This window comes from Ricinus communis, chromosome 9, assembly GCF_019578655.1.
Source record: "Ricinus communis isolate WT05 ecotype wild-type chromosome 9, ASM1957865v1, whole genome shotgun sequence".
NCBI lineage: Eukaryota > Viridiplantae > Streptophyta > Magnoliopsida > Malpighiales > Euphorbiaceae > Ricinus > Ricinus communis.
Window position 1 is genome coordinate 27,989,003 of NC_063264.1, and position 144,179 is coordinate 28,133,181.

The 144,179-nt window shown below is 31.3% G+C and overlaps 9 protein-coding genes, 1 long non-coding RNA gene and 1 other non-coding gene across 20 annotated transcripts; 5 read left to right on the forward strand and 6 right to left on the reverse strand.

The window, feature by feature from the left end:
* The first annotated feature begins 8,531 nt into the window (after positions 1 to 8,531).
* Positions 8,532 to 8,639, forward strand: LOC112536871. The gene has a single exon (XR_003080803.1). It is a non-coding gene; the product is annotated as a small nucleolar RNA R71 (small nucleolar RNA).
* Positions 8,640 to 51,254: 42,615 nt separating this feature from the next.
* LOC125371065 lies at positions 51,255 to 53,423 on the reverse strand. The gene is made up of 2 exons (XR_007217269.1): positions 52,740 to 53,423; positions 51,255 to 51,496 (listed from the first exon to the last, which is right to left on the reverse strand). It is a non-coding gene; the product is annotated as an uncharacterized LOC125371065 (long non-coding RNA).
* Positions 53,424 to 58,297: 4,874 nt separating this feature from the next.
* LOC8281306 (germinal center kinase 1) lies at positions 58,298 to 70,830 on the forward strand. The gene is made up of 21 exons (XM_015727666.3): positions 58,298 to 58,549; positions 58,950 to 59,196; positions 60,066 to 60,122; positions 60,476 to 60,503; positions 60,590 to 60,712; positions 60,971 to 61,082; positions 61,308 to 61,345; positions 61,478 to 61,531; positions 62,588 to 62,656; positions 62,863 to 62,979; positions 63,123 to 63,191; positions 64,694 to 64,773; positions 65,664 to 65,789; positions 65,893 to 66,166; positions 66,400 to 66,492; positions 66,592 to 66,759; positions 67,148 to 67,278; positions 67,375 to 67,504; positions 68,996 to 69,120; positions 69,236 to 69,418; positions 70,522 to 70,830. Exons 2-21 carry the CDS (start codon positions 59,102 to 59,104, stop codon positions 70,559 to 70,561), a joined length of 2,112 nt encoding a protein of 703 aa, XP_015583152.2. The 5' UTR covers positions 58,298 to 58,549; positions 58,950 to 59,101; the 3' UTR covers positions 70,562 to 70,830.
* A 1,008-nt stretch (positions 70,831 to 71,838) lies between these two features.
* On the reverse strand, positions 71,839 to 74,186 carry LOC8281305 (PRA1 family protein H). Its single transcript, XM_002532888.4, has 4 exons — positions 73,668 to 74,186; positions 73,105 to 73,241; positions 72,384 to 72,455; positions 71,839 to 72,304 (listed from the first exon to the last, which is right to left on the reverse strand). The coding sequence occupies exons 1-4, from the start codon at positions 74,099 to 74,101 to the stop codon at positions 72,240 to 72,242; spliced, it is 708 nt and encodes a 235-aa protein (XP_002532934.1). The 5' UTR covers positions 74,102 to 74,186; the 3' UTR covers positions 71,839 to 72,239.
* An 11,858-nt stretch (positions 74,187 to 86,044) lies between these two features.
* Positions 86,045 to 91,665, forward strand: LOC8281304 (ribosomal protein L11 methyltransferase). 2 transcript variants are annotated; one of them, XR_007217516.1, is made up of 8 exons: positions 86,045 to 86,458; positions 86,556 to 86,639; positions 87,504 to 87,644; positions 88,771 to 88,836; positions 89,351 to 89,518; positions 90,327 to 90,653; positions 90,898 to 91,109; positions 91,223 to 91,665. XR_007217516.1 is itself a non-coding variant. In XM_048379777.1 (7 exons), the coding sequence occupies exons 1-7, from the start codon at positions 86,165 to 86,167 to the stop codon at positions 91,334 to 91,336; spliced, it is 1,194 nt and encodes a 397-aa protein (XP_048235734.1). In that variant the 5' UTR covers positions 86,050 to 86,164; the 3' UTR covers positions 91,337 to 91,665. The 2 variants fall into 2 exon arrangements, 1 of the variants encoding a protein (XP_048235734.1); XM_048379777.1 differs by lacking the exon at positions 90,898 to 91,109 and having other exon boundaries at positions 86,050 to 86,458.
* Positions 91,666 to 92,739: 1,074 nt separating this feature from the next.
* Positions 92,740 to 95,881, reverse strand: LOC8264441. Of its 7 annotated transcripts, XM_048379217.1 has the most exons (5): positions 95,555 to 95,787; positions 93,594 to 94,992; positions 93,402 to 93,488; positions 93,229 to 93,329; positions 92,740 to 93,092 (listed from the first exon to the last, which is right to left on the reverse strand). In XM_048379217.1, exons 1-5 carry the CDS (start codon positions 95,606 to 95,608, stop codon positions 93,027 to 93,029), a joined length of 1,707 nt encoding a protein of 568 aa, XP_048235174.1. In that variant the 5' UTR covers positions 95,609 to 95,787; the 3' UTR covers positions 92,740 to 93,026. The 7 variants fall into 7 exon arrangements, with proteins under 7 accessions (XP_048235174.1, XP_048235171.1, XP_048235169.1 ...); XM_048379214.1 differs by adding an exon at positions 95,862 to 95,881 and having other exon boundaries at positions 93,229 to 94,992; positions 95,555 to 95,629; XM_048379212.1 differs by having other exon boundaries at positions 93,229 to 94,992; positions 95,555 to 95,629; positions 95,750 to 95,824.
* A 6,113-nt stretch (positions 95,882 to 101,994) lies between these two features.
* Positions 101,995 to 106,110, reverse strand: LOC125371123 (protein yippee-like At5g53940). Of its 2 annotated transcripts, none has more exons than XM_048379454.1 (6): positions 105,834 to 106,110; positions 105,409 to 105,452; positions 103,371 to 103,507; positions 103,153 to 103,208; positions 103,011 to 103,069; positions 101,995 to 102,778 (listed from the first exon to the last, which is right to left on the reverse strand). In XM_048379454.1, exons 1-6 carry the CDS (start codon positions 105,845 to 105,847, stop codon positions 102,645 to 102,647), a joined length of 444 nt encoding a protein of 147 aa, XP_048235411.1. In that variant the 5' UTR covers positions 105,848 to 106,110; the 3' UTR covers positions 101,995 to 102,644. The 2 variants fall into 2 exon arrangements, with proteins under 2 accessions (XP_048235411.1, XP_048235410.1); XM_048379453.1 differs by having other exon boundaries at positions 103,371 to 103,479; positions 105,796 to 106,100.
* Positions 106,111 to 118,687: 12,577 nt separating this feature from the next.
* On the reverse strand, positions 118,688 to 120,041 carry LOC8289742 (ethylene-responsive transcription factor 4). The gene has a single exon (XM_002532204.4). The coding sequence runs from the start codon at positions 119,701 to 119,703 to the stop codon at positions 118,978 to 118,980; it is 726 nt and encodes a 241-aa protein (XP_002532250.1). The 5' UTR covers positions 119,704 to 120,041; the 3' UTR covers positions 118,688 to 118,977.
* Positions 120,042 to 128,363: 8,322 nt separating this feature from the next.
* On the forward strand, positions 128,364 to 131,997 carry LOC125368604 (putative pentatricopeptide repeat-containing protein At3g15200). Of its 2 annotated transcripts, none has more exons than XM_048379253.1 (3): positions 128,364 to 128,503; positions 128,876 to 130,660; positions 131,831 to 131,997. In XM_048379253.1, exons 2-3 carry the CDS (start codon positions 129,024 to 129,026, stop codon positions 131,892 to 131,894), a joined length of 1,701 nt encoding a protein of 566 aa, XP_048235210.1. In that variant the 5' UTR covers positions 128,364 to 128,503; positions 128,876 to 129,023; the 3' UTR covers positions 131,895 to 131,997. The 2 variants fall into 2 exon arrangements, with proteins under 2 accessions (XP_048235210.1, XP_048235211.1); XM_048379254.1 differs by having other exon boundaries at positions 131,848 to 131,984.
* Positions 131,912 to 133,510, forward strand: LOC8289740 (pentatricopeptide repeat-containing protein At5g18475). Its single transcript, XM_025159643.2, has one exon. The coding sequence runs from the start codon at positions 131,912 to 131,914 to the stop codon at positions 133,484 to 133,486; it is 1,575 nt and encodes a 524-aa protein (XP_025015411.2). The 3' UTR covers positions 133,487 to 133,510.
* An 8,513-nt stretch (positions 133,511 to 142,023) lies between these two features.
* LOC112536774 (disease resistance protein RPM1) lies at positions 142,024 to 143,068 on the reverse strand. Its single transcript, XM_025159642.2, is given in 3 exon segments — positions 142,024 to 142,360; positions 142,362 to 142,566; positions 142,568 to 143,068. Coding segments are annotated over 3 exon segments (903 nt in total). The 5' UTR covers positions 143,014 to 143,068; the 3' UTR covers positions 142,024 to 142,108.
* Positions 143,069 to 144,179: the final 1,111 nt, after the last annotated feature.

The following is a 144,179-nucleotide window of genomic DNA, read 5'->3' on the forward strand; positions in this document are numbered from 1 at the left end:
GAGTGTATAGCTTATTTTAATATTTATCATAATATTTATCTATTTAATATAACGTATAATATTTCTATAAAATTATTTAATTTTTTAAAATTATCTTTTCATTAATAAATAATTGTATAACTAAATTATAAATATAAATAAAATATTTAACATCTAATAAATAAATTGAGCTACAGATTGTGTCAACTTATCTCATTCATTAAAATAAATATTAGAAAAATATTTTAGTGAGATACGAATAATTAATTATTAATCAAAAGTGACCATAGGAATCTATTGCTTTATCCTTGTTGGTCCTTTTTTTTATTTTCTTCTATACATAATATAATTATATATATATATATATCTCAAATATATTTTTATTTTTTATTTTTTTCCATCTCACGTGCATTAAAGAAAGGACAAAAAACAAATGGTGATCTCTGGTGCAATTAGATCTAAAAAACAAAAGAAAAAAGAAAAAAAGCTCAAGGATCAACCGAAAAGGTGAAACTCATAATCACGTGCGGTGGTGACACTGTTAGCTTTTTTCTGGCTTTTTAATACTGGCAAATGAGACATTTACTCGTGTCTATACTTGGAAAAAAGAGGTCACTTAATTATTATTATTATTATTATTATTTATTTATTTTATTTATTTATTTACTTATGTTTGGTCCAACAATGGCCTGTTGTACTTATACATAGTAGGTACTCATTCAACTTTTACTTTTACTTTTTATTTTTATTTTTTTAACCTTAATGGCATTTAATTTCTATTGATTTTAGAGTGAGTAAAAGAAATGAATCATTTAGAAATTAAATTAATCGATGTTACCAATCTAAAATTGAAATTTTTGAAGACTCAAAAGTTGATCAAACTTATTGGTTTTTATTTTTATTTTTGAAACTAACTTTTATATAATTTATTATTTATAGACTAATTTCATGTCTTAATTTATTAATTTAATATATTATATATATATATATATATATAATTAAATTGAAACAAATTGAATAAATTAACAATGGCTTACCACTTATTAATTATTATATAATTAATAAAATATCAATTGACACTCTATAATATTTTTATAAAGTTTCAATTATTTCATGTGTTTCTTTTTTCTTTTTTAATTATTTGATTAGTCAACATCACTTGTCACTCTATCATATCTTTGAAAAATTTTAATTATTTACTCTATACTTCTTGTTCATTAATTATTAATCTAAAATAATTAATAAAAAATCTTTATTTACAAAATCTAATCAGTAATAAATAGAGAAAGAAATTAAAATAGATAACTATATGATTTTTTTTTTTTTCCTTTTTCTTCTTTCTGAAGGCTTTCTGTTATATTGCTGAGGTATTTGGGGTATTTCTTTTTTACATAATTTTGTGGTATTCTTTGACTATTCGGTGTAAAGAGAAAGCCATATGGCTTGTATAGCTTACACCAGAAAGTTATGTTTTTCCCCATTCATGTATAAATAAAATAATTATTTTATCAATTTTTTAAATTTAAGTTACAAATGATTACATTAATTTAAAATTATTGTTTTACTAAATTAAATGAAATTATTGTTTAAATCTCATTTATTTTTCTTAGCTCCTATTAATATAATTTTTATAATTCTTTAATAATTATAAAAACTTTGTTTCATATTTAATTTTTAAAATTTATTTTATCAGTATTGGAAAATACTAATGGCGCAATGGGAGGGCATAAATATCAATTATATATATATATATAATATAAAATTAATATAATATTATTTTTTAAAATATAATTAAAAGATTAACTTCTAAGATAATAGTGATTTAAATTAGTGTAAATGACATATTTAGCCTTGTCAATATGGGTCATGTACCCTACCAAAGAGGGTAATCTTGATCCTTTATCCTATCAACTATTATATTATAGTACCGGAAGAAAAACAACTTAGTCATGTCTTATCCCATCGATAAAAAGAAAATGCATTGGAACTACTCTGCTGTTCTTTGCTTGGAAGCCATGAAAGTTAATTTAGTTGCAGGGGTTTGAAACTTGGACGTGTTCATTTCAGACTTTGCCATGTTAACGCGCAGATAACCTTTTGTTGGCACCTTTTATTTGTGGAAAGAAAAATAATATTACATTCACATTATGGATAATAAATGAAAAGAGACAGCATCCTGAAACCCATTTGCCTCTTGACTTTCTGACAATAGATTCCTAACATTTGCTATGAATTTTGAACAAAATGTTTAAGAAGGAAAGTCTTTAATATTGACTGTAAACATAATAGTTCACCAACCTTTTCAGAACACAAACTGTGACAGCCTAGCCTGGGTCTTGGTGGGGAGGGAGCGTACCCTGGAACAAGGGCAAGCCGTCTTGATAAAGAGCAATTTTTGATAGGCTTAAGTTGGCCAGTTTTCTGTGTCCAAGATGCAGAAATTAATATTCTCATGTCGAAATTAGTTATATTAACAAAATATTTTAAATCCCAATTCCAGTAAGATTAATAATTGAAGTTTAAAATTTATTAATATTATGTTTGATTAAAATTTATTAAAGAATTCATTTCATTTGAGAAAAATAAATGAAAAATAAAATAAAATGGAAATGGTAAAATTAAAAGAGATATTTTGGTGCTGTGGAATATACTGACAAACTAATGTGGTATTTATTTGAAAATTCTATCTATTTTGTTATAGTCTAGTTTAGCTAAAACTAGTTCCACACAAATTTGAATATGTAAATTTCTAAATTAATTTTTATTATTTAAAGTATTTAAACTTTAAATTTAAAAATAAATTTCATAAATTTTATAAAATTCAACTAAACACAATGTAAATATGATTTAAGTTTGAACGATCTCAATCTTATTGGAGAAGAAGAAAGATTGCTAGATTTGATTGAAGTAGTGGTGAGATTATGTAGAGCGGTAAGAAACTAAGAATAGAATTTTAGAATTAACACTGGTTTAATTATAACAAATTGGAGGTGTCTTTTAGTTTTTTACTCTGAGAGTTAGAAGAACTTTCACTTAAACATCCTAGAATTGAAGAATTTTCAAATTGGTGACTTCCTTGAAAGTCTTCTAACCTATAAAGAAGATAAAACTGGAAGGTGTGAGGATTAAAACAAATAAATTTTTATATGGTTGGATTGAATTGTTACATCGAACTGCCGAATCAGAAAAATGGGGTGCTATCATATAGCTTTGTACCGGCTAAGTTCACGAGTTCGAGATAAGTGGACTCGAACTGCTGACATCCGCCACAGGGTAAACCACCACCTCTCGGGCCCCCCGACTGATTCTACCATAGAGGCCAACGATAGACAATAACTCCCCCCTGAACACAGCTTATAACTTTCATTGTACTGTGCTCTCCAAAGAGCAACTCTTCTCAAAATCTCAAAAGGTGCTGAGTTGGAATCTCATTCTAATTAAGGATTCTTGTGGTTCCGGAGGATCCAGCTATAGGAAAACCAGGAATGGAGAGCTTACCCCCACTTTTCGCCCACTCTTTGGTCTTAACTTTAAAGACTTATTATTAGAAGTTAAATAATTAGAAATTTTTTTAGGGCTTTTTCTTATTTTAGGATGTTGAATATAATATTTTTCATTTTAGGGTAAATTGGCTCCAAATTCCTATTTTTAGGTACGTAAAACAGTTGAGCAGAAAAAATTAGAGCTATCTGTCTGAAGGACTGTGTACAAGGCAGACAACTCTTTTTTTTTTTCTTCAGAGGATCAATTCTCTGATGGTGGTGCAACTATGTGGTAGTTACTGTATATATACATGCAGCTAGCTGCATACCTAAATTAACTTTATGAAAAAAGAGAGGCCTAATTGCTATTTTAATCACGACCTTTATCATATTTTGTAAATTTTAACACGAACGTTCAATTTTGGCATATTTAGTCACCTACTTAATAAAATTTTCAATTCGAATCATCAGCCTAATTTTCGGTAGTCTTACGCCAACGTGTCAGGCAACTTTTGTTTCACTATGCCACGCTGTCAGCCCCACTAAACATGTCAGAAACATGTCAAAATGCATCGTTTCTATTTGAGACATCTAAAATCAAATAAAAAATAATCCCAAATTTCTTCTAAAAATCCCTAACCCTAAATTAATTACTCTTTTCTTTAACGTTAAATTTCTATTCTATAAGCTGAAAAAATCAAAAGCTAAAATAGATTAGTGTTTTTGTGTAGTCATTTTTATAGTTGGTTTTTGAAAGAGATTGACATTATTGAAAGGGAACAAAAGAATCGAAACCCAAAGTAGTCGCTGCAAAGAGTTGTGGTTCCAATTGATTTGTTTTATTACGATAATAGCGAATAGGTAAGGGCCTCAGTTGATTTTTTTATTTATTTATTATAGTGGGCCTATATATTTGTGTTTATCTTCATTTTAATATATTTTTATAGAGTTTGTCTTGTTTAAAGTTAACAAATAGTTTATGACTTAGAATAATTTGATAGATTTATATAGTGAATGTTGTTATTTATTAGATAACATAGTTAGGGTTTATGGAGAATAACATTATCTATGTTCAACTTACAATGAGACTTTTTCCATTTACTTCTACCATAGTGGAATATTAGTTTCTATTAGCATTGAGAAAGTTTATACTGGTGGTGAAATAAGGTCGAAGCATTGTATTGATCCTCATAGATTTGACTATCTTGATTTGGAAGATGCAGTGGAGAAGCTTGGTTAAAATGAGTGAGATAAGTTAACTTCTAGAGTACTAGAGGTGAGAAATAATTATGGGCTTCAGGCTATACATGATGATAATAGAGTTATAGTAATATTAAAATATGTTTTCAAAGGGCATGAGATGATAAACTTGTTTGTAGAAGGTGGAAGGATTGTACATAAGATAATGCCTAGTAATGATGAGACAATGGTTGGTAATGAAGTTAATATTGGAATGAGGCTAAAGAAAGTGAATTAGAAAGGAATATGAAGGAGTTGATGTCGATGTGGTATTAGAAGGTGAGTGTGACACTGATGAGCCTGATATGTGTGAACAACTTGCAGAAGTTGACCAAGAGGATCTGAATTATAATCAAGTGGGTGAAAGTGATACTAGCGATGGCCGTTTTAATCATGACCTAGGTTCAAATGATGAAGAGTATGTGGAAATTAGGTAGAATAAGATAAAGTTTGAAACCTATGTACCTGTAAAGAAGCTGTACAGAGGATTAACATTTTAAGTGGCTTTATGAGAAAGAAAAGTGATGTGAGGTGTGATGATAATAATGAGGTACATTTTGATAAGGAACTACAATAAGAGTACGAAGACTCTGAAGGTGATGTTAACTCAGACTCAACAACTGATAAAAATGCATATGAAGAGGAATCAAAGGGGAGAAGGAAGAAAAAAGGGTTACTTATGATCCTAAATATGGTTATAAGGCACTAACCTTTGCGTCGGGGATGAGATTTGAAGATGACATGCAGTGCAAACAAGCTGTACAAAGACAAACCATCTTGAATGGTCACAACATGCAAATTATTAGGAGTAACAAGAACTAGTTGGAAGCCAAATGTGTTGTATGTTGTAGGTGGAGATTGTATGGGAGTATGATACCTAGGGAAAACTCCTTTGCAATTAAGACATAACAAGGAGATCATACATATCATAGAGAAATGGAAAATAGACAAGCTACTTCAGCTTGGTTTGTAGAAGAGTACCTGAATAGATTTAAAAGAAATCCAAACTGGACATTAGAACTTGAAAAATGATGTTTTAGAGAAGTATGCTATGAAACTATCAAAATGGAAACTGTATAGAGCCAAATAGAAGGCACTAGAGATCTTGAGAGGATCAATGATATAGTTTCCAACTTTTAGAGGTGAAAGGCGAGGTTTGGGAAAGTCTTGCTTTACAAACTTAGTGGGATGTAGCGTTAGAGATCTTTTGAAATATGGTGATGGTGGTGTTTGCCTAGAGCGAGGTGGTAATGGTGACAACACCTTAAGTACCATATTGGTTTCTTCACATCTCTGTAAAACTCTATCCAAGTTAGCTAAACATGTATAAAAAAAAGAGCCAAATACAAAAAAAATAATCTATAAAGATTTTTCTAATATCCTCTACAATATCAGAAAAGATTGACATTATACAACATTGGAGGGTAGCAGGAGCATTATATAAACCAAATAGTATCCTATGATATGCAAAGGTACCTTAAGGGCATATAAAAGTGGTATTTTCTTGATCTTCAGAATCAATAGCAATCTGGTTATGACCTAAATAACCATCAAGAAAACAATAGTATGCATAACCTGCTAAATGTTCTACCATCTAATTAATAAATGAAAAAGGAAAATGATCCTTATGTGTCAATACATACTTTCCATCCCATAACCATCCTAATTGGAATGAGTTCATTATTTTCATTTTTAACTACTGTTGTGCCTCCTTTCTTAGGCATTACCTGCATAGGGCTCACCCAAGTACTATCTGAAATAGAATAGATAATACCTGCATCAAGTAGTTTTAAAACCTCATTGCACACAACTTCTTTCATGTTGGGGTTCATACGCCTTTGGTTTTGAACAGTGGGCCGATAGTCTTCCTCCATCTAAATCTTATGCATATAGATGGAAAGATCTATTCCTCTAATATCCGAAATAGGCCATGTTATCATGGTCATACATCTCCTCAACACTCTTAACAAGTTATCTTCCTCTGCAGCAGATAAGTGAGTAGAAATAATCACAGGATAAGAATCATCAACACCTAAGAATGCATATTTTAGATGAGATTGGAATTATTTTAGTTCAGCTTTAGGTGGCGTTGTGGTTGAAGGATCTGGTTTCGATTTCCCTTTACCAAGTTCCTCGAACTTAGAACTAGTCTTGCTAGTTCGAATTCCCTCCCCCTCTAGTCTCAAAGAATACTCTACTATTTCTCCATTTTCATCTTTTTCATTTAGGCTCAAAGTTCAACATGACTCTAATGGTTCTTTATATGATTTTTTGTGAAAATTTCCTTATAAAAAGATCAATAAAATTAATAATAAGACAAGCATTATTCACAAAGAGTTTCTTTAACACTTTCACTATGTCAAATTCTTCCTTTTCATTGCCTACCCTAAATGTTAGCTTACCCGTTGGCACATCTATTAAGACTCCTCCTATAGCTAAAAACGGTCTACCTAAGATGATAAACACATCCACATCCTCCTCTATGTCCATAGCAAGACAATTCTCAAGTAAATAAAACTTACTCATTAATACTAATAAGTCCTCAACTATCCCTATTGAATACTTAACAAATCTATCAGCTAGTTGAAGTGAAACATTAGTAGGTTTCATTTCAGTAATACTAAATTTTTTCACAAAGGCTAAAGGAATTAAATTAATATTGTCACCTAAATCACATAAGCAATTTTTATACCAATATCACTAATAGAACAAGGAATAGAAAAACTCATTGGATCCTTCAGCTTAGGAGGCAACTTCCTTTGTAGACTGGCACTACATTCCTAAGTTAATAAGACAATAGCATACTCCTTCAACTTGTTCTTGTTAGTAATAATTTCCTTCAAGAACTTGGCATAAGATGACATTTAAGCAAGGGCTTTAACAAACGAAATATTAATTTGAATTTTCTTAAAAATGTCAAAAAATCTCTAAAAGTTCTTTTCATCATTCTTCTTCCCTAGTCTTTATGGATATGGAATTGATCGTACATGAGGCTTAGCCAAAGAAGGATCATACTTTGATTCCATTTCCTTTCTAATATTCTTTTCTTGCTCAACTTCTTTTTCAACTCATTCACTTGACTTTTCTTTAGCAACAACCTCTTTCTCTACCTTCTTCTTAACAAGTACAGGTTCAGGAAACTCCCTTCCATTCCTCAAAGTAACAACCATAGCTCCTTCTTTGGATTGACTTCAATGTCATTTAGTAGTTAACTTTCCCTTGCCCTATTTAAACTTCAAGGCTGTGAATTGTTGTTTGATTTGTCTAAACTACTTTTTCAATATTTGCATCAAGGTGACTTCTTCTCTTGAGGTGGTTTTGATAACTATTCTGAAATGCAGTCTCCGCTATTGAAATCCAGGTGCCCCATTGGCTTTGCAGCTCCTTAGTCTCTCTAAGAAAAGTTAGGGTGATTTCTCTATTATGGATTATAGGTGTTTGAAAATAGATCATTCCTTGGTTTCTTATAAGCTCCCATATAATTTACCTCTTCTTGTCCAACAGCTGGCATATCCACATTCATACATGCATTAGACATATGTACATACATAGCACAAAGCTTTTCTACTAGAAGAATCCTTAATCAATAACAATTTCACTTGCCAAGTAAAATCTGCTACTTGCATATTCATGTCACTTTGAACATTAATTTCATGAATCCCCTTTTACCTCTAATGGTCTTTCGTTGAGAATTTATTGCTAAATTCTCAAGAATTTGTTGTACTTTTTCCGCACTCTTGTCTCCATAATATCCACCACAAGTTGTATCAATCAAAGTTTGGTAGTTTGCAGTTAGTCCATCATAATAAAACTACATCAAAAAAGAGAGAAAAATTATGATGTGGGCACGGAATTAGATAAACTTTGAATCTTTTCCAAGCATCATAAAAAGATTTTTCTTCTTTCTGAGTGAAATTACAAATTTTAGACCTATAATCTAGAGTCTTTTGGGGTGAATAGTGCTTCGACATAAAAGCATCATAAATCTTATCCCAAATAATTAATGATCCTTCAAGCATGTTTAATAATCATGTCTTAGCAGAGTTTTTCATACAATAAGAAAAAAATTTCTTCCTGAGCTCTTCTTCATTCAAATTCCTAAGAAAATATTTGCACCATATTGTAGAATTTCTTCATGAATGATAATGGATCTTTAGTATCCATTCCTTTAAAATGCAGTAGCATTGTCAAATGGATGGTTATTAGCTCATATTTCCTAGCATGTGCAGATAGTCGAATGCAAGATGGGTTTGCATTGATCTTAGGCCTTTGAAGATCCTTAAGCCTAGGGATATTCTCCTTTGCTGCCATAACTGTGTTTTTTTCGTTTGCCATCTATTCTTTCTTGCTTATCTTGTTAGCTTTGCAAGTCTTTTCGATCTCAAGATCAAATGGAAAAATTTCCACTCGCTCTACACTCTTGGATCTCCTCAAGTGCATACTTGCAAGAAACAAAGAAAGATAAAATAAAAAAAAATAAAATAAAAGTAAAATATATAAATAAAACACACAATCTTAAACCGATAATTAATCGTTATCCCCGACAACGATCCAAAAACTTAATCGCTTAAATATTTACCTGCAAGTACATAAGGTAGTTGTAGTATAGAATTGTTAATTAAGGTCGATCCCATGAGGATAAGTCTATGTATAAGTCTAAGAAGTATGCAAATAAATTATAGATTTTATAATGAAAATTGTAAAGATTAAGAAAATAATTAAATGGATAGATTAATAATATTTAGAGTACTAGAGATTTGGAATTCATTTAATAGGCTTTGTCCTTGATATCAATTCTAAAATTATTTTTGAATGCAATTATTTCCAAAATATATTAATTCTCTTTCAAGCTATTAACCTATATTTAGCTAACCAATCATCGTTTCTTAAGGACAATTACCTAACTAAACTCATTAAGCAACAATTCTTGCATCACAACAAATAAATATATTTCTTTACCTAATTTGTTATGTTTACTCTTTTAGATCTAGATTTGTATTTCTTCTTTCAGTTTATCATACAAATCCTAAGATAAAAACACTAAGGTGGCCAATCAAAGTATTCATAATCATCATAAGAAGAATAAATCGAGAAGTAAACACTCCATATTGAATCCAAAAATAACCAAGAGATTATATCATTCTCTCTAGACTCATAGTTAATTATTCATATTCATACAATAATAAACACAAACAAAAGCTGAAGAAAATATAATTACAGAAAAAATAGAATAATTACTAGAAGCTTGAAGTATAAAAGCTTCTTAAATCTTATAACTCAACTTGTTCTTCCTTAAAATAATGTATTTCTCTCTCTCTTTAAATTGTCTAACCTCCTTACGAAATAAATAAGAGATATACATATAGTCTAGGGTTAGGTCAAACCTCTAAAAACCTATTGAAGAATGTATTTAAACACTAAAAATGCCTTTTCCATCCTCAACCAGCTCTCCAACCGGTTCTAGGTGGTTTTGCTTCAATGAACGGTCGTAGAGCTGGTTCTTCTTACTTTGTTTCTGTTCTAGACCAATCCAATCAACCGATCCACTTTCTTTTCTTTAGGTGAACCAGTTCAAGGACTGGTTCACAACAGTATCCGAATTCCTAGGTTCCTTGATTCTTCTATCGGTCGTCTCTTCCTAAGCCCGTCCTAGAGCTGGTTAAGCTTAAAATTGCAATTTCCTTGTATGTACTTCCCTTAAATCGAACCAAGAGTCAATTTACGCTCCAAAAGACTCTAATTTCTTAGAATAGCCAAAATGCCTTCAAAATATATAAGCAACAACTCTATATCAAAATCAATTAAAAACTCTATAAAATTATAAGTATATTGGCTAAAAACATACATTATTCCTAATAAAATATACTCATAATTTAGAGTTATCAGGTTTGTCTTTTTTAGATTTGTTTAGTCCCTTTGTGTTATGTTGTCCCCGAGCTAAGAAATTTTATGAGTATTATATTGTCAGTGTACAAACAATTGAATTTCTTCAATTGTTTTTATTTAAAATTGCTTGTGTGTTTTTTTATTATGTTTTCTTATTGTTGTTATTGTTGTGCTATTGTGGTGTATTTAATGCTTTTACGAGAATATTATAAATTCATATACTGTTTATCAAGTATGAAAAACATTAAAGTGGAATTGATTGTTCAACATAGGGGTAGATTTGTTAAGTGTTGGGGTAAATTTTATAGGTATGTTGGACGTGAGTGCAATACAATGCAATCTGATTTTGATATAGACTTATTATCTTATCCATATGTTATTTCCTATGTGAAGGACCTAGGTTATAACAAGATATCTAAGTTATATTTTAAGAATGCATTGGGTGGGGACTTCACACCAATTTGTATTGGCAATTAGTAAATGTGATAGGGATGGAAAAATGTTAGATTTCTATATTGACCGTTATGGTGGTGACATATTGGGTACTGGTAAAACTAACAGTTCCTAACCATTTATAGAGTTACTAAATAATAATCCTAGTTTTGATAGTGTCACTGTTTAGGACTTTGTTAAGGATATTGTTGAGGAAGATGAAGCTATTCTTGAGTTTGTCCATCATCAAACCTTTGATGATATTTATGTTAGTGTTCCTTGTCTAACTGATGATGAGGATGAAGATCTTTAAAAAGCTAGGACTAATATGAGAAAATCTTAGTATAGAACTAGAGCAAAGTTAACGAAGGAAGCTAAAGGGGACAACGCTAGAGTATGCCTGTTGACACATTTAGGGATGATCAAGAATCTGTAGCTGATGCTGAGGTAGCAGGGATTAGTGAAAGTGACGAAGGTAATGATAGTAATTGTGAGACAAATGAGGAACTTGGTGAGGATGCAATTAGGAAATTCAAGACCACAGTAGTCTATGACCAAACTACAACAGTTCTAGTTTTTTGCTTGGGTATGACTTTCAAAAACATGAAGGAGGTACGATAGGCAGTAGCTAAATATACTGTTATTAAGGACTTGCGTGTGCATTCTAAGAAAAATGATAAAAGATAGGTTGAGAGATGTATAAAAAAAAGGTGCCCATAGGTCCTACATGTAAGTATTCATAATGCAACCAACACTTTGAGTGTAAAAACCTACAACCCTCATTATAAGTGCTACAAACACAACAAATCAACTTTTTCCAATAGTAAGTACTTAAAGAGAGTCTATAAAATAGGGATAATGACACAACCAAACCTTAAGTTGAAAGATTTCAAAGCATTAGTATCAAGTGAGCTAAAGATGAATGTGAGAATGCATGTTTGTAGGCATACAAAGAAGAAAATTTTAACTAAGTTAATGGGCAGCTATAGAGAATAATATGCACTTCTCCATGATTATGCTCAACTTATTACACAAACAAATCCTAATTCAACTTGTTTTGCCAAGTCATGCATTGAAAAATAAAAAGGGTAGACCATTGTTTAGTAGATTCTATATATGTGTCTAGATGCTTGCAAAAGGAGTTGGCTAGCCGGTTGTAGGCCAATAATAGGACATGATGACTGTTTTATTAAGGGGGTGTACAAGGCCCAACTCTTATGTGCTATAGAACATGATGAAAATAACTGAATGTTTTCAATAGCATGGGATGTGGCTCAGTTGGAGACAAAGACAACATGGGGTTGGTTTCTCAAGTGTTTACAACATGGTTTGCCAATTGGTGATGGAGAAGGATACATTGTCATCTCTGATATGTAGAAGGTAACAATTTTGCAATAAATTTTAACTATTTTTGGAATGTCTTATAGTATGTCCTTAACACTTAAAACTTTTTCACAGGGGTTGGGAAGTGCTATGAGGGAATTACTGTCTAATGCTGAGCATAAGATATGTGCTAGGCACATCTATGCTAATTGGACTAAGAAATAGAGAGGGGAGGAGTGGAAAATAGGTTTCTAGAGTTGTGCACGAGCTACATTCAAGAAAGAGTTAAAGGAAAGCTTGGACAAATTAGATGAATTTGGTGATGGAATTGTACATGATACTTTAAAGTATGGAATTGAGAGTTGGTGTAAATCATATTTCAATACAAAAGTTAAGTGTGATGTGATGGATAATAATTTGTCTGAGACATTCAATGGTTGAATTTTAGAGCAAAAATGTAAGGCAATAATATCAATGTTGGAGGATATTACAGTGAAAGTATTCAATAGATTGTGGATGAAAAGGGAGTCAGCAAATACATGGATTTATGAGATATCTCTAAGAGCAAGAAGCTAGAGAAACAAGGAAAAAGCTTTCAACTGGCAGATGGAGTAGAATGGTGATAGAGGGTATGAGATCACAAGTGTTTATAACAAAGAAGATAGGCACACTGTTGACACAGAAAGAAGAACTTGCACTTGTAGGGAATGGGATCTCACAGGCATTCCCTGTCAACATGTAGTTTATACAATAAATTATAAATCTTTTTATCCTAAAGACTTTATGCACGACTAGTTTAATAAGGAAACATATCTAAAAGCCTATGCTTTTACTATTCAGTGTGTTCTTGGTAAAAAGCATTGAAAATTTATTGGCAAGGAGAGGATTAAGCCTTTATATTTAAAAAAAGCTTGGTAGGCCGAAGAAAAATAGGAGAAAGGATAAGGAAGAAGTGAGGAAAACTAGAATGATTTCAAAGTCTGGAAGGATGATGACATTTGGTATTTGTAAAGAAGCTAGGCATAAACTTAAGAAGTTGCCTTAAAAGAACTGTTGATACTTAGGTAAAGTGTAATGTTTGAGTTTGTGTATGAATATTTGCATATGCTTTTCTGTGACATTTAATAGTAATTTTTATATCCTTAGGTGAAAATGAAAAAGAATGTTAAAAATAAAAAGTTGATGATGCACAACATAAATTTAAGAAGAATGGAGGTGATGTAAATCGTCAAGACAAAAAGTAAGCAATCCAACCAAAAAGACAAAGGAGATGCATATGGAAAAAATCCTAATAGTGGAAAGGTGATTTGAAAAGGAAAAGGAAAGAATTCTTAAGGGATTGTAGCTTTAACCTTAGCATGTTCACTTCTTAGATGGAATCTGTTCCTTACTAGTCATAGCTTTCTCCCCATATTGTCCATAACTATGCCGGGAAGCATTTCTCATCACAATTAATTAATACAAGCAAGAAAAGCAACAAAAAAGCAACTTCAAAAGGTGTAGGGTGCTATGTGAACTTAAAGATAGGAGCAACATCATTAAAGGTAATTAGTTGTGTCATTGTGAATTTTAGTCTGCATTTGTTGAAGTTCTTTTATTTATTAACTGTATTTATGTTTTTATTACCAGTCTTTGGGACAAAAACCAAGAAAGTTAAATGGTGGCTATGCAACAGGTGGGTCAAGCTCATACATCTCTCAAAAATCACTGCCACGAAACCTAGTAAAGGATCAGTTCCTGACAAGGGACTACCTTGATGCTTCTTATCGAGCCAGAGGTCTGCATATGAATGGAAGTCTAGTTATTTCACTGCCATAATTACATGCAAAAAGAGACAAGATGTGCTACCACTAGATCAATATGGAGACCTTGAAGCCTCTACGAAGCAAGAAATTGTTTTTTTTTGTTAATGTATTAAACTATCTAGATATTTTTTTAGTTTTGTATTATACTTCAACTTTTTTGTTAGGGTCTAATTATTTTATAATATATTGAAACTTTTTTGCACTCTCGAATTTATCAATATACTGGCATTAAACCTTAAAGTTCACATTGTTGAAGAATCGAAAGGACAACATTGCATTGCTTGGAAAAAAAATAAGTTGCACAAAACTATAAGCAGCTCCACTAATAACCATTTTAAAATAACATAAAACAAGTTGACATTAACTTCCCCTACTATAAAGCAACATCATAAAAATTTAATGATAAACAACATAACCAAGCATGTCCACAATAATACCAAGACCATCACCCAAAGTTTTCATCTTGATTGATTTTTTGAGGTGGGCAATTTTTTCCTTAGTTGCTGCAAGCTATTCTTTTGGAGTATCAAACTCCATGTACAGTTGACCCGAGTCTTCTTTCAGAAGATGGTTTATCCTTTTAAAGCATACAATTGAGTCCTTAATCCATCATTATCATTTCGGTAAGCCTCCATCTATTTTATTTGCTCCAGAGTGCACACAGTAATGGCATAAGCTTTACCAGCTTTTATCAGAGCATGGTTTCGCTATTCTTTGAGCTCATTTGCTTCCTTTTTCAGCCAATTCAATATACAGGACTTAATGCTTATTCCTCTCCAAATCGACCTAGAGGCAAAAGTCACACTTTTTATTCTGCACACGAAAACAAGCATAGAATCTCCTCCTTGGTTTGTTGTCGCTTTTAGTTGTTTGTAACCTAGCCAGATTTCCACAAAGATAAATGGAATTTCTTCTGCTTCCACTTCTTCTTTTAATCATGTTATAGGTTAATCAAGTAGGCAATGTTAGAGAAAAGAGCTCGATGGGGAGAGATGTTGTTGTAAATGAACCCTAACTACAAGCTCTTTAAAGTGTGTCAAATGGAGGGAAACAATAGAAGTAGGAATAGCTGATGGAAGGAAATGATTTTTCCTTCTTTTAGACACCTGGAGCTGATGTGTTGTTTGAGATGTAAGGCAAATTAATAGAGACAATAACTGTTTACACACACTGTAATGGAAATATTCAATGTATACAATAATAAAAGTATAAGGACAAAATGTATACAAATAATAGTGCAGGGTGTATATCTCAAAAACGATAAAAGTACATGGGGCAAAATATGAATTTTTCCATATAACATTAAATTTTTACATTTAAAAGCTAAAAATTGACAACAAATAATGTATCATCAAAACAATTATTTTTTTTATAATTATTCTACTTCTTAGCATCAAATTCTTGTAATGTATTTATATTTTTAGAAATATGCAGATAAAGTCACCAATAATCAATTGAATTCTTTTGGAAGAAAGAAAATTCTAAGTCAATAAAGAAAATTCACCTTAAAAAATTTATTTTCTTATTTTGGATGTTTGTGAAGTATATAAATAATGATGATGATAATAACAATAATAGTAAATAATAATAACAACATCAGATAAATGATATGGCATATAATCATTTAATTATATGAATTTAACTCATATGTTGGATGACTTCTCAAATTGCTCCTAAGACTCCGATGGAGTTAGCTGAACTGCCGAAATATCTAATCAGGAAACTATTTAATCAATATAAAATTTCTCAAAATAATCCTAAGCCTAGACTGTTTTAGAATTTAACCACCTTAAACTAACTAATCCTTACTGGAATTTCTACAAACACTTTGGCAAAATCTGACTTAAATACGAATGTATACCCCCTAGAATGGGTCTAGTTGTTGCTATAAACACTTTCAAATATATAATTATATCCAACTTAAGTCGGGTCAGTAAAACTACATTAATCTCTTACTTGCAAAGAGAATACAAAATGTCCCAAAAATTAATTACACTATTATTTAATGATCCACAATTAATATAGAAAGTCTAGGTCCAATAACTTAGCTAATTTAATCACAATTAAAGAAACAAATAATATTCACTAATAAATATTTAAAATACCAAATAAATTCAAAAAAAAGTTTCTTAGGTTTACAAAGATCATACAGAGTCGCATTAGCTAAACAATAGTCCAACAAGTCAAGAGAGATATGTTAGCCTAAGTACTTTCATGACTTTGGAAATTCCTGATTTTGATCTTGACAATCAAATTGAGGTATACGAATTTCATATTTTAAGTGTCTATTATATAGTGTTAAAGTAGCTTAAGCATTAGACATAAGATCTTAGAGAAAATCAAATAGCTTTGTTGAAGCTGCAAAAGCGACCGAGCGCTTTCAAAGCGTGGGGGCGCTTTTCTCAAAGTCACTTGGAAGTTTTCCAGTCAGACATTGACATATGGCAGTCAAAGAGTCTTCTCCGTGTGAAGCTTGAGGGGGCCTCCTATTGAAGAGAAAGATAGAGTATGGCAGAGAGTAGCGTGAGCTCAAGCACGCTTTAAGGAACCGCGAGGGCATTTCTCTAGCGGGGGGCGGCATTCGCATTAAATGATAAGTCAGTGACCGTTGTGCCGTTCAGCCGATAGAAAAGCGCCACGTGTCAAGAGCCATTGGAGTTCCAACGGCTATATTCAGAAAGCATAGAGGCGCTTTCAAAGCGCAAGGGCATTTCTCTAGTAGAAAGTTACTTTTGCCAAATCATATTTACTTTGCATTTAATGAATTGTGGGCTATTTGTAACGTCTCTAAGAGATTGGTATGTGTATAAATATCCCTCTTAAAGACTTAGACAATGGTTGTTTAATTTTCTAAGTGTCCAAATTCTTGCAAAGTGATTTCTCATCTTTATACATTAAATTCTCTTTGTATAAGTTTAAGTGTGAGCCATAAAATACTTGTAAAGGTTTGAGTGTTAGCCTTAAACACTTGAATGAGGGTTTGAGAGTTAGTCTAGGAAGAAAAACTCTTGTAAGGTTTGGTGTGAGCCTAAACATTAAGTTTGGGGGTGAGCTTGAGAAAACTCCTAGGAAAAAATTTAAGTGTGAGTTTGGAAACACTTGGGTTTGATCTTACATCCGCAAAAGGATCATTAATATTGAGATGCCCAATTGTAGGTTGGAAAGTGGATATAGGGTTGGTTAATACCCGCACCACTATAAATCTTTATGTTGAGTTTCCTTCTCTTCCATCTAGTCTTTTGATTAAATTATTAATCTTCCATTAACCTTCCACACACAGACCAATTCAACCCCCCCTCTTCTTGGTGCATCAAGGGACAACAAGTGGTATCAAAGTTGTGTACTCTTTATCAAGCTTAAGTACAAGAGTTAAAGATCAAGATGGCCAATGAAGGAGTTCACCATCTTAGACCATTCTTGGATGAGTCCAATTATGTCCATTAGAAATACAATATGAAAATATATTTGGATAGTTATGTGGTGGATGTTTGGAATTGTCTTAGGAAGGAGTGGAAACCTCCAACAAAGTAAGAAGATGATATATAGATTCCTCTTGATATAGATGAATGAGTTGAGGCTCATAGAAGAGCTAATATAAAAAAACAAAAGAGCAATGATCATTCTCTTGAGTTCTTTATTAAGAGAAGAATGTGAAAGAGTCAACATCTTCCCACCGCCTTCAAAATTTGAAAGACCTTGGAGAATTATCATGAAGGGACCAAGAAAGTAAGGTCCAAGAAAGTTCAATTGCTCATAACCAAATATGAGCTTTCAAAATGAAGCCTAATAAAAGTGTAACCATCATCAATAACTTTAGAAAATTGGGGAAGCACTATGAGCGAATAGACATCAATAATAAAACTTTTAAGGCACTCCCTCTTAAGGACTATGGCTCAAGGGTTGCAAATATTGAAGAGGCTAATGAAGACTTGGATAAAATCTCAAGGGATGAACTCATTGGTAAGCTTTTCACCCATGAGACGACTCTCAAGAAGAAGGAAGAGCGAGAAAAGGAAAGAGAATGCAAAAAGAAGTCCTTTGCCCTCAAAAGCTCAACTAAGCAGCATTAAGAAAGTGAGAGCTCAAGTGCATTCGAGTCAAGTGATGATATTAGTGAGGAACTTGTCATGTTTTCTAGAAGGGTCAAGGAAATCATCAAGAACAAGAAAGAGAGGAGAGACGTTTCAAGAAACCTCCTTCAAGCATAGGTGGAGATATAACTTGCTATAGGTGTGGTAAGCAAGGCCATGTCAAGGTCGATTGTTACAAAAGCAAGAACAAGAAGAATGAGAAAAAGAAAGCATACAAGGTAACTTGGGATGATAGCTCTTCAAGTGAAGAAGATGAAAAAGAAGTTGGCAACCTTGCTTTATGACTATAGAGGATGATTCCAATGAGGTATGTTCTTCATCTCATACTTGTGATGGTGATTATGGTCATTATATGCATGAGATTATTGATATTGAATTCTTAGAAGCTATAATTTCGAAATGTGAAAAGTATCATTGTTGCGATTTTGGCCCAAGCTTTAAAAATTATCATAATAGACCCATTTTACAAAATTGAGTGCAATATTAGCCCACTCCTTATCTTGGTCAAAATTAGATGACCTCTAGTTGAGTTGGTATTTTTTTATTTTGTTTATAAAAATCTAATGCTATGTCATTTGAAAGACTAGCCAAAGTTAGTTAATCCTAAAGAATTTATCCTAGTAAAAGCTAAGTTAACTATGTTAGAAATCAATTAAAAGAAAAATCTTCATCTTCTTCTCATCATTCCATGAAATGCATAAGCACACCAAAATCTGATAACAAAAACTAAATAATAACATTCAAAACCAAAACTATTTTCTCTCTTTCGACAACAAAAATGCTTATGCCTTTCTCTTCTTACATTAAGGCAATAACACTCGTCGTAGTAGTGGTGGCTCTATTAGTAGTGGCGGCAGCTGGGCCTACTCACTCCTCCCTTTAACCACACCAACAAAATCAAAACTTCCATCAATAAAATCAAGAAAATGGACGATTCTGATAAACTTTCTATCACAAACCTATTCACTATAGATCTTTCGATCTCACTTCTCTTTCTTTTCTTTACAATCTTACATTTTAGTGTCCCATAAACTCTTTCTTCTCCTTTTAAATCAAAACCTACCTCTCATTTTTATAGGAATCGAAACCCAAACCTGAAAGACCCTAACTTTGGATTACAATAATGATAATGGTGTGGTTTTATAGGGTCTATTATCGATATTACTAATAAAGATTCATACAATAAGATTGAATTCTTGGATATGGATGATGACCATGGGAGCAAGGTTGGAGAGTTAGTTATAAAGAGAATGAATGGGACGGTGAAGTTGAAGTATAGCAACGCGAATAAGTGTTGTGCTTCACGCAATATCTCCTCATACTTCTTGAATTCACAAAGTCTTCACTAGAGAAATATTGCTACATATGAAACTCTAGCTACTCAATCATTATCCAAAAAAACTCTGTCATGCTTTCATTTCATTTATCTCTAAATAATAATAAAGATTAAATCACGAATCATGAAGATTTGAAAGAAAAAAAATAATTTTGATTGAAAAAGAAAATTCAACAGAAGAGTAAAAAACAGGAAAACCCATTGGGAAAGAAGGAAAAGAAGAATTTGGTAAAGAATTTATTATTGTTACTCTAGTTAAAAGATCTAACCCATGTTGGTTAGTCTAAGTCTAATGTGTAATGGGCTCCACATTTATTAATTATCTAATGCCAACATGAATGCCAACTCGGCTGCTAGGTCATCTAATTTTAACCAAGATAAGGAATAAGCTAACATGCACCCAATTTTGTAAAATGGGTGCATTTTGACAATTTTTAAAGTTTGGGACAATATTGCACTATGTCGTAAAGGTTTGGGTTTTTTTTTTTCAGGATTAGGCCTAATTTATATTATTTTCTAACTGACATTTTTAATACTTTGGAGAAAAAGAAATATTAGCTAGAAATTACTTAGAGCATCTCCAATGCACCATTTATATATGTCAAACTTTTTATTTTAAAGAGTCATATCATAAAATGAAACTTCAATGCATTCTTTGTTCTTTAAATATAAAGTAGAGAGTCAATTTGACTCTATACATATGGAAAGCTAAACTTCACTATCTACTTTTTATTTAATAAATGCACTACAATTTTTATGCATTTGATTTAATTGGTATTTGTAATTCTTATTTTTCTATTGGTAAAAGTTAAAAAGAAAAGGAAATAAAAATAAAAATTATTAATGCTTATGGAAATAAAAGCATATAAAATAAAATATAAAGAATCTATAGACTTAAATAGAATATTTTACTCTTTACATGTAAACATTCCTTGATATGCTCTTTATTATAGAAATTATGCTCTTTAAAATAAAGAGTACCATTGGGGATGCTCTTACATACTGATTAGTCGTTTTCTGAAATAAGAAATGTAAAATTAAATATGCACCACTTAAAGATGGAAAAGGAAAAAATTTACCTTAAAATATTCAAGTTCAATGAGACTTGACGCAACCCTCAACCTACAATTCCCCTTCTCCTCTCCTTACTTTTTTCTAGATCACATCCCACTTAACTATATTGATCTCAATAGGTTCACAATCAATTCAAGCTTGGGTTTCCTGATATCATGGGAACAAGTGTGTTGTTTAATATTGTGGTGAAGAATCTGCTAAACCAGATGTCTGAATAAGAAAATTCGATTTGGTTAAGCATAACATACCAAGACTAAGGGATCTTATAATGCCTTTCCGGAGATTCTGAAAATTGTATAGATGTTATCTTGGGAAAACTTGTCGGTAATGCATCCCAATGTCCTCTCCTTTGAATTTTGAGAAGTGGATGAAAATATCAGGACCTGTAAGAAGGCTAAGGATTGAAAAGTCGTAAAAAGGTGGGTCTTTTTCTTTAATTAAGGTATTTAGAAAAAGAAATTCTCAATTTAGGGTAAACGTTAAGAAAATCCTATTTTGAGGGTATTTTGAGAAGTAATTCTCAATTTTGGGTGAGTTTTCAATACGTGAACACTGTCTACTAGTTGGACTATTGAACAAGGTTGTCTCCCAGTCCAATTGGCGGATAGGGGTAGTCCACCGCTCCAAGTGGCAGAGAAGTAAAGAAACGGACAGAGAAAAAAAGACAAGACCTGTCCACCAATTCAAATTGTGGGCATATATGAAATATGAAAAAAAATGTCCACCAATTCAAGTGGCGGATATGTAAGAAATCAGGAAAACAATTTTGTCCAAAGGCAAAAATTCGTCCACCAACAAAAATGACGGGAAAAGAGGTAAAACGTGTTTTTTTATCTAATATATTTGTGTAATAATTTAATTTTAATTATTTTAATAATTTTATCTAAGAAAAATATATTATAATACGCGATTAAATTAAAATTATTATACATAATGAAGATATAAATCTAAAAAGATAAATATAAATTATTACATTACATGGGTAAATACATTAATAGGAGTATTTGTATCCCATAAATTTTCTACGAGTATTTATATGTTAGAAAAGTTCTAAGATAACTGATTAAATTAAAATTAATTATTACACTAGATGGTCAAATACATACATAATAACAATATTTATGTTGCATAATTTCTACTGTGAATATTTGATCTTAGTCCGGTAGCTCTCTAAGCATTCCTACGTGTAGTATCTATATCAGTGAAAGAAGGATTGTGTGATTGAATCAGTTGAAGACCATCATGAATAGGTTCAACATTATCGGCAACATTACGACCATTTGCATCAGTATCAGCATCTGTGATATCATTCGTAATAGCATATGTATCTGTTGACATTGTACTCGACTAAGAAAAATTATGAAAAGTTGTCGGAACGGAGGACTAAAATGGAGATTGAAAAAATGATGGCAACATAATATCTATCAGTGTCTGTATCAATTGCGAGTTAAAATGTTTGATTATGCCATCAAAAATGTTGTAGGAGGAGACTAAAAAGGCGTGAAAGTAGATCTAGCCCACAATATGAATAGACCAAATGATGAAAAAAGGAATGAGAAGGATGGTGCAGAAGGACCTTGCATAAAGCTTGATGGATCAGCAAGCAGATTGGGTTAAGATTGTATAAGCCTATTTGAAGGTGTAGTTGTTGCAGAAGGAGTTGTGTATGAAGTTGATGCTCCATAAAACTATTGATGATGATATGAGATTGGTTCTGGCACTATAGCACATGCTGCAGCAGGTGGGTGGGTACTTCTCTGTGCTTGTTAGGTTGATGTCTTGATGGCTGGAGAACTTTTGTATTGGGACTCTGCACATCTTCATGCAATGGTTCGAGAGTAGGTGCAGTATGCGAAGGAGGCATTGTGATAGTACGTTTATCCTCATTCACTGCCCTTTGAGAACTCTCGGCTAGTCGATGTGTGGTTTCAATGGAGTTCGTCATCCTAATATGCTTAAGTGCATCAGCCTACACATAATTTATGAAAATAATAATAAAAAATAGTTTTGCAGATACATAAATGCATACCATTACAAAATGATGCTCCACTTGCATCAACTTGGTATTAGATCCACCTACGTGTGACACATCTATACCATTCCATGTATTCTAAATAATAATTGAGTGATTTATCTGATAGTGTCTCATTAACTATCGAATGAGCTCTGTTATTCTAAATTTCAATCCATCTAGAAAGTCGCTCTACCCAGTTGACATGGATATTATTATGTAACATCAGAGAGTGTAATGCCTCTATCTGTCATGGTGGATTAGGGATTGATTGCTTTAAGCCAAATTACCTTAAAAACTCTATCAGGTTGGTTCCATTCAATGATATGAATACATATCAGCGGTGCTGTAGCTCACCATATATCATAACCATGTAAGTAGTTAGCTGGACGGCCCCTAATGGCTTCATGTGTGTATGGTTCTCATATAATCTATTACGAAATGATGTAATGTTAAAAAGATTATTTATAATCAAATACATAATATAAATATACTTAAATATTGTAGGAATATTAAAAATATAAGTTTGAACACACCTCATCTCCATGAGATACATCAAACCTAAATAAGATCTCACGGATCTCATGTATGGCTACTCTGTAAACTATGCGATCACCGATTCATATGGATTTTGTTATTTTGGTAAAATTATCAAATACACATAAATAACTACGTAGATAATTAAATAATTATTAAAATAAATTGGATACCTTCGTCTGAGCGGAGTATCATGATGCAATTATAGATGACGCAATGTCGATGCGATGAGTGGAAATCTCTCCCATGCCCATAGTTTCAATAAAAAGAGTGCACTCCCAATTTATGAAATAAGAGGATATCTCGATGTAGTACACAAATCTCTAAACATGCACCTCCCAAACTATATTGACAAATAGTCTCAATATTTTCTAAATATGGTAGGTAGACTAATGATACTCGTCCAATACTTTTATCGCAAAATAGAGTCCTTGAAATGAGCTGTAAGATGTAAGCTCAAGCATGACAATAATTATTTCTTTGTTAGCTCCATGTGGTATGTTCCAAAGTTTTGCATGAATCTATGACAGTCGAAGTTATGACCCTCTAATCAACTCTACAATAAGGTGTAACCAAGTAGTCTCTCACATAACACAGATCAATCATAGTAAGTAATCCTGATCAATGCATGATCGTCAATAGAAAGTCCAATAAAAAAACCTACATCTTACAACGTTATAATGCATTCTCCATCTAGGAGATGGAAGGTTATGAATTTTCGGCCTCCATCTCTCAACAAGTGTGGTTATTAGGTACCCATCTAACTGAAAAAATTTCAGTTGTACTAATCCATATAACCCCATTTGTCTAAGTATATCTTGTAAACAGTCATCGATCTTAGGTCCATCATTTAATTGATGTGTAGCTCTATTATTACATTTACAGCTTAGCACCTCATCATCAACCTATATAGTTACGATATAAAGTTATAGAAAAAGGATTCATGAAAATAATATAACAACTCACTATATATCTTAGTTTATACCTCCTTTAACTAGATGACATGTGATTTGTGCTGAGACTGTAAATATAACAATGATGGATTGAGCATACCAGACTAGATGTAATCACGTTTATGAGTTGCCATACCTAAAATACCAACATAAAAAATATCACATTCACTAATGCCTAAATATTAGTTGACAAGACTACACATCACTATTATGACTTCACTACATATAAATTATCTGATATGACTACAAATTATATTATTTAGTACAATAAATTATTATCCTTATGGATTTCTTTTCTATAATATATTTACAGAAGTTCACTTGACATTCATGACTATATTATTGTCCTTACAAATCTCTTTTCTATAATATAAAATCATATTGCAAACAAACTCTAAAAAAATCATATTGAATTTAAGTGTGGTTGGTTCTTTAGGTTGTGGCGAACCAAAAGAGTTTAGGTTCTACCACAATTTGATGATTAATATTATTTTGAAAAATATACAGATTTGAAAGATCATTATGTTGGTTTGCATCGTGAATGGAACTTTAGAGTTGAGGTAGTAAAGAACTTGATTCATGTTTTGCGTTCATTAAGAGCTCTAGTTTTGAACTATCGTTTATTAGCACTTCGTCGAAGAAACATAGCAAATTATGAGGTTGTAGTGAAAAAAGATATGAGAAAAGAATAATCGAAAGTTCCTTCAAAGATTAAGATATTACATATTATAACTAGCAAAAGAACAAACAATGGTGTTCGACAAAAATTTGAGTGAGAATGAGGCTAACAATATCATGCATTGCAACAAGTATGCATCAGACTGTGAAATGTTTGATGAAGAAATATCACCTTCTATTTGTATTCTAATATTGGAAAATGCAATCTCATGACAATATGATTGTATTAAATGTACATAAGTTGCATGATAAACATATTTTGTTCAGTGATAAACATATTTAATTTGATGATAAACATATGATATTAATCACTATTAGACAAATCTATGTTGGACAGACAATCACGTGAATTTCCTAAATGTAACACCCGAAATTTTTATATATTTAATAACGAGTTTTTATTTAAGTTAATTTTAGCTTTATTTTTATTCGGTTTAATTGGAATGATTTAAATACAAATTTTGAATGTTCATGTTAGATAAATAAATGAGTTATTTTCCATATCCAATTAGTTTGATTTTTAAGGAGTTAATTAAGTAAACTATTTGAGAAATGATTATATTTTGGTTATTCAAATTTTCCCAAATGCATATTTATATAAGTAAAATTATATATTGAAAATTTATTTTGGAATAAGGATTGAAAGTATAATGTTATTTTTATGGGGTTTTAATGGAAATTTGTGAGCTTGGTATTTTTGTAATTGTGTATTTTCAATAATTCGGATTTGGCCCAAATTAAATAGTTAGGGGCTTAATTGAAAGGCTAAAAAGAAGTTTGGGGGTTAAATTGGAATTCTGCAGGATGAGATTGTAAGTAATTAAGGAAGTTGATGGACCAAATTGTAATAAGGAAAAGTTCGGGGGCCTAATGTCGATATTGAAAGGAAAGAAAATCGGGGAAGAAGAAAGGAAGAGAGAGAGAGAGAAAGAGTGCGGCACTGGGAAGAGAGAGAGAGCAGTCCTTCCAGACGGCCGTGGCGCAGCGTGTGGCGGCGGTGGCACCGGCGTCGGTGGGTGGCGGAATCGCGCGGCGTGTGATGACTTCAGGCGTGTTTCGGCAGTTGGCGGTGAGTCGGTGACAATCGGCTCCTTTCGGCGAGGGCTCTCTTTCGGCAGTAGCGGCGACCCCCTGTGGTGGCCGAAATTGCGAGATTCGGCAAGGTGAAGTTTGGGGACGCAACCGACATTTTTGGTTTTTTTCGGCGAGCTCCGGTGAGCTATGGACGATTGGAGGACGTATCCCGACTCTCCTCAGCTCAAGCTTCGTAATGGCACCGGTTTGGTGGCGATCGGGCTCCGTTTGCAAATCGACAGCCGTGATCGTCCACAAATTTCTCCGGATGATCGGGTGTCAGATCGGAAAATCGAAAGTGAGGATCATCGTCAGCGCGTCGTTGTGAGTCCGTTGGTGTGTACGGATTGTCGATCGGACTCCGGCGGCCGGAAGCGAGTCGACCGACTGTCTCGGTAACTTTTCTCTGGCCGTTGATCTTGGAAATTCTTTGATTTAATTTCTGTGTCTATTGATTGTATTGAGTATTTGATGATATTTGTGAGTCATAAATAATTGTCAGTTTGCCTGCCTCGTATTTTGTGCTATGTGGCGGAGTCGGGAAATAGTGAAGTTTGGGGACCCGACTCCCATTGTTTAAATTGTTGGATATTTGGAGTATTTTTCTGGTAGGTTCTGGATCTGTTTTTACGGGGGGTAATGTTCGTGTTGTAGGGGAGGTTCTGCCGGATTTTCGGTAGAATTCTCCTGAGTCGAGATTCTTAGACAGTCAGTCCTAGGAGTCTAGACCTAGAATTAAAGATCGATTGTTTCAGCGTTTTGATAAATTGTTTTCCGTGACTAGATTGTCCGTTTGTTCGGCTCGCTCAATCGAGGCCTTAGGAGCGAGCTAGGAGGTCGCCCCAATTCGTGAGTTAAAGTCATTTAATCATTGCACTATTGCTAAGTTTGATTTTAATATGCTATTTTGGATGTTTATGCTTAATTTGGTTATTAGTATCGCAATGTAAATAATTTTACTGGATTATTAATTAATGAAGATAATATAAGTATTATTATAGTAATGTTATAATAATACCAAATATAGTCAGTTTTCCATATGAGTTGCCTGATGTCTTACTCTTAATTGTTGATTGTTATTTTGATATGGTTGAATGATTTCATTATACAATGATATTTATTATATGTGATGATTTCGATTTGGGGATGTGGCTTTCGTAGAACATGCCTTTGATGGGTTACATCGGGACGCGTCTGCCGGTAATGATCATGGACATGTAATCATATTTTTATGGGTTTTCCCTGGTCGAGCATGGCTCTCTGGGCTGATTTGTGTAAATTGCCGGAGGTAAGGTCCCTGGTTGAGCATTGCTCTCGGGGCGCCAGTCTTATTGGATTAAGAGAGCCAAAATGGCTGTTAGAATTTGGGGTTAGGGTTCTACTGAGCCACTCGTCCCGTAAAAGTAAAAATATATTTTTATTTATTCATTTATTTATTTATTATGGTATGATTATAATATGGATTGTATTTACATGCATGGTTGATATATTGATTCGAATGATTAATATTTTCTGTGAAGAAAGTAATAGGGTATGATTATGGTATGATTGGTATTTATGTGCATGGTTTGATATACTGATTTGAATAATCTATGTTTTCTGAGAAGAATGCAATAGTTCCCAGATTATTTGATTTTAACTCACTCTCGAGACTGACAGTCTCATTTTTACTGTTTTTCAGATTCGTGACTGTTAGTCCTCTCGCGACTCTTATTCAGTAACCCGACTCCTTCATCATCGGGTGATGTATTTGATTTGGTATGTAAATTGGTAAATCTTAGATTCTCCGCAGTAGTAATAGTAGATGTATCAGTTGTAAATTTTTGAGTTTCAGGTCTCGCCTAGTTTTTATGGCAGACCGAAGTATTTATGTAGAATGTAGCTGTTAAAATAAATTGTGGCTTTAATAATATTAATTTGAGATGAGATTTGTTTAAATCAGTGAGTGTCAGGCTTACTACGGGTTTCGACGGCCTTAAGCCTACCCATTCCCTAGTGCCGGTCACGGGCCCACGGGTGGGGTCGTGACACTAAAGCTCTAAATATTCTAGCTTGTTGGTGATGCTTGACTTCAAGGCCTCATTTACTCGCTGACAGAAATCCTCTCTATTAAGATGAATTTTGATTCGATTATTCTCTTCCCTAATGTAATATAAACTAATGTGGAGTTCAAAAATAGTAGATTAACTCATATTAATAGCACTCACATGCGATACTCATATTTGAAGTTACAATGCTTCTTCACGTAGAATTTGAGACAGATGTAATCGAAATTTCCACTCGTATTGATTATGTATCTCCTCACTATTATGCTTATTCAGATCAATTAAATATAAAAAATTATCATCTATTGCTTAATGATGTTTAGTAGCTTTGAATATGTCACTAGGAGTGTACACATTTGTCATGGTACCTACTAATAAGATTATTTAAATGTTAGAATATTAAATAAAACATCATTTAGCAACATTTGGGCAAACATGAAGGAAGATATTTGACAAATTCATTGTCATCACTATCATTATAATCTAAAATGCCCTCTTCACTTATAAGTGTTGGAACACTATTTGGAAGTTCCATCCTAAATGGGTTGTGCTTCTTATGATATTGTTCTAATCGATAATTCATTATGTTAATCTCCCTCCTTAGATGTACCATCACAACTTCAAGTTCTTCTAAAGTCTGTTTAAATAACGTCTCTGAAATAGCTCTAGGTATTGGTAAATCATGATATCCGCAATATGCCTCTAACTCACACATTTTTCCCAAAGTCTACTACATTTGAATTCTATACTGACAATAACATTTCCAAACTCTTTCAAGTTAGTTGTGTGATGACCCATAAAACTCTAGTTTGCACAATTATGATTCAATGTTGCATAAGTTAGTTGATTTAGAAATGATCTCTTCTTTCCGTATCAAATATTGCCATTGGGATCTATATATTTATCAACCACAATCACGAGATAGAACTCTTGTTTACTGGTGCTACTTCTTTCTCATATCTTTCATTTTATTATAAAAATATAAATTGCTAATTGATTGAGACAATAATGTGACTTAAACATTCGGTTCTACAAATATAAAATTAGCTTAACAATACAAAGTAGGATATTTAAAATAACTTAGGAATACAAAAATAAATAGAAAATAAATTAAAATCTATTACATGTCCTAGTATTATTCCCAGTTTAACTACATTTGATACAAAAACTAGTCCTTGCATATTTTGCATTTTTCAAATCCACATTCGACTTCGCTTAAATTTTTTGTAAGTAATGTTTGTTCTGATAGGTTAACCATTTGATTATGCATGCCTTTTCTTTGTGCATTGTTATGGGCAATAGTAATCAAGCACACACTAGTCTCCCTATTAAATGTTCTAACATGATGACCATTTGCCTTCTACACTCGATGCTCCAATACCTCGATGCGATAATTGGTATATATACAGCCTTTAGCAATTGCATCAGTATACTTTATTTGGCGCTTATTAAACATGTCGACTAACTACAAAAAGCAACCCATTTATTATAGTCATAATAAGCATCCCCCCTAATAGGTTTTAAAGGAGAATTGAAAGACTCAGCATAGTTAGTTGTCATAATATCATATGCCGATAGCTTTCATCATATGACAACGTTTACTTCTTCTTTGGTATACTATTAAGCCAGGTAGTTGTTCTGAATGCCTAGCTTTGATTTTGTTCATCCACCTTTTAATTTCTCTTTTGATGCTTGCGACCCATTTCAAAGATAAAAATGTGATTATTGGTAGAGTGTTGTGATTAATAAGATAGAAGATATTAAAAATATGAGAATTATAATGGTCTTACGCACCTGTTTTCTCAAAAAAAAAATTTCTTTTCCACATTCTTGAATTTTGTATTATAATTACTAGCAATATGACATATGTAATATCGATACAGATTTTCACACTATAACTATTGTGACGTTGCATTTTTATATCAATATGGCAATCCAGAATAACAAAAATATCATCTCGATCATCATATATATATGATATCTAACCATTGTCATAAAATACTCCTAGTTAACCTTGTGTTCCTTTTCAATAATAGCAAAGGCAACTGGTAATATCTTGTTATTACTATCTATTACTTTAGTAGTCGGTAATACGCTATTGTATTTTTCAAATAAGAATGTACCGCCAATATATAACACAGGCTTGTAATGCTTGAATCCTTCAATACAAGGCTTGTATGACCAAAACATCCTCTTAAACTATGTAACGCCATGAATGAGTCGATTTTTTATGCAATACTCTTCAGTTTCAATGTCCGATACAGACCCCCTATTCAAGGTCACTACAACGTACATAAAGTCATAGAGTTTCTTGTATGGCTCATTTCAGTCTCCGGAAGCATTAGCAGTGGCCTTTTTCTTTGCTTTTCGCACCTTTTTATATGATGTTCTTATACTAAATCTTTATGCTAAATGTGCCAGTATAGCTTTCACATTGATATCTGATTATTTGACCAACATATTTTGAATATACCTTGATATCAAAGTTGAGTCAAAATTTATATAATCTTGTGATTCAGTAGAGGCATTACATGTGTATGAGCCATTACATCTAGTAATCTCCCCAAATCCACTTAATTTCTTTGTTATTTCACGTAATCTTCATGTGCAGCTTTTCGGTCGATTATAAATTATTGTAATAGTATTGTTCTTCATTTTTTAACTTTAAAATAGTCGACGTACTCTTATTAAGTATATTTTTGCAGTTGCTTTATTTGCATCTCTTAATTTAAAGAACATGCCAATATAAAATTCAAAAGACGGATCCCATAGCATACCATCCACATCTGATCCATCGCGAGGGATTGTCGTCTCTTCTATATGTTGGTGCTTTAAACCAGTTTGGATACATTTGCTCACTCATACTTTCAAAGCTTGGTGAACTTGTACCAATAAGGTCATACAATGCTATTGTTATATTATCATCATCTTCTTCATCCTCATCATAGTAGTTTTTCTCATCGTCCTCATCTGTAGTTTCATTTTTATTACTACCCTTGTCCTCTTCCTCCTCAATATTCGTGTTACATTCAGTATCAAAATTTTAATTATCATCAAAATCGTGATTTATATTCTCATCATGATTATCATCGTTAGTAAAACTCTGACTACAATTGCCTATGTAACTTAAACTACGGCATGGAGGTTCAGCTAGTTGTACTACTTGTTATGTAGATCTACCATTATTATAATCGATAAATAACTCCACAAACTGCAACTCTGAAAATTGACTAGCGGTGTGATGGATGATCGCAATGTCATCTTTTCCCCATATTTGACATGTTGTAAATATCATATTCCCACCACAGTTAAAAGTTGGTGTCCTAAATAAAATTCTAGTAATTTATGCATTGCAAGTGAGTTATAAAGTATTTTTTATATTGTATAGCAATATGGAAAAATTTAGTTCTTTATCCAGCGTCACCATTTTTTAATATCCATTAGCAAAACATGCACCTATTAGAGTATAAATGATATTACCTTTCTAATAAGTAAGCAACGATGGTATAATGAGTGTCGTTCTGTCATGTAAGTTTTTATGATTATATGACTACACTTTAAATATGCTTAAAATATAAATACCTTTAAACATAATTAGCTTTATTAACAACTTGAAATATAATTAGCCTCAAATATAAATACCTTCAAACATTTAATAAACTTTATTAACAAGAAAATACTTATTACAAATCCATCCTATAGACAGAATTGATTTTTCTAATCTTTCTTTATCTTTCTCGGGCAATTCATAATTTACCTTTGGCAATATAGAGCAATTCACACATTCTTTAATAAATTCTTTAAAAGTCTTCTATAAGTTACTTTATCTTCATAGTTATTGAATAGAAAAACAAGGATACCCCATTCATTTGTGTAACACCCCAAATTTTTCTTTCAATAATAATAATATTAGTAATAATTAATAAACAAGTTTTTTTATTTAAATTAATTTTACTTTATTTTTATTTGATTTAATTGGGATGATTAAAAATATAATTTCAATGCTAGATAAAAATAAGGGAGTTATTTTTTTATATCTAATTAGTTGATTTTAAAAAAAAAATTAATTAAGTAAATTCTTTGAAAAATAAATTATTTTTTATTACTTAATTTTTCTCCCACTATGAAAATATGAATTAAATATAAAGAATATTTTTATAAAAGAATTATTAGAGAAATGGAAAATTTTATTCAGCAAATGGTGCTAATTTTAATTAGAAAATAGTTAGCAAAATTGATTAATTAAGTTAATTAAGGGTTAGGATTAAATTGATAATTAATTTTGAAATAAGGACTAAAAGTATAATTTTATTAATATGAGGTTTTAATGAAAATTTGTGTGGTTGTATTTTTATAATTAAATGTGTTGGTAAGAGTATTTTGGGAATTATACATTTGAAAGCAAGGATAAATAAGTATTCCTATATTTTTAATAGTTCTAATTTGGCCCAAATTAAATAGTTAGGGGCTTAATTGGAAATTTTTGCAGGGCAAAATTGTTTGTGATTAACAAGTTGAAGGACTAAATGGTAAAGAAGAAAAGTTCAGGGACTAAATACCGATAAAGAGAAGAAGAAGAAGAAGAATAAGAAAAGAAGAAGAAGAAGAAGAGAAGAAGAAGAAGAAGAGGAGGAAGAACAAGAAGAAGACATCGACTTCAATGGTGGACGGGCGGTGGAGGCTCGGCCGAGGGTGGCGTCGACGTCGAGAGGTGCGGTTGTTAACGGCGAGCATGATAGGAGCGGCGGCGGCAGTGAGTGCGAAGAATAACTGTAGCGGCTGTCCACGCCATTCAAGGCGTTTCCGGCGACAGTGGTAGGAGATTTCAATGGCGATCATCTACTCTTGGCCTGAGCTTCTTTTCGGCGGTGTTGGTGATGCTTTTGGTGGCCGGAGTTGGAAGTTTGCGATGGGAAGATAAAGTGGGGGCAGCCAAAGTTTTCAGGCTTTTCCGGCGAGTTCCGGCAAGCTATAGCCGATCGAAGGGCATATCCGGACTCTTCTCAGCTCAAGCTTGCATCGATTTTGCAGCAATCGGACTCTGTTTGAAAATCAACGGCCGAAATAGTCCGTACATTCCTCTGGATGATTCGGGGTCAGGTTGGAAAATCAGAAATTGGGTCAGCGCGTTGTCTCGAGTCCGTAGGCACGTTCGGATCGTCGATCGAACTCCAGCGGCTGGAGGCGAGTCGACCGAGTGATCAAGCGTCTCGGTAATTATCTACCCGTGGATTTTAGAGTGCATTAATAAACATTATGTGTTTAATTGTTGTATTTAATATTAGAAAAAAATTAATTGTGTGAGGTTTATTAGTTAAATAATTATCGGATCGTGATTTGTGTTGTGTGGCGGAGTCGGAAAAAATAATGTAGTGTGGTTGCCCGACTCCCGTTAAATAAATTGTTAGAATATTTAAAGTGTTTTCTGGCAGGTCCTGGACCAATAATACGAGGGGTAGACGTCCATGTTTAGGAGAGGTTCTGCCGGATTTTTGGTAGAATTTACATGAGTCGAAATTTTTTTTAGACAGTCAGTCCTAGGAGTCTAGGCTTAGGGTTAATTGTCAAATATTTTAATGTTATTGATTGAATTGTTTTCCGTGATTAGTTAATCCGTCAGTTCGGCTCCCTCCATCCGAGATATCGAAGCAGAGCTAGGAGGTCGTTAGAACTGTGAGTTAAAGTCATATATCTATTTACACGTGTCATGCCAAAATTTTATGAAATAGTTCTAATTATATGATTTAATATTTTAATTATTTATTTATTCACTATTTACATATATTTCATTCTTTGCATTATGATTTTATTGATTGCGTGTTGGCTCGGGATGAGACGGCAGTAGAACATGCCACCTGATGGGTTGCTTCAAGACCGCGTGAGCACCAGTAAGAATATGAGTCAGATAGTAAAAAGGGTAAATTTAGGACTTGCTCTGGTCGAGCATTGCTCTCTAGGCTGAGTAGAGTGTGTTTGCCGAAATAAAGGTCCCTAGTCGAGGATTCTCTCTTGGCGCCAGCTTATTTGGAAACTTAAGTGACCGGATTGGATTTAAGGACCCTAGTCGAACTTCACTCTCTGGGCCCCAGTCTTATTGGAGTAAGAGAGCCGAAAGGCTAAAACTGTTAGTGATGATTAAGTGACCAGATTGGAGTTAAGGACCCTGGTCGAGCTTAGCTTTCTGGGCGTTAGTTCTGTTGGAATGAGAGAGTTGAGACTGTTAGTATTGGGGCTAGGGTTCTATTGAGGTACTTTGTCCCGTAGTATGAAATAAAATTTATTGTATTTTATAAAAGTATAGTATGACACATATTTTATTTTAATTAAAAAAATATTTTATTGAAGTATTTATATTCATTTTGGGATATATGATTTTAACTCACTCTAGAGACAGACAGTCTCAATTTCATTGTTTTCAGGTGTGGTTAGTTTTTTGCAGTTCTTTTCTCTAGCAGCCTGATTTCTTCATCATCGAGTTAGATGTAACTTAATTCATTGGTATGTTAACTTTTAAAATTCTAGATTCTCCGCAATAGAAATTTTAAACTTATCAATTTGTAATTTTATGTAAATTCAGGTCTTGCCTAATTATGCTGGCAGACCGAATTAATTGTGAATCAATGCTTTAGATTGAACCCGAGGTTCAATTTGATTAAGTTAGTGAATGGTCAGGCTTACTACGGGATTCGGTGGCCTTACGCCTACCCATTCTCTAGTGTCGGTCACGGGACCACAGATCGGGTCGTGACAATTTGAATAACATAAACATGTTTTAAAGGCTTTATATTTTTCATTGTCTGTCCATAAACCTTCTTTCCAAAACAATTATTAATTTTTATAATATGAGTCAAGTCATCATTATTAATACGAATCAAGAGTCAAAACCAAGTCATGATCCCACTTTAAGTCAAGTATCGGATTCTACTCCAATTACAAGTTCAAAGGATCCATTATTTATCAAAAGAGGTCCAATTATAAGAGCTAGGGCTAAGAGAATAAAGGACGCCTTAAATAGGCTTATTCAATAACCTAATTCAAACATGTTGGACTTTGAAAAGAGCTAGTTTGGGCCAAAACATTCATAAGGAAAAGGGAGAGACAAATTTCCTTCAAGAGGAAACAAGGAAAAGAAGCTTAAAGAGGAAACCAAACTTTGAAAGCTTTAGACAAACATACAACTTTGTAAAACTTTGAAACAAGAAGAAAATATAGACTTACAAGAGGAGTTACAAGATTGCTCTCTCTCTCAATAATAACAGACTTTGAACATGGACATATAAACAAACTTTGAATGCTTTAGACAAACATACAACTTTGTAAAACTTTGAAACAAGAAGAAAATATAGACTTACAAGAGGAGTTACAAGATTGCTCTCTCTCTCTACTCACTCTTTTCACTCTTATATTTCTTCTGCTTTGATGAGAATAAGATAATAGAAGAGCTTATCTCTCTATGTTGTCTACTTCAAGTTCTGAGTTCTTCTTTGGAGGTCTCCTCTTTATATAGACTCCTCTTGTAAGTCTATGTTTTCTTCTTGTTTCAAAGTTTTACAAAGTTGTATGTTTGTCTAAAGCTTTCAAAGTTTGTTTATATGTCCATGTTCAAAGTCTGTTATTATTAATAAAGCAATTCAAAGTTTATTTTCTTTATCTATCTTCTTCTTTCCCCATCATCAAGCGTATGCTCTGTGCTTGCCTCTGTGGAGGATCCTGCACACCAGAAATTTGCTTCAAAGCAGATTTTCGCCCGTTGGCAAGCAATTCTGTCTGTTTTTTATTTTGAAATTGAATTTATTCGAGGAGAATCAAATTCTATTCCTGACTTTCTGACTAGAGAGTTCTTGCAAAAACAGGAGTGAAAAATGCCACGAAAATCAAAGTCCAAATAAGAAAAGTCTACGGCTAGTTCAAAGCCGGCCCAAATTCAAAGCCCAGTGAAGGAAGTTCTCCCTTCAACTTCAAAGCCCATCAGGACTTGGACTGAGATAATTTTCTTCTGTTTCCTAGATCTCTTTCTAATTTGGTATCAGAGCCTATTGGGTTTCAGAATTAGAAGCATATCTACATTATAAAGATTTTACATTCATTTTAAACTGCATCAGGTTTCCTATAGGCAAGTTCTGTTCATTTTATGTGAGTAAGACCCAGACAGGCGTAAAAGCCGAGGCGTGGTCCGAGCTTGTCTAGAAAGTCATTTTGGTTTATTTTAAAATGAATTTAGAACCTTTCTTCTGTAGATCTTCTTCTTTCTCAAATTCTTCTGCCTCTGAATCATCGAGGTACAAAGGTCTAGTAAATAGTGAAGAAATCACTATTGAAGATTTTTTAAAGCATATTGATGATTGGGAAATACCCAAAGTCTAAAAGAAATAAATTTATGAGTTTTCAAAGTTCCCTCTCTTCAAGACTGATTTTACAATCTAAACTGAAGAAAGAGACATTCAAATTTCAAAGCCTTTTGAAGAGATTTATCTCTTAAATCCAAAGACCCTCCAAAAGCATATGGAAAAGGATTATAAATATATCCATATAGGCCTTGTCCAAGTAGGAATAAAGCCCCTGACCAGAGAAGGTTTAGATACTTCCATATTAGCAGTCCTTAGGGATGCTAGGTTTACAAATTTCTATGATTCCTTGTTAGGTACTGTTGAGTCGAGTCTCAATAAAGGACCTATTTCTTTCAATTGTTTTCCAAATATCACGATTTCTTTAAACGATAAAAATATTTTAAAGAGCATCGTTCTTCAAATAAAGAGAGAGAGAGCAATCTTGTAACTCCTCTTGTAAGTCTATATTTTCTTCTTGTTTCAAAGTTTTACAAAGTTTTTGACTGGTAGTAAGACTGGGGCTTTGAAGTGTTCCAGGGTTTGAAAAACCAACCTGGAGGGAAAATCTTTGAAACCAGTTTAGAGGGGCTTTCTGTACAGAATCCTTCCTCAACTGTTAAAACATTTTGAAAAATCGGTTTTTCCAAATACTCATTTGTCTTAAAATGTTTTGATTGAGTCAAAACAATTTTCTGAGAATTTGGTTTTGAAAAACTATTTGAACTTTGAGATAGATTTTGAGGGAAAATCTCTATCTCGGTATTTTGGAAAGGGATAGAAAGTATACCTTTTCCCTTTGCAGAGGAGGAGGACGACTTTGGAGTCACTTCCGTCTTTGAAATTATTTGCTTTGAAGATAGTTCGGATAGGGATTGAACCATTTGCCTTTTGTATTCTTCAACCTTTTGAATGAATTCAGGGTCTTGCTGAGCAAGCCATTCCTGAATTTGTCGGGCCTGATCAGCTTTGGAAGGATCCATTTGTTGTTGAACTGGATCTGGTTGATCGATTTCTTCTTGGATTATCTCAGTCCAAGTCCTGATGGGCTTTGAAGTTGAAGGAAGAACTTCCTTCACTGGGCTTTGAATTTGGGCCGGCTTTGAACTAGCCGTAGAAAGGTATTGAACCAGGCTTGCTAGTAATCCCAGTAGGTGAAGGAGGCGTTTAGATTTGAAGGGTAGGTTCTTTTGATAGAAGTTGGAAAGGAACGAGGGGAGTGTAAATCCATACCCCAATCAGACGGGTGAAGGATTCTTTGGATTGTGCATGTTGAATATGCAGGGTCTTTGTGGGTTTTGTCTTTTTTGAAATGTTTAAACTTTGCAGAACCAGTAACCTCGAGGATTGACTGGTAGGAAGATATCTTTAATTAATTAATCAAGTCTTCTTTAGTAAAGATTTCCTATTCAACCAATGTACATATTTTGTCATATAGAAAACTTTTATTTAGCATCTAATTTAGTCAATCCTAATTAGTTTATTTCCTTTTTACTATTTAGAAATTATGTTTATTATTTTCTCTATATAAACTAAGTGTAGTCACACTATTCAAGGAATGAATATTTTGAGTTAAATATATTTGTGAGATTTATTCTTGCTTGGTTCTTTGGAAGAACTTCAAACTTATCAAGACCTTGTTCTTGTGGTGTTTAACATCGACTTATCACTCACCTTCTACCTTTCTTGAGTGTGGCGTCAACAATCTTTCTTATACCAAGGTTCAAGATACAAGTTATCTTTGAATCAAGGTTATCAAAGTTCAGATTTAGCTTTTTTGGAAATCTTATTCCAATTCCGCGTGTTGGGTCTTATCATAAGTTTCCAAGGTTCGCATCAATTATTGTCATCATGATCCATTTTAATATTTTCTAATTTGCTTAATAATTCTCATACTTTTTGTTGTTGTTCACTAGTACGAATAACTACAGGAATTCGAGTAAGCCCTACCATGATTTTTCTATATCAATAATATAATTATAATTAATAACATAATAAATAGTTAAACAAAGAAATAAATAAATTATTAAAAAAATCTAAACAAATTGTGCTTAAGTGCAACAAATAAAAATTTCAACATTTACATAAATTCTAATATGATTTACGCTAAGATAATCCATTTTAATATAATCTTTAAAGTCAAATTAAACTATTCATCCAATATAAATATTAAACTATCAAATATAACAATATAATATTTAAAAAAATACTAAAATTATATATACATTTTAAGTAAAAATTCATAACTTATATGACAATTTCTTTTAGAATTAACAAAGACCTACAAAAATTATAAATATCATTTATACTTACATAATTTCTTATTCAATTATATCACAAAATTATTATATAATCACATACTAAAATTAATAAAAAAATTTCTACATAAATTTTAAACACCATCATACTTAATCATTATTTCTTACTCATTTATATCTAAATATTATTACAAAAGATAATACATTAAAATTTGACTGCAAACATTTTATATTTCATTATACTGATAAAACATTTTAATCATTCATATCCAAATATCATTGCACAATATTATTGAAAAAAAATAATGCAATAATAATTATCACTACAAAATTCCAATATTATTATACTACAAAAACATTATATACAAATTAATTATCCACATTTAAGATACTTTATCGTTATTTTTTTATATAAAAATAAAATATTTAAATTATATCATTTGACTTTAAATATACAATGTATATTATATATTTTTTTATTATTATTAGTTTTATATCGTTACTTTAATTTTATAGAATCATGATAAAACGTAAGAAGTTATATAGCATAATATATACTAATACCCAGAAATTTATTTATATTACTACTACATAAAATTTATAAATTACAGTAAAATTTTAAAAATTTATAAATTACAAATTATATAATACACACAAAAATAAACATAATAAATAACAACGACGAATTTAATTTAAGAAAAATTACAAATACAACTTCTTACCTTATATGATGATCTCTTATATAACTTCAATAATACGTACAAAATTATAAATATTATGAGTATAATAATATACTAGAAATTCTAAAATAAAAAAATATAAACATTAATAAAAATATTATTCTTACAATTATTATCTTCCTAATGAAAAGTAACAAATATAAAAAAATTCTTCAACTCCACCAAAAGAAAGAAATAATAGTTCACAACCGAAAGAAATTTTTGTTCTTCACCAACCAAAAAAAGAAAAGCACAGAGGAGGAAGAACCAAAGAAAGAAAAACACAGAGAAGGAAGAAAGGAAAAAAGTATATAGAAGAAAGAGAAAAATTGAAGGAAGAAAAAAAGAAAGAAAGAGAGTGATAAGAGTGTAAGAAGAAATGAGTTATATGAGGAGCTTATGCACGGAGACTGTAAGAAGAAATGAGTTATATGAGGAGCTTATGCACAGATTGAATATAGAGTTTTATTAAAAAAAAAAAGTTAAATAGGGTGTCCAACTAGTGTTGCATGCATACACGTAGTAGCTGGAACTAGGGCTGAGCATGGATCTCGGTGATTCCTGCCCGGACCGAATAACCGTACCGAAAAGTACCAGAACTGAAAAAACCGAAAATTTTTATAACCGAATTGAACCGATCCGAATTTTTTTACTATTACGGTATGGTACTGGTTCTTTAGTAAAACCGCATCAGAATCAGACTTTAACCGATCCGTCTTGTACCGATCCCACCAAATCGTAGAACCGAATTTTTACATATATTTATAAATAATTATTTATATTATATAAAAAATACATATATTAAAAAAAATAATACATATACTCTATAAAAAATATTTTATATTTATCATTTATATAATTCAAGCAATTGTTATCGAAATATAAAAAATAATACATATTAAAAATAACTATAATATTATAATATACTTTATACTATATAAAAAATATAAAAAGTTATATATATATTAATATGTCACATAGTATATTGATACTAGTAATCTAGTATATATACTATAATACTAGATTTAAAATTTATTTACTATCTAGAAATTTTTGACAAGTTAATTAAAAAATTACTTAATTTAATAAAAAGTTATATAAATGAGTAAAAATTATAAAAAGATATTATTATATAAATATAATATTATTTACACTATATTTATTAATAAATTAATTTTTAATTATATTATATTTTTATTTTAAGAATAATAATATTAATTATACTAAAAGTATTAATTTATATAAATATTAAAATTAAGAAATAAATATTTTAAAAATAATTTTTATATTATTATACTAATAAAACTTAAACAATTAAATATTTAGAAATAATTAATTTATTAACTTTTAAAATATTATAAATTAATATTAAGATAAAAAATATATATTAAATTATATTTATAAATTTTTTTTTTGAAAAGGATCAAACAAAACTTGAGAAAAAATTGTCAAAACATCTTTTAACAATATAGAAGTTCTTTACTTCCTACAATAGCGGAGGTCCTAATTTGTTGTCAAGATTGGCTTAGAAGTTCAAATAAACCTATCCAACTAGAAGAAGCAATAGAGGATATTGAAAGCATAGAGTCAGGTAAAATTTCTTTACTTCTTACATATGTTTATTTATTGTTGATGCTGTTAAGTCTTATTGACGTAACTTTTTACTTTTATTATAGGAATTATTCCAAGATCCTAAGATTGGTGAGTCCCTTATGCCAAGATTAAATGTGGAGTGCTAATTTTGAGGGGTGGTAATAGCATTCCTTTGCTAATTTTGGACATGTATTTTAGTGCTACATAAAGTTTGTAAATTTATTTATTTTAATGATTGCCATCTGTAAAATATTTTTATGCTTGCAGTAATATATATTTTAATGGTTTGTATTTGAATATTGAATGAATTATTGTATTTGCAAGTGACTGAATTGCGAAACAGGTTGTTCAAGAATGTGATTGCAATTTTAATTTAGATTTTCATGCTACTTTTCTTAGGTTGGTAATCATATTTTCTCTAAATGTATTTGATTAAAGATGAGATTAAAGTTATATTTTTAAAATTTTTTAGAACCGAAAATAGCACCGAACCAAACTGTATTGAACCGTAAAATTGGTACAATACGATATTGGATCCTTTTATGTTTGGTACGGTACTGGTACCTTCAATTTTAAAATAACCAAGGTTTGGTATGGTACTGGTGATTTATAAATAACCGAATTGGACCGATCCGTGCTCAGCTCGAGCTGGAACACTACCCTTCTTTCAGAAATAAAAATGCACTTTTAACTATCATGTAACACTATAATAGTGTATAAATGTACCAAGTCTACCCAACTACACACCACGCCTGCACAGCTAGTGCACACACCAGGAAAAAAATAAAAAGGTTGGTCATGTTTGCCTATAAGACTGGCAGAGAATACCAAATTCTTATTTTTTTCGGAGTTTGACCATTACTCTAAATTGGTAATTTTTCTTAAAAATATCCTAAACTGATAATTTTACAATTTTCCACTCCAAATTGAATTTTTTTTTAAAAATTGCATTAAATTAAGGAAAATCCTGCTGAGAAAAGTAGTGGAGGTTCAAGTACCAAATCAATACAAATAATGGAGTTTGATAGATTTTCTTCGACTAAAGATGTGTTATAAATATTTCTTTATATTATTTCACATTTTTTAATTTATTTCAATTTTTAAGTTTGAAATAACTTTAAATTTTTTATTTATTTAATTTATACATATATGATTTCTCTTATTTTATTTGTAAAATATTTCAAATATTGAGATAATAGTATATTTTTTAAATTTTATATATTTAAAATTAGAAATAATTAAATGTGACTTTTTACATTTTTGTAGGAGTTTGATACTTTTGACTTTGATGAGTTTATATCTCAACAGAGTTAATTGGAACATTATCTTGATAAACTAAAGATGGATTAAAGAATTAAAATAAATGTTCTATCATATAAGATGGAAATCAATATTGGTATTCCCAAATTACAGCCTTAGCTCATGATGTTCTAGCTATTCTTGTGACAACAATAGCTTTTGAAAAGATATTCAATAAGAGTAGAAGGGTTTCTATTAGTATAGGAGTGTACTTAAACTGATGTAGTGGAAGTTTTAGTGTGTAGTAAAGATCAACTACTTGGTGAGTAAGGCATAATCTAATCGTAACTCTTAAAATAGTCTTAGACTTATATTTAAATACTTAATTATTTCTTTTTGACTTTAGTATTTGTAGATGGAAAGAAAAAGGACTTGGAAAAACTTACAAATGATATAATGTAGCTTAATTTATAGTCTTTTGAATTAGGGGATAAAGATATTGTTTTACCTTCTTCATCTAATTCTATGATTTAAAAGTTTTATTTTCTTGTGTTTATTTGGTAGATTTGAAAGAACTTAAATGGTGTTTATTTAGAACTTTATATTTAAGTTAATTTGCAAAGTTTGTCTTGTATTAAGAATGTTATTTAAGTTTGTTTAATATTATTTTCTTGGATGTTTGAAGAGCGTATAGAATATGAACTCTTTTAATGAGTTTATAATTCTAATCATTGATTTGATAAAAATTTTCAAATTATAAATATTGTATTAGTTAATGGTTGTATCGGATTTATAAGCTATATGAATTTTTTTAATGAGTTTATAATCTTAATCATGACCTGATATGAATTTTTAAGTTATAAATATTATATAAGTTAATGGTTGGATCAGATTTATAATCCGAACACGATTCATTTCAAATAAATGAATTATGCATATCTTGTTTATGTAACCCATTTAATTTTTATGTTGTGTCAGTATGGAAATATTGTTACATAATTAACAAGTTGATTGTATTCGTGTTAACCTTAATTGTGTCATCAAAGTAGGTCAAGTCGACATGAAGATGACCCACAAACACATTTTGATACTCCTAATTATGCATCTAAAGAAGGATTCTAGTCCAAACAAGATGAACCTAAATTTTTATTTTTATTTTTATTGAAAATCATAAGACATCATGTGATTTTTGCCTATTTCAAGTATATGAATAAGGGCCAATTGTTGGATAAGCTCAATTTACATTTGTTGTTCTAAATCCTAAGAAAAAGAATTTAATAATATTCACAATCTCTCCTTATATAATATCATTTTAAGATTATGTGGCATCTTTACGAGTAAATAAAAAAATTATTTTCTCAGATATCATCTAAGTCACTCAGAGTAACCAACAACATAATAATGACTTTTGAGATTGAGCGTTATTTTAAGTAGAAGGAACAAAGCAGTATAGGTATGGCAGCTTTAAAAATCTATGTCATAGGCTTATGACCGAATAAAGTAGAAGATCTTAGAAATATGATGATTAAGCTTGGTTTTATAAGATTTAAATTCACTTAATCCTTTTTTGTATTAATGATGGTGTACATTATAGTTCAAAATAGTCTTGAGATAGATCTTATGGTTCCAAAGCATGGCTTGTGATAAAGTGATATGATGTCACTAAATTTTTTCTTTCATATGTACACGGGGACTCTCAATGCTGCTTAGTAATTTTAAAAACAATAGTCTAATTCATGGAAGCAAAATTACTAAGACAACCCTAGTAGTGTCTTATTTATTTTTTATTGTTGATGACTTTTTACTATTTAGGGCAACTATTCAAGAATTTGAGAGGATTGATGATTACTTTCATATAAACGAGAAGGCATTTGGCCTAATAATCAACTTTTAGTAGTCTTTTATTCTTTTTAGTGCAAATATGAATAACTATGTTAAAAATATATTTATAGGATGTTAAGTATTTCTATTACGACTAATCATGAAAACTACTTAGTTTTGCCATATATAGTTAGTACGAACAAGATGGGTGTATATTCTTTTAATAAAAATATATGTGGAATAAAAAGACTCTTTTATGAGTGTTGTGAAATCCCGCAAATATATGAATTATACAAAAGTAATAAAGTGAGAGTAGAGTATCGTCCCACAATGATTGAATTTATGAGAATGAAATTGTTTAGCTAATTAATATCTAACAATCAATAATGGAAGGAAATAAGAATCAATTTTATCACTACTCTAGACTACTAAATTATATTCTAGCTAATTAAAATAAAGGGAAAGATTCAAGTAAAAAAATTACTATGACTTTTGATCTTACTTGAATCCTATTAAGTTTGATTGAATTAATTAAAAAAACCTAATGTAGTATACCTCACTCATCTAAATAGCTAAATTAACCCTTATCTCTAAGTGGTTAACTCCTACATTTAATCTTTAAAGGATTCACTCATTTTTTAAGGGAAACTCTCACCTATTCACCTAAGAAATACTCACTATGCCAGCTTTCTTAAAGGCTCATAAGGCACAATTAGGATTAAGAGTGACACTTAGGGTCTATGATGCATCTCTACCTAGCAAACTCTCAAGGCATTTCATCAAGCACCTTGGATGCAAATATTTCAATCACACTTCAAGCAGAAATAAACTCATACTTGTTGGCTAAACAAAAGAGAATAGCAATTATAACAGAAATCTTGAACATAGACATAAAAGATTTCAAATTGATTAAGCTCAATTCAAAACTCAATAATCACAAAGTTAAATCATAGCCCTAGTAATAATTTAGTTGTTCATCCTCAAGAGTGTAATAAAAAAAGAAAGAAATCAAAGTATCTAAAGTCATTACAAGCTCGAAAGAATACAAAATTAAAAGATTCAAGAGTTGAAATAAAATAAAACTAAGAGTTGAAAGTAACTTTTCTCCATCGGCACTTGCAAAGACTGTATATTAATCCTTCTATTTTTCAACCATCTTCTCAAGAGCTTGAAATCTTTACCCAAAATAAAAACTTCTAAGAAGAATTCTAATATATATATATATATATATATTTATGTACATTCTAGGGTTCTAGTGCTTTTTATGGCTCTAGGGTTTCCCGATCTCCCCTAAATATCTAAATAATGGGTATTTATATACCCCCTTGCTTTTGTCCACGTGTCCTTCCAATTTGGTGAACTTTCATATTTGCCACGGGCAGTGCAAGCTTTAGTCTGGTTTTTGCATGGTCCGTGCAACTAATTAAAGTCTCTTCAAAACTCATGCAAATTTTCTTCATAATTGTGCACAAATCATGTGGTGAAACAAAAGCTCCACTTTAGTGTTACCCAAACCGTGCAGATTTTCTTCATAAAGCTACAAGAACCATATGGTTAGGCAGTAGCTCTCCTTTGACATGACCTAGACTATGAAACTTATAGGTATAATCTTGTACGATTTGTGCTAAACACTTGGCCACTTAAAAACTTCAATTCTTGATGCTTCCTCATCCCTTCTCACTAGTCCCTTTTTCACTCTATTTTTCTTCGATTTTCTCTTCCTTTACTAGATCCTATAACAAAAAGACTGGAGGGTGTAAGATTGGTCATTTTCACCTCAAATTGCATCAAATCATTATGACTTAGGCATAAAATAAACCTAAATTATAGGTAAATTAACCATATATCAATGAGTTTGGAAGAGAATTTTAGTAAAAACAGTTGTGCAAATCATCCATTTCATGTTATTGACTGTGTTTCTTATGCCTTTAAGATTATGAAGAAGTAACATGATGAATTTCTTTTGATTAAGCCCAATCTCACTTGGACTTTGAATCTGACTAGGACTCTTGGTTGGATTAGGATTTCTTTTATTGCTTGAACTCCTAATGTCATCAAACTCCTTGCTGGATTAGGATTTTTAATGGAATTAGGATTCCTTGTTGAAGTAGGATTCCTTAAGCAAGTAGGATTTCTATCATTATGATTCATTGTTGGAGTAGGATTTCTTGTGCTACATGGGTTCTCATCACTAAGTTATGATCAAATTCAAATTACGTCTGGAGAAGTGTGTTGATTGTCATGTAATGGAGCTAGACAAAGGGTTGATTTGAGCAACCATGTTAGTTTTTGGCATTTACCAAAATTAGCAAACAATGTTAATCCTTATGTTATATTTGATATTATTGAAGACTTAGAAACTATAATTGTTCAATAGTTGTTATAAGGATAGTCTTTTATAGGGACATGATTTCTTATTTGCTTAATGAGAGAAAATAAGCTTATACTTTTAGTATTCCTTTAAAGCTTGTGGAACATACCTGATTAATAGGTTTGGACTAAGAATAAACTAGTTTTTATTTGATGAAAAGTGATTATTGTTAAAGATGGTCACTATTCAGTGAAAAACAATTATTATATTCTTATTGTTGATATTAAACTTGGCTCCTATAATAATAACATCAATGTACGAGATAACCTTTAGAAGCTTTAGATACCACTCCAAGTTAAAGATTTGTTATGACGTGCACTTTTTAATATCCTTTCAATTGTGCATGTGGTAAGATAAAAATTTGTTGATATTAGTGACATGTGTCATGTTTGTAATTACCAAATTGAAGATGGTTACGTGCTCTGATATTTAAAAATTAACAAAATTTTCAATAAGTGTATTAATGAATTTCTATAAGTCAAATAGAGTGCACAATCAATGCTAACTAGTAGTAGAAATTAAAGAAAATTATAGCAACATAACAAAAAATAGAAGAAAAATGCAAAAAGATTGATACTAGAATTAGATAGTAATATACATACAAGAACGTAAAAAATATATAAAAAAATAGCATCAAACTATAGAAGAAAAATGCAGGAAAATTGAGATAATAATTAAGCAGAAACATGCATAGAAGATTACAACTAAAAACATTCAAAAAAAAGTCAGTAGTAAAACACGAAAAACACACAAAAAGAATGCAACAACATTGTTTAAATTATTATTCTTTTTGTAATAATATATATTATTTTATTTCAATAAAAAAGTTACATATCTAAATGTTGATGATTTGGCCCACAATTTGAGATTAATAAAAAATTAAAATATTATAATTGAAAAATAAGAATTTATGACCATTACAATTTAATTTTTTTTTTGCTTAATGCATTATATAAATGTAGCAAAAATAGTTTAATAGTATTATATACTTATTATTTTCATTGGTTTATAAATTACATTGATATCTCTCTAAATTGATAGCTTAGTAATTAACAATTTTTGAATTTTAATAAAAAGAATTTAAAAGCAACCACATTCTATAAGTACAATTTAATATTTATGCTACTGAGTAATTAACATAAAATGTTTAAAATATATAATATTTTATTGACATATACCTTAATAATAACTAATTCCTCATATTTTATTATTGTTATTATTTTATTTGAGATATATATCAAACTCATTGGTAATATATAAATAATAAAACCAAAAGACTAAATTAGCTTGATAAGGACTTTTAATTATCCAAAAGTATGTCTTTTCAAAAAAAATTTATCTAAAAGTATACAGTGAGATTATGTATATGAAATATTCTTTTAAGTAGATGATCTACTTCTGTTAATTAATAAATTATTATGTAAGGAATTATAATAAAAAATGATTAGGTTGGAATAATGAGGAAGAAAGCCCTCCCTACTTCAATAAAAAAGAGGAACCTCTATTTCATTGATTTTTTTTACAACTATTTTTGCTTAGAAATATAAGAATAATATAAAGAAGGGTGAAAATATTCTCTTATTACGCCTTTTAAGTATTGGTTCTTTTTCTTACAAGAATGATTTATAATCATTGATTAAGATCAGCAATACATTCAATATGAGGAGCTTTTGAAGCTCCCTAGGAACAACAAACATCTAACATGTAACACCCCCATCACATACTAACCAATAAACATTAGCCAGGAAGCACACAAGCGTCGTAGAATATATACTACAGGTAGATAGGTCAATATGTAGGTTGTTAAGAATCCAGACACAAGGTTATTAATATATAAACATATGATTATACTTAAACATCATTTAACAAGTATTACAAACATCTTCTTATGCCTTATAAGGCATACTTCCATATATATCACATAACCGCATACAAAAATGCATCGGGAGGAGACTTCACAAACCGGCCCAACTTAACAGAATCGCTAAAAGCTAGACTTCGCATACAACCAACGGATGCACTACTATTTACAAACCTGAAAAGAAAAATTTTGGAGAGGGTGAGCCTCCAAATTTCAGTAAATAAATAATCAACATAATCTATATCACATACACTTAATACAATTTCCACCCAATCACATAACTTTCCATGATATTCATAGTTTAGGTATAAAGTCATACCATTCTACTCAATTCATTACAACCATCATAGAAGAAATACAATTCAACAATTATGGTTAGTTCTCACGGCTTGTGGATCCCCTTTAATGTGCTCGCCCGCCTCATCCTCACATATCACACACGTAAGTCGCTCCGCCTCATCTCACATTATACACTTTTATAGCCTCTCTAGGCTTTAGCCTCCCAAGGCTTTATATATATATCTTTTTTTTTCATAGGGAATCCACCATTCACATGCACATATGCACTTAACATCACAATTCAATCATTTCACTTATATCATATTTCAGCAATAACAATTGTTCCACTCAACACCAATCATTTCCATCTCAGTCATTCAAACATAAGCAATATTAAGCAAACGCAACCATTTCATGAACATTTGATTAAATATATTAACATAGCAAATATTAACTATTTACTTACTCAAAATATACTTATTCCTTTAGCATATAAGAACCTCCTTTCTCCACAACTTCCTTTCCGTGCCTTTGAGTACTGTCAACACATTCATCAATTCACATTTCATGCATATTACAAATATTCATGTAAATGCGAGTTCTAATGCATTACAAGATCATTCCCTCTCTAATTCATAGGTCTAACTCTTCCTCTAAGACTCTCAATTCACTGTTTTAATATCCTATAAACATTTCCCATCTAGTTAAATATCAATCTAACTCAAATTAACATCAATAAATTGCATAAAACTAATCTCCAACATTTCGCTTTCTAGACAGAATTTAGTACCAAGGTATATTTATTGCTGGGCAAAATTGGCTTAATACAAAAATCTCATATTAAATTGACATATCCATTTATGCGTCTAGTTTCATCTCCAAGAAGAATTACTCAATTCCGACTTCTATAGATTTAATTATTTTCAAATTCACCGAGCAATGGTCATACAAATTTAGTTGTACGAGCAGTAATCTGTTTGCTCAATTTAAGCAACCAAAACGGCAAAAATAGCAAAATCACAAAACTACAAAGTTATAGAGTACTCTTTAAACTTTCCATAGACACCAATTAAGCTTAATTTGGACTTACATAACCCATGTTATGCCTAAAATACAGAACATCAAGGTTGCTGGAATTTTGACAGTTTTCTATCTTAACATACTTAAACTTAAATCAAGCTTAATCTTTATGCAATCATTCAATACTCTACTAATTCATGATAATCAGACCTTTAATTAATCAATGAGAGCATTAAATGAAGTTTTTTCAATTTGTAATCAAGAACCCTAATGACAAATTAATAACACTCAAGTAACAACTTACCAATTTCAGCTTTTGGGTTGCTAATATGCTTAAATCCTTTAGCTTTAGCTTGGCTCCTTCAATAGTTGGCAAAATCCTATCTTAATCTTAAGTTTTTCTAGGTATTCCACTCCTCTCTCTTATTCCACATTTTGTGTTTTTGGCCATGTACGAATTTTAGAGAAATGAAGAGGTAAAATGAGCTTACTCATGGTTCCAATTTCCAATATTCCTCTCTTAATGCCACCACCTACTAAACTATTTTTATCACCCTAAATTAATTCTTACTAACCATATATAGGTACTAACTTTTAATTGTATCTTTTAAGTCCAATCTATTTACCCAACCTTCAACTATTGGTTCAATTAAGTCTTAAGGCTTAATACACATAACCCAAGTACTTAATCAACTTATCTAAATTAATAATCTAATATCATGCTTCTTATTCTCTACTTATAATTAATATATATATGTTCTCATAAAATAAAAATATCATTGATATACCATCATATGCCCAATGATTAAATGTAAATGCACATAACATGGATGATGAGAAAATGCAGGCGTTACATAACATGGGTTTGAGTTTATAAAATATAAAGCTTTTAGCAATCCTCATAATATCTTGAATAATAGCACTAATCTCCCACGAGATATCTTTGTTGTGGTTTCATAAGCACACGGTAACTACTAAACAGTGAGTCTCACAAGCAATCCTTTAGAGTTTCAGAGAGCTTTTCCTACTGACTACACCACTAAGAGCCTCAGCCTCTGACAAAAGAGGGGAACTACATACACATCTTCATTGCCTACCCGTAACAATGGCTCCCAAATGGTCCCTACCAATAAAAGCCATCATAGCTCTCCCTAAAATAGTCGCAGACGCAGTATCAGAATTGAGTTTAACCGTGTCTTCATGGGGAGGGATCCACTTCTTTGCACAATTATCAAAAATTCCTCCATCCACATACCTGACCTCTCTTAAGCCACCACCATATCGAGTAACGCACATTTGGAAGAACATCCTAGCTTTCTGAATGATCATGTAGGGATTAACATCCACATTCCTAAATATAAAAGCATTCATGGACCACCATATTTGCCAACATAAATGGACGAACATATACTTCCACCACGAGAAAAATCTACAATAGGAAAAGAATTTAAATCAATACTAAAACCTAGATTAGCTCCAAACTACACCGCCCTCACATGAGAATATTTAAACAATATATGGATAATATATTCCTCCTCTTGCCCACAACATCGAGCATAGTTCTGAACTACAACACTTTCTTCTATACAAATTTGCCATTACAAGCACTTCATTCCTTAGGCATTTCCATAAGAAAAAGTGTAGCTTCGTGGGAACATCTATGGATTGAGTATTTTTCCAAAACTTTGATTCTATTATCCTTCCCAAATGTCACGACCCGATCTGTGGGCCCATGACCGGCACTAGGAAATGAGTAGGCTTAAGGCCTCCAAATCCTGTAGTAAGTCTGACTATCCACTAACTCAATCAAATTGAAATCCAGACTCAATCCAAAGCACTTTTTTCTCAATTAATCTTAAATCAACCGGTACTATAAATTAAATTCTGTCTGTCAGCATAATTAAGCGAGACTTGAATTTATATAAAATTACAAACTAAAAACTCTAAAATTTTTACTGCAGAAAATCTAAAATTTTACAAGTCAAACATACTAAAATCAATTACATCAACCCAATGACGAAGGAGTCGGGCTGCTAGATAAGAACTGTGGGAAGACTATCAATCACCTAAAAAACAGTGAAATTGAGATTGTTAGTCTGAAGAGTGAGTTAAAATTATATATCCCAATAACGAATATAAACACTTCAATAAAAATATTTGCTTAATTTAAAATAAAAATAAATGTCATGCTATGCTTCTGCAAAATAAAATAAAATAAATTTTTATTTCGTACCACAGGACAGAGTACCTCAGTAGAACCCTAATCCCAACACTAACATCTCGAATCTCTCATTCCAACAGAACTGGCGCCCAGAGAGCTAAGCTCGACCAGGATCCTTAACTCCAGTCCGGTCACTTAATTATCACTATCAGTCTTAGCCTTTCGGCTCTCTTACTCCAATAAGACTGGTGCCTAGAGAGCGAAACTCGACCAGGGTCCTTAAGTCTAGTATGGTCACTTAGGTTTCCAAATAAGCCAGCACCCAGAGAGCAATGCTCGACCAAGGACCTTTACTCCAGCAAACTCACTCTACTCAGCCCAAAGAGCAATGCTTGATCAGGACAAGTCTTAAATTTACCTTTTTAAATTTACTCTTTTTACTATCTGTCTCAGATTCCTACTGGTGCGCACGTGGTCCTGATGCAACCCATCAGGTGGCATGTTCTACTCTCGTCCTATCCCGAATCAACATGCAATCAATAAAATCATAACGCAAAAAATAAAATATATATAAATAATGAATAAATAATTAATTAAAATATTAATTCATATAATCGGAACTATTTCATAAAATCTTGGCATGACACATGTAAACATACATATGATTTTGACTCACTGTTCTGACGACCTCCTAGCTCTGCTCCGATGCCTCGGATGGAACGAGCCGAATTGACAGATTATCAAATTACAGAAAAAAATTCAATCATTAACATTAAAACATTTGACAATTAACCCTAGGTCTAGACTCCTAGGACTGACTCTCTAAAAATTTCGACTCGAGTAAATTCTACCGAAAATTCGGCAAAACCTCCCCTAAACACGGACGTCTGCCCCCCCGTATTACGGGTCCAGGACCTGCCAGAAAACACTTCAAATGTTCCAACAATTTATTTAACAAGAGTCGGGCCACCACACTACATTATTTTTTTCCGACTCCCCCACACAACACAAAACACGATTACTAGTAGACGGTCCGATAATTTATTATTTTAACTAATAAACTTCACATAATTTTTCTATTACTCAAAACAATAAATAATCATAAAATTTTCATAAATGAACTCTAAAATCTACAGCCAGAGAATTACCGAGACGCTTGATCACTCGGTCGACTCGCCTCCAGCCACCAGAGTCCGATCGGTGATCCGAACATGCCTACGGACTCGAGATAACGCGCTGATGATGATCCCAACTTCTGATCTTCCAATCTGATCCCCGATCATCCGGAGAGATTTACGAACGATCTCGGACCTCGATTTCCAAACGGAGTCCGATCATCGCAAAACCGGTGCCATTGGAAAGCTTGAGCTGAGTAGAGTTTGGAAATGCCCTCCGATCATCTATCCCTCGCCGGAACTCGCTGGAAAAGCCTAAAAATTCAGCTGCCTTCACTTTGCCGAAACTCCTTCCTTCGGCCACCAAAGCCGACGCCGCAACTCCCAAATGGAAGCTCTCAACTCACCGGTCAAAAAGAGACCAAACTCGCCGTCGATGGCCGTCGGAAACGCTTGGAATGGCGTCGACAACCGCCGTCTTCTTTCGCGTTCTTCTGCTGCCTGGCGCCGCTGCCGCCGCTGCACTCACTGGCCTCCGCTGCACCTCTAATCGTCGCTACCACGCTCGGCCAGCCACGGATGGCAGCGTGACACTCTTCCTCTTCTTCCCTGACATGCCGGACGCTCCTCTCCTCTTTCTCTTTCTTCCTTTTTTCTTTTCTTTTCCTTTTCTTCTCTGTATCGACTTTTGGTCCATGAACTTTTCTTCTTTATCATTTAGTCCCTCAACTTCTTTAATTACAACAATTTCGTCCTATAAAATTTTTAATTAATCCATAAACTTTTCTTTAGCTTTTCAATTAAACACTTAACTATTTAATTTGGGTCAAATTAGAATTATTAAAAATATAGAATTACTTATTTACTCTTGCTTTTAAATATAAAATTAATAAAATGCCCTTGCTGACACATTTAATTACAAAAATACCAACCATCCAAATTTTAATTTAAAACTCTAATTTAAAAAAATTATATTTTTAGTCCTTATTTCAAAATTAATTGTCAATTTAATCCTAACCCTTAATTAACTTAATTAATCAATTTTGCTAACTATTTTCCAATTAAAATTAGCACCATTTGCTAATTAAAATTTTTCATTTCCCCAATAATTCTTTTATAAAAATATTATTTACTATTCCTTTCATGATTTTAAAATATAGAAATTAATTCATATATTCATATTGACGAAAAATTAAATGACCAAAAATATAATCTATTTTTTAAAAAGTCTACTTAATTAATTTCTTAAAAATCAGAGTAATCAAATATAGAAAATACCTCCTTATTTTGTCTAGCATAAAATTCTTTTTTTAAATCATCCTAATTAAATCAAATAAAAATAAACTAAAATTAAATTAAATAAAAACTCATTATTAATCATTAGTATTAGTATTATTATTAAAAGAAAAAATTATGGGTATTACACTCTCCCCCCTCCCCCTTTAAAAAAAGAATTCATCCTCGAATTTTAAAATAAAAGGCTCTCTCTAAGACTGAAACTAATGAGAGTAAGAACCTCTCATCTCCAGCTCGACTTCTCGAGGTACTTTCCTTGATAGAGTAATTCAACCACAAGACCTTGGCCATCGGCAAAACTCAAGAGTTAAGCTGGCTAACCTGAGAATCTACGATCCTGGCTGTCTGCTTCTCGGAAGTCAAATCTTCACTTACTTCCACATAATAAGGGCTAACTCGCCTTTCTTACCAAACCGCATCACTTCTTGCATAAGAGACGCCTTATGAAATACATACTCTATAATACAAATCTCCACGCGCTACTGCTTCGAGTTCGCATAACTCCTCTGCTTCCTAAAAGCTATCTTCAGCCGCTCAGAATAAAAAGGAATATTCTCTGAAATGAAAGATCCAAACCAACTCCGGTCTTGCCAAAACTCCATTGGCTAAAAATTCTTTCTCAATGACGTGTCCCTTACACGTATAGAAATATCCTTAACATCCACCTCACCTCATCCACACCACATCTATCTGGTAGCAATAACCAACACAAAACCATGCCATCCTGACACAAAATTTCTCTTTGACTAGAATCTAGAAGTTTCCTCTGTAATCCAACATGAGGCCTACTGCGCCACAAATTCATTCTCACAGCAACTCAGCTTGTCATCTAGAGAATTCCAAATTAACACAATTTATTTTAAAAGATTTACTTATTTATTTGCTTTATAACCATCACTGATAAAAATTATTATTATCTTGAAAAATATCTTTATAAAATCGTAAAATCTCTAGTCATTTTCTTTATATAAAATTCTACAATATTACGCACAAGGTGATGACACCCCCATCACTAAGGGTTGTGCACAATGTATGATGTATGGTCTAAAAATGAGTTATGGAATTGTGCATGCCTAACAATGAAATGCCATAATGAGTTCTTACGGGACTGGGCGCAATATTATATTTAAAACACTTTGTTCTACATAGAAAACTAAATAGTATTCGCTTAAGTTTCTCTAGATTCCGAGCGTCCGAAAAGTACACCAACCACTAGATTCCGAGCATCCAAAAAGTACACCAACCACTATTCTTATGTTTCTTACAACCATAAAACTCAACCATATAGCTCTAACCTTTGCTCGACCACATACTAACTTCGGCTTTACTCACTAAGACAATACCCGATGCGATGACGAGACAGTTCATGATACGACTGCAACTACACTCTGTACTAATTCTGACTGTGGTGCCTACCGCCGAAACAACAATCTAAACATCTAAAGCCGGTCTGCACTAATCACTTGGAGAGATGGAATGAGTCTATCGCGCTCATCTCGCTCTCGCTACAACGCTTACTCTCAATACGGTATCAAAGACAAGCTCATAAGAAAAGAAAAGATAAACTCTCTAACAGTAAAAGCTGAGACACTAGAGTCAAAGAAAACAAACAAGGACAAACTTAATCCTAGCTCTATAGTAGTAAGAATTTTAATCTAGGTCGCAGGAAATCTAAACCTAAGTTCTGATACCAACTTTGTCACGACCCGATCTGTGGGCCTGTGATCAGCACTAGGGAATGGGTAGGCTTAAGGCCACCAAATCCCGTAGTAAGGCTGACTATTCACTAACTCAATCAAATTAATCTGAGAAGTCTAAAATTTCTACTCCGAATGATCAGGGGTCGAATCAGAAGATCGGAAGCTGGGATCGTCATCAGTGCGTCATTTCGAGTCCGTTGGTGTGTTCAGATCGTCGATCAGACTCCGACGGCTGAAGGCGAGTCGACCGAGCGATCAAGCATCTCGGTAATTCTCTGGCTCGTTGATTTTACAATATATTGGCAGAACTTATGTGTTTATTAAAATGTGTTGAACCTTAGAAATATTGTTAGTTAAAAAAAATTGTCGGACTGTCTGCCAATAGTCGTGATTGTGTTGTGTTGCTTAGTCGAAAAAATTAATGCAGTTTTGGAGACCCGACTCTCGTTAATTAATCGCTGTACATTTGAAGTGTTTTCTGGCAGGTCCTAGACCCATTATACGGGGGTTAAATTTCCGTAATTTAGGGGAGGTTCTACTGGATTTTCAGTATAATTCTTCTGAGTCAAGATTCTTAGACAATCAGTCCTAGGAGTCTAGACCTAGGATTAATTGTCAAATGTTTTAATGTTATTGATTAAGTTGTTTTTCGTGATTAGATAATCCGTCAGTTCGACTCGCTCCACCCGAGGCATCGGAGCAAAGCTAGGAGGTTGTCAAAGCTGTTAGTTAAAGTTATATGTCTGTTTACATGTATCATATTGAGATTTTACGAAATAGTTCTAATTACATGATTTAATATTTTAATCAATAATTTAATCGCCATTTATATAAGTTCCATTTTCTGCATTATGATTTTATTGATTGCAAGTTGACTCGGGATGGGTCGGCAGTAGAACATGCCACCTGATGGGTTGCATCAGGACCGCGTGCGCATCGGTATGAATCTGAGACTGATAACAAAAGGGTAAAAGGGTAGATTAAAAAAGATAAATTTAGGACTTGCCTTGGTCAAACATTGCTCTCTGGGTTGAGTAGAGTGAGTTTGCCAGAGTAAAGGTCCCTGGTCGAGCATTGCTCTCTGGGCGCCGGCTTATTTGGAAACCTAAGTGACCAAACTGGAGTTAAGGACCCTGGTCGAGATTTGCTCTCTGGATGCCAGTCTTATTGGAGTAAGAGAGCTTGAAGGCTAAGACTAATAGTGATAATTAAATGACTGAACTGGATTTAAGGACCATGGTCGAGCTTCGCTCTCTAGGCACCATTTCTGTTGGAGTGAGAGAGTCGGGACTGTTAGTGATGGGGCTAGGATTCTACTGAGGTGCTCTGTCCTGTGGTATGAAAAAAAAATTATTTTATTTTATTTTATTTTGCAGAAGCATAGCATGCCATATATTTTTATTTTTAGATTAAGCAAACATTTTATTGAAGTGTTTATTTTTTTTTTGGGATATATGATTTTAACTCACTCTCGAGACTTACAGTCTCGATTTTACTGTTTTTCAGGTGATTGTTAGTCTTTCTGCAGTTCTTATCTAGCAGCCCGGCTTCTTCATCATCGGGTTGATATATTTGATTTTGGTATGTTTGACTTGTAAAAATTTTAGTTTCTTCGCAGTAGAAATTTTATACTTATCAGTTGTAACTTTATGTAAATTCAAGTCTTGCCTAATTATATAGGCAAACCGAATTAAAGATGTAGGTTTTGATGGTTAAGGTTAATTATGAACCATGCTTTGGACTGAGTCCGAATTTCAATTTGATTGAATTAGTGAATGTCTTACTACGGGATTTGGTGGCCTTAAGCCTACCCATTCCCTAGTGCCGGTCACAGGCTCACAGATCGGGTCGTGACATTTAATATTAAATTTAAGTACTAATATGAGTTTTTTTCTTATTGATTAAAGTCTTTACTTGGTTGGCTACCAATTAAATTTACAGAATAACTTAACTATAAATGGAGTTAAAACTCATTGACTATAAAATTTAGTTTAACTTTCAAATAAGAGAGACAAAATTGTTAATATTATTAAAACTCGTTGATCTTCTACCTGATCTATCTACCATATTGATGTATTAGAGAGACCGATTTCCTATGACGGAAGAAAAGATTCACCAGCTCTAAATTGAGCCTGAACTGGCGAACCGAAGTCACTTTCGGAACCATACTTCCTACAGCTAATACGTGTCCAGTCCAGCGGGAACGACCTTACCACAATAGGATAAGAGGAAAATGGTACACTTTTTAAGCCCGGCAAGAAAGCTGCGGGTAGTGTTAAGGATAAGGAAGCTGAGAACGAATGGCTCAGGAATCGACTGGTTCTGAGCGGACTTGTGGAGCGAATCAATGTAAGCTGATGGCCCGATCAAGTTTCATATAATTACATTGAAATTTACGTGGGGAGATAACATGAAATACATATGGTGCAAGTATTACTTGTATTAGAATCCCCCCGGGAAGAGCTTAGCTACTTTACTAACTTGTTCTATCAGCGAAGAGTTTAAAACATATAAAGGTTATCCCTTTGGGGGGGGGGGGGGCGCTCGTAATCGCAATGTTCTTTAAATGGAAACAAAACGCTGCGTTCCAGTAGCCACCCATCCCGATCCAGTGCAATAATTACATTCTAAAAAACGCTAATAATGAGCAAATTACGAGTTAAAAACAGATACTTTGAAAAAAAAAAAAAAAGAAGAGAAAGAGACAGTCTCACTTTCTTCTCTCCATCGATCCCTTGTACCTCTCGTAGCCTCTCTCTGCAACACCGAGGCCTAAAGAGAGAGAGAGAGAGAGAAATAAAAGACAATAGAGATAGAGATAGAGATATCTGTCTTGGATATTAACAGGTAAACAGATTTCTTTCTAATCTATCAATCAATCTTTATTATCTGAATGGGAAAACATAAACAGAATTACAATTAAAACACAAATTTGAAGCCCCCGTGTATGTTGTGGTTTCCCTATCAGTTAACTGGATTAATTGTTGTTCTTGTTGCTGTTGTTGCATTTGGAAATTTAATAATTCTGTTGGGCTGTCACTTTAGCATGTCTTATACACACACTCTTTTACCTAACAGGAAAAGGAATTCATAATCAGCATCTTTGCTTTGAGTGTAAATTATCTATCTGTTTTGCATTGTTCTGTTTCGTTGTGTTTACATTATTTAAATTGTAGATCTCAGTTGTGTTAGATTTGAGGCTTTTATATTGTGAAAGTTTGATGGGTTATTTCAAATCATGTTACAGAGTTGGTTTTTGAAGACAAAACTATGGCTTGATAAAGACCCATTTTGGGGATTTATTGTTTTGTGGGAAATTGGAAGTGGGTTTTTGGAGAATGTGGGTAATTTGGAGATAAATTTTGGGGTAGGTTTGAACTGGTGTGTGTTAAAGCAGAAATGGGTGATGCAGCAGGATTAATGGAGGCCGCTGGGTCGAGATTTAGTTCTTTGGAATTGATTGGGAAAGGATCATTTGGCGATGTGTATAAAGCGTAAGTGTCTATATTCATTGACTACTGATATTTAGTTTTGATCAAGTCCTGTATAATGTAGTTGCTCATGCCTTTATTTTGTAGTTTGTTCTCTACTCTCTGTATAGCAGTAGCATTTTCTTGCTAATAATGACTTGCTGGGTTACTTTTTTTATTTTCCTTTTCAATGTGTTTTAACTTCTTTTGTCAATGTAGATTTCATAATTAAATAAGTTTTCAGTTGTATAATGCACATTGGATTGTCAAATAATTGAGAGTTTCAGTCTTAAAAGCTAGAATGAGAGTATTATCTGTAAAAGGAGGACAAATGTGTAACTCATTAATTTTCGCAAAAAGAAAAAGTTGTTTTATGAATTGTTTCCCTTCTGAGATAAAGCAACTTTTGTAGTTTAGACAGAATTGATATTTTGAAAACATGGAGTTAATTAAACTGCTAAGCACTTTTTTATGCTAGGATACTAAGAGGTTTCTGAGAAATCAATGCCGATAAGATCTTTGGAATTGAAGAAGATTGATTTTATTTTTGTAGTTGAGCATTCATACAAGTATCTGAAAAAAATAATTTGCAATTGCACTATAAAGATTTTGATTTGCCCAATCGGCAGGCTCCTTAGGTGTGAGTTAAGATGGTTTGCATAGATCATTAACATGTTCATAACTCAAATCATTGGCACTTGTATTGGAAACCAATGGATATTGCTACTACAGACACTCATAATACAATTGAATATTTAGCATTGCCTAAATTTTGATTCAATATTTTCCGTGTTTTTCATCTCTTACTATTCGTAGTCTATGGTGATATCATGATAAATGAAAGATTGTTGCATTCCAAGATGGGATTTCTTGATGCATTCTCTGCTATGCAGGTTTGATAAAGAGCTTAACAAAGACGTTGCAATCAAAGTCATTGATTTGGAAGAATCGTAAGTGTATAGCCTTTTGTGTTTTAGATTCTGTTATTCAATGTCAACTGGTTATTTATGTGCAATCTAAATCTTCATATTCTCTGTCCCTTGTGCTTTGGTAATCCCTGAACTGAGAGGTACTGAATCACACAGTATACAGGTTTCTGCATGTCTTAAGTCAAAATCATTCTGCAGTTTTCCAACTAATTTCCAACTGATCTAAGTCTTTTCATATTGAAAAATATAATTTTCTCCTACTGTTTTTTCTTTTGTTGCATAGCATTGCGACATGCTTCATACTTCTGTTGTCCTCAATTCATACTTGCTATATGATGTTTCTAAAGCTTAGCTTTTGATTTTGTCATTTTCAGCGAGGATGAAATTGAGGACATCCAGAAGGTATAGTACCTCTTATTCCCATCTAGTTTGTTATGTATGGAACTGCCAAATGATCAAGTTTCTCATGTATATAATATTTATTCCAGGAAATCTCTGTTTTGTCACAATGCCGATGTCCATATATTACAGAGTACTACGGTTCTTATCTCAACCAGACTAAATTATGGATAATAATGGAATACATGGCTGGTGGCTCAGTTGCTGACCTAGTGGGTTACTTCATTAACTTGTTTCTTTGTGGTGTATCAAATAAAATTTTTTGTTGCTTACAATATTCTTAACAGATTGAGTTTCTTCTGATTTTCTATTCCCTGTCATATAGTCACACTTGTGTGTATTTGAATTATTCTTACATATAAGGTTGATGTGCTATTATTCAGTTTATCAAATTTGCAAGTTAACACTAGGTATCTTTATCAAATACCAATTTTTATTAGAAAAAGCTAATGCAGATTTTGTTTTTTCAGCTCCAATCAGGTCATCCGCTGGATGAAATATCAATTGCTTGTATTTTACGTGACTTGCTGCATGCAATTGAATATTTGCACAATGAAGGAAAAATACACAGAGACATTAAAGGTTATTCTTTTTCTTCCTATAGTACTTTGTTGTTATTATGTGGATACTCTGAATATTTTGAACATTTTGTTTAACAGACTTGTGTAAATTATATGCTTTGCTTGAAGAAAAACATGTATCTTTTTTTATTTTACTTTGCACCTTCATGCTAATTTCCTTTAGATTCTTTGCTTTCCTTTAAATATCTTGGCCCAATGCTAACCTTTATACTAATATATTCGGCAGCGGCGAACATTTTGTTGAGCGAAAATGGTGATGTTAAGGTATATCCATTTTTTCATATCAGCTCCTGAGATTCTTTTGAATTATTTCTAAGGAGCGATGGAGAAAAATATACAAATGAAATAATATGCTTTCACTTTCAGTAGTACAATTATTTTCTTACTTTGTTACAGGTTGCAGATTTTGGAGTTTCTGCTCAATTAACAAGAACAATATCTAGGAGAAAGGTACTACATCTTCTTCAGCTAATGTTCATTTCTGATCCAGTAAAAAAATAGATTGCATAATACGACATAATACATGAGTATTCTATTTATTTCATAGTATTATAGCTAAGCCTCTCTTTTGAGGTCCTATTTTTTTTCTGTATCTGAGGCCTCTCTTATGAGGTCCTATTTATTTTTGTGTGTTAGGCCTCTCATTTGCGTGTGTGATTGCATTCTTTCATGCTGGTATCTGCTTGCTTACCTGTTAAACTATAAAGTTAATCGAATAATTGTAGTATAAAACATGATTTTTGTACAACCTATGTTGGTGCTGGTATAGTATTGCAAACTTGGCTCCATTGACTGTTAAGTATTAATTTGTGGACGCTGGAGACAACTATTTGGAAGGTGGACAACTATTTGGGAGGTGGACCCCTTGCTATCTTTCCTTCTTGATGGGCTTTTGCTATTCCAGTCACATATAACTAGTCTTTGATATGGGCATATTGGGACACAGATCCGCCAAATGTTTTATTTTTCATTATTTTTAAAACTGAAGTTGATGATACTTGCTAAATATTCAAGTGGGTTCATTTCGGAAAACCTCCAAGGTTTTCCCTAAAATACACTTGAGTCCCCACTTTTTCAAAATTAGCATCTGTCTCTCTGAGGTTTGTTACCAACCCTACACTTTAGTCCTTATTTTAACCAGAAAATTCTTAGTATACTTTAGTCTCTAATTTTGGAATTGGACCACAGTTTAGTCTTTGGAATTTAAAATTAAATTGCACTTTAGTCTCTGAATTATTATATTATAAACACTTTCAGCTGTCAAAATCTCATATTTCTCAGATGGCAGTACAAGAAATACCCAAAGTGTGTTTGAAATAGTGTGGGGTTGGTAACAAACACTTTGAAATACTAAAGTCCAAAGTGTGTTTGAAGGAAAACCTAAGGGGGGTTTTACTAATTAACCCTATTAATGTTCATCATCTTCCGACATTTATAACGTCAATGCAATTTATTTACATATCCAAAACCTTCTATGCAATGTGCTAATTTGGTTAACAATTACAGACTTTTGTAGGAACACCATTCTGGATGGCTCCAGAGGTGATTCAGAATTCAGAGGGATACAATGAGAAGGTATTGTTTCTTTTCTTAAAAGCAATCTTGAGACTCTCTTTTTAGATTTGCCTCAGGGATGCTATATATCAACCCCAACTCCTTCCCTCTTCCCCTCCTAGGAAGGTGTCTACTTTGGTCCCATGCGCTCTCAACTTTCTTGATCATGAATGTTACATCATCTAGCTTTTTCTTTCTTTTTCCTGTTTTTATTCTTCCTCTTGCAGGCAGATATATGGTCTCTAGGGATTACTGCTATTGAGATGGCGAAGGGGGAGCCTCCACTTGCTGATCTTCATCCAATGAGAGTTCTTTTCATTATACCTCGAGAAAATCCCCCTCAGGTTTCTTTTTTTTATTTTTATTTTTTATAAGTATTGATATGAAACTGGCTAACAGCTTCTTGTAGTTGTTTTAGAATGATTGCTATCGTTTGCTGGATGAAAGTACACTTTAAGAGAATCAACCTTCTGTATTTCTTGTGCAGCTGGATGAGCATTTTTCTCGTCCTATGAAAGAATTTGTTTCATTGTGTTTAAAGAAAGTTCCTGCTGAGGTAAGTTCATGGTCCTTTGCTGAGCTGAATTCATGTTCAGGCTTTTCTCATTAATTGGTTATGCTGAAATCTTGAGAACTTTCTACAGATTCATATAAATTGAGGAAAATGAGATTGTGCTTGCGAGAAAACACAAGCATTTGACTCTCTTGGTAGATTTTATGCTATAGCTTACTTGGAAGTGAGATTGAGTTAGGACTTTTGTTTCCAATAAATCGCACATATGGCATGTTGACTTTTATATTCTGTTGCTTCTTTGCCAATGGTGGCAGTTTGTCTCTATTGCAACATAGCACAATTTTTCTCCTTTTTTTTCAAGCCTGGAAACGAGGATAGGATCATAGAACAATTTGACAATGGTAGAAATGCTTGCAAAGGAGCCCAGTGAGTGCAATCAAATCCTTGTAGAAATAGAATCAATTCATTGATGAGATAGTTGAAGTATATATGTCAATTGTCAAATTTGGGGATGTTTAAATGCAATCATGATGGCTATACTTGATGTCTTATTCAGGTTTTTAGATGCAGTAGTTCTACAAATACTGTCATATAGGCATGAACTATGAAAGGCTACATGCTTGTTCCAGCTAAATTCCTGATCAGTGCACTGGCAAAGAAAATGTTGAATTGTACAGCTAGTTCCAATCTTTTGGATTCAAATTATAACATATAGCAACCTGTTGTTGCCACCTAGAGTTTGTGTGACATTTGATACAATGGGTGGCCTTATTATTTGTATCACATATTTAGCCAAGTATTGTATAATTGCATTTAGCTCGGGGCAATTTGCAGAGTGATGCAAATTCCCTAGTGAAAACATAAAGAATGAGATTTTAAGTTGAATTTTTTTGGTTGACTTTTATACAGTTAATAGTCATGTTAACATTGTTGTTAAAAGAGCAAGTTAATTCTTACTATTATGTATAATATCTAATTTTGATAAATTCAGGTATTTAAATTGATGAAAAAAGCAATTTTATCACCGAGTTTGCGAGTTCACCTTTTCTCTTATTTTGCTTTGTTTCAACCTAAAATTTGGCCTATCATATAAATTTGAAAACCCAAAGAAAGACAAATTTAAATATTGACCCTTGTTCTTTTAATTGAATTATGAGTTTTGATCTCCAGCTTATGATATGCCAATAGTATATTAATAGAAAATACTTTCTTTTATTAGTGGAGTGTAGTCTTTTAAATACAATAGCTTACAAGATGGAAAAATAAACTGATTGAAATGAATATCATCAAATGTCAAAAGATAAAATTTTAATTAAAATGTAAGTTTAATTGAATGTTCAAGTAAATTGTTTTTCTCTTTTGCTCATCTATATATTTTATTGGTTTAACATTAATTTATTTTTTTGCTTGAGATTTATTTTTATGTATCAAATATCTTAAACTGGTTTATTGAGATGGTAGTATGCGTGCAATTTTCTTATTGGCTCAATTATAGTATTGAATTCTCTGAATTTTCATTTAAGTTAGTTTTAATTTAATTTCAGAGGCCAAGCGCTAAGGAATTGTTGAAGCACCGATTTATTAAAAATGCTAGGAAGAGCCCAAGGCTTCTGGAGAGAATAAGGTGCAGTATTTTGCTATAACCCATTATTCCTACTTTTGGAAAATTGGCATTTAAAGTTATATACATATACATATATATATGTATATGTATATATGTATATGTATATATACATATACATGTTTGCATGAGCATTTGGCTACTGCACCTGTTCCCTGAGAATAGTTGTCAAAGGCATAAGGTTGACAAGGCATGTATTTTGTCTTAACAACACTTTGCAAGTGATATTACAGAATGCAGAAAATATCAAAATATCCATGATAAATATTACTATCAGCATCATTATGAAACCTACTTCTTCTTGCTCCTCTTTGCCTTCACTATAGTTAACGATCTTACTCTTGTTTCCTTTATATTAATCTCTGCATCTATAATATTTAGTGAAAGGCCTTAAACCTAGAGATATTTATGTTTGATATTGCTCAAGAAATTCGAGTTGATTGAAAGGGAGAGGCAGCTTCAATTAAGTGAAAGCAGTATCGTGATGGCCAGGCTTTTAAGTTTTGTTCCTATGCAAATATTTTACTCCCGCTAGGGTGCAGCTCCTGATTCCCCTAGCTTCTCAAGTGATTATTTAGATTACTGTCTCGTAGGGAGCTAAAACAACCAGTGTTACAAGGTCACATCCTTTGACACCTGGCATGGTGCCTCCCCTAAGAATTCTCAAGTGCAGGACCTAGGGCTTCAATGCATCCTGGTTCAAGCGTGCCTTTGACAGCTGTGCAATTGAGGTGCCATAAGTGAACTTAACAGCATGATACATTTTATCTCATTACTATGTCCTGAAAGCTTCCAGATGTCTGTTATTATGTTTGCCACGACTTCTAAGTGTGCAATCAGAGGCATTTTGCAATTTGTATGCAGTCTTAACAATCCTGTTGTCATCTTAACAGAGAGCGTCCAAAGTACCAAATAAGGGATGCAGAAACTCCCAGAAATGGTCCAAAACCAATGGGGGAGGCATCTGATACAGTGAAGGTTTCAAGAGATGTAAGAGATGATGGAACTGTTAGAGCCAGGTGCGATCAATCAGTTTGTGAAAATGGATTGTCTATAATTTTTTTTGTATTTTCCTGATCTAATGAGAGTGCTCTTATTCTGATTGACTGGTATAATTTGCAGTGCTCAGGGAAAACCCTTGAAAAATGCTGGGTGGGATTTCAGTATTGGTGGATCACTGAGTTCTGGAACTGTAAAAAGTGTTCTAAGACCTCCTCAAGTTAGAGAAAAGAAAACAGAAAATTCATACAATAAGGTTACCCAAAGAACTTCAGAGAGTGGTAACTTTTTGTTGTCTCCATCTGGGAATGCCCTTCAGGGGTCACCTGATCTATTGTTTGGTAAAGATGCTAGGGATCTACGTCCTGATGAACATCTAGATAATTCCCATGATTATGTAAGCGTCTCTCTGTCCCTCTGTCTATGTGTGTCTGTGCATGTGTGCGAAAAGCCTATGCATTATCCAGTTTTTGTTTATGGTAATACGAAAAGCCTATGCCTTATCCACTAGTTGTTTCTGTTGCTACTATATAGACAGAAATATAATCAAGCCTTGGCCAGGCACATATTTTCATGTCCTTTGTGTAAGTGGGGCATCTCTTCTGACATCATTTGTGTGCTCAATTCCAGGATGATTTATCTATTAGTGGATCAGGAACTGTTGTTATACGAACTCCCAGAGGTTCTCAATCATCTACCTTGTTTCGAGATCAGAGCAGTCCGGTATGCCTTGTATCCAGTCATGAAAAGTGTATCTAGAAGATTTATATTTCCTTTTCTCTTCTTCCCATTTATCTGATCAGATTGTAATGTGCTGTGTAGTCTAGCAGCACAGTTGCTTCTTTTGAAGATGCTTCTACAAGTGGAACAGTTATCTTCCGTGGCCAACATGATGATTATGATTCTCCTCAGACACCAAAATCCAGACTGGGAATAAAAGAGAGAACCTCAAGTGCCTCACTGGAAGACAGTGCCGTGAATTTAGCTGAGGTTATTTCTATTGCATGTAATTTTTGTTAGTTATCTTGCAAATGCTTATTCATTTACTCATCAGGATCTTTAAATCATATTGAGTCTTTATTTGGTGTTTCGTAACTGAACACACTTCTATTCCTGAATTAATCTTAGAAGTTGGAATGTTGTTTTGGGATTCTATTCTGTGACATTCAATTGCTGCCCATCCTCAAATTATCAAATGATGTACTTACGGAATTTCCTGAAAATCTTGAGAACTGATGTCTGTATTTGAGTTACTGGAGTCTTGATCTTTTTCAATTTCTAATTTGTTTGGAATTTGCAATCATTGCTGCACTCACTTATCTGAAATATATCAACATGCTTTTCTTGAGATGCTTCTTTGGCCAATGTGTCTGTGCAGGCAAAGGCTGTAATTGAAGCAGGGTTCCGGAAAGGAAATGCTAGAGAAAGGTCTGCTCTGCACAAGATCAACAATGATGGGCATGAAAACAGAAGAAGAGAGCAAATGACAAACAGCTCAGATTCTTCCAGGTACCTGTTATTCAACTTCCAGCTGATCTTTCTGCTGGAACCAATAAGATTTTTGTTTTTTAGAGTGTCTAAAGGATTATGCTACTACTCGTGAAGTTCTCGTGACTACTTTGATGCACAAAGAATGTTTCCAAGATCACGCCAAGTAAGTGATGATGAAGAAAGTGCAAGAATAGCATTGTCATCAGCACCACTGTCAGTTTTGCTTATGCCATCCTTAAAAGAGGTTAGCCACCAGATAATAATATTTGTGCCTTTTTTGGTGATTAGTTTTTAATTTTTAGGGCCATGCAGAGCTGCTTGGACAGATACTGAATTCTGTCTGCATCATTATGCTTATCATGGTGCTTTTTCAGTTATTGACATAAAATTAAATTTTGTTGCAATATGATCATTTCACATTAGATTAACACAAGGCGTTAAGTTGGTTAATAAATAACCTCTCAACGCAGTGATACTTGGCAATAGCAACTTGTACATCCATTTTTTTTCTTTCTAGCCATTGCGGGAACTTAATATCTGCTATATAGCAAATATAGGATTCTAAATCTTCCAAATAATCATCAACAATGATCATGAAAGATTATAGTTTGATGTTCTTTAAATTACTTTGTACAAGAATGTTGTGAATGAAACTAATTTCCTGCTGGAACTTGCTATTTCTAAATAATATTATAAACTCTCTTTCTCCTTAAATTACTTTGTATAAGAAAGTTGTGCATGAAAATAATTTTCTGCTGGAACTTGGTATTTCTAAATAATATTATAAACTCTCTTCTTTTAAATAGGAAGTTTCGTACAATCTTGAACAGAATGTTTACTAGAAAAATCTTTAAGTTAAGATTTACATCAAAATAACTACAATTTTTATTCTTCCATTCCTTGTCTGTAAATTTATTGAACTCTTATCTAACACGAGCACACAAGGATAAATCAGGTCAAACTTGTTGTACATCAATGCTTGTGCGCATATCTGGGCCTTCTTCCTTTGGAGTTGCACAGTTCCTTTTTCTTGTGGATTTTATTCTCCACTACTATCTGGTGTTCAAGAATGATCATATGCTTTCATGCATATAAATACAATGTCTTATTATATTAAAAAAAGTTCTAGAGCACTTGTACTGCTTTATAGTATAGATGCAAGTTGTGCCATTATCCGATTGTCCTTGTACACTTTCAAGTTTGGTGTTCACTTCAGCTCCATTTGGGATTGCATCTGCAACAGTGCTTTTCTTTCTTTTTCTTTTTTTTTTTTTTCCTTTTTTGGTGCTTTGAAGAAGCAGGTAAATTTAAAACAAAAAAAAAATTTCAAAAGCAGGTTTGACAAGCGCTGTCACCTTAAAAAATAATAAAGAAACTGTAAACCTGCTTTTTCGAAATCCAACAACAATCTCAAGCACAGCCTTCGGCTTTGGATAGTTCTCTTCTCTCCCTTTATCTCATAATTAGTAAACACGTCTTAAACACTCAAATGCTCTAGAACTTCATCAATCTAGCATAAAAGTGCAAGATATTGCTCAGAACTAAATAATTATTTATTTTTCAAGACTTGAAAGGATTTATGAGAGCAAAATTTCTTATACAAAAATCTCTAATCATCTATCAATAACTGCATCAACCTTTTCTTTTATGTTTAGCCATATGAGTTGTCCCATACTGTCAAAAGCTCTCTGTCATCATGTATGTGATTTCTGAAGGCTTGGTCTCTACGATGTAGACATATGCTGATGATCCAGAAGGATCAGTTGTGCGTTCTGTTACAAATTCACTTATACATATGGAGCGGATGAAGCCTGGATCTACTGATGTCCTCGTTAGAAGTTTGCTTCAGCGACTTGCAAGGTCTAAAAGTCAAACAAAGATTTAACTGTACTTTTATTTCACATATCACTCTTTTTCTCTTGTTACTAAATTAAAAGTTGCTGATATTAGTTCCAATTACTTGGCTTATATGCAGTTCAAAGGAATCTTCAATGAAAGATCTACAGGAGCTAGCAGCTTGCCTATTTAGCAAGGGCAAGGCAACTCCTGAAGAAACACAAAATGCAAGTACAGAAGCTGAGAACAAGAAGAAGCAACAAAACAAGGACTTCAATTCAAATGCCAATTTAAGCCCGCTTGCTAGGTTTTTGCTGTCAAGGTTGGTTAATTGATATTTCTTCTTTATTCATACAATTTCTTTTATTTATTTGTTAAGTTTTGAAATAGGGAAAATCTCATTTCTGATTGAGCACCTCTATAGCTTGTAAGCATAATTGTTAAAGGTGTGCCTCAACTTCAAGGTACACGAGGCTGAAGACTCTGCGCTTCATAGCCTTAGAGACGAGCAACTTCACTTAGGCGTGCACCTAGGCACTAAGGTGTGCCCCTCAAATGAGGCAATGAGGTGCAAAAAAGGCACTTCTTAGTGAAGTTGGACCTAAATTTTATTTTTCACTTATAATTAAACTTGGTTATTACTTAAAAAAAATCAAAAGAATATTGAATTAGGGGTATCTTCTTCAAAGAGAGCTAATACTCCTCTAGTACTTGGAGATGAGGAAGAGACTGATTTTGAAGATGATGATAAATAGGAAATTAAAAGTGACTGTCAGGAAATTGAGGAATTTAATTGAAGATGAAGAAGAGATGACTGTATTGAGCTTAATTATGATATTTAATGAAGAAGAAGAAGAGGGTGGCTATATTGAGCTTAATTATGATATCTAATGAAGATGAAGAAGAGGATTGCTATATTGGGCTTAATTATGATGAGTAGTCTTCGGGAACATGCTTTAGGAATTATAGTTATTTGGTAGGACTATAAGTCTAATTACGATTTCATATCTCTTTACCATGTTCCTTTTTAGTTCTGTTATGGATTTAGAAATATGCCAAGTTTATTTTATTTTAGATTTAGAAGATATCAATGTCTATTTTATGATATCACACATATGAGTCTTATTAGCTTCGGTTTTGTTTTTTTGCGCCCCATTTCGATAAGGTGCGCACCGCGCCTTGTATCTAGGCTCCAGGATCCCTTTGCACCTTTCACCTTTAATAACTATGCTTGTAGGGTTTTATGCAATAGCTTTTGCATTTTTCTAAAATAAAAGATGAACTATTTATGTTTATAAAAGAAATTATATATATATATTTATGAGTATTCTTATTGTGGTTGGCCAATATTTCTCTCTTCCCAATTTAGGATGCGGTTTAACATGAAATGTGCTGATATTTGAATTGGTCACTTGTCTCTTGCAGATGGCAAAGCCAAGTCTCACGGGATGTCAATCCAACTTAAAAGAAGAGGTTGGAGGGTAGGAGCTTGATTACAACTTTGTTTTGTAGTGTGTTTAACTGTTGCATTCTTTCATATATGATGTACATATCATTGTAAGAAATCGGGCATTTTACTATCTACTATATAATATGATTTATTTCCTTTAAATAGTTTGCAGTGGCATATTGCTGTATAATTAGAGGGTTTATCATTGTTATATTAAGAATATATTAGAATAACATTAATTGTATTTATTGATATGTTGGGTAAAAAATTTTGTCATTAATGTTTGTTTAGATGTCTTAATAATTCTTTTGTTGGTCTTTTGCCCCATTTGAAGATAAGAATTTTTCCTCAGTATTCCAAATAAAATATTTTGCAATCTAGAGCTGAAAATTTTCTACCTGGAATTTGCTGCTTCAGGCTGTCAGCCATCTAGCAGTTGCCTCAGCAATCATTATTATCATATCAGCCAGCTTCTGTATGCCCTTTCAGCCTCTTGATTGTCATATGCCATAGATGGTCTAGATAGTTAGATTTATTAACTTTAATCATTGTTAATTTGTATAGGTCACCTCTTAACGGGCCACAGGTATTAAAAGGTTATATCTTATCGTTTTTCTATTCTGATGATTCCAACTATATGGAGTCTCCAACAATGAGAACCCATTCTGAAATACTGGAGCACCTGCAGATCAAGGTGCCCTGAAGATAGGCAGACAAAACCTCTAAAGGTGCGGCTAAGATGAATCTCTTGGTAGGTAGCCATTTGTTTCGCTAATGGAGAAGTTGCTGATGAAGGTCTCCTCACTGAGTAGTTGAACGACAATGTTTACGATTGTGGTTTCTATTCGAAAAACTTGGGCAAGGGATTTCCTTGTCTTTTCTTAAATAGGAGAAAAAAAAAAAGCAATTAATAAAATACATCACGCATAACTAGTTAATAACAATGAAATGTTCTTCCTATAATAGTTGGAAAAGAGTTGGCCATGACCAAAAATAAGGAGAAAAAGAAAAGGCAGGTGACGGCGGCAGGAATGTCAATGCTTGGGTTGCTGCAGATCGCTTGCTATATTGTTTCATATCTTTTATTCAACAGATTATACAAATTTATGAAGAAAAACAGAGAAACAAAAAGAATGATTTATATGCATATTTTTGAGGTCCATTGGTCATAGCAGAGTCAGCGAGAACTTATATGGAGGCAAATTAAGCATAAAGAACATCAGCTATGACCCAATGCACCTTCCATTAATAATATAGTCGCTGCTGGTCCGAATTCACAAGAGACTATTGAGTGAGCCAAAGTTATAAGTTCTTTCAATGATTCTTGAAACTGAAAGTCAAAACCCCAATCTATGCGGAACAGAAATTAAAGCTGCAAAGGCAACTCCACCATGCAAACTTGTTGTATTCCACAGAATCAGAATTTCAGTCTAGGTGGAGTAAAAGAGTGCAATAAGACCTAAAAGTTGTCTTACAATGATGTACTCGCTACATTTTTAGCTAAATTCTACCTTATTCCTTCTCTCCTGTTTAGCTAAATAATGGATTGACCCAGTATTGAAGGTACTGTGCTTTACTTTCCACTGCCATAATTTAGAGGAGCACACCTTTGATGTCAGAGTGGACAAAACCTGTGAATCACTTGCAGCAAAGAAGCCCCAGAGTTCTCTTATTTTATCAAAACTTTCATATTTTATCTTTGCCGAGGATGTTGCTTAGCAGGTGTCAACTTCCGAAAAGCAGCATGTAAAATCATGACTACAAAGAAATACATTAACAATTTAAATAGAGGCAAATGAGATTAAATGACTAAACAAGCTATAAATCTTATCATTACCTGCATAACTGACACAAAGCGCACAGAAGAGAGCCATTTGAACATTTAAATATATGAGAATAACGGCAGTTGCTGCATGAAGAGATATAGATCATTCTTTAAAATTCAGAAAATTAGTTCCCATCATCAAACAAATGACTACCCAATTCTGTTCATATTACAAATAAGAACTTTTAAGATGCTCATAATGATGGTGATGTTGCTAAGAAAAAACAATTCATGCACGCACATATGGGAAAAGATATATCTAAATTGCAGTGAAATGAAACGAGGAAAACATCATCTACTACCTACCTTATTTTAACTCTTTAAGTTTCATTCTAACAATAATAAGATTCTATACCAGGATCCTATTTTCCCAGTTCTTCGAGTTTCAGTTAAAACGGGAGGCTGAAGACTCTTACAGGACTTTCTTCAAAGCAGGCATGCAAGGTAAATACAAATCCAGCTAATTACCCTAGTGTGCATTTGACTCTTTACGTCGCAATATGGGGTGAAACCCGCTTCCTCTGTCTCTTCAATTGTGTCTGTGTGTGTCCTTTTTATTTATTTGCTAAGAAGTTTCACTGTGTCTGTGTGACATATGTGCATTCTACCATTTGCCTAAGTTTATGCATACAACTTCGGTAGTACCTTAAACCCTTAGGGGGTTCTTGATCATGCCGCTTGTGCAGAAGAAATTCATACAAGATCAAAAGTGATAAAGAAGTTGCTCACTCACCACATTGGGCAGTGCGGATCAAAACTTGCCGAATCACAGGGTATTGTTCCCATCCCCATCTATCACTACAGAACTTCAAAACATCCCAAAGTGCCAAACTTGATATCAATCCAATAAGAGCAAGAGGCATTTGATACCTGCAAAGATGCACATAGGGCATACATTATTTACACCATTAAGAACTGACAAAAGAAAAAAGAATTACCAAATGATTGACCATAAAAAGAAAATTGCTCAAAATTATCCCTAACCAGCGCGCGCGCACATAAAAAAGGAGAAAAAGTATTTCTTTCTCCTCTGATCAAAGCAAACAAGGCCTTGTTTGTAAACCATGTCATTTATAGCATGATTTTTCACTTCTTTCAAAATTCCTTCTAACAGGCTAGAGAATTGAATTCTAGCAAAAAATTCTCAATATTTAGACTTTCCAAACACAATACAAAAAGGAAAACAAAAAACTCTAATCAAATTATCTAAAAACAAGTTAATACTTGTTTTGAGAAAATCATTAAAATAAGAATGCTCAAATTGTAATTTTTAAGGAACAGAGAGACAGAACATACAGTGTACACGCAAAGAAGAGAATAAAAAGAGAAGCATAATTTCTTGCATAACGCTTGACATTCTCATGAACTCTGAGCCTAGCCTGATCAGCATTAGAAGGAAAAGAGTAGGACCCAAAATCCCCAAAAAACACGCGGGTCCAAGATGGGGTTTGACCCGAGAAATCATCAGTGGTGAGTTTAGATAATGGGTTTAGAGTAAAGAGAGAAATAAGGGTTATGAAATGGGAAAAAAGAGAAATAAAAAAGCCTCCTGTTATTGTTGCGGCTGTGGCTGTGGTGGAGTTGGAGGTGCTGGCGGTCGTTGGGGTAGAGGTGGCGGCGGTAGAGGAAGAGCGGTGGTCGAGGAGTTCAAGGTAACCGGAGTCGCGAAGCCATGACTCGAAGGCAGGGTCAGGAACGCTTAAAGAAAGAGGATTTGATGAGAATACCATTTACAAAAAAAAAACAGAGTGTCTTTGGGATTTGGTAATGTCCAGTCCTTGGTTTCTGTTGGTTTCATCATCACCCACAGATCACTTATTATTATTATTATTATTATTATTATTATTATTATTATTATTTATTCTTTTTAAATGATTATTATTATTATTATTATTATTATTCTTTTTAAAGGATTATTATTATTATTATTATTATTATTATTATTATTATTATTATTATGGTGCTGGTATTGACAATCCTTGTTAAGATTTTGCACTCTCATTAATTTTTTAATTTTTGAATATATTTTATATACCCTTTCTTTTCTTTTCTTTTCTTTTCTTTATACCAGCAACTATTACTTTTCATCTTGTATAGGTTAACTAAAGTACTATTTAGTAAATGCACATTTTATATCATTTAGTCTTTTTTTTTTTAAATTTATACGGTTGTTTTGTTAAAATTATATAATTTTATAACAATCTATAATAATTTCTTATAGCTATAAAAAAATCTTAAATTCACAATTATGTTTAAATATATTATGTTGAATAATAATTATTTTTAAAATTATATATTATATGCTTTATGATGCTTAAGATTGTATTTTTATTATTCTTTATCTATATGTTAGTAGCAATAAAAGAATATTCCATATGTAAAGGACAAGAAATTTTTATTAGTTGTTATTTATCTTTCTTAATTATTATATATATTTTAAAAACTTTGGTAATATAAATTCATAATTAATTTAGTAATTTATAAAATCATGCTAGGGTATATATACAATAATAAAAAATAAATTATAAAATTATAAAAAAAAGATTGATGATATATTCTTAGAAATTTATTTATTTATTTCTTACAAAAAAATTTAAAAATATATAAAAATATATTCGGACATTAAAATAAAATTATATCTCGCAATAATATTGGTCTATAAAAAAAGCTATTTACAATATTAAACTACTCACTAATCATTTAACAATTTTAAACTAAAGATGTTTTTTAATAGAAAAATTATAACTAAATAAAAATAATAATAAGATGTTTACAATATTGACTAACTTCTTTTGGATAAAATTTAATAGTTTTGCAAATTTCCTAGACAAGGATCATTGCAATATGTGTTTCTATTTTGAATTTTAAATATATTTTCAAATTTTTCTCATAATTATAAGTAATAGTTACAAAATGTAATACTATTTAACAATGTTAACAAAATAAATGCTTCAAATTAAAATTAAGAAAAATTTAAGATTAAATGATTCAAAATATAATGGTTTAATATTGAAAATAATAAGTTAATAAACTTCAATTTAGATATAGTAATAGATAAAAATATTTGACATAGGCATTGTGAAAAAGAAAAAGAAAGAGAGGCGGGGAGGAGTGGATAAGAAAGATATTAAAGATATTAAAATTAAAAGAGACGGTGATTGTCAAAATAAAAAGAATAAATAAAATTAAGTGATTTAAAATATACATTCTAGTAATATAAGTACCAATATAATAATTTTTTTAATTTATAAAAGATAAAAGATTCAGAAAAAGACGATGAATTTCAAAATGTCGTAGTTTATAATGATTTTTGACACCTTTATATATTTATATAAGAAAATTAATAATTTTTATATAAAATTATATACTATAATATTTTTATCTAAGTTTTTTTTAAAAAAAAACTTTTTATATAATTAATTTATAATTCTTTATTTAATAAATATATAAAAATATTAAAATTTCTTATGAATAGTCCATCCTAGAATTCACCTAAAGAAAGAGAAAGATAAAGAAGAAAAGCAAAGATGTAAAAGACATTTATAAAAAAGTAAAGAGAGAGTGAAAGTGTCAAACACCTAATAGAGTGCTAATAACAACTCTCTTATTATTATTGTTATTGTCGTTATTATTATTATTATTTTATTATTATTGTCATTTATTATTATTTCATTTGAAAAAAAAAATACTTTCTTTCTATTTTTTCTAGAAATTTTATTCTTTTCCTGTGCCCAATAAGCCTTGAGCTAGGAATATGCCAAGTCCATATATGTGTCTCGTAAAAAAAGTAATAGATTCACAAGTTTTTGATTGAGAATCAAAATTAATTTCATTGCAAAATATAATAATTATCTTTTCTTGCAAAGTACATTACCAAAAGAAGATAAACTTGTTCATTATTATTTTAATTTTATAATATAAAAATTAAATTTGTAATGATCTAATCAATTTATATTTTAAAATATTTATACTTCAAGCATGTTCATGGAAATTAGTAGTATAAATTTAACTAATAATATCTTAAAAAAAGAAAAAATTTCTAAAATATTAAAACTTCTATTAAAAACCTCAAAAAATTATATTTGATCATATAATATTGTATATTATGCTATTTATGATTTTTTAATAATTATTTAAAAAACCTAGGGAGAAGGTTCATGTCTTGTGAAGGAGGAGGTTTTGAATTTTTCAGGTGGATCGATCCTTCTATATGCGATAAGGCAAGACAAATGATTCCTGACTTTTAGAAAGATTTTTAATATTGAAGCTGAGATGAAAATGAGCTGGAGGAGGGAGAAATGCTTTGGAGGAGGGAGAAATGCTTTGGATATGGGTCCTTTTTTCATTGGTGGTGATTTGTTGGATGTAATGGTTTAATGAGGATGGATAACGAGTGTTGTATGTGTTTTACTATTAATTATTGTCTTTTTGTATAATTAGTGATGGAATATGACTTTAGATGTTAACAAACCCTTGTAATTATTAATATATGAATGAAATGAAAATAAATTTTGGCATTTTGATATTGTTTTTAGTGTGAAACATATATTGTGTACATGGTATTTGTTAAAATGCTAGAAAGAAAGTTACATTAGACACATTATCAAACCAATATTACTTAACTAAATTGGTAAAAAGATTGAGCTAAAACAAATATGTTAACTAATAATAAGGAGGTTTTCATTATTATTGCATCAGTTTACAATTGACGTTGAAAAAAATCAACGGAATACAGCTACCAACAATGGTAGCTAACTTCACCTAAAACCTGTGATTGCAACTGCATCATGAAAAACCACAAAATATAACTGACAGGCAGCCTTAATTCACATAAGATTGTATAGGGTTATAAATCTAAATTAAATCAAAGCGCTAATCTATTCCGCCTCCAAACTCATTAAAGTGAACAAAGTCAATCGATGCCTTAGCCTTGGGGGATTCCCCCGGGTACTTTAGCTAGCTATTCCTAGCATCGTTAATACTTCTTTGCTAAACAAGAGACTAATGGAATCACATCTGAGTCAACTGAAAGTCAAGGAGCCAAAGGCCTTTCCTTCCTTTCTCTACTATTCGTGCACCTTAGGCTACAGAAATGACCTTTCTTGAGTTGAAACTATCATCCCTTGTTCGTGAAATGATATTGCCATCCCAGTTGTGTGGTACTGGAACCAACTTTGCTACATTTTACTTTTTTGCCCTTTTTGTGATGGTTACTTTGTGTTGATGTTGTGCTTCTCTTAGATCTAGAAGCTTGTGTTGATACCTTCTTTTCTTTTCTTGCCTAAATTTAGATAAGTATATCAAATTTGTTGTAAAAGACTAACCGAACTTAAACAAAATATAATTGTGTAAAAAATGGTATACCTCTAATTGTGTTCCTGTAATGAATTGCTTTTCTCATTTCTTGAACCCCTCTTTGTTTTAAGTCATAAATTCTGGCTCAGATTCATTACTAACTCTTCTCTTACCACTTTATGTATAACTTTTTAGGAACTAGTTTTAGGCTACAAAAACATAGTTGAACCTATATATTAACTTGCTGCTATAACAAATAAGAGACTAACCACCACATTAACACAAGTAAACATTGATTACCACATGTCTTGTTATAGGGTCAGTAAATACACCATATCCTGCAACAGACTGTATAGAAAGCCCTAGGATGTATTTCCTTCGACTGTCATGCTTTCTTGAATAAGCTAACTTGCTTGTTGTCCTTTAAGAGCCACCAAACCTTGTCATACTCATTTCAACAAAATCTTTTATATTAAGTAACTTGAGTTTTATTAATTTCAGAAAAAGGAGTCTGACTTAAATTGGCACCATTTGGATTAATTCCATTAATATTAACAGTTGAGCCTGAAGCATATGTCTGTAAATTCACATAAAAGCTAAAAAGTATGCTCAATATATTATAAATACAAGATATACCTTAATGAAAACAGTTTTAATATACATACCTCTGTAGCTTGTTGTTGTTGTGAACATAGAAACATGGAAGATTTTCCTTTCTCTCTATGTGTCTGAAATATAACACATTATTATTAAGAGGAACTAATTTGAAACTATTTTTGAAGGAGTTTTGGTATATACTTGAAGTTTTGCTAGTATCGGTGGTCTGCTTGCTTGTGAGCCTAAAGGAGATTAGATTTAAGAACTCAAGTTCTTGAAAATTGGACAAGTTCTCTTATTATATCTCTTTCGAAAGCACACTTGACATGTCATTACCTTGCCCCTTCTTGATAGCTTATACCCACTAGAGTTCTCCCTTTCTTCTTTTCTCCTATTCCTGGTAGGTTACCAAACATTTTTTAACGAGGAGGTTGGGGTGGATCATTGCCCATTTTATTCTAAAATTTTTAATTTTTCATTAGTTTCATCATGTGTGTATAGGCTTGCAGATACTTTTCCTTATGATAACAGTTGCGTATGTAATCCTCAGGATTATGATTTATATGCAGGATGACACAAATTGCATGACAACAAGGTACGCCTATCAATTGCCATTTTTTATAGGGACATGTCCTATTTCGCCATATTGGTTGATTTGCATATAACCAGAATTGTTTTTGTAAGCCCTTCCTCCCACCATGTTTTTTTTCTCTAATTAGCATACCTTAATGAAAATAGTTTTGGCAGCAATTCTCCAATTGAATCCAACAGCCCCTATTGGTATATTGGAAATAAAATGCATTAGCAGTCATTGTTATGACATAAAATCCTTAATATGAATTAAAGCAAAAAAAAGGTATACTGATACCTTTTTTTGATCAGTGATAATGGTCCACCCATCTCCATCACCATGCTCTAAATTATTGATTAAAAGTTATAAGAACCAATCTTATGTTACTCTCCTCTTAATATCTATAATTGCCTAATCTACAGGAAATATTTGGTTGTTCTCATCCCTCATACTATTGCTAGTATCTCTCTTTTTATAGCTCCTTTTAAAAAATAACCATCCAATCCTAGAACTCTCCTATGACCATTCAACAACCCTTTCTTTAAACAAGAAATAGAAATGTAGTCTTTGAAAAACTGACATTTCTTGAGAAATTGGTCTTTTAACTTTCATATCAGTTGTAGACCCAGGGTTTGATCTATCAATCTCACCTAAGTAGTTCCAAAGCCATTCGAACTTCTTGTATCTCACCTATGCAGTTAAACTAGTACTTGCATTTTTTCCCTTCTCACTTTGGTCAAGCTCTTTCGAATTTTAAGTCCTCTTTTATTAAATCTTTCAAGTCAGTTAACTTCATGTAGGCAATGGACTTGTATTTTTTCAGATTTTTTTTGCTACCCATTTTGTTGTCATCCTCTTGGTTTTATATGTAATAGGGCAGTTATGCTCATCTATAAGTGTCTTTACAATAAATCTTTCAAACAGTGAGTTTTTTGAAATATAAATTACTCAAGGACAATTGCTTTTTATACATTTAGCCCTTACCTCATTTTTTGTATTCCTTATGATTCGAATCTCTTTCCTTTCTTAAACAACATACTTGATGAGTGCTTCTTTTAATTGATCTGGACCAGTCAATCTCATTCCAAGATTAAAATCCAACTTTTTCATTATTATGGTTAAAACAAGAAAATTTTGATTTCCTTCTTATAGCATTGTATCTGGCTCATCTATGCTAACTGTACTATAATCCTCACTTGAATTTCAATAATTTATTGTGTTCCCATCACTTGCAACACACATCTTCTCTTTATTTAACTCATTACCAATACTTCTGCTTGTATTTGCATTCTCTCTTGTGTTGTTAACTCCAGCCCCATTTGTCTTATTTCCATCACTTGATATACCTTTTCTAGATTTTTCTCATCCTAAATTCTCTTATAATATTTGCAGCTTCTTGGAGTTCATCATCATCATCACCACTTAGCCACTCACACTCTAATATTTCTTCATCAGAATCTCCATCTTCCTCACTAATCTCATCCACATCATTTTCAACAACAGCTTTAGTACTTTTCTCTTGTTGCTCACCTTAATTTGGAGGCTGAATAGTTTGCTCAGACTGCTCACATGCTCTATAGGCTCAATAATATGCCCACCATGATTTAAATGTTCTACAATTTGCTCTTGATTCAATATACTATCTAGATCTATCGAATTTGTAGCTCCCTTACAATTATTCTCATTTTAAGCTGCTATGCTCTCATTATTTAAAGGTGGACCACCAGCTTCTTCATTTAGGATTAGGTCATATATCCCTGCACCATACTTGGAAATATCTACACTGCCCTTCAAACTCTCTCTTAGTGTCATATGCTCAGTATATACCTTTACACAATAATGCTTCTTCACTATTTTTACCATGTCCTTATATGATGCCTCATATAACAACCTTAATATTTATCAAACTTAGCCCAGGTGTTCTAAAGTGCATTTTAGACAAAGTCCTAAAAACCCCCCATCACGTTTTTAAATGGTTTCTTTGAATGAGACAATAAGAATTGTCAAAATCAACTTCCATTACCATTTTATCCCCCCTTCCCCCCACATACAATAAATTACTGTTATTTTCAACAATGAAAATCCCACCCCAAAATATCTCAATGCACCAAAAGGCAAAAAAAAAGAAGCAAAAATCAACATCAACCCATTATAACAAAATCCAAAAAAAAATTGATAGAATAAGACACAATTTTGAAAATCCAAAAGAATATTACTTCTTTATTACCACTACACCACCAAAATGTAAACCATTAGCTAATTTAATATACATTATATATATAAACTAATAGAAAGAACAAAGCAATGTACATTTTCATGTTGACACATAAGCAAGAAGATTTGATTCCTTTCCCTTTTTAGATTTCTTAAAGCAAATATTAGATACAATTTTGGGTAAGTTGCTTTCAAAAATTAACAAATGAGAAACCTAATTTGATAGAGATTGAGTTTATAGATGTTTCAACTTCTATAATCTTATGTTTCAAAGTAGAATCGTAATTTCAACATTCAAAAAGTCATATGACAGTCACATGTCTTGAATGAATAAGATACGGTGTCCACCTCAGCAATTATATGGGATCAAAATATTTCTATGTCAGCACTAACCTGTTGGATATACTTAAATATTTGTGATTTATAGGTTGAACCACCAAATTGTAACAATATAAAATTCGCATACTCAATTATTAAATTTTAAAAAGTTCAAACATCATAAATGTAATTATCCCAATGTTGTCTCTTCTTTTTTTTTTCTTGTATTTTTCAGTTTTTAACATTTGATATAAGAGCCTCAGGCGACCTGATTAAAGTTTGAAGCATTGGTCTTCAAAAGTATGACGACATAAAATTTATTTATGCAACCAGCAGTCTCACAATTTAATGGGCATTATGATCATTTAACAATGCTCATGGAAGATTTCTTGCATTCAAAAAAATATTGAGACTTAATAGAGAATGTAATTCATCTAGTAGTAATAGAAGGAATTATTCTCACAAATACACAAAATAAAAGAACATTAAAGATTTAAAAGCGAAAAACTATCTATTTTAAGCATTAGATAGTTTAATCCTAGAAACGATCCTTAATAAGGATAAAAACAAAGAATACATTGGATTTTATGAAACAAAAATTTCAAGGAACAACCTGAGTGAAGCCTGCATAGTTGCAAGCATTTCGAAAGGATTTTAAAATTTTCAACATGAAGGCAGGAGAATTAATGACCGAGTATTTTGCTCAAACTCTTACCATAACCAATAAAATGAAAGCAAAAGGTGAGAATAAAGATGTTATTATTGAAAATAATTTTAAATCTATGACTCCTAAATTTGATTACGTTGTATGTTCCATTCAGGAGTCTAAGAATATAGACACTTTAACCATGAATGAGTTGCAAAGTAGCCTACCTGTGCATGAACAACGTATGAGTTCTCATATTGAAGAAGAACATGCTTTGAAGATCATTCATGTAGATTAATCAAGAGGAAGGGTTGAGGTCGTTGAAGTTTTAGAGGAAGAGGATGGCATAAGGTAGATAAAACTTTAACAAAATAACAGTGGAATGTTACAATTGTCACAAATTTAGGCATTTTTCAGTCGGAATGTCCAAGCAGGGAAAAGAGGCAAATTGTGCAAAAACTCTAGAAGAGATATTGTTGATGGCACATATGGATATAAACAAAGCGAGCAATGAAGATTTGTGGTTCTTTGACCCCGGATGCATCAATCATGTGTGTGGAAAGAAAGAATACTTCTCAGACTTGTATACAAATTTTAGAGATTCAATATAACTAGGCAACAACTCAAGCATGGTTGTAATAGAAAAAGGTGACGTCATGTTGTGGGTGAATGAAGTAACATATATCATCATAGAGGTATTTTATGTACCAGAGCTGAAGAATAACTTATTGAGCATTAGGTAATTACAAGAAAATGGGTCCTGCTATTTTGTTTCAACATAAAAGGTGTAAGGCGTTTCACCATAAAGTGGTTTGATCACGAATTCAATGATGTCTGTGAACCGAATGTTTGTGCTACATGCTATATCTCAGCTTTTAAAATTGTTTCAACATATTCACTTAGGATTTGGTGGAGCTTTGGCATTATAGGTATAGACACTTGAGTTTTATGAGCTAGAAAAAAATTTCAGTAAAAGAACATGGCGAATGATTTACTTCAACTTAAGTCTTCTTCAAGGCTATGCAAGGACTGTTTGATAGAAAGCAACAAAGAGATTTTATTTCCAAAGAAAAGCACCTAGAAAGCTTCACAAATTCTTCATTTAGTATATGCTGATATTTGTGGGCAATTAAGCCCATCTCCAACAGCAAGAAAAGGTATTTGCTCACCTTTACAGATGATTTTACTAGAAAATATGAGTTTTCTTTTTAATAGAAAAATCTGAGGCCTTTGACGCTTTTAAAACATTTAAGTTCGTATTGAAAAGGAGAAAACACATCCATTAGAGGCTTACATATTGATCGAGAAGGAAAGTTTACATTGTAAGTATTCAATAACTTATATGATGTAAATGGTATACAAAGATAGTTAACAATTGTATACGCACTGCAATAAAATTGTGTTGCGGAAATAATAGAACCATTATGAATACGGTACGTAGCATGCTTTCAGAAAAGAAAATTACCAAAACCTTCTAGCCTGAGGCAGTCAATTGAATAGTACATACCTTGAATCAATGTCCAATATTGCCCATAAGAAATAAGACTCTAGAAGAAGCTTAGAGTGGAGTCAAACCTTCAATTGTGTATTTCAGAGTTTTTGGTTGTATATCTCATATTCATGTACATGATAGTAAAAGAAAAAAAACTAGATGATAAAAGCTTAAGTTGTATTTTGTTAGGAAGTGAGAATTCAAAGGCTTATTGACTTTATGATCCTACTTCACAAAGGATCATAATAAGTCGGGATATTGTGTTTGAGAAAGATAAAAGCTGGGATTGGAAAAAGAAGCATGAAGAAGCAATTGGTACGATTTGGAATTAGGTGACTAAGAGGAGGAAGCGGTTATTTGTTATGATAATGAAAAGAGAAGTGAGTCTGATATTGATGCTAAGATACGTAAGAAGAAAAGGAGAATCTTTCTTTTGATTCTTTGGTTGAAAGTTCACCTAGCTCGAATGAAGGGAGGAATGGGAGACCACCAATTTGGATGCAAGACTATGAAAAGGAGAATGACTCTTTGAAGAAGACAATGAAATTCAACTGGCATATTTGCAACTGCTAATCCTATTCGCTTTAAGGATGTAGTAAAAAATGAGAAATGGAGGAAAACTATAGATGTAGAAATGGAAACATACAATGGATAGAAGCAATTTAGTTCATAATCCTATTGTTCCAGGTTGTAAGATGATGAAGAATGAAGATTGAAGGTGGAGTTATGATAGACAAAACTCACTATAAACAAATGGTGGATAGCCTCATGTATCTAACTGTTATTCGACTAGATGTGATGTATGTAGTTGGTCTTATAAGGAGGTATATGAAGAATCCTATTGAGCTTCATTTACAAATGGCAAAAAAGGTGTTAAGATATTTGAAGGAAACATTTGACTTTGGAATCTTCTATAAGAAGGGAGAAAAAGATGAACTTATTACTTACATAGATAGTGATTATGTTGAAGATCTGAAAGATACATAAAGCACTTTGACGTGTATTTTTATTGAGTTCAGAAGCAGTGTCTTAGCTATTAGAAAAGCAACTAGTAGTAAGTCTATTTACCACCGAGGCTGAATTTATTGTTGCGGCCTCATGTGCTTACTAAATCGTATAGTTGAAAAAGAGTGGTGGAGAAATTGGGTCTGAATCAAGGACAAGACAACTAGTATTTATTGTGATAGTAGTTATGCAATCAAGCTTTTGAAAAATCCAGTAATGCACAGTCGTAGTAAGCATATAGATGTGCATTTTCATTTCTTCCGAGAGCCCCACAAAAGTTGGTACGATAGAATTAGTCTATTGCAACACACAAGATCAATTAGTTGATATAATGACAAAGGCACTCATTAGGAGTTTGGTCTGAAAATGATATAAACTGATGCTTAGGCATTCAGTTTAAAGGAGAAAATATTGAGCTAGTTTGTTACTGTTTAGTCCAATAAATCTCTATTCTTAAAGGTGTCATTATTTGTTTGCTTCAGTCTTACTGTATATGTAGGAGTTGTTAGACTTTATTTGTTTAGTTCTTGTTCAATTTGTTATGTAATTTTTTTTCTCAATTTGAATAAGATAATTATTTCCAGTCAATATTTGTCTTTTTTCTTTTTATATTTTTAAGTTTTTACCATATTGCTAATTATGAATAAAATAAAAACAGAATTTTACTTCTAACCCAAATTTTATTTAAATTTTTAAATAATTGTTGTTAATTTTTATTTTATTTAATGGAATTAGTTTGAATTTTAATTATTTATAAACCAAGTTTAATGATATATATTAATTATAAACTACAAATTTTTAATTTGGAGTTTTTAATTTTTAATTTAATTTAATCTTCACATAATATAATCTAAATATTTTTTATTTTTCATTATTTATAATTTTTCTATTTTTTCTTTTCTCTTTTTTTGTCTTCTTTTTATTCTCTATGAATCTTTCTTTTGAACACTAAAAAGTAAAACCCTTGAAATATTTTCAATTTCTAATTTTTAGATTTATTTGTTTTTAAAGAACAATATTTACATATTATTTTTTATTAAAAATTATTTTCTTAAAAAGAATATAATATATTTCTCTATTCTTTTATTACTTTAAAGCGAAAGAATATATTTTATTATTTGTTTAGATGAACATAAGAAAAAGAAAAGATATAATGTTTATTTTTTTCTCAATTTTTATTCAGATGAATAAATTTTTTATTTCTTTTAATTTTTTAAAAATTACTAAATAAAAAGAAAAAAATAAATATAAAATTATTTAAAAAATATTTAAACTAATATAGTATTTAATCAAATTGCATAGCCACCTTTTAATGTGAGAGCTAAAAAACACCATATTAAATATTTTTATCATATTTAAATACTTAATTAAAAAATATAGAGTAAACATTATAATAAAAAATAGAAAAGGTGAAACAGAATATATATAATTTTTTCTTTTAATTATTTATGAAATAGCGTTGGTGAGATAATTTAGTATTAAGTAACAAACACAGATTTTTTTTTAATCAACAAATTCTAATTAGTTTTATTTACTTTTTAAGAAAACTACAAAAGCACATTCACAATCCCGCGCCAAAGGAAACAACGTTCTCTTTCCTCAACCACTGACATAAGATCGGAGAGGCGTTAAGTAGCAACCAGAGCAGGAAGAAGATGTCAAAGAGTCATTTCTTCAAACACCTTTCCTACACTCTCTCTCGAGGCTCATTCATTGTTTCTACAGTCTCAAATTTGAAACCCATATGCCGAAATGTATCAAAACCCAATTCTTTACTCTTCGCCAACAATATTCCCATATCTTCTTTTTGCGCTTATGTTCCTTTTTGCTCTTCACATCATACTGATTATTCTTCCACAGCTACTCATACTCATTCTTCTGCTTCTTCTTCTCCTTCTTCTTCTGCTTACCTTTCCGTTCGCATTCGCTGTCCTAATAAAGATGTTGCTGTGAGCATCTCACTGTTTCATTCTGATTTTTCTTCGAAAGTTTAATTTCTCTTTTTGTTTGTTTTTTTCATATATGTATATTCTTAAATGTTACCAGGATATGCTTTCAGAAGCACTTTTATGCTTTGGTGCAAGTTCTGTTAGTACTGATGAACAAGATGACTCTGACAGCTCTAATGAGGTTGCTCTCTATGCTCTGGCTTTTTATTTATTTTTCTCTATGGATCTGATACAATTTAAACGTTTTCGTGAATATCAAGAGACATAAACTTGGCACTATTGTAGTACAAAAATAGTGCAATAATATCAAACCAAAGAATGCTCGCAAAAAGAGTTTTTAGAGATATGAATGATGAAAGTAAATTCGTTGGGAGTGGAGAAAGAGAATTCATGTAGCCGATCTCAATTAACTTGGAATTAGGGCTTGCTTTTGGGTTTCTGTAGATATGAACCATTTAAGAGGTGAAGGATCAATGGCATTGAGAAAGCATTATGGTACATTAATGGTATGAACGGCTCCACAATCCTGTTGATGCTGTGAATGTACATAGAACTGCATGAGACAACACTATTTAAGCAGAAGTTTAACTTGTTGATTAGCTCAGTTGGTTAAGATGACTTTAATATAAGGTTCCATGATATCATGATGGTGTTTGGTGGCCTTATGAAGAGCAGATAATTCTGTTGGCTTACATGCAACTCTGGCCATTATGCTACATGAAAAACCGCATATATGCTTTTGGCAAGGTTAACTTGAAGTCAAATGATTCTTTCATGCCACTATAAGTTCTATTCAGTACGAAATTGGAAAACAAATTTCAAATTTCAATGCAAATATTCATCATAAGAGACCTAATATAATTCACTATGACAACATGGGGAACCATCTCTGCCATTATGTTTAATCTGTCTACTGGTAGTATGATAAAGCATCATATGATTTATTAGAAAAAACAATGCTCAATCTTCATCTTTGAAAAAAGTTGATTATATTCCAATGTAAACTTTATTTTAATGCCTGTAATAATTTTTGCATATGTGGTAGATCTGCATGGACTCCATATTTCCTGAATGTCAAGATGTGGATGCATGCCTTTCTCAAGCTGCTGATTCCGTAGGGTTAAAAAAGATACCAAAGTATGAGGTTAAAATGGGAGAGCAATATGACTGGGTTCGGAAAACTCAGGTTAATTTCCTTCAATTTCCTCATGGTGTAATACATTGCTTATGTTGGTCCGTTGCAATCTCTGCATTCTTGACCGTTTAGGGTGAATGGTTAATATATATTTAGTATTTTTCTACTCTTTCTTTGTTTCAGCTAAATTTGGAAGTTTGATTTTGATTTGTTTTATTTTGGTTTCTTTTTAACTTATTTCCAGTCCAAATTAGTTGTGCAAAGAAGAGTAGAAGAGTCATCCCCTGCAGCTAGAAACCCATTTATTTTTCTTGCTAATTCTATTTCTCTAATTTTCACATCACTGCTGAGAGTATTATAGGAAAAATAATCATGTAATACACAGATTGTAGCATGTGACATCCTTGGCTTGGCTAGGATGGCAACCATGAGTCTTATCTGGCAGTGCGTGCATCTAAAAAATGGAAAAAAAAATAGCAATTACATCTGTTTACCAAATTGGCATACTACATGAACCAAAATATGTAGTACAATGTGCAGTAATTCGTCTTGATGGAAAATAATACCTCACATTAGATTCAGTAAGGTGGGAGAATAGATAAACTACTGGTAAATTTAGTCTGGTTCATTACTGCTTTCCAAATAGACAGAAAATATTCATGGTTGGTGATTTGGGTTTCTGGATGGTTCTTATTCTACTACTTTGTTAGTAGAAAAAACTTGTCTTACTGTCTGCATAACCCATCATGGTGGAGTCAACTTTCATGTTTTTGAGGACTACTAAGTTTTGGTGATGCAGAGCTAAAACAATACTTCTTTTTGGGTGACTGTAGATCTAAGAGAAGCCCTTGTTTCCTTACAAGGACTTGCAGGATGTCTTTGACTGGATGGGCGTTGGTAAATGGTAATGCATCTGTATTCTGTTTCAGGGATATACTGCATTTTTGTTTGACTACTAGTTACCTTTATTGACTGTCCCCTGACAAGGAGCATAAGAAATTACATGTATTCATCACTCTTTAACTTGTCAGATTTCATTAAAAAATTCATTTATTCTTGCGACTGTACATAATCATTTTTATTCTCAGCAAGTTAATGATATTGAGCTATGGTGATAAGATACAATTGTTTCATTATATTCCAGTTTGTTATTTACATTGATTTGTATCTGTTACAGGAATCATTTCTTCCTGTTGAAGTTGCTGAAGGACTTTGGATTGTGCCCGAGTGGAGATCAGCCCCAGTATGATTATCTGAATTATCTTCAAAGTTTTTATTGGAATCATTGGTCACCATGTATAGTTATAGCTTTCCTTTTAACCTAATAAGCTTTGTCAATGCATGCCCGTTCCCAGTGAAATCCAGAAATATGCTTTTGGTTTGGGGTACTATATATATATATATATATATATATATATATATATATATATATATATACACATCTATATATATAAGGGAAAATCTGAATTTTTGGAGGGGCTAAAATGAAAAATACGAAAAGGAAAATACAAGGGGGTATATGCGCACACAACTTTTGCACTTCTTTTCTAGTGAGCATCAAGTTGTATGCTTGTGTGCAAGTGTTAGGAGACTCATTAAATTGCATGCATGGACAGCACTCGTTACATTCAAGTTACTTCACAAGTTCTCTTCCATGTTGTTGCAACCACAGTTGTGATTGGTTTACAAATGATAGTGTGAACTAAACAGTTTATACTGGCATTAAAGAATACCATAATTGCACTTGATCCCTACAGGACGTTAGAGCAACAAATATAATTCTGAATCCTGGACTAGCGTTTGGAACCGGGGAGCACCCTACTACAAAGTTGTGTCTATTGCTGCTGCGAGAATTGATAAAAGGAGGAGAACTTTTCTTGGACTATGGCACAGGTTCTGGCCTTCTTGCAATCGCAGCACTTAAGGTAATGATCTTTTTTAGTAATTCAACCTTTGATTTAAAACTATAGTACATTTTCATTCCTTCGAGCGCAGCCTATATTCTATCAAGCTTATGCGTAACCAATGAGTTAATGAAGCTGTCTCCTTATGTAAATCAAAAGAAATCTGATACCAAAAATTTGAAAAGAATTGGGTTCTGCACAAAATTCTTCCAACCATTAATTTATTGAACCCTTTTAACTAGGAAATAAAAGTAAGAAGTTTTAAAGCCGAAGACATCATTTTATGTGTAGTGATGTAGAAGATGTGTAGTGATGTAGAAGATCTACTTAGTCTCTTCCACGCCAAAGACACAGAGTATTCTCATCGGATGAGCTTTCTCAGTATCACACGGTGATGTTCTCTTTGTGCAAGTAATTGCTGGAAACTTCCATGCAACTGTAATATTGATAACCAAATGAACTTTTGGTTATCATCATTTGTTTCACCTTAATTCAATCACATTTGACTGGATTTGCATAACTAAATGTGAAACATGCACATCCTTTAATCTTATCCTGAATATTTCAAGTTATCAATATCTCAAGTTTTTGTTACTGATTTGATCATTATAAGATTTAGAATGATGTGCATTCTTTTGTCCATTTCTTAACACCCATTGCTGCTTTCCTAAATCTTTACTTGTATTATGACCTTTTTAAATTATCATTGTTAATTTCATCTAATTAAAATTTTCAAGACGTTCTTATGTGATATTCTAGTAACTACTAAGAAATCACCTACAATGCCAACGGCTTCTCAAGTTCTAGCTTGTCATTTTTACTGGAGCAGTTCGGTGCTGCAATGGCAGTTGGACTTGATGTAGATCCCCAAGCTATCAAATCTGCACGTCACAATGCTGATCTAAATAATATAGGACCTGAGACGATGGAATTACTCCTAGTTCCGAGCAAAACATGCTCTCCATTGATGGATGAAAGGACAAATGAAGCTTTGAAGGATGGCCCTTCTGAAAAGGCACTTGTCTCTGAATCAGAGAAATACGATGTGGTCATTGCTAATATCCTATTGAATCCACTCTTGGACTTGGCAGATCATATTGTTTCTTATGCTAAACCTGGGGCAATTGTTGCTGTGTCTGGTATTATATCTGAGCAGGTATGATCCTAATTTTCAAGATACTGTCACTTTCTGGTCTTATGCTAGTTTAATGATCTTTATCTTGTAATTAAGAGTTGAGAGAAAAAAAAAAAAAGAACTAGAAATAGAAGGATAAATCAATGACAGAAAGGAAGGTAGGCTCACTAGAAGTGCATTTCTTATTCTTATATATATACATTAGCTACACTACTTTAATTGGCTCCAATTCCTTGTCGAATCCTTGATGTCCCACTTTCTAAAGGCAGGAGATGAAGCAGGCTGCAAAGACTTCGATTTTGTAGGTTAATGCTCATTCCTTAAACTGAAATTAAGCTAACAGAGAAATGGAAGCCGGTGGCCTACTCTTCTGTGTCTTCACTTCGGATCAAAACAGTCTAAAATCTGTATGGAATAGTTCAAATCGGTAGTCGCTAGCCACAGTCGTTTCCAGATACATGAGACCCTTGATGAAATGTAAAAAATGACATCTTTCTTTTCAGTGTCCTAAACTTAAGGATCTTCAGGGGCCTTGGTTAATTAGAGGATGTGCTTGGGTCTGATTTGGTGTTATCATGTCTTTGATGCAGGTATCATATATCATGGACCGATATTCAATGCTCTTGGAAGACATATCAGTACAAGAGATGGATGATTGGGCCTGTGTAATTGGAAGAAAGAAAAATAATATTGATGGGAGGTGAAGGAGACTGTAATATACTACCAGAACTATGAGCAGAAGCACCAAATGCACAACTAAGAACTTGGTCTCAAGCAACAATGTCCACTTTTTCCAAGCATATGATCCCAAACAGCATCTGAAAGCCAAGCTGACATTTACTTCCAACATGGAATAACTGTGGTTTATCCAACTTGAGAAAAGGCTGTAATTTGTCAAATTGACACTTCTCACTTTTATGATTTTTCTTTTTTCTGGCCGACAGTAGTAGCATTTTGTATGAAAAATGAAACAAATACAAGCGGAATTCATTTTATTTATTTATTAAATGTCGTGATGGGTAGGTGTATCACACCGGCAAGCTCGCCCGCCTCTGTTTAGCCCTTTTTTTTTTTTTTATGTTATGGCAGCTACACATTGGTCGAGACTCACACGACAGTCGATACTCAGGATTTAACAATGAGTTTCCACATTTGGCATCCTATGTATTATGAAAAGGGTCCCATTTAAATTTACAACCTCTTTAGCATGTGAGCTTGTTAGTTTATAAATCATTTGCAAGTTATGCTCATTTTAGTAGAATTAGTAGAAAAAATATATGATACAAAAGAAAAGGACCAAATTTATATTTAAAATAACCGAACTTTAGTCATCCGTATTAATACTAATACTACACTAGAAAAGAAGTACGGTCTAACGACTATTATCTGGATATACCATTCTGGTTCATGCTCTAATAGATACTGCAATTTATTCTTTTTATTAATATTTATACACTTCCTAATAATTTAATTTTTTATTAATATTTAAACACTCACTTTCTAACATATACCTCCATTCAATGATGTATTGCATATAAATATTTAAATATTATTAAAAAATAAAATTCAGATGTATATTAATTTAAATTAAAAATAAAGAGTTTAAAAAATTACAAAAACAGAGTTAAAAGTGATTAGTAAATTAAATTGAAAATTATAGTATTAAAGTAATTAAATCATAAAAACATAACCTAAGGTTAAGCAAGTTTTCCTCGTATTGAAAAGGGCCTTCCAATCCAAATGAGATTTGAAGACAGTAGAAACAAACTAAACTTCACATTGTAATGAAAATCCAAAAGTGACAACATAGAACATAAATCCAACACATACAAGGAAAAAAGTCAAATAAAATATTATGCAACATTTATGGAACCATTATGGATAAAGTTCAAAAATGCACATTCCTAGAATTTCCCCTATTATTAAATATTGCAGTTCAAGTGCTTAAAGATAATTTGTTCAAAGTAAACAGTGATACATAATATGATGTGTTCAAAGTAATTAAAGATATGCAAGTAAAGTTACAACTATTAGCATATAAGATATAATTATTAGAACCTTAAAACAAGATTATCACATTTAAGTACACTAATTGCTGCTATTACAGTTAACACAATATCTAATTCATTTATTTATAGCAATGGTGCAGTCTCCTGTGCAAAGTACACGACTTCATAAAGTTACAATAATCCTTTGACACAAAAAGGAAACCTCAAGTCATTTTACCTTCTAACTACTACAGCTGTTTTATAATAGAAAATGATAAATTACTCCTGTAGAAGTTCATATCCTTTTGTCTATTAGAGGATGCACCATTCTTTTGTAGAGGAAAACAAAAGGGTCATCTGAATAAATGCCTAGCATTCTAAGTTTGGTGAATTTCCAACAAAAACATCATCTCTTGAGTTGCCTCCTAGCCAAAGCTGGAGCTTTTTTAGGGATGTAGACCTTGTAGCTCACCTAGTCCAGAGGAAGAGAGGACATAAATAAATGAATAAATAATTAGAGGTGTCTAACTTAGCACACAGCATAAAGTATGACACTGAATATTACAGCTCACTAATTAATAAATGTACAACGGATTAGAGACACTTACCTGCACCATTTCCCCACCACGCATCACAGACATTGTCTTCCGCTCCAACTGTGAACCTTCCTTGTCATCATCTTGCGCTGTACTTGAACTTATATCTCTTGCTGCAGATGTGAGATCAGAAGAAGGCTTACCAGAAGTAGAACCAGAGGTACTAATAAATGTGGTATCATTACCAGTGCTGCTCAGAGGTGCCGCAGAAGATACTGCCTTCTGTTCCAACTGTAAGCCATCTTGCAATTTATTCAACCCAACATCAACTCCTGAGGATGGAACGCAAGATGAAGACTTGGCAGAAGCAAAAGCAGAGGCATCGTTAACTTTTCCATTTTTGCCATTGCCTTTTAAAGAAGTCGCATTATGCTTACCTTTGCTACTGCCAATTACCAGTTTTGCCTTATCTGATTCCTTTGAAGCAGGCAATTCCATTGCAGTGGAGGTAGCATTTGATAATGCTTGCTTCAATGCTGATGTAACCAATGTTGGTTTGTTAATAACAGGGCTCAAGTTCATGTTGGCCTTTTCCCTGCCAGCAACAGCCATCTGGTTGGGTATATAAGCATTGTCCATAGCAGAAACAGAATCATTGCCACCATTCTCTGTGTCAAAAATATTCTCTTCTTTTTGCACTGGATGAGCAGAATCTCCTTTAGATCCTCGAGTACCATCATCCTCAAGGGAAGCAATTTCGTTTACTTCACCCTTCATAGTGGATAGTGATTTCAGAGTAACATCATTCTCATCTTTCTGACTAACAGTGCTCTTCATATTTGTCTGGATCTCTCCACGGAACCTTCTCAGATTTTCCAAAGCCTTTTCTCTTAAAATTGACTCTAAGTCATTAGCATTTGCACTACCAACCACCTCAGAAGTATTACTAGTCTTTTCCTCTAAAGCATCATTTTTCCCAACGCTATCAGAAGCAAATCTACTTCCTAAATGGTGGTCATCCCCATTCTTGTAACTGCTTGGGAGTTTAGTGGTTTTTATGTTAAAAGAAGAAGCATCTTCTTTCTTCTCGATCTCTATGGACCTTTTCTTTTCAGATTCAACACATGGCTCATAAGCTGACACACTCTTATTTCCTCCATCATTACTATCATTGCTTCTGCTAGATGGATAATCGTCATGATCACATATCATCTCCTCTTTACATTCATCCCGATTCAACTCTCTTCCCTCCTCATCCTCATTTGGAAGGGTAATGATTGATTTCAGTCGATTCGAAACGTTTCCATCAGTCACTTTCTCCTTACTCCAGTCATGTCCACTACATGAAGAACAACTCCTTGACCTATACCTCCTCCTTGTAGCTCCACCTTTGACATTCTTCACTTTTCTTGTATTCTTTTCTCTTCTTTCAGGCCTACCCCTACTGCTCTCATTGTCACTCTCCTCACTTCCACTACTCGAACTCCAACAAGTTGAACAACTCCTAGAACTACTACTTGCCTCTCGAGCCTTCTTCTTTTTGCTCCTGTATGTTTTCTTCCTCACCTCAGAATCATTTTTCCTCCTTGGCCTTTGATGCTTTTTCAAATAACCAGACTCCTCACTGCTAGAAGAGTGTGAACGAACCCTCCTTCTAGACCCCTTTACATTATGGGTTCGAGATCGAGACTTTCTATGCTTATAACTATCCTCAGAGCTGAAGGAAACAGAAACTGAACTTCTTGAATCATCACTAGAATAAGAAACTGAATCATCATGGCGCCTAAGCTTCTTTGGTCTGCAACTTTTAATCTTACTTCTCTTCTTTGTACGAACCTAAACAAGGGATACACGTCAAGGATGCATAAACAAGTGGCCCGGCGATTAACAGGAAAAGAAAAACACTTTAGGAAAATTCACAAAATGCTTGTTAGCAGTTAAGGAGTTTAATTTCCCAATACCAGCTCAATTCACCAACCAATTAGGCTCACACATCACACAAACACATAACAACTAGAAGAAAGCTATGAACTTTAACGGCTAAATATTATTGGATTTCTATTTTTAAAGCCAAATTCTTACTATATTGAAAAATTAGAACCCGAATGTGCAATACACTAGTAAACCGGAACAAAACTTTAGGCTAGGATCACATGCCTGTTCATGCACAAACACACCCAAAAAGAATCCCATATTTACTACAGAAATGTCTAGAAAATCAAACACTCGATTTGATAATAAAACACAATTAAGTAATGAATTAGAAAAACCCCAGCCCTAAAGAAAACCATAAACATTACAAAAGAAAATTACAGCAAACATTAATAAAAGGGAATAAAAAAATAATAACCCTTAATAAAGATTAAAGCTTTTCACTAAATAATGAAGAGTAATGCACCTGAGAGGAATATTTGGAGCGTTTTCTCTTAGTAGAAGAAGAAGATTTTCCCATTTGGATCTTCCTTTTCAAAACCTGCAAGAGCCAACTAATCAAACCACAAAAGAGAAAGTAAATGTAAATTAAAACATAAAATATAAAAAACGGCAATTGGCTATGAAGAAGATATCGATATATAAACGGAGAAATACAAACAGAATTCAGGGAATTATATGCACAATAAAGGGTTAGGTTATTTCCTAGTCCTCTTCCACGAGAATAGTTGGTAAATTATATCATGGATCTATGTACACGCAATAATATGTACCTAAATCATTTAACACGTCTAACAGATAGCTTTTTGTTTTGAAGTAATTAATTATAAATTTTACAATATAATTGTATATTTAATATATATGGTAAATTAATAATTTTATTAACTATTAAATTTTAAAATTAATTTTCTTTTATTAAATATTTATTATCTTATTGTTTAAAAATTAATAATTTTACTAGGAATTAATTTTTATAATAACAACTTTAGTATAATAAATATTAATAGAAATAATAAAAAATTAAAATTTTATTTGCATAGAATTTTCAATATAATTTTTTATTTTAATATTTTAATATTTTTTTAATAGTTCTTTTAATGTTTTCAAGGATAGTTCTATTTTCTTATAAAATATTATATTTATTTTTTATATGACATTGAATTTTCACTGTCACGTATATTCATCAGGTTTATTGAACATAAATTAGAAGTTCATTTGGTACTACAGCGTAAATTCATTAAAAATTTATTGTTAAATATAGTTATAAATAACAAGATCATTAAATATTATTTATAAGTTCATCAAATATAAAATGTAAATTCATCAGTTTTGAACTATAAGTTCATCAATTTAAATATGAATATGTTTTTCAAATAATGAATTTCTAAATTATAATTTATGAATCTCATATGTATGAATTTATAATTTTTAAGTTATGAACCTTTTGTTTTTAACCTATGAGTTTGTATACTCTTATGAACTTCTAAAATAATATATATGAACTTCAAACATACATTTGATGAACTTATAATTTATGATTCATGAACCTGTTGTTAACTTACAAATCTGTAGTTTTATAATTTAAAATTTTTAATGTAATTTTTTATTTACAAATTCTAACATTTTTCTAGTAGTTTTTTAATGACTTCAAGGATAGTTCTATTTTTCATATATTATCATATTTATATTTTATATGACATTGAATTTTCATTATCATGCATATTCATTAGGTTCATTAGATATAAATTGTAGATTCATTAGACATAAATTATAGGTTCATTAGACACAAAGTTGTAGGTTTATTGGTAATACAGTGTAGGTTCATCAATTTTGAACTGTAAATTCATCATTTAAAATATAAATCTGATTTTAAATTATAAATTTCTAAACTATAATCTATAAATTTCACATGTATGTGTGATGAATTTATAGTTTATAAATTATGAACTTTTTGTTTTTAGCCTATGAATTTATAGTATATTTCTATGAACTTTGAGAATATTATATATGAACTTCAAGTATACTTGTAATGAATTGTAGTTTATAACTAGTTTTTATGTCCGCCCATCGGACGGATTGTTATATAACGACTTACAAAAAAATCAACAATTATATTTTATACTTAATTTAATTTGTTATTTAATTAAAGATGATTGTCCAATAAGGAAATAGAAAAGTATAAAGTAATAATACAATAGAGAATTGAAAAATGATAGGAGTACAAAACATACGAAATAATAACCATTTTTACTTTATTTTGATGCATATGAACTATTATTGATTTTAATCATAAACATTACATATATAAAAATTTAAATTTAAAATAACATAAAAATAAGAAATCAGTCTTGAAAAGAATACAATTCAAAATTTTCAAATAATTGAACAAAATAAAATATTTAATAATTAGACTTTCTATGATACATAAAAGATATTATTGATATTGATATATGAATTTATAGATAAAATTATTAAAATAAAATTTTAATATAATTAAGTAAAGATAACAAAAATTCACTAATACAAATAGTACATAATTATGAAACTTTTTAACAAATTAAAATATTCTTCTTCAGCATACCTTTTAAAAGTTTTTAAAAATAAGGCTATAAATTATTGTAGTGCTATTTTAAAAGCTTTTTTTTTTTTTTGATTCTCTTCCATTATTTGCTCGTATATTTTATTGAAAGATGGAGATAAAAAAAATTAGAAATGAAGATGGAGATGGAAAATATAGAATATATGAATGATAAAATAGTGATTTACATTAAAATTAAAATGATTGTGGTAATAAATAATAACTTTTCAATTATCATAAAAAATATCATGAGATACAAAATTAGCAAAATATAAGAATTATGGGTTATTAATAACATATAAAATCAATAGAAGATGTGAATATAGTTATATTAATATTAAATGACAATTAATATAGCCTTAAAGATAAAAAAAAATAAAAATTATTTTTTTATAAAAGGTAAAATTAAAAACTCATTATAATCCAAAGAAATTTCTTAAAAATCATAAAACTTAAAACTAAAATCTTACTTTCATATACATACATGCATACATATATATACATTATATATACATATATATACATTATATATATATATATATATATATATATATATATATATATATGAATTTTTAGCGAGACGTAGTTAGTAAAACATATATTTAAGCCTTCCAACTTTAAAGTAGCTCAATTCACGTACTTAAAGTTTGAAATACATAATAATTACATCCTTGAAGCTAACTTCATCTATTTCATAATGAAATGAGGCTCAATTAATTTAGTCTAATGCCCGATCTTTCGGCCGAATTCATTTTGTACGAATAAAATAGTTATGTAAATTAGGCATTAACCTTTACGTTTTGCAATATCATTAGAAATAAATTTTATATATATATATATATATATATATATATATATATATATATATATATATATATATATATATATATATTACTAGGCAGAAAAAATATTATGCCAATTTTTGAAATTTTTATTCTAATTTTTATATACAAAATATACAAAAATTTAAAATATTATTAGATAATTAGTCAATTTTATATAATTACAAAAGATTATAGAAAGAAAAGAAATTAGAAATAGAAGAAAATTATATCCATAAAAGTGTATATATAAAATTTTAATGCTCTATTGTACCTCTTTCATATAATTGTTAGTTTTTAATAATATCTTACTAAAGTATAGGTTATGAATTTTATAAATTATTGGTCATAAATTTTTTAATTTTATTTAATTTATTGCTTTTAATACTCATATAATAGTTTTTTAGTGGTTTTTCTTAAAATATAGAACTCACCACAATTTAAAAAAATATTAAAAAATTTAAAATAATCTTTTACTGATGAACTTGTGTTCATATTATATGATTGTATTTTATAATTTTTAATTCATTTAGGGATAATTATATTTTTGGTATCTAAACTTTTCAGAAAATAACAATCGGGTGATTGAATTTTTAAAATTAACAATTAAGTATAGTAATTTGTAAAAAAAATGACAAAATAGTATTTTTAGCATATTACATTATAAATACCGACGTGAATTTTTTTTATTAAATGAGATGAAAAATAAAATATATATAGTAAAAATGTGTTGTAAAATGATAAAATGATAAATTTATCCATCATTTAAAAAAGTATTTTTACCAAATAATTAGAATTTTATAGCACAATAAATATTAGAATTCATGAATTAGGGATTAAAAATTAAGACTATTAAACTAAAGTTTAATAGAGATTAGATAAAGAGAATTATATAAGATAAAATTTATCCTAAGGCTATCACTAATTAATCCATTTTAGTTTTTTTATGTGTTCAACAATTTTTGCTCTCTCATCTATATCTGTAAAAATTTAAAACAAATCTGAAAATTACCTGCTAAAAACACCACTTTGTTATTTTTTTTGCCACACTCAATATTAATTTTAAAAATCTAACTACTCGATTATCATTTCTTGACAAATTCATACACTAAAAATATAATTACGCATTCATTTATAATTAATATTTGATATTTTATAATTATTATTAAATCTTAAAATCAAAATATTATTATGTAATGATAAGAAATAATAAAAATTAACTTTTTTAAAGTAGAAAGTAATATAATTTAATATATAAATATATGCCAAAATATGATTAAATCTAATATTTTAATAGAAAAATTAAATTGTTAAGAAATTCATATGTATAAAATTATATGATATGTTATTACAAAAATACTAGCATATTATTAAAAGATAAATTTAGTGTTGTAATAAAAAAATATAAAATACACTGAAAATATAAAATTAAAAAAATATAATAAGAAATCATTAACAATAATATAGTAAAAAAAATAAAGAGATGGAATATAATAAAGGAAAAGTAGTATTTGTATAGAGATGGCCTTTAATGTTTAAAGTAAAAACCAAAAAGAAAAAGTCTCACACGTGTGTTATACGCTTGGTACATGAAGAATCATGGACTAGGGTTCAGAGTATAACAATTCTAGGTGGCAATTTATGTCCTGCACCCTGGTTCACCTTACAGTGTGGTCCAAAGGTAGAGCCATACGTATAGGACTGTTGTCCTGTCTTTTTAGATTTTACCTACTCATACGGTTGTCAAAATTATTTTGATTTTAAATAAGAATGTAAATTGAGTTGATAGATAAAATTAAATTGAAATTTTAATATTTTATAGTTATTTATAATATTTTTATAAATAATAATAAATTAAATATTTTAAATATCTTTTTAATTTTTAATGTATAAATTTAAATTTTATGTGTTAAAAATAAGTATACATATTAAAATGTATCAAAATATAGTAATACATGTCAAAAAATTTATATCTCAAATTTAGTATATATATATATATATATATATATATATATATATATATATATATATATTTATATTATAGGTAAATAAAATTTAAAAATTAGCATAATTAGTAACACATTTTTTTATTTTTTCAATTAGTCATACTATACAGAAATTAAAAATCGATGTACTTTCGACAAATAATAAAATAAATATCGGTTAAAACTAATATAATATAATTTTTAGAAACTCTTCATATACTAAAATTTGATAATTAGTGAATGAAACTAATTTTTTGCACATTTAACAATGTAAGAATTTCATCAATATATAATTGATAATTCCATAATCAATAGTTTTATATTTTCATAATGCCTAATTACTAATAAAATTCTAAACTTTACACTTTTAATAATTTTATCCAATTGTTTCAAAATTTTAAAATAAATACCTATACTTTCAATTTATTTTCAAAAATATTTGTTGGTCACAATTTTTGAAATTTTACAATGAGAAAATAACGTGACAAATCAATTCTGCTTATAACATAAAAATTACTGAGTTAATAAAAATTTTATTGCATTTAAATGTAAAAAATATAAAAGAATGCACATATATGGAATTTTTAATGGTCATATTATTAAGTCAAAGATAAACTATTTTTATTTATTCATAATTATTATGCTTTTGATAAACATAATCGACTTTTTACATCATCTTTTTTTACTATGAAACATCAAAAATTATCATCATAAAGTATTTCTGAAAATAAATTAAAAGGAGTATTTCTTTTAAAATTTTGAAAGAATAGGATAAAATTATTAAAATGTGTAAAGTTTAAGATTTAATTTATAATTAGGCTTATTTATAATGGCCATCAATATTCATCATCCATATGATGATATTCATTATTTATTATAACGATATTCATTTTGTATTCCATCAGTTTTTAAATACTTATTATTTTAATAAAGAATGTTAATCATTTATAATCTATATATTCATTAAATTGTTCTTGTCAATTCAGTAGTTATAATTTTATATACATTCTTCATATGACTATGAAATATTTATGTTTCAAATGAAAATGATATTAATTTTTTATGAAAGTTAAATTCATTGTTTTTGTGATGAATGAATAATTCAAATGCAGGAAACTATATTAACAAGGATAAAAATTCTTATTCAAGGCATTGCCAAAATATAAAATAATTATAAAAGTCAAAATATGCGTATTAATAAAACATTTTACATATGCTAAAATAGGAATTTTTACGCACTAATATAACTTTTTACAACATAGATCCCAACATTTCATGAAAATTTATGAACATAGAGGGAAAAAATGCTAATAATTTTTTATAACATTATAACGTTTCATGCACCTAAAAGTAGAGATGGCAGAATCTTATCCGAATTCGGAAACCCGATCTGACTTATTCGAAACTTGATCCGTTCGAACATGAATTTTAATACAAAATTAAAGATCTGAACCCAAAATGACCCAGAACTGAAATCATTCAAACCGAAAGATATAAATTTTACTGGATAAAATTCGTGAGATCAAAAAATAAAATTAGAAAAATTAGTCATAAAATTTAACTTGAATTCAAAACTCGACCTGAAATTCAAGGCAACCGAACTAAATTTTATTCAAACCTGACTCGAACCGAACTTGTAATGATCCGAATTCCGAAAAAAAAAAAACAAAAAGCAAAGCTAGAAAGACCCGAACTAGGTTCAACTAAAACCCGATCCAACCCGAACCCGAAACTAGCAAAACCCAACATTCATACCTAAAATTACCTAAAGCCGAGAAGACTCGAACTTAAAATGGCCAATCCAAAATTATCTGAAACTCGAAATGATCTTATACGAACCCGATTCGACCTGCTCGTTTGCCATCTCTATCCATGAGATCAGTTAGGCAATAAATACATATGTCAACTTGAGTAAAGTCTCAAGTTCGAGTCTCTTTTCCCCTACTTGTAATTAAAAGAAAAATTACTATAACATTCCATAATACTTAACATTGCAAGATGATAAATAAGCCAAAAAAAAAAAATTTCTTTTAAATCCAAAATACCATTTTATAGATATGCAAAAGAAGAGTTCATCCTCAAAAACAAATAAAAAACTCTTCATATTAGAATAACTCAAGAACTAGTGTACTCTTGCTAATCTTAGAACTGGTAAAGATTCATAAAGTCCTATTATTTCAAACTATGCCATTTTATACCTTTCAAATGGCAGGCAACGGAAGAAGCCACCTGAGCTGTTTTCAGATATAAAACTTTACCTTCTTGTCTTTTTGCCCCAAGCCGAAATATGTCAATCCAAATTAATCCTAAAAATTATAGGTGGAACAAGATTAGGTGTCCAAAGTCCAAGCATACATAATAAAGTCACAAAACAGCAACAACTCTATTCTTGTTCAGCGAACTGTTCAAATCCCTCTCAACAAATAGAGCTTGCATTATATGTACAGAAAAAGCCTTGCTTTCTGCATATGTACTATTTCTCACTACTACTTTACAGATATGAAGTTAGAACTTAAGCATCTTCAGCATCGCTCATACCAGTTCGGGAGTCGATAAAGACTCCAGTTGACAAGTCCATCTCATCAACAATCCTCCCTCTGATGAACAAGCAATTATATACATATGACATCAAGAGGATAGAGAAAAAGGATAGATTTAATTTGAAAATTAAGAGCTCTACCTTTCAAGAACGTACTTTCCTTCTTTATATTTTTGGCCTTTTTCATGTGCTGCCTCCTGTATAGGAATAATGAACAATTTCAGTTTAAAGTTACCATTAACCACCTTTTTCATATGCAAATGTAGAGCCTTGTGGACAGCCAAATCCTCATTTAACTGACTACAGCGTCTACATTCAAAGAAAGAGCAGCTAACAGAGAGACAGAGAGAGCGAGATACATATTTCCAGCCAACTATTTGTCCGCAACAGCAGCAAAATGTATCTGCCACAGTATGCAATCCCGAAAGCATCATTCTCTCCTCTAAGGTTCCAATTGTGATGTTCACCCTGAAATCATTAACTCCATAGTATGCAGCTTTTTTGCATTAAGTATGGAAGAGAATAGATGAGGTAAGGACAATCTCTCTTTATGTTAATATAATAGTGGTAGGCACGTAGATATGTATGTGCACATGCACACATGTCTCTCTGTGTGTTTGGATAAACAAGAGCCGTTATCTTTATCACAGGTCCCTCTAGTAACATAACACTACAAACAACTAGTAGCATCTAGGTGACTGCTCCATCATCCATAACTGTCTAGGACAGTACATAGTTCGAGTTCTCAAGAACTATCAAAAAAAATAATAAACTGTCAAAGCAGTGATCACTATTTACGCAAAGAAAATTGATACCCGCAACATGAAAATTAAATGAATTCCATTTGCGTACTTCCATTGAGATATGCTAGGACAATTTTAAACAATGAAAGAATGAGAGGTTTTGTCGGAGGTTATAGACATTTAGACAAGGACTGGTCCTCTTGTAGTATCCTTTTCACATATATTTCAGTGGTACAATTGCATGACATCTATCCAAAAGGTTCTTCTGATGCTTGACAAATGGAACCTTCAGACTTGTGAATTAACAAAAGGAGATTAGAACAGAGATGCAGAAGAAACCAGTTCTTGTGAAACAAAAGTTGGAGGAAATCATTTACTTTAACTGATGAACTATGCTTTTTAAAGCCATCTATCATATTATTTTGTTCTAATCTATAGATTAGAAATTAGGTGGACCATCATTAAGCTTGATGCCAAAGATTAATCAGTGTTGTAATAATCTGACAGGCTAGAGACATCCATGAAAGTCTTGACAGCAAATTTTTGATTGAGGCCTTTAATAGTTACAAATATGAATGATACAAAAGTATTATTTCAAAATACACAAAAGTATCCATATATAGCTAGAAGTCAAACATTTCTAGACCTCCAACAGAAACGCAAAACCACTTGCACATACTAGTTGTCAAAGTTTTTATCAATAATTGACAACATAATAGTGCGTTATGCCCAGGAAACTGGAAAAAGTAGAAAGTTAAGTATCAAAAGTAACAATTTTAAAATGAAGAAATATAAGAATGGCTAACATTGCTATCACCGAAGTTTTGGCTAGTTGGACAGACTTTTTAGGAAAATGGTTCCATTCTGCTTGCACCAGTGTATTGGGTGTGAGAACTTTCAGTAGTGTGGAGTATGAAATCAGCATCCAGATAATGAGAATTTCGAGAAAATTATTTTCAATGCTCTCCTTCCCCACTCCTTCCAAGTTTCTGTTTTCCTTTTCTTACTTTCATTCTTTGAAGTGATTTTCAGATTCTCAAATATGGTTTTTGTTTCCTTTAAGATACCTTTCTTGTGTATAATTCTCACCTACATGGTTTACAGTTTCCATTCCATTTGATGCTTTTCAGTGCTTTATGACAGAGAAGAGGGGTATAATTAGCACTTTCGGCAAATGAAGAAAAATTTAGTTTGGAAAAGCACATAAGAAATCCGTGTGCATAATTATTATGGACATAAATAATGAGATTCATTCAACTGAGAAAACGATTTGCACACGGATATGCCACTTCAAATTCCTAGGTATGCATTTCTTCATTTGCCAAGGTTAAACTTAACCTCTCAAAGAGGGATGGCATTCAAGAGAAATGAACAATTACATGCCTATAAAAGAATCACTAGATGGCGCAGTATTTTACCGCAATAACATTAATTATACAAACTATAGCTACTAAGAATACTTCAATCACTACTCAAAGCCTGAAATTCTTTTATGCTTTATTTAACAAATGCTATGAGGTTTAAGAATGCCTTAAGTGGTCAAAACTAAATGACACCTCATTCATATAAAATAAAGGGTGAGGCTAATAAATGTGTGATTGAAAAATAAAAAATTTGAAAGACTCAGCACAAGACTGTAAATTAAAGAACTCACACATTATTGAAGAGGTATGCCTTTCCCCGGCGGCAATGAAAAGACTGTTCAAATCAGAAAGAAAGAATGAAACAGAAAGCAAAAGGTTTAACAATTCCATACAAAAGGCAAAAAAGAAAAAGCACAATCAGCTAATCTTTCTTTGCACAAATGAACCTTCATCTAATCTTTCTTTAAAAACATACATTGTTAGTTTAAAAAAGAAATTATTAACCCTTCTTCAATTTTTGCAAAGATGAAGTGCCTGTGCTGATACTATTTTGTCTCTTGTCCTAGCTGCTAAGGAATTATAGAGGAAACAAACATCTAAAAAGATTCAACATGGATGCATAGTAGTAATGACATAAAGAAAGAAAGAAAGACTTCAGGTGGGTTTTTTTCGTTTACCCTTGAGACAAGATCAACAGGGAGGGCTAAGTGGGTACCACAAAACTTGCATCTGTAAGACCTGCCTTCTAGCTCCACCGCAAAATTTCTTCCCATATCTTGATCCCTACTTGATTTGATTACCCACTTCAACTGGAAAGCTGAGAGACTGCTGCTTGTTGCTTTTTCCTGTTATTTTCAATGTTTCCAGAAAATGAAAGAACAAGAGTGGCTGGGTTTTGGATTAGAAGATTATGATCATGGCATAATTTTAACAGCAAACTACTCCATCCTGTCCACAAGTTTAACAGTTTTTACAGACAATTTAAAGTTTCAATTTCACTCAATTTATTCTCTTTAAATTTTAATATTATCTTCTTTTTTTTTTTAAATAATTACAAAAATAGTGTTAGTAATTGTTAAGATTTAATAATTAAATTTTAAAATTTTTAAGAGAAGTTATACTTTAGTGTATGTACATAACAAATATTTATGATTGAATGTATCCGGTAAGTCAACAATAAGTTACAGATTATCCATATCAGCTTATTATAAAATAGTGTGTTAATTTATTAAAATTTAAAAATTAAATATTTAAGTTTTTAAAAATTATAATTTAATATGTAAAATTAAAAATCATTAATATTTGAGTGTGTGAAACTAGTCAATATATATATATATATATAAAGAATCTAATATAGACAAATAAAATTTTATTATTTTTTATAGTGAAAGATAATATTACATAAAAGAAAGTAAATTTTTATATAAACAATAAAAATTATAAAAAATAAATAAACATATATAAATAAATACTATACATATCATAAAGAGATGTATTAGTAATTGACATTATAATTAAAATTATTATTTTTAATAATGATCGATTTTGTTTGAGATGTTTATAACGATGGATTGAAGAAAATAAAGTGTTGCTCAAAGTTAGATAGAGATTTCTTTAAAAGAATTTATGAAAATATAGTAAGAATAGTGTAATGATGGTGATAGTAAGAAAAATATATTAATCTATTAAAAAAATATATATTTTTAAAATATTTTTTAATATTTTATTTTCCTAATCTACTATGCGAATAATATGTATTTTAAGATTATAAGTATATAATTGCTATTATCCTGTTATATACATTTGATTGTAAGTATTTACTAAATTTATACATTAAATTGTAACTTTTAAAACTTTAAATATTTGATTGTCAAATTTTAATAAGTTCACATACTATTTTTGTAATTATCTAGCTTCTCTTATATAAGTTATCGGTTCCATACATTTAAATGTTAATAATTTTCGATTTCACACATTAAATTGTAATTTTTAAAAGTTTAAACACTTGATTGTCAAATCTTAACAAATTTACATACTGTTTTTATAATTATTCCTTTTAAATATAATATTATTAGTTATTAAATTAAGTATGAACTCAAGAAAGTTAATTTCTTTTAGATTAAAGTAAATATTTAATTTTATTAACATTTAATTATAGTAATAAAAATAATTAATTAATATTTCTAATCTATCTATTAGATTTTACTATTAATTCAAAGTAAAATGCACAGACAGTCTCTCACGTTTGAGCATAATATTATAGCCGTCTTAAATTTTTAATTTATAAATAAATTTTTTAAATTTTAATTTAAATATAAAAAAAAAGCTTCTTTAAACCATCTAAATTTATTTAAAGTACAAGTAAAGAAATGATGTGGCATGCACATTACTATTTTTATCATAAAAGAATTTACAATCTTTTAGATGCAATAGCATCAAAGTACAATACTTTTTTTTTTATATTTTTTCTAAAAATTAAACTATTTTTCAATATATAATCTAATTATTTTAGCGGTTAAAGTTTGATCAATTACATAATTTGGATAATCAATTTTAGCATTCCTCTTATTTAGTGATATTAAATTACTTTTATATAAAAATAAATAGATTTAAATTAAAAAAAATATAATCTGCTCTCAAGTAGTACTACTAAACTCTCTTCTTCTTTTGATATCTCCTACTGCGATCACCAATAATAATAATAATAATAATAATAATAAGTTAAAAAATAAATAACATGTATAAATAAAATAATATATTAATTAAATTATATTGGTTTTCAAATATTATCAAAATCTACTTTTTAAAGGAAACTTTATCTTTTAGACTTTATCTAAGTAATAAATTGTCAATATATATCTATCCGATAATTTAGTTAAATGTAATAAGTTATCAATAAGCTTTCAAATCAAACTCGAGCTCTGAAATATATGACAAAGGTTAGAAAACGTCAGATATGGTTGTCCGCTCACTTACTCTAATAATTAAGTGAGTAAAGCTTAAAGTGGTATAAAGTATTGTGAGTATGTAAAGTAGAATGTATATATCCGACCACTCACTCCAATAGTTAAGTTAGTAAAAACTTAAGGTGGTATAAAATATTATAAATATATAAAGTAGAATGTACCTGATATATTGTATCGCTGTCTCTTATATAGAGCTAAATGTTTCCTAATCCTATATAAATAGGAATTTTATGAATGTAAGGTGCTACAACCCTATTAGGATTAATCTTTTTAGTTTTATAGCAGAGTCCTAAGTCGGATTAAACTACTCAACTAAAGTCCAACCACGACTTGGTCTCTAAGACTTTTTGTTAAGTCGGGTTGAATTACTCAACTAGAATCCAACTATGACTTGGTCTTTAAGACTTCTTGTTATATTTATGTTTGGACTTAGTCAATCTTGCATTTCTCGTATATGATAGTTCGATATATAATGTTTTATTTTTTATATCAAATATATAACTTAAAATTAATATTAGTCTTCTTTATTTTTTTTTTTTTGTAAACTTATTAACATTAGTTTTATATAATTACAAATAAATGGCAAAATTCATAAAATATTCATTGGACTTTGCTATTGTATTTTATTAAGTCTTTCAAGTTTCCTGAACTGATAACTGTTTTTCAGCTAACCTAGCATTTTCCGTTTCTTGAGATCAACCGGCTAAGCCTTTCGGCCTAAGTTTAGGCCCTAACCTACCTTTCATTGACGAATTTTTGTGGAGAACCATTAGATTTTTGAATTATTATATTCTCACTAATGTTTGAATTTTTCAAGCTGATATTCTCACTTACACTTGGTCCACATACATATTATACGGGTGTTGATATTATTTTAATTAAACATAATAATATAAAATATAAAAAATTTTAATAAATTTTTAATATTTTATTATTATTTATATATTTTCAAAAATAATAATAATTTGAAATATTCTTAAATATCTCTTTTAATTCAAATGAACCTAATTTATATATTAACTAATAAATCATCAAAATAATCTCATTTTATGAAAATATTTACTTTTATTTAAGAACTTTCATGAAGGGAACAGAAAATAAAAAGATAAAATAAATATAAAAAAATCTTTACTCCTTTTTTTCTGATATTTGGATTCTTGATTTTTCCTTATAGACTGATTGTCAAAATACCTTCAATTATTACAAGAAATACAAAATAATATTTGAAACAAAATGACAATATATATAATTTAATAATTGTATATAAACACTATAAATTCTCCTTTAAAATCACATATCTTTTTCATTTTGGAGAGAAATAGAAAAAAAATGAAAAAATATTATTATTTTTATTTTCTAGTCATTTCAAGTAAAATACTTTAAACTATAGTATTTTTCCTATTTTCCTCTCTTATCTTTCTTTCTTTTATTCGAAATAAAAATACTTGTAAAAGAAAAGAAAGAAGAGGGAGAGAGCTATTAAGAAATGGTCGGTTGGCGGTTGCTCTGAAAGATGAAAACACGTTCTTCCAGAGCCCATCACGTGTCGCCCAAATCGCACTCACCACTATTCTTGCGGGTCCCATTCAATTTAATTAAATTAAATTAAGCCGACGCGCCGGCTTCAACTGTCTGCCACCTTCCAACACATCACCACCACACCATCATTCTGTCCGTACAACCCTCCACGTGACACGTTCTACGTGGCGGATCCCGATTTGGTGGTTGCCCATGTCGTAGTTACCCCACCTCGTACATATTTAAATAAATAAACTGACCCAAAGAAAAAGAAAAAAAAAAAACGAAAAAAAAAGAAGAAATCTCTGAAAGAATCGGACTAGGAAGGAAAAAGTGTGGATCCCACCAAAAGCGGCCGCCGAGGCTCCTCTGTTTCACACGTGGACCACTATTTTGTCTCCTTCTTTAACGCTATGTTTGGATAAGTTGAAAATTGGGAAAGTAAATTAGAGGAAAAGATTAAAGCATAGTGGAAAAGCAATATTTGTAGTACAAATGAAAAATAACACAAGGAAAGAAAATAATATTATAAAAGGAGCATTGGAATCTACTTTTTCCTATATATAATGCGGGTAAGAAATCAAGAAAGGAAATGAATATATTCTCTTTATCTTATGAAAAAATATACTACAATTAATTCTAATGTGATTTCTAGAAAGAAATTTGCAAATAATACTTTATAAAAACTAAATCCATATTTATAATATGAAGTAAATTTTCATTATATAATTTTTTTATGATATATAATTTTTTTTAATTTATCTGTAAATAGAAAGTAATTCTCTTTTATATTTTATATTTATTATAAAAATAAAAATATCATAAAATAAAAAATAAACAATTTTACATTTGGATTAAATTTAAAAATAAAGAAACTATTTATATTTTATATTTTTTAAAATATAAAATAACTATAAAATTAGAATCACATTCCTTTTGTTTTGGCTTTTCAAAAGTATCTATCTTTAATCACATTATTTTCATTTGTAATTTTCATTAAAGATAAATAAATTATTTTCCTTACCTCAACGACATTAGGAAGAAAAGTTTTATTATTCTCTTTAATATCTTCCATTTACTTTTTCTTTTTATCTTGTGAAAGAAAATTATTTAATTTTTTAAAATAATATCACATTATCTATTTTAATTTATTTCAATTCTTACTCATCTTACGTGCTATATATTATTTTCTAAAATTATTTTTAAAAATAAAATATTTTATAGAATTATTATATTTCACATTATTTGAATAAAATAAAAAATAATAGAGTTAGAATTCTTTATTTTTGTATAAATATAACAATTTATAAGAGTTATATATATATATATAAAAATATTTTTAAAATATTTAAAAAATTTATATATAATTTATAATTAATTTACCATTTTGTAATATCAAAATGTTAGATTGCTTATATAATTTTTTTCTGCTTCATACTATTTATACTCTTAAAGAAAGCATGTAGAATAATTATAAAATCAGGAACACATCCCCATTATATTTACTAATATTTTTATATTTGAATAAACATTTTATGGTTGGCATTTTCCATTATTTTCCTGTTATCCAAACAACATTAGGAAGAAATTTTTTGTTATTCTTCTTAATCTGTTTATTTTCTCCCATTTACTTTATTTCCTTGCCTTTCTATCCAAACATAATACTAAGGAATCAAGTGAAACCTTACATGGGATAGGAAATAAGTTTTATTTTCTGTTGGTCCAAATCTCAATGATTCTCACCAATTTGGTGATAAAATGAAGTCATCAAAGGTGGTCAAGTGGGGTTTAATAGTTCAATTACTATGTGAACCTTAACCCTATTTTTGAAAATTTTCATAGGGGAGGACAGAAAATAAAAAAAAAAGGAAAATAAGTTTTATTTTTCTTTATTTATTTTCTTTTTTCTTGTTTGAATGGATGAGACACAAAGAAGGAATGCATGCATTTTATTTTTCACTCATTTTTATCTTTTATTTTATTTCTTTCAAAAATGGAGAAAAAATAATAGTTATCTTCTTTTCTTTTTCTTATTCTCCTCTCTTTTCTAAATATTAAAAATTATTTTCTTTATTTTCTTTCCTCCTTAATTTGTTTCCAATCCAAACAAAAGGTTAAAAACATATTATACTAACAAAACGTTCAAGTATGATACTAACAAAACGTTCAAGTATGAGATGGAGAATAAGTATGTTTCTTCCATGCTTTTGGTAAGAGTTGTTAAGTTTAATATTTAGTCAATGTATAGATACTGAGACTTGGTCAAATCAGTATCCAGTAATTTTAGTTGATTTGTTGAATAACAGTCCTAGTTTTTAAAGAATTTAGTTTTCTTAAAATCTGTAATTATTATTTTAGCAGATATCATTTTCTTTATTTAAATTGTATTGAGTTTCTGATGAACAATAACAACTCTCCAGTCAAAAATTATCTTGTTGTTCTTAATTCCCATTCTAATAATTTATCAACATATGGTATCATAGCTTAAGGCAGATGGCATCTAATAGCAATGATTTTGTACAACCAACAATTCCTCGTTTTAGTGGTCATTATGATCACTGGAGCATGTTGATGGAGAACTTCTTGAGGTCCAAAGAATATTTGGAAATTATGGAGAGTGGTGTAGCTGAACCAACAGCAAAGGAAACTCTCACTGAAGCACAAGCTAGCTTTGTCAGATCGAAAGCTCAAGGATCTAAAAGCAAAAAATTACTTGTTTCAGGCAATTAATCGTTCAATTCTAGAGACCATTCTCCAAAAGGATACCTCCAAACAAATTTGAAATTCAATGAAAAAAAAGTAATCAGGCACAAATAGGGTGAAGCAAGCATTGCTTCAATCCTTGATAAGAGAGTTCGAAGCTCTTCAAATGAAATTAGGAGAGCCTGTTGTAGATTTTGTTGGAAGAATAATGAGAATTGCAAAAAACTGCGCTTTCATGGTGCAAACATGGAAAATGATAAAATTGTGACAAAGATATTGAAGTCGATAGATCCAAAATATGATTATGTTGTTTGTTCCTTTGAAGAATCTAAAGACATCAATCTTATGTCCATTGATGAGCTTCAAAGCTCTTTGATCTGTCATGAATCGAAGGTCAATCGATCCAACAAAATGGATGAGCAAATAGCCCTCAAAGATTATATTGAATCATCAAGCACAAAAGGACGAGGTTGTGGAAGAGGTGGACGAAGTCGTGGAAGAGGTAGTCGTAGAAATAAAGATGGAAAAAATGATGACAACTCTCATAAAAGAAGTGATGATTCTTATGGGAGAGGAAAATGGCATGGTGATAAATCCAAGATTGAATGTTATAGGTGCAGAAACTATAGTCACTACAAGAGTGAATGCTACACAAAGCTGCCAATTGAAAAGAGAGAGAAGTCCAACTTTGTTGAACAGAAGGAAGAATAAACACTTCTAATGGCCTTTCATGCAATGGAAGAGCCTGATCAAAAGACCTGGTATGCAGATACTAGATGTAGTAATCACATGAGTGGCTGTAAGTCATCTTTTATTAATTTAAATAAAAGTTTTCATTTTGTTATGAATTTTGGGGATAAAGCAACTATTAAAGTGATGAAAAAAGGAGATATTCAAATTAAAACCAGGAATGATTTTATTGAAACCATTTTAAATGTATTTTATGTTCCTGATTTGAAAACTAACCTTTTGAGTGCTAGTCAGTTACAAGAAAAAGGATACAGGATCACAATTTTCAGAGGAGAATGTGAGGTGTATGATCCAAAGGAGAGTCAATTGCTGTAATTAAAATAAATTCAAACAGGTTGTTTCCTTTGAAGATCACAACAGTTAATGAATGCTTGCTGGCTAAAGCGGACGATTCATCATGGAATTGGTACTACATATATGGTCATTTGAATTTTAATGGCCTAAGAACTCTTCTTCAAAAGCAAATAATTATTGGTCTTCCTGCAATTATTCCTCCATCAACAACTTATGAAGAATGTATTATTGGAAAGCATTAGAGGGATTCTTTTCCTAGTGGAAAAGCATAAAGGGCTTACTCTATATTTGAATTGGTGCATTCAGACTTATGCAGACCAATTAATCCAACTTCAAATGGTAATAAAAGATATTTTATATCATTTATTGATGACTTTAGCAGGAGAACTTGGGTCTATTTTTTGTAGAAAAAATCTGAAGCATTCAATGCATTCAAGAGTTTCAAAGCTCTTGTTGAGAATGAAGCTGATAAGAAGATTAAAACCCTTAGAACAGACCGAGGAAGAGAATTCTGCTATAATGAATTTATTGCATTTTATGAAGTAAATGGGATTAAGAGACACTTGACACCCCCATACACTCCACAGTAGAATGGAGTGAGTGAGAGGAAGTATAGAATAATCCTCAACATGGTCAGGAGCTTGCTAGCAATATGAAGGGTTCCAAAACAGTTCTGGCCTGAATCGATAATATGGTCTGTTCATGTTTTAAACAGAAATTCAACTTTTATAGTGAAACACATGACACCTCAAGAGGCTTGGAGCGATAAGAAGCCTGTTGTTAATCATTTCAAGGTATTTGGGTGCATTGCATATGCACACGTACCTGATGAAAGACGAAGCAAACTTGATGCTAAAAGCGAGAAATGTGTGTTTCTTGGTGTTAATGAAACCTCAAAGGCTTATAAGCTGTATAATCCTTTGACAAAGAAAGTTGTAATAAATAGAGATGTAGTATTTGATGAAGAAGCTAGATGGAATTGGACTGATGGCAATGCAGCATCAATGTTGGTACCGGTTGACGAAGTTTCAATTGGTGATAAAGAAGTTGCTGAAATTCAAGAGCAGCAAACTGAAACCGAGGAGCAACCTGAAATTGAGCAGCAATCAGTTTCACCTCAAATCGTCACTCAATCTGATCAACATTCAAAAAAAGAAGAAAGGAGATATTATTTGAGGGATGAAAACTTAAGAAAAAGGCCAACATGGATGATGGATTATGATGATATTAGTTCAGATGATGATGCTTACTTTGCTTTGTTTGCAGATAGTGACCTAATCACATTTGATGAGGCTGTGAAAGAAAAGAAATGGCAAGAAGCAATGGATAAAGAAATTGAGTCCATTGAGAAAAATCACACATGGGAGCTGACTGATCTTCCTAAAGGTTAGAAAACCATTAGTGTTAAATGGGTCTTCAAGACGAAGTTGAATGAAAAAGGCGAAATTGATAAGCACAAGGCTCATTTGGTGGCAAAAGGCTACAAGCAGAAGCATGGGATTGATTACAAAGAAGTTCTTGCTCCTGTAGTGAGGTTAGATACAATCAGATTGGTGATTTCTTTAGCAGCACAACACTCGTGGCCGATCCTTCAATTAGATGTAAAGTCGGCTTTCTTGCACGACAATTTATAAGAAGAAGTATTCATTGACCAACCACTTGGTTATGAGAAGAAAGGAAGGGAAGAGTAGGTTTATCGCTTGAAGAAAGCTCTCTATGGACTAAAAACAGGCACCTAGGGCCTAGTACAGTCGCATAAATGCTCATTTTGCTAAGCTTAGATTTCAGAAATGTCTCTTTGAGCATACTCTTTATGTCAAGTCTGAAAGAGGTAAAATGCTTATTGTTTGTCTTTATGTTGATGACTTGATATTTACTAGTAATAATGTTGATATGTTTGATGAGTTCAAGATGTCTATGATGAAAGAGTTTGAAATGACTGATTTGGGCTTAATGCAGTACTTCTTGGGACTAGAGGTCATTCAAACTACTGCTGGAAATTTCATCTGTCAGTAAAAATATGCTCATAAGATTCTTTCAAGGTTTAAAATGATAGATTGCAAGTCATTTAGTACACCAGCTGAATCTGGTTTAAAGTTGCATAAATATGACGGAGGAAAAGGAGTAGATAGTACTCATTTTAAACAAATAGTTGACAGCCTCATTTACTTGACCTCTACCAGGCCAGATATTATGTATGCAGTGAGTTTAATTAGTAGATACATGGAAAAATCATCTGAGATACATCTCAATGCAGCCATAAGAATTTTTAGATATGTAAAAAGGACAACTGATTATGGTGTGTTTTATAAAAGAGATAATACTAATAGTTTTGTTGGGTGTACTGATAGTAATTATGCAGGGGACATTGACGATCGCAAGAGCACGTCTAGTTATGTCTTCATGCTCAACTCAAGTGCAATATTATAGCTGTCAAAGAAGCAGCAGATAGTTACACTTTCCACAACTTAGGCTAAATCTGTGGCAGCAGCTTCAAGTTCGTGTCAAGCTTTGTGGCTTAGAAACGTGTTCCAAATACTTGGAGTTGAGCAAAAGAGTCCAACCGTCATATATTGTGATAATATATCAACTATCAAGTTGTCAAGAAATCCATTGATGCATGGGAGAAGTAAATATATTGATGTTCGCTTTCATTTTCTGAGAGATCTTTACAAAAAATAAAAAATTAAGTTGCAGTACTATAAGAGTAATGAACAGGTTGCTGATATTCTAACTAAGCCACTCAAATATCCAACATTTGAAAAGCTAAGGAGGATGCTTGGAGTTTGTTCTTCTCAAAGTCTTCAATGAAATCCTAAACTGTTTTCAACAGAAATTAGTTTAAGGGTGGATGTTAAGAGTTGTTAAGTTTAATATTTAGTCAATGTGTAGATACTGAGACTTGGTCAAATCAGTATCCAGTAATTTTAGTTGATTTGTTGAATAATAATCCTAATTTTTAGAGAGTTTAGTTTCCTTAAAATTTGCAATAATTGTTTTAGCACTATTTAAATTGTATTGAATTTCTGATGAATAATAACAACTCTTCAATAAAAAATTATCTTGTTGTTATTAATTCCATTCGACAGGTTTAACCAAACAAAGACAAAAGAGTTTTTTCTTTCCGATCCCCACCACCATATCTAATGTCCAAAGATAGTAGCCTCGTTATCAAAGGGTTCGAAGCTTTGGGGTAGATTTCAAGCTGGAGATGCATCATTTCATTTTTCTAAAAACTATTAACTACTTAAAAAATTATAGTGATAATAAATAATAAATAATTTTCTAGTTCTCGACAACCAGATGAATCTCGTACGTCACTTTCTGTTTGTACTTTAATATAAATAGTAATTATAAGTAGCTAAAAATAATTTTTTCCATCTAATTTTTATAAGTCATTTTTAATTTATACAAAGATTAACAATTTTTTTATTCATATTACTATTGTTAATTTTTTAATAGACTTTTTAATATAATGCATAACTATTTAAATATTAGTAGACTCATTAATTTATGTATAATTTTTAAAATAAAAATAAAAAATATATATTGAAACTCAAAAATTTTATATAGTAATTTATAATTTTAAAATCAATTAAATAGAAATTAATTATAATTTTTGATATTTTTTTAATTAACGCTTTCACCCCATTATTTTAAAATGGTGAAGAGTGAAAGATATAATATCAAAAGGAGTGAAAACAAAAATCCACTTCTCTTCTTTGGAAGGTAAAAGAAAAATAAAATTAGAATAAAAATAAGGTCACATCCCCATATTACATTTTTGCTTTTTATTTTAGAGTGAAGTGTCCGGCTGTTATAAAATAAATTTATATTTCACTTATCTGTAAAGTATTTTTTCTCCTAATTTTGATTATCTTTCAAACAAGAGAATTTTCTTTGTTTGAATGTAACAAGAGAATTTTCATTTCCTTATAATTCTATTTCTATTTTCATTCCTTTTTTCTTCACCTAATTTTTTGAATAAATAATATAAATATTATACTGAGATCATATTTAAGTTAAATATGAGAAATTGTATTTATAATCTATACTATTAATTTGAAATTAAACGATTACATTTTTTATTAAAAAATTTAAATAATAATAATTTTTTATTAAATAACAAATCTCAAACCATTAATTTAAATCGATGCTTAAGAATATTTAAATATAATATTTTATATTCAACTTGAATTTTGGAAATCATAATTTAAGAATTTCTCTGGAGATTTTTATTTTCATTTTCTTGATCAGCGTCATCAAATCCCTAATTTCCAAAGATCTCAAACTTTAGGGAAAAAAGAAAAAAGGGCAAAAAAGTCGAATCACAAAATTAAAAGACACTAAAAAATGAGAAAGAAAACACAGGGGGAGAGAGAGAGAGAGAGACTTTGTTGAAAAGAGAAAACAAAACAGAACCCCCAAAAATCTAAAATGATTAAACAGAGCTTATATCAGACGATAGATGTGCACGTGACGACAACCAGAATCCCCGACATCTCCCTCGTCAACACGGAATTACTGCCCCCACATTTTAAAATGAATAAATAAATAAATAGAAATTCAAAAACAACGTGGACCCCTTCTGCTTTTGCCGCTCTCTCTCTTTCTATATTTTTAATAATAAAAGCAGCCGTCGGTGCCGCCTCACCCCTTCTCTCAACCACACTTCTTATCTAGCCGTCTGATTATTACTAATTAATTAATATTTTAATTTTGTTAATATCTGTTCCAGAAAAGGACAACCAAGTACGCGTATCACGAGTAGATTTCTTATGAACAACACTGTGGGACCCACTACCTCTCTCCTCCATGCTTCTCATCATGAGGCCGCCCTTCTCTGCCTGTTTTCTATTTTCCTTTTTCTATTTTATAGAAAAAGAAAGAATATTATTTTAAGATTAATAAATAATAAAACCTGATCCACGTGTGAATGTATGATTTTATTTTTTTTTATTTTTTTTATTTTTCCCAAGTGAAGCCCAAAACCCAAACCTACAATTCCGGCGACATAGTCTGTGGCGACACTTGTACTCTGCATAAGCAGATAAGGTTTTACCATACGCAGCCAAATATTCCCATTTATACACTACTACATAACAGATTTCCTATTCTTTCTTCTTTCCTTTTAACTAATAATAAATACAGTTCTACGTTTCTGTTGCGCCCCTGCTTGTTTGGTTACTGAGAAAGTAGTCGGAAATCCAGATCTTCTGTTTGTTTATTTTTTTTCCTTTTTTTTTCTCACGCTTGTTTCAATCTGGGGAACATAGAACATAAGAAAAATTAATTACAGGGCATAGCATAACAATTGAAGATGATTTAAGATGGAAAGTACAGAAGAAATTCTTTGATTCCACTAGAAATAAATTTAGAACAGTAGAAACAAGATTCAAAGAAACTCGTGATTTCTTCTTTCTCTTGCTAAAAACTTTTGGGTTATCTCTTCTCTTCTTTATGTACATAAAATAGATATAATTATGTCAGATATTTTCCTTGCTCAACCAAAAACAAAAAAAGAAATTGAAAAGGAAATGCATAAACGACGGGCAGTGAAGCCAAAAAAAGGAGGACGATTTCGTTCCAAAAAATCCAGGGATCTTCCAAGAACAAGAAGCGGAAATATCAGACAACTTCTGCTGGAGGCATGTTGAGATCAAGATCAAGCGATAATCCTTTCTTGCAAGGACTAGGATAATGATCCTGCTCGTAATCAACCACAGATGACGAATCTGAATCACTCTGAGTTCCAGCGCCGCCGCCGCCACCGCTCACCATCACAGCCGTCTGATCAAAAATTTGCGTTTTGTGATTCTCTCCCCGACCCTGAGGAGCAAACGCATCAAAGAAAAATACCGGGCGCCCCACTGCCGCCAGTGAAATCCACGCGCCAGCAGATAAATTAACACCGTTGTGAAAGTGATGGCTAGGGATGTTGAGAGTGAGGTCAAGAGGCAGTGGGGCAGGAGAACCGGCGGGTGGTAGAGGCGGCGGAGGGGAGGATGACTCAACAGTGCTACTTTGGCTAGGACTACGCGAGACGGCGGCGGTAACAGAAGCAGCAGGAGCACCGGTGTTGAATTCAGAAAGCGAAGGGAAATTAGTTTTGGCCTTAGCACCACGGAACTCACGAGCAGCGGCATCATAAGCACGCGCCGCCTCTTCAGCAGTGTCGAAAGTACCAAGCCAGACGCGGGTTTTCTTACCCGGGTCACGGATCTCAGCGGCGTAACGGCCCCACGGACGCTTCCTAACGCCTCTGTAACGGATCTCTTTGGCGTTATAATTGGAATTGTGATCAGAGATGTTGTTGCTAGTGTTAGAATTATTAGATCTATCTCTCGGAGCCATTTTCGTCTCTTTCTTTTTTTTTCGTTTAGTTTCTGTTTGGATAGAGGGAAAGAGAAGAAGAAAAATAGGTTGGGTTAGGAAGAGGCAAGAAAATGGCGTGTTATATAGAGACTGAGAGAGGCCTAAAGGTCTGCTACTTTTGGGGGGCGATTGTTCTTGTGTGTTGTGTTGTTGTGGACAGTCAAAGATAGGAAACGTGGCTTCTCTTGCACGATCCACTGTAGTAACTCTACTCTCTAATCAGATTGTGACACGTTGCCTCTTTCCACCACAATTGAAATACCAAAAAATTGTTTTTCTTTAAATTTACCATAAAAGTTGAATTAAAGTGTTTTGCCCATTGATAACATACTAATTAATTTATTTATTTATTATGGTTTAAGACCGATTCTTCTGTCTCCCAATTTGCGATCTGCGTTTTTAGATTATAATAAAAACTTAATTTAAATTATGCAGTAAATTAAATTAATTGTTTGCTATAATTCAAAAAAGTTTGAGCATTTAATTTATATTTAATTTAAAAAATAATTAAATAAAAGTATTTATCTTTTTAATTAATTTATTTTACCAATACTTATTTTCTTTAATAATATTTTTTAAATCAAAGATTTTTTTGTGTTTAGAGGTATAATACGTTATATTCATATCATTTGATAAGATATTAAGATGATTTTATTTTACTATTTGTTTAATATAAGAATTTTGTGAATAATACTCTAAATTTAATGTATAAAATTATTTATAAGCAGAACCTATTATATTTATCCAAATACAAAAAAAAATCATAATTTAATTTATTTAATTAATATTTGTTCCATCAAATTGTTTTTAATTGCAGTTACCTTATTGATGTCTATTACATTGTTTGACGGTCTAATTAAGAAAAAGAAAGAAAGAAAGAAAGCTTTTTAAACATTATGCGTACACGTGTACAAAAGCGTGTCCACCAAACGCGCCACTCACGTGCTACTGCGGCTATAACTTTATTTAGGCAATTGAAAATATTCGGCTCAGTCAAGGAGACTTTTGACCACCTCGCCGCCATGCCGCAACTACAACAAACACTACAGCGCTACTTCAATTATTACTCCATCTTATACACCCACTCCCATCCTAAACATCATGCACCTTTCTCCATCTCCACCGACTTTAAAACCCATACGTCGCCCCATCGCCGTCGGATCATTGTGAAAAATGCGGGACCACTTGAATCCGACACACGCGGCGAGAAAGTGACAAATTGTTGGTTTTTGTTTCTTAAATTTCCCGATGACGTCATTCCAAGTTACCGTTTGTGGTAACCAACAAATGAGACAAGCGAACAGACGGCGGCACGCCCCACACACAAAACTAGAAATCCGGAGTTTTCCGTCTTAACCGCCGTTTAGGTATTAGCAGATAAAGCCGCCGCCTCTACTTTTGTTTTTATGTGTTGCAGAAAGCCGGCAAGTGCTTTAGTTTAATTCTTTTTATATGTTCTCTTATTTTTTAAGGGGTTTAAAAATAATTATTCTAATATGGTGTGCGTGTCAGTTAATGACGCGTGCCACGTTATGCTCCATTTTTGTCGCGGTTCGATCTCTCAATTTCCTGGAAAGCGGAAAAACTTCTAGGATGAGCCAAGGCGTTAGTGCCGCTTCAATACCAAAACACCGCTTTAAAGAAATGAATAAAAATATTTAAAACACTGGCGGTATAGTTTTAAATAGTAAGAATATTTATTTTTGAATTATTTCTTTTATATTAGATGAGTCATTTTTATAATAATATATAAAAAAATAATTATTTTTATTATATAATAACGTGTAAGGAGATAATTATTTTTTACTATTTCTATTATATAGACATATAAAAAATGATTCTATTACATGGTTCATGACTCTGTTGGGGCTTTAATAAATAGAGAAAATAAAAATATTTAAGACTTTTTTTAGTATGTATTTGAAATTGTGTACATTTAAAAAAATAAAAATATTCAAGACCTTTTTTTAGCATGTATTTATTATTTTGTACATTTAAATGATTATAGCTATTGGTTTTTTTATTTTAAATTTAAAAATGTAACATACTAGTTATTAAAAATATATTATAAAAATTAATAGGATAAAATGTTATTATTTTTTATTATAATTAGAATATTTTCATGTGTTCTTGATATATGTTAAATCTTCTATTTCATAAGATAAATACAGTAAAAAAAATTATTTAACTTTTTAAATTTGAAAAGTTAATTTTTAGTTACTATTTTATGTTAAGTAAAATGTAATATAATTTCTCATACATTTTATAAATTATTTTTAGTTTTTTTAATTAATATTTTTTAAAAAAATTAGAGCAATTAATACTTATATAAATAAGATAAATAATAACTAATAAAAGTTTATTAAATACGAAATAAAATATTTTGTTTTTCTTGAAAGTAAAAGTTTTTACAATGCATAAAATTTTTTATTTTTATATTTAGATTTTTTTAAAATATTTTTATCATAAAAATATATTTTTTAATAAAAATATTATTAAACTCTTGCATTTTAAAAATTCAGAAATATAATTGTCAAAAGAAAATTTTCTCATATTTTCTTCTCTAATAATTATTCCCTAGCATGTACATTAAAGCTTCTTTTGCTGGGCGTGATTTAACACTTTTCAGGAGTGACTCAACAATTCTCCAATAATGAAACATGATTTTATTAGAATTAATACCGCGTTTTCTAACTTTGTGTATATTTTAATGTTTTCTTTTCAAATAAATTTATAAGTTGTTAGTTAGTTTTTATATTCTTTTGCTTTTTACGTTTTTATCTCAACATCTCAACAGATTAGTAATTTTTTATTAAATTAATTAGTTTTGAATTAAATTTAATATCTACCTAATTTACATGGAACAAAAGTCTTTTGATTTGTGTGTTAATTTATATATTTTAAATTTAATTACATTAGGATTAAAAATATATTTAAATTAGGATTTTAATATTAGCCATTGTTTTATAATATTATATTATATATATATATATATATATATATATATAGTTCTCCGTACTGAGAACCGTACCAAACCAGCCTGTATTGTCTGAACTAAAAAACCGAAATTAACACTTATTTAAAATTTTATTTATTTATATATATAATTACTTTTATAGTAGATAAGTTCAAATTTTAAGCTCAAACTTAAAATCAAGTATAAAAAACCTTACCAAATATAAATCTAATAATTCTATTTTAATAAAATTTAAACTTATTGGCCAAATAAAAAATAGAAGTACTAAGTATATTTTATTACAATATTAGTTATTCACTAAATTTATATTGATCTTTAGCAAAATTACAAATCCACATCACTATCATTCATTTAATTAAAAATATAGAATCTAATTTTATTTAAAATCTTAATAATAAAAAAATTTATTCTGGTATCAACCAAATTAATTTATTAATTTATGATGATATAATGCTAATACGGTATTTATTATGTTTATAAAGTAATTTTTACTCAATTTGTCTTTTAATAAAATAATATTATATTGCATTAAAGGAGTCGGATGAAATGTATTTATCAATTGAACAATGAAATATTGTAAATATTCAGCTTGGTGGATCGGAACTATTAAATATACTTCTATTTAATATACAATTTTTTTATTAGCTTGGTGGATTGAAAATAAACTTATGTATTATGTAGTTATTGAATATAAGTATAATAAAATTGTAGTGATTTTTTTATTGTATAGTTGTAAATTAATTTTATTCCAATTGATTTAAGCTAAAATAATATTTTAATTATTTAAAAATAGAAAATTTTTGAATCTCCATAATCTTATACTGTGTCGTACCGTACCATCCGTACCAAATCGAACCATTCCATTATACTCAAATTTTAATACCAAACTGTCTTAAATTAGTACGGTACCTTGGAAATTTTTAAATTTCTGAATTTTTCTGAATCGTCCTCACCCCTAGTTTGTTTAATTTAATTGAGATATTTGCAGTTGGATATTAATATTGGTTTGTTATACTAATATTATTAAATGGGTACCTTAGCTGATGTCCTTTTTTTTGTTTATTATATTAATTTTGCTATAGTGGTTTTGCTGTTTTTATCGGTTAGATTATTGATTGCGTTTGCTTTTCCTTTTATGTGCTTGATCTTTTACTTGAATTTTTTAATGAATTTAAGATTCTTTGTCTGATTCTCTTATTCTATCTCTGTTTTGATTAGTATTGTTGAGATTTTGATATTTATGGAAATTATTTTGTTTATCTCAATTTTTTTAGTTGATTTTATTAGAATTAGGATGATAGTATAAATAGATATAATGGGTATTTGAATTTTTAAGTTGATATTTCCTTTTTATTTGTAGAAGGTCCAATAGGTCGTGAGCTACATAATAGAAGGCGACTATCTATTTATACTCGCCGTGCAGAGATGGAAGCTTACCTGGCAATATCACTTGAACTAATTCTAGATGTATTTTTAACTTGATATTCTAGACTTCCTTCAAAGTTGATTTTTCTAGATTTACGTTGAATCTCTTTTGATTTGACAAGATTTTTTAGTCACATCTTGGCTTGTTAGCAATTGGTATCAGGAAGTGATAATCCAAAAATGGAGGATGAGAGAGACAACGATGGTGGTGAGGTTGGTTCCCCTGCATCACAGGACCACTGTAACCAGGAGCAACCATTTAATTAGGAAGAAGAGTTTGAGAAGGGAGACCACCGTAATTCAGCTGTGGATGCAGCTTCATGCAATAATGTGGAAAAGGTCTTTTCTCGAATAGATTCTGGAATTGAAAACCACTCTTGGAGTTGGAAACCACTGATATTAATGCTGTTGTGGAAACTGAGATGGCAAAACGAGCGAAGGAAGGTGCTGAAGTTGAAAACCCAGTAAAACAAATTTTTCCCAAGCTTTGAGGTAAAAGATGCAAGGAAATTCTGTTGATCATGTTAAATTTAATATTCTTATGTTATTTAATTATTCATATATTCTCTTTCTGTAACTCATATTGTCATTAATATAATTTTCTATTAACTATTTTATTCAATAAAGGAACAATTAATAAAAGGGATATTTTATTATATTGTTACTTGTGTTTTCCTTTCCCTTTTATCTTATTTATTATGCAATTGTTAAATTCCATTCTTGTATAATCATTATTTTTTATTCTTTTATTAGATGATTCATATTTTCATTTTCTTTTTCTTTGATTATCATTTATTGTTTATCTATAATTAATAGAACTAGTCGTTTATTTATGGGTTATACGACTATTATTATTATTTTAATTATAAAATTAAATTGACATATATATTTACTAAAATTTTAAATATTTAATATTGATTTATAAAATTTTAAAAAATAATAACAAATTAACTATTTCTAAATATACTTAAATTTTTTAGAATTTAAAATATTATTAATGCATTAATATAGAGATTATTTATTAATTAATTTTGATATTTATATAAATAAAAAATTAATTTATTAGTTAATATAATATTAAAATATAATTAATATCAATTTAATTATGAAACTATTATATTAGTTAATATAATATTAAAATATAATTAATATTTTCATTTTCTTAGAATTAGAGTCAATATTTAATTAAGAATGTAACTTATGAATCAATAAATTAATAAAAAAACTATAAAATTATACATAAATTATTAGTTAATATAATAATAAAATATAACTAATATGCTATTTTTATGATAAAATTAGTATGATTATTTTATTAAAAAATTAATTATTAATTAATATAATATTAGAATATAATAAATATGTTCTTTTTAGGATCCGAGTCGGTGTTTAGTTAGGAATTTAACTTATGAATCAATAAATTAATATAAAAATTATAAAATTACATATAAACTTAGATCCCATGTGTCAAAAGTAAGTACACATATCAAAATAAAAATCTTATGTGTCAAAATTAAGCATACATGTCAAAAAGATTTTAGGTCTCAAAATTTTATTTATATATATATATATATATATATATATATATATATATATATATATATATATATATATATAATATAACTGCCATGCCCAATCTGGGCCTAACTATTTAATTTTCAATCTTTTATTTCCTGAACCGTGGACTCTAGCAACTCGAAGCTCTAACTGCTACTGCTTCAACCCTGAACCGACTCTTAAATATCCTGCATAGCGCTGGTGGAAAAAAAAAAGGGATGAGTGAAACTCAGTAAGAAAATAAACAAATAACAAAAAGGAGGATTTAAATAAATTCATACAAAATTATGCTATTCTTGAATACTTTTATGCTGGAGAAAATATTGCTATCATTCTGAATATAATATTGATAAAAAATATTATAGCTGGACAAATAAAATTTTATAAAATTAATTAAATAAAGAATCACTTCCATATGTATTCGAAACTGCAAAACCTTTTCTGATATGAAATCAACTAATTACATAACCTTGAACTAATTCAGAAAAATATTGATACTATATTGAATTCTGATATCATATCAAGAAAAATAGTAATAAATAAAATAAATAATTTAGTCAAAATCAATATACACTCATAGATATATCCTATTGATCTCTAGCAACTTTGGACACTCAGATATCTCACCTATGCAGATCCCAAGTGTAAATAACTACTTATACATGTATAAACAATAAGCCCTCAAAAGGCACCACCTAGCATACGCCCCAAAGGTAATGTGTATACTAAGCATTGTCCTAAAAACAGTATAATCTGGTAACACCCAATGTTCAAGATGTGATCTCATAGGTCACATAAATGAGTGTATACTCATTTATCTAGCCATGTATAATTATAATCACATATAAAGTTCTATAGAAAATATCAAAGTTCTAAATTGCATTTAAAACGCATGCTTCAGTAGTAATAATCTGACAAATCATAAGAAAATAAATATAATTAATAAATTATTGAAAAATATGATGTTATAGGTTTATCCACTCACACGTATGCAGGATTCGACCGACTATACCTTTACTTAATTTCTACTAATTTTCTTCGGATTGTTATTCGAGTGCACAACCTTAAAATTTATGCATAAATATATTTTAGAATTAATCTTAAATCCTATTTCTAATAAGCCTCAATTAACGTCTATTATTCTATATCTAAAATCTAATTCTAATCCTAATCTTATTTTACCACAATCCTATTATCTATCTATTATAATTAATTAATTCTACCAAAAACTCAGTAACACCTTTCTTATAAAACAGACTAATTTTTCTCGTAAAAAAGGTCCATAACCTGCAAGAAAATTCATACAACACAATCTATAAAAGTTTTCATCCAAAATTTTCAAACTAATAATTTTAGGTCAACAATCTCATTATCATATAGCTAATATTAATTCACCTATTTTCTCTAATCACGTAAATATAAATCTTACTATCTTTATTTAATTTAATTAAATATAACATTCTTCTATCATTATTATCAATTATTTACTAATAATAAAATCAGATTTAACTATACACTAATCACTTAGTTGAAATTTCAATTAAATATAATCAATTAATTACCGCAGTTTTAGCTATATTTTATTATTTATTAAATTATATCCAAGGTAATTATCTCAACCTAAAAGATATATGAAAAATATTTTTATTTCTTTTCATTGAACTGTTATTTACTTGTTAATTTTTTTTTAAAATATTAGAAATCAATTTTTTATTTGAAAAAATATTTTTCATTTCTTGAATTGTTATTTACGTCTTGAGAAAAATCTAAAATATTAAAAATAAACTTTTATTTTCGATTTTTTTAATGTTTAGATATATTTTATTTTATGCTTCATTGTAGTTTTTTTTATTTGTTTTGTTGATGTAGAAAATTAATAAAAAAAAAAAAAAATTAAAGTCATGATTGTAACTAGAAAGTAATATATACAAATTGTCATGCTATTAGCATTAAAAAGTAACTCAATGACTATAGAGAATAATAAAATAATTTAACTAATTAAAAAGTGTCAAAAAGATAAAAAAGTATGTCAAAATATTAATTTTATATCTTTTACTTTAAAAAATTTATTATTCTAGAATATATATTAATTAACTATTTTAAAAATATATAAAAACTTTATAACAATTTATAGCAATTTACGATATATGTAACTCTTATTAAACTTAGCTTATAAAAGTAAATAGAACTTAAAATAATTATAAATTAAAATATGATAAATAATTTAATAATGATAAAAAATAGTTTGTTACTGTAAAGATTATTATATTTTCTAGAAATTTATATTACTATTGCTTTTTATAATTTGATTTTTTTAATTTGAAAAATTAATTATTTAATTTAATAAATAAATAAATGATAAATAGATATTTCAAAACAGATAATAATTATATAATTTTATAAAAATTTTAATATTTGAGATGTCAAATATATTTTTAATTAATTTAAAAATATATATAGTTAATTTTTATAAAAAATATAATCAGATTAATAATACACTGCAATTTTTAAGATTTAAAAAGAAAAAGAGAAAAGAGTATTAAAAATGTAAGAAAATATATTTTTTGATAAATGATTATTTCATGTCAATTTTTCATAAAATGACTTTTTCTGTGAATTCGTTGATATTTTAGAAAAAATACTTTTATAAGAAAAACAAGGAATTTTTATAACTCATTTAAAAATGTTCCAGATACCTCAAAGGTAACTTTTGTTAATAACCCTATGATCGAAGGACATATATTATTAAAAACTCTTTTCTTCATCTCCGTCTCTTTACAGAGACAGCTTCGCGTTACTACTGGTGCATTGATTGCCTAGGTAAACATCTTTCTTTTTGTTCGGTTATAGTTTCTGTCTTTTGGCTTTTGCTTAATGTGTATGATAGTATGCTCTTCTTGTTTTTGTTTGGAATGATAATGAGATTATAGTGATATGAGGGATTTGACGAGATTAACATAAAAAAATATGTGTTTTTTCGTGCATTTTGTGTTCTTCATACAGATTATTTTGGACTTTAGAAGGAATCAAATAGAAATTATGATCTTTCTTTTTTTATTTAATAATATTGCTGTGGTTGGTTTAGACGTGGGGGTGTACTACTTTCTTTCTTGAATTTTGGATGATTTTCAGGCTAGATTTTGTAGCTTTAATTTTTGATGATTTTCATTTTTTCAAATTACTTCGTTTCAGGATTTGGTACTGGGTTGTTGTAGTCTTTTATGTATTCTGTTTCACAAGAAAATTAAAGGTAAGGAGATTAATTTCAGTTGCTAGGAAGTGTTTGCACCCTCTTAATTTTGTTTGCTTGTTACATTCCCACCACTTGAAAATTCAGAACATGCCTCTCATATCCCAACAGTTGAGATCTATTTCCAGGAAGGACTTCTGTTGGAGGTCCAAGTTTTATTTCCCAACCAAATCCTTAGAATGTCAGTCCTCCTTTCTTTGCATTGACTTCCTTGGCATCCTACACAACCGAAATCATGCGGCGAATTACTTCTCAAATTCCAAGTCCCAATTTAAGGTGTTTTACTTTGTTCACTCAGTCGCAAAATCCCACTCACTAATTGAATTTCAACAAGAGCCACCTGGTGAATTAGCACTTAAAGTTCAAAACGTCCTCAAGAATTATAGAGACAGCCCGACAAGGAAGATTGAGCTTGCTCTCACCCAATGCAACCCCACTGTGACTGAGGATCTAATCTTGAAAGTACTGAAGAGGCATCGATCTGATTGGAAACCAGCTTTAATATTCTTCAATTGGGTTTCTAAAGGAGGTAAAGTCCTTATGGGGTCTGGTGCTTATAATGAGATTCTTGACATTCTTGGAAAAATGAGACGGTTTGATGAATTGAGCCAAGTGCTCGACATAATGTCCAAGAGAGAGGGACTTGTCAATGAGGAAACGTATAGAGTTCTAGTTAATAGATATGCTGCTGCACATAAGGTGGAGGAGGCCATTGAAATTTTCAATACGAGGAGAGATATAGGGCTAGAGATTGACTTGGTTTCATTCCAGAATCTTTTGATGTTCTTATGTAGGTATAAGCATGTACAAATTGCAGAATCTCTTCTATATTCTAAGGGAAAAGATTTTGGCATGGATATAAAGACTATGAATATTGTTCTGAATGGGTGGTGTGTGTTGGGAAATGTACATGAGGCAAAGAGGTTTTGGAAAGATATAATTGGGTCTAAATGCAAGCCAGATTTATTTACTTATGGAACTTTTATAAAAGCATTAACCAAGAAGGGCAAGTTAGGCACAGCCTTGAAAATCTATCGAGCTATGTGGGAGAAACAGTGCAAACCAGATGTGGTGATCTGCAATTGTATAATTGATGCATTGTGTTTCAAGAATAGAGTTCCTGAGGCTCTGGAAGTTTTCAGGGAAATGAGTCAGCAGGGCTGTTTACCAAATGGGGCTACCTACAACTCGCTTATTAAGCATTTCTCCAGAATTCGGAGGATGGAGAAGGTTTATGAGCTTTTGGATGAAATGTTGGACAAGAAGGGGAGTTGCATGCCAGATCATATAACTTTCAACTACTTGCTCAAGGCATTAAAGAAGCCAGAGGAACTGCCTTTGGTCTTGGAAAGGATGGAGAGAAACGGATGCATGATCAGCACTGACACATATAACTTGATCTTGAGATTGTATGCAGACTGGGATTGTGAGGAAAGAGTAGGAGATACTTGGAACGAGATGGAGAAACTTGGGTTGGGACCTGATCGACGATCCTATACTATTATGATTCACTGGCTCTATGAAAAGGGAAGAATTAATGATGCTTTGCATTACTTTGGGGAGATGACCTCTAAGGGTATGGTGTCAGAGCCTAGGACTGAGATGTTGGTCAGTTCCATGAATATGAAGTTGAAGGACAATGATGCTGAACAAGGGGAAAAAGATGCAATTAATGGTGTGAAATCATTAGGGTCCATGCATAAAAGGAGAAGGGAAATAAGAGTGAGGTAATCTAGCTTCAATTTTCTAAGTTTTATCAAACCCATGTGAAAGCCTCTGAAAAAAATTTAGTTGAGGTATTTCAATTCGGATATATTGAATGCTTGAAGATAGGGAGTTCTGCATTTATCTTTGAGTAAACAACACAAACTAACCTGTCTCACTTAAAATTCAGTAAATTTCTCCGCATAGAACGTACTAGCATATTGAATCTATGATGTCAATTAGTTTCTTATGAATTCAATCTTGGGTGATATGATGTGCAAGAATCATGTTATAATTTTGACTTGGAGGGTGAACAAGAATTTCAGTGAATCATACTGCAGAACTATTTCATCAAAGGCTCAATTCTATGATGTTCAGGACATTGGATAACATTTTGTGATCTGAGTCCTTTGTTTTCCTTAGTAACGCTGAAACTTGGTGGCCATACTTTGTGGAGTAAGGGAAGTTAATACGAGAATTCACAGAGAGACACCATTCAGGATAGTTTAGTTCAAGAACATATTGTATATGGATGCCAAGATGAAAAAGGAGACACATTTTTCAACTATTTAGTGGTTATTAATCGGCATATCAATTAGGGATCTAGAATGAGTCTCATATCATTGCAGTTGTTTTATCATTCTTCTAGAGGTAGCTTTAGTTTTAGTGATTTCATCTTTTCAAAAGTAAAATCGTTTTTCAGGATTTCAATATGTTGCTATTTCTTTCTTTAATTGGTTTCTACGTATCCATGTAAATGGTTTGGTTTGACTTGACTTGCTTGTTTTGTTTGATATTATTTGGCCAAAAGGCCAACAGTGAAAATAAATAAATAAAAAAGCCCAGTCGATTACATGAAAATGCCCACTCAATTTTTGTATTGAATTTGTGGTCTGTTATGTTGTAGTTGGAATAATTATTGAGCATCCTGCATAGAACAGATCTGCATGTGTTCCAAAGTTTATGGGTCTGGTTAAATGGAATGTCATTTGAGATATTCTCCTTTCCTTGCTTGTTGTTGCTGTATTTGTCATTGTTGTCATTATTGGTTCTGTACTGTTCTTACTCTGATTATATTGATGCTGAAGTTGATGAAGATTATTGCCTGAATTACTCTAGTGCCTGAGTTACTCTGTCTACTCTGTGTTTTAAAAGTGCATTATCGTATACATTTGACAAGAGAAGGTTAACAGGTTTCCATCTCCCTCAGATGATGAAACAGGTTGTTGTCTTCTTCAGATGATGTGGTTTATATAAAAGGTGCAACAGTTTTTATGAATTCCATGAGATTTTTTTGCCATAAACATCGCCTTCTCTCCACTTCCTCTGCAACATCATATTCGTTTCCATGGATATCTCCTCTGCAATTTTCAAAAGCAGCTCCACTGGTCCCAGATTCTCCAACAGAAACCTCAAGCACTCTTGTTGAAACTGGGAGGAAATGTAAGTTCATCTCACACGAGTCTGCCATAAATTTGATCAAACGTGAGAAAGATCCACAACATGCATTAGAAATATTCAACATGGTAGGAGAGCAAAAGGGTTTTAATCATAACCATGCTACCTATTCAACCTTAATCCATAAGCTTGCCCAAACTAAGAAGTTCCATGCTGTTGATGCACTTCTTCATCAGATGACCTATGAAACTTGCAAATTTCATGAAAATATCTTCCTCAACCTTATGAAGCATTTCTACAAGTCATCTTTACATGAAAGAGTGCTTGAGATGTTCTATGCTATTCAGCCGATTGTTCGGGAGAAGCCCTCTCTCAAAGCCATCAGCACGTGTCTCAACATATTAGTCGAGTCAAAGCAGATTGATTTGGCCCAGAAATGTTTATTGTATGTCAATGAACATCTGAAAGTAAGGCCAAATACCTGTATTTTTAACATCTTGGTTAAGCATCACTGCAAAAGTGGGGACCTTGAATCTGCCCTTGAAGTCATGCATGAGATGAAAAAGTCCAGGAGATCTTATCCTAATGTGATTACTTACTCGACTCTGATCGATGGGCTATGTGGAAATGGAAGACTTAAGGAAGCAATTGAATTGTTTGAGGAGATGGTGTCGAAGGATCAAATATTGCCTGATGCTCTCACTTACAGTGTTTTGATTAAAGGCTTTTGTCATGGGGGAAAAGCTGATAGGGCCAGGAAGATAATGGAGTTCATGAGAAGTAATGGCTGCGACCCAAATGTATTTAATTATTCAGTCCTGATGAATGGATTTTGTAAGGAGGGAAGGTTGGAGGAGGCCAAGGAGGTTTTTGATGAGATGAAGAGTTCCGGTTTGAAGCCTGATACAGTTGGGTATACTACACTGATAAATTGCTTTTGTGGGGTAGGTAGAATAGATGAAGCCATGGAGTTGCTTAAAGAGATGACAGAAATGAAGTGCAAAGCTGATGCTGTTACTTTTAATGTGTTACTTAAGGGTTTGTGCAGAGAAGGTAGGTTTGATGAGGCTCTTCGGATGCTTGAAAACCTAGCTTATGAGGGTGTCTATCTGAACAAAGGAAGTTACAGGATTGTTTTGAATTTCTTGTGCCAAAAAGGCGAGTTAGAGAAGAGCTGTGCGCTGTTGGGTTTGATGCTCAGTAGAGGCTTTGTACCCCATTATGCAACTTCAAATGAGTTGTTGGTTTGCCTTTGTGAAGCTGGAATGGTAGATAATGCTGTTACAGCTTTGTTTGGATTAACACAAATGGGGTTTACACCAGAACCCAAGTCTTGGGCTCATTTAATTGAATACATATGCAGAGAAAGGAAGTTGTTATTTGTATTTGAACTGGTTGATGAGTTAGTTGCAAAAGAAACTGGAAAATTCCACCATTTTGATATCCAATAATGAAAATATGAACTTCAGTTCTAACTGTGGTTTATTGCAGTAGCATAGCAAGATTTGATATGGTCTCTCTATTCTGTTTCTAGTGCTTTAATGGAGGTTGTGGTACTCTTCAGTCTGAGAGTTTAGCTTAAGGGTATTGTTTTACTTGTTTATATGAGTGCATTGTTGCATTACTTGGCTCCTTTTTTAAACTTCTGCAGATATCTGGTAAAAATTGCTTTTTGTTTTTGATTTTTAGAAAAGTCTGATTTTGCTGGAAAGCAAATGTAGTGTACTTGATAAGCAAAAACAAAAACCCTGGGAGTTGGAACAGAAAAAAAATGTCACCAATAAACCAAAGATTAAGTTGCAGCCCACAATGACAACTGCAGCAACAGGAAATGAAAAGGGCAAAACATATACCCATTATTACAGAACATCAGCTGATTTAAGAGTCACAAAGCCACAACAAAAGAGTCAAATGAAGCATCAACAAAAGCAAAGAAGCAGTCTGATAAACCTACCTGCATAGAAGGTCATTAATTATACGAGTAGCTAAACTATTAACATAAGAAAACTTATTTAAATAACTTCAATTCCTGTGGCTACTCGCAGTAGCAAATCTATCTTGTATTTGTGGCATTGATGTTACTCTGAATCCTATCTTAACTATTAGTTATAGTTTCACTTATTTTGTTAGCAACATAGTCAACTTGTCAATCACCCAACTTATTACTAATTATTATGATACTCAAGAGAAGACTCATATTAAGCAAAAAAAGATAAAAGGAGAGTGAGTACTACTTATTATGATACTCGAGAAGATTCATATTAGGATAAAGAAGATAAAAAAAGACCGAATACTAATTATTATGATACTCAGTTGGAAGTTCATTACTAATTATTATAATTAATATTTAAAACTAAACTTTTAAATACAGAAATTAATTACTAATTTAATAGATATATCATAGAATGAAATGAAATTATTTAAATTGCATTAAAGAAATAAAAAGACAAGAAATTATTCAAATCATAAATTTTTATTTATATTTGTACTAAGAGGGGATAATAGGGCTTTGTTTTTTTAAAAAAAATTTAACTTTGTTTTCTCTTTTTTTTTTTTTTTTTGCTTAAGGAGAAGTATATCTAGTTTTGGAATTACTATAAATGAAGGTAACAATTGCAGATTTTATTAGGGCTGAGCATGGATTTCGGTGATTCCCGCTCAAACCGAATAACCGTATCAAAAAATACCAGAACGAAATAACCGAAATTTTTTATAACCGAATTGAACTGATCTAAATTTTTTTTTATTACGATATGGTACTGGTTTTTAGAAAAACCGTACCATAGCCGTACTAGAACCGATCCGTCTTGTACTCATCCGGACCAAACCGTAGAATTGAATTTTTTACATATATTGATTAATAATTATTTATATTATATAAATAATACCTATTAAAAATAACTATAATATTATAAAATACTTTATACTCTATAAAATTTTTTTTTATATTTATATAATTCAAGCAATTATTATTGAAATAAAAAAATACTATATATTAAAAATAACTATAATATTATAATGTACTTTATACTCTATAAAAAATGAGTTATATATTAATAAATTATATAGTATACTGATACTAATATACATACTCTAATACTAAATTTATAATTTTCTATCTACTAACTTAACCCTAATACATTTTCTTACCACATACTACAAGCCTACACCTAACAATTTACACACCGTCTTCCTCTTTAGGACACATCGCCACACCTCCCATTTTGTAATTCAGAAAGACAAAATCCCTAAGGCAAATTTTTGGACAGAAAATCAAAAGAAAGAAGAAAGAAATTTGCTCGGGTAGACGTCTTCCTCTTTAGAACACACCGCCGCACCTCTCAATTTTCTATTCAGAAAGACAAAATCCTTAAGGTAAATTTCTAGACAGAAAATCAAAAGGAAGAAGGAAGAAATTGACTCGCCTAGATGTCTTCCTCTTTAGCGCCACGCATAATTGGCTCGCAGAAAGGTAGAAGCAAGAACTGGCTCGCATAGACGTCTTCCTCTTGAGCGCTCTCTCTTCCTATAACTGTGCCGTCATTACTCAGTCCCGGGTATTTTTCTTTTTTTATTTTTTTATTTTTGATGGGTAGATTGTTGGCTGCAACTGTGAAAAATATTTTATTTTAATGATTGCCATTTGTAAAATATTTTTATGCTAGCAGTAACATATATTTTAATGGTTTGTATTTGAATATTGAATGAATTATTATATTTGCAAGTGACTGAATTGCAAAACAGGTTATTCAAGAATGTGATTGCAATTCTAATTCATATTTTCATGCTACTTTCTTTAGGTTGGTAATCATATTTTCTCTAAATGTATTTGATTAAAGATGAGATTAAAGTTGTGTTTTTTAAATTTTTTAGAACCGAAAATAGCATAGAACCGAACTATATTTAACCGTAAAAATCGGTACAATACAGTACGGATCCTTTTATATTTGGTACGATATTGGTACCTTCAATTTTAAAAGAATCGAGGTTTGGTATGGTACTGGTGATTTATAGATAACAGAATTGGACCGATCCGTGCTCAGCCCTAGATTTTATATAAGTATTTGGATAACTTATTATGCTAAACGATCAAACTCCTTTCCAATCATTTTGGATTAGAATACTTGAAAGTATTGTATAGATGAATGCAAAATGAATCATTAGACCAGCACAATGACCTCCAAATTTCCATGTGAAAAATTACTCACAGAATAGCCAATGAAATTAATTGCTAACAAACTTGGTACATATAAATGCAAAAAAATGTTAGAGAAACTCACAGTATTCTGTTGTCTTGATTGAAGGATCTTAAGTTATTTGGGGTCTTCTTCTGAGTGCTTAAGCAAATTCACATCACTAATCTTGTAGGATATAAATCTCCATTCTTTAATCTTGTAGAAAAAAAAGACAAGTGGTATATGCTCAACTGTTCAATATTCATGACCTCCAACTGTTTGCATTTCAATTGCAAATTCTGTTTTTATGTCATGAAACTTCAGCCTTTTGAGATTTTTTAGATAATGGATGCCAGAGGGTAGCTCCTTTAACTCCGGGCAAGGCCCAATACTTGGCTCTTCAATAATAGGCAATGATCCTTCCTCTATTATCAGTCTATTCAATCGAGTCAAGCTACAAAGATACAAAAACTTAAATTTTGAAAAGCATCCTTTCCTAAGATGCAATTACTCTCCATTGTATGCCTCATATCACCATAACATTTGTAGAATAGGTAAAGCTTGTAGGACTTGTATTTGATCATTCTTTAATCTCGACCAAAATAATTTAAGTTTAGTTAAAAACCTAATAGTTTGGAAATCCTAGGTGGGAACTCTACTAATGGCCCATATAGCTCCAGATCTGATATTGATTTCAAATCTAGAAATTCCTCATTTACTGAAAGAACATGCAATGAACGAAGGCAAGTCATCGTCTCTAATGTAGAGCACAAAGCCAACCCATTTTCTCTTTTTAATTTTGTGATCCCTAATGTTTGTAACTGTATCAACCTTTCAAGTTGGCTAATTAGGTTCACATTATGATCAACTTCGATGTAACTCGGCTTTTGTAATGCATTTAGGCTTCCAATATCACCATGGAATCTTCAGTCAACATGTTGAATTGAAATTAAAATAAAAACTATATTTAGCAAAAATGACAACGTAGCTTGATGAGCCTATTGATCTCAATTGGAAGATCATACACAAAGGAATGTCTCAAATTTAAAGTTTCTAGGTTGTATAATTTTCCAATGGACGTTGGTAGCACTTTTACTTTGGTATAAAATAGGGTTAAATATCTCAAGTGCCATAAATTTCCCACTTCTTCAGGAATGTAACCAAAGGAGCTCCCTTAAAATCCAATGATCTTAAAAGCTTAAAATTTTTAATGAATGAACTAGTAAGAGATTTTGACAATTCATTTACCTTAAAGAAAATAAGAGAATGAGTTTGAGAAATGTTGTCAATTTCGAAATATTATCCACTTTGTCTCTAGAGTTTAGAAACATAATGATATAAAGTGAAGAAAAAGTTGATTAATTTATTGATGAATCACATGAGACTTAAATAGTCTAACAACTCCAATTGAAAATGAGAAAAAACAGCCCACTAAAGTGGTAACAACTAATTGGAAATAGTAAAGGATGCAAAATAATAGGACTGTTATTAACAAGAATTGAACCAGTCCTAAACACGTGTGACTCTTCCAACAATCCCTCCCTTGAACTTGACACATAATTAATTCACCTCAGGAACAACGCAAATCCCAGTTCTTCACAAAATTTCTTGAGATCGTCTAGCTTTAATGGCTTTGTTATTAGGTCCGCAATCTGATTTCGAGTTCCATAATAAACCAATTCCATAGCTCCTTCTTTAGTTAGGTCTTTGAGAAAGTGAAATCGCACATCTATATGCTTAGATCGACCATGTAATACTAGATTTTTTGACAACTTAATCGTGGAACTATTATCACACATAACCACAGTGCTTCTTTCTTGTGAATGACCAAGTTCTTTTAATATCCTCCTCATCCAAACATCTTGATCAGCACAAGCTGTTGTTGCTACGAACTCAGCTTCGATTATTAATAAAGTAACAATAGGCTGCTTTCTTGATGACCAGGCCACTGCTCCTCCACTTAACATGAACACATAGCCAGAGGTACTCTTCCGGTCTTCCACATCACCCGCATAATCGCTATCAGTGAATACTAACAATTTACCTTCCTCACCTCTCTTATATAAAATCCCATAATTCATGTTTCCTTTTAAATACCTTAGTGCCTTCTTTGCTGCCTGAAAATGCAACTCCGTTGGAGTAGCCATAAATCGACTAATTAGACTTACAATGAACATAAGATTACGTATTGTGGCTGTGAGGTACATTAGACTTCCCACAATCTGTTTGAAATGAGTTTCATCCACCTTGACTCCTTTTTCATCTCTGAATATCTTATATCTTGGAACTATAGGATTACAAATTGGATTACATTCAGATATACCAAAACGATTCAAAACATCAGCTGCATATTTCTTATGGTATATAAAGATACCATCTGATCTTTGCACAATCTTAATTCTAAGAAAGAACCTCGTTTTTCCTAAGTCAGTCATATTAAATTCCTTCTCCATGGAACTCTTGAACTTATACATCATATCTTCATCATCACCTATAAATAAAAGATCATCAACATAGATGCTCATAATTAGAATCTTATCTTTATAGCTTCATTTGGTGAATAAGATCTGCTCACTATGACTTCTCTGAAATCCTTATTTAATAAAGTAACATTCAATTCGGTTAAACCAAGCTCTTGGAGCTTGCTTTAAACTGTAAAGTGCTTTATGTAACTTGTACACTTTTTGCTCACTCCCCTTCTTCACATACCCCTTCGGCTGTTCCACATAAACTTCTTCAGTTAATTCTTCATGTAAAAAGGCAGACTTGACGTCTAGTTGATAGAATTTCCAACCTTTATTTACAACCAGAGCTACGATCATTCTGATAGTGTCCATTAGTGCTACAGGAGCATACACCTCTGTATAACTTATTCCATGTTGCTGTGCATAACCTTTAACCACCAATCTCGCTTTGTATTTTTTCATTTCCCAGAGCTCGTTTAATTTAGTTTTGTAAACCCATTTTACTCCTATCTTCTTTGCTCCTGCTGGTAACTCTACTAATTTCTAAGTCTGATTTTTCTCATTAGATTGAATTTCTTCATCCATAGCTAACCTCCGCTTTAAGCTTCCGGTTGCTTCTTTAAAACTCATTGGATCTGATGACACAATAAACGCTATATTTTCCTGTACTTCAGATGAAAAACCTTCACCCGAAACATAGCCTGAAACATAATCTTGTATCCATATAGGAGGTTGTCTATTTCTTCCCTCTCTAGCATTCATGCCTTCTTCATTAATGGTGCTTAAAGAGACGCATTCAGTTCCAGCTCTTACAATGTTATTTATGGTAGCTTCTTCTTCCTCTATGTTCTCTTCATCATGAATGCTATTTTTGTTGTCAGCCCATTCTAAATCCATTAACAGCTCCTTTTCATACTGTTCTTCCCAATTCCATTGGCTATCTTCTTCGAAAATTACATCTCGGCTCACAATAATTTTGTTTGTGATAGGATTATATAATCTATATGCTTTAGATTCATTATTGACACCAAAAAGCACACATTTCATAATTTTATCTTCGAGCTTGGTCCGTTTAGCATCTAGGACATGGACATGCCCTACACACCCAAACACTCTAAAGTGCTTTATCGATGGCTTTGCTTCAGTCCAAGCTTCTTCTGGAGTCATGTCTTTAACAACTAAAGTAGGAGATCGATTCAGAACACACACCACCCGTCTGACTGCTTTAGGCCAGAAATTTTTTGAAACTTTCTTTTCAGATAAAATGGATCTCACAAGATTCATTAGTCCTATTCTTACGCTCTGCGATGCCGTTTTGTTGTGGGGTGTAAGCCATCATTAATTGTCTCTGTATTCCATTCAATTTGCAAAACTCAATGAACTCCGTGGAGTTAAATTCACCTCATTTATCTATACGTAGACATTGAATAGGCAAACTTGCTTCCTTTTCTACAAGCATCTTAAAGCATTTGAAGGAATGAAATGCTTCTGATTTCTCTAACAAGAAGTAAACCCATGCTTTTCTAGAGAAATCATCGATAAAACACAATGCATACCGCTTTTTACTATTGGAAGCCGCTGAAATAGGACCACAAATGTCTGCATGGACTAATTGCAATTTCTGAGTCGCTCTCTATTGACTTTTCTTTGGAATTAAAGCTCGATGTTGCTTGTCTTTCACGCAATCAGTACACATTATTGTAGACTCTCGTAACATTGGTAGCCCTGAAACCATTTCTTTTGATTTTAGCGTGTTCAATCCTCTATAACTGAGATGAGCAAATCTACAATGCCATAAGTGAGTGATGTCTTGTGTAGTAGTGTTGAAACATGATTCCTTTTGAAGTTGTGCTTTAGTAATTACCACAAACATTCTATTTGCTGTCATATTTGTTTAAATAATCAAACCTTTGAGTGGATGATATATACAACACATCCCTGATTGGATAAGAATGGTCAAGCCCCGCTCCTGCAATTGCTTTAAGCTTAAGAGATTATTCTTAAGTTCAAGAACATAAAATACATATGTGATCACATGAGTTGTTCCATTCACCACCAACTTCACATTTCCTTTCCCGAGTACATTCATTTTAGTATCATTTCCAAGTTTCACTGCACCATCCATCTCCCAAAAAACACGTCTATCTCCACACATATGGTTTGAGCATCCTAAGTCTAAGAACCAGACTTCCTTTTTTCTCATATTGGAAATCTCCATATATGACATCAACAAGAGTTCTTCACTATCATCAAACTCAACAAAATTAGCCTCCTTATCCCATGATGGACACTTATACTGAAAATGACCGAGCTTATGACATTTGAAACAGTCAATTGTGGCTCGATTAAAACTCGATCTTCCCCTTCACGTCCTCTAGTGGTGTTTTTACCTCTTTCTTATGAGGTAGATTTCTCATCTGAACTGACCTTTAAAGCGTGCTCCTCACTATCTTTCTTTCAAAATTTTTGTTCATGCACGATTGAAGAGCTCTGCAATTCATCCACCGACAAAACATCAATATTCTTTGATTCTTTAATAGAACAAACAACATAGTTGAACTGCTCTGTTAAAGAACATAGAATTTTCTCTACAACTTTAACATATGGCATATCCTCTCCATTATTTCGCATGTTATTAGCGACTATCGTCACCCTTGAGAAATAATCTGAGACAAGTTCGCCAACTTGCATTTCCAAAACTTCAAATTCATATCGTAGTGCTTGGAGCTGTATACGTTGAACCTTTGCATTTTCTTAAAACTTTCGCTTCATTCACTCCCATATTTGACTGGAAGTATCCTTTTGAAGAATGGATTTTAAGATTGTTTTGTCAATGGACTGAAAAAGATAACTTTTCACCTTCAAATCCTTGAGCTTAAGGTCATCAAGATCTTTCTTTTGTGCAGTAGTCAAAACTTCTCCATGTTTGGGCTCTGTGTAACCAATGGCGATGAGATGCCAATACTCTTTTGATCTCATGAAGTTTTCCACTAGCATACTCCAATGGTCGTAATCTCCATCGAACTTGGAAATGCTGGGTTAAAGAAAGCTGCTGCTTCCTTCTGCTGCCATCTCTCAATCACTCCCTAAGTGTTTCACTCTCCCTCTTTTGCTCCCTCTCTTGCTTTAGGATACTGCAGTTCCTAACTTTACACTTAAACACACAAATCAAGCTTCAGTTTATGGCTCTGGTACCAATTGTAGAGTTTAGAAACATAACAATATAAAGTGAAGACAAAATTGATTAATTTATTGATGAATCACATGAGACTTAAATAGTTTAACAACTCTAACTGAAAATGAGAAAAAACAGCCCACTAAAGTGGTAACAACTAATTGGAAAGCAATGCTAAATATAGGACTATTATTAACAAGAATTGAACCAGTCCTAAACACGTGTGATTCTTCCAACATTGTCATCAATTGAAAGATGTCATCTTCTCTTCAGATTTAGACAATTCTGAACTGAACCTTGATGAAAGCTTAACTCTCTTGCGCGTGAAAGAATTATCTCCCGCATCAAATCATGGACCTTGCATATTTTGGCCTTATCCTTAACACTAAACCTTCCTACTTGAACCAAGCTTCTATGAACAAGTTTAGTCAAGTACTCTTCAGCCACATCTTTCGCTATTCTGCCCTATCTTTCTTTTATGAAGACCTCGGCTATCCACAGTCGAATCAAATCTCGAACAAAAAATGGAGTAATCCTCCGGAAATAGGCTCAAATACAAATAACAAGATTTCAAATAGTAATGCAGATCGTGATAGCTTAGTGTTAAAACTTTTATAATGTTTGAGAGACGCTGATCACTTGCCAAGAAGGAACTAAGGCCACGATAGAATCTTATCCATTTTGAAAGAACCTTCCCTTTAGTTGCCAGTACACCCTATTGTCACGATGGCAAGGGGCAAGCCTTCACATTTTTCAACAATGGCGTGAGACAATTGTTGCAGCTCTGGAAGACAAATTCCACCATTTGACTGGAACACCTTCTTGCAGAAGAGCTCATAGGCTTCTCTTTTTAGCAGAGGTTGAAGTTTGAAGACATGATAAAATGGAGACTGGTTAGGAGAAGGAGCAACACCTGCATTACAAGTTGTGATTATAACTCTCTTGCCTTTACCATTATCAGGTAATGCAATCATTATATATCCCCAGAAATCAATACCCCAAACATCGTAAAAAATTTCCAGATATCTTTTTTCTATTAAATATTCTCTCAATTTCTCAATTAGCAACAACTCGTTCATCGTGTCAATTCCTTCGAATGCAGGTAACATATTTTCTTGTCGAAGTTGGAGTCGTCGTATCATGGTCCTTAACAGCTCCTCCATCTTTTACGATTGAGACACTGTGATCCAAGCCTTGCAATCAAAATATGCAGCGACTCTTTTAGTCGTATCCTTTCTTGGCAAGAGTGGTTTTGCCTATTCCCCCCATGCCCACCACTGAGATGGCAGCATTTTCAGAAGCTCCCTCTACTAATTTGCTTATCAATTTAGCTTTAGAAGATTCAACACCAATAAGTTCAGATTCCTCAATGAAAAGGGAATGAACTCGAGGGTCATGCCATGTGTTCTGTTGCTCTGATGAAAAAAAATAAAATTGAAGTTGTACCTGTCAGTTCTTTCCCTTATTTCAAGAACTGATTTCTTGAGGTCTTGAATCTTTGAGGCTATGGCTTGACTTGTCTTTAATTTCTTGACAGGTCGAGTGATATTATGTAAAAAGCCATCCTGATCTTGGTGGTGTGCAACATGAAGCATGTGTTCATCAATGACATCTTCTATTTGGTTCGCCCAAGTTTTGATACGGCTTTCCACATTTTCTTGATATTACCTCACATCTGCATCTCTCAGGAATGATTCAATTGCCTCAAGTTCATCTCTGATGCCTTAAAGCTCTGTATGGACAGCTCTGAGTAGGCTCACCTCTCCTGTTAACAATGTATCCAATTTATTAATTGCGCAACCCACGGCAGCTTCAACCACTGCTCCTCTCTTGCTAGCTGTTTCAAATGACTTATTTTGTCACTTGGGGGCAAGCATACTTATTAGAATATCTGTCGTCTCTTGGCATGTCTGTCACATATGCACAAAATCATTAATTGATATTCAATGACTACTTGAATATATCAGCATTTAAACTTTTTATTTTCTCCTTATAAGAAACACTTAATCACAAGTGCTTATAGGTCTGTTTATAATATTCGAACAGTTAAGCAACTTTTGATGGGGTACCAAACAACTGAGAATTGAATGGATGATTAGATAAAAAATTGACCTGACAAGAACTTATCAATTTCCTGTGTGATGATTAAAACAGAAAATATATAACACGTAACAGTAATAATAATAAAAAAATAGATTAATAGAAAAGCAAAGTAAAGAAAGTAAGATTGATAAATTACCTGTCTCAGTCAATTTATTAGTATCTAAAGGAGGTTATAGTTTCTATAGTTTTTCTTGGGAAAGAACTGAATGCAAATGATGGAAGCAAT

Bases quoted from the DNA above. Each gene is read 5' to 3' on its own strand.
- LOC8281306 (XM_015727666.3), top strand. From the start codon at position 59,102: ATGGGTGATGCAGCAGGATTAATGGAGGCCGCTGGGTCGAGATTTAGT. The intron at 60,504-60,589 runs GTATAGTACCTC...TATTTATTCCAG, and splicing joins AAATTGAGGACATCCAGAAG to GAAATCTCTGTTTTGTCACA. The intron at 61,532-62,587 runs GTACTACATCTT...TAACAATTACAG, and splicing joins GAACAATATCTAGGAGAAAG to ACTTTTGTAGGAACACCATT.
- LOC8281305 (XM_002532888.4), bottom strand. From the start codon at position 74,101: ATGGTATTCTCATCAAATCCTCTTTCTTTAAGCGTTCCTGACCCTGCC. The intron at 73,242-73,667 runs GTATGTTCTGTC...GCATCTTTGCAG, and splicing joins CTCTTCTTTGCGTGTACACT to GTATCAAATGCCTCTTGCTC. The intron at 72,456-73,104 runs GTGAGTGAGCAA...CTCTTCATGCAG, and splicing joins GATCCGCACTGCCCAATGTG to CAACTGCCGTTATTCTCATA.
- LOC8281304 (XM_048379777.1), top strand. From the start codon at position 86,165: ATGTCAAAGAGTCATTTCTTCAAACACCTTTCCTACACTCTCTCTCGA. The intron at 86,459-86,555 runs GTGAGCATCTCA...AAATGTTACCAG, and splicing joins GTCCTAATAAAGATGTTGCT to GATATGCTTTCAGAAGCACT. The intron at 89,519-90,326 runs GTAATGATCTTT...TTACTGGAGCAG, and splicing joins TTGCAATCGCAGCACTTAAG to TTCGGTGCTGCAATGGCAGT.
- LOC8264441 (XM_048379214.1), bottom strand. From the start codon at position 95,608: ATGGGAAAATCTTCTTCTTCTACTAAGAGAAAACGCTCCAAATATTCC. The intron at 94,993-95,554 runs GTGCATTACTCT...TCCCTTGTTTAG, and splicing joins GCTCCAAATATTCCTCTCAG to GTTCGTACAAAGAAGAGAAG. The intron at 93,093-93,228 runs GTAAGTGTCTCT...CCTCTGGACTAG, and splicing joins GTGGTGGGGAAATGGTGCAG to GTGAGCTACAAGGTCTACAT.
- LOC125371123 (XM_048379453.1), bottom strand. From the start codon at position 105,891: ATGGGAAGAAATTTTGCGGTGGAGCTAGAAGGCAGGTCTTACAGATGC. The intron at 103,070-103,152 runs GTAGAGCTCTTA...CTTGTTCATCAG, and splicing joins GGAAAGTACGTTCTTGAAAG to AGGGAGGATTGTTGATGAGA. The intron at 102,779-103,010 runs GTATGAGCGATG...TATAATTTTTAG, and splicing joins CTTTATCGACTCCCGAACTG to GATTAATTTGGATTGACATA.
- LOC8289742 (XM_002532204.4), bottom strand. From the start codon at position 119,703: ATGGCTCCGAGAGATAGATCTAATAATTCTAACACTAGCAACAACATC.
- LOC125368604 (XM_048379253.1), top strand. From the start codon at position 129,024: ATGCCTCTCATATCCCAACAGTTGAGATCTATTTCCAGGAAGGACTTC. The intron at 130,661-131,830 runs GTAATCTAGCTT...GAAGGTTAACAG, and splicing joins AGAAGGGAAATAAGAGTGAG to GTTTCCATCTCCCTCAGATG.
- LOC8289740 (XM_025159643.2), top strand. From the start codon at position 131,912: ATGAATTCCATGAGATTTTTTTGCCATAAACATCGCCTTCTCTCCACT.